The sequence below is a fragment of the Bombus terrestris genome, unplaced genomic scaffold (genome assembly GCF_910591885.1).
Source record: "Bombus terrestris unplaced genomic scaffold, iyBomTerr1.2, whole genome shotgun sequence".
Classification (NCBI taxonomy): domain Eukaryota; kingdom Metazoa; phylum Arthropoda; class Insecta; order Hymenoptera; family Apidae; genus Bombus; species Bombus terrestris.
The window spans coordinates 228,701-350,596 of record NW_025963548.1 but is presented as its reverse complement, the minus strand read 5'-3'; the positions used below and the strand labels follow the sequence as shown (position 1 = coordinate 350,596).

Here is a 121,896-nt window from a genome sequence, read left to right as displayed (position 1 = left end):
ATCTTTTCATCCAAGTAGATTGTAAATAATTATCATTTGTTATTGCAATCCTGTTTTCAGTCCGAATCATGTATTATCTAATCTATTGCCTGCAATAAATAATACTTGGGTGACGTCGAAACTGTTACCCAGGAAGCAAGAGTAAAATGCTTAAGCCGTGCAATTATGAATTACGTGATACGTTACGGTAACAATTTATGAGGCATAAGGTCCAATGATGGAACGAGAGGAAAGAATGATTCTGGTATCAGTTCGTGTGAACTGAAGGCGTGTACAATTGTACACTTAAGAACGAAATTCTATGTTGTCATCGTTTCAAGAATTAATACGTTAATGGCCCAAATTAGACTAGTTTTTATAATACAATGTCTAAGTAATGTCTATAATAATGTCTAAGTAAAGCGATTATAGTTAATCGACCAAAATAAACGTAAAGAGCACTATAACTGTGATTCAAATTTGGTGGAACGTAGCTCGCGTCTGTCGAAATTATAGTTGAGACATTGTACGATGTTATATAATAAAGATTCTACCAGATTCCTCCATGACCGCTGTTGATATTTTCACGCAGATTTGTAAAATACTATGTAAAAAGTCGCAATGTCTAAGGTTGCAGTGGCCCGGTAAATATCGACGTTTTGTCCTCAAACGTAAATACATTCGACGTGTCCCCAATATGACTGCTGTATACTAGTAGTGGGGTGAGCGAATCGTTGATTGGCCAGTTTCAACAGAGGGAGCCTACCAGGTCCGGATCGATGTTGCTAAAAGCTGCAGCAAATGGGGGAATATCAGTCGCTAGTACCACCTCGATCTGACTAGAGACGACCGTTTTCACTTCACAATTTTACTTCGTTTTCACTTTGACTTTTAAACACTTTCGTATAACTTCAGTTACAGAACCGGATTAGGCGGATTTGCACGCAACATACAGTGAACAAAACATCAACAAACGCAGAGATTAGAATCAGACAATAGAGAGTCGACAGTTATATTCGAAGGTCTTTGGTGGATAAAATTAATCTGGTAAACCGGTTGTACGAGAACTGATTCTGCAGAGGCAACTCCACAGATTGTCCATGTGAAACCACGTTGTCGTGGGCGGTAAAGGGAGAGAAAAGGAGCTAAAAAGGGTAAGGAATACCTTACATATAAATATACATAACCGGAGCAGAGTTGAAGTGGTGGCGAGAAGGGAACACCAGTGTGCTGGAAATCGGTGAGGCAGTACCGTGACTATGCAAACTACTAGCATATACTTGTGGCAGCGCGTGCGCAGAGTCGGACAACGTCTGTATCGACAATATTTATAAAGGTACATCGTAACGTGATAGATAGATCGTCGACGATCAAACAATCAAGTGAATCGAGGGTAAAAGAAGATTTAACCAAAGAAGAGGACAAAATCGGAGAACTGGGCTTTTCTTCGAGCATAGGCAAAGAAGCACGCAAACTGGCTCCAGAGGTGAGGATCAAGCAAATTGGAACGAGGGAGGACCTGTTGTCCATAATACGGCACACAAGTAGCGATCATTTTTCGGAAGAACTCTAGCCGAAGATTGAGCAGCAAAACGGGTAAAAAGGAGACTAGCAATAGACCACTGTTTCCGAGTATTTTATACAAATAGAGGGCTCTTGTTTGCTGGATATTTCAAGCAAAAGCGTTACCAGGATCACTTTCATTCTCTTCCTGTAATTATCGACTTCTCGACTGGTCTATCTGTTGACTTGTGTTTTCCTTGGAAGGGAAGGGAAACCAAAGACCCCAATTTGAATAGTTCATCGTCGGGTTATGCCCTGGGTTGCCGCCTGTCTCGACCTGTTGGCGGCACCGATTCTGGGTTACTGTCTGGCCGTGAGGAAACTTGCACTGCAAGCCGGCTTTTTCCAAGAAGAAACGAACAAATCGATCGTAACACAAGCGGTGAACGCTATCAATACGTCGACTATACAAAAGGAGACTGCGCCGTGCGCTGATACGATGGCACCAAGCGTCGAAGAACAGCGCCAAGGTAAATCGATTAAATGGAACATTAGTAATATGAGTTTCGTCTAATTGATATTATTTACTCGTACAATCACACCATGTTCGATATATTCGATAGGTAACGATGTTATTGAATAGCAATTCAATCGGTAATCAGGTTGCGAAACATTCGATGGGAAACGTTATTTATTTCTTACCTATCGAAAACGAAAGCATCGGATTACTGTGCGTTATGCAATGCAACAGTCATCATAAAAAATTGCATGGAAATGCAATATGCAAACGAAATTAAAAAATGCCACCTGCGGAAATACCGGATGAAATAATGGCTTTTTTCATCGTTTGTTTTTCTCATTGAAACGCATTACGCTTTTTCGCTCGTTCTCTTTGAATTTCTCGATTCGTGTCAGCTAGATCTTTAGCTATTACACCGAAAGTACCACGAAACCAGGCCACGGTTTCACGAATCTGTGATCTCCACTTGTAATAGGAGTGGTGACTATAAATAAAACACGATTTAAATAGATATCCGTGTCGTATGTTCGAAACGCGTGCGACGAATGAAAATTCAGCATGTAACAAATAACTTAAAATTGATAAACTTGTTGTTTTTATTCAGAGCACGGTGGTTTCTTATCAAAAGTTTCGTTTCTTTTTTCTATATCTCAGTAACTAAACGATCGTACCAGGTCCCACGAGTATCTCATCTTATCAAACTCAAGTGCTTTCGAATTTTATAAAGCTTCAATAATTTAAGCTCCTCTCTATCGTAAAATTCTGACAAGAGTTTTCGAGTACGGTGAGTTCCAGAAATTATTTTGTTTTATCTAGTTCAAGTAGCTGTCAGTTCAATTTTCCTTTTTCTTTTTTTTTTTTTTAACGAAATTCTTTGGCAAATTTGGTGAAATGCGATGTAGTGGTAGCTGTCGTTACAGCGCATGTTCCGATGCAACAAAATGGTTTTCTCCACAAGACTGATTATTGATTTTCTGCCGCTGAGCTTGTTCTTATCCTGCGCATGACAGCATATGGAAATGACCGTGATGAATCTTCGCGAAGACGTAACGCAATTTTCATAATTAATTACTGTATTCTGACGTTACAAATTTCATTGCCATTTGTTCATAGATAAATAAATATTATCGACACGATATTCCATGGAATAATTTAGTATTCACGCATACGTTGGTAGCCGTAGCTTGGCGAGAGTACATACGTTGTTACAATTCAACGCTTGAATAATAAATCGAGTGACGACACGTTTCAGGTTAACATACCAACTGTTAAAGCTGGTTTCATGGGGATTCTCGATAGGTGATAGTACATCGTTCGGTATACGCGAATGATCGGTATTGATCGTGTATCGCGTGCAACAGTTTGGTAAATACGACACTCGAAGCTGCACTTTGAATTATAAAACAATATACATACATCGGTATATAATCCGATTGTTTGGGTTGAAAAACTTCCGTTTTCAATACGTTTTATTTTTCAAAGCGAAACGTGCGATTCGTTTGTATAATCTATAAACGTGCATCGAAGCTCTTTTATCCACGGATCAAGGGGTCTAATTCGTAATTATTTTGTTGACACGCGTTAAGTCGAGAAAAACAGACACGCAAATAAAAATGAAGACAGATATAGCGAATGACGAAATCGTTCCGTGGCGTACGTGCTTTTGCTTATGGTAAAAAATCTACTCAGAGATTCGTTAAATTAGTCCAAATGTAATGACCTTTATCGCTTTTCGACCTTCGATTATTAGGCACAAGGACATGCCGATTCGAAACAACACGCGATAACGCATATTTCCATCGCCATGTCGAATTTCGTGAACTCCGACAATTCGATAATTCTTACTCCATTTCAATTTTTTATATTGTAAACAACGAGTTAATTATAACGTTACAGACAGGTCGTCGTACGTATTTTCGTACTTGAACTTTAATCCTGTTTTGTACTTTCATTCTATACACCGCAATATATTGCGTACGATTACATATCGATTACGAACGACTACACGATATATTACATAAATTATCGCATGACATATAGAGTTTTAGAAAATATAGCAATCAAATACGTAGATCACGGATATTTATACGGTTCTGAGAAATATAGAAAAATCCAAATAATTACACAATCATATAAAACGTATATAAAAATATGAAGATGTTTGAAAAGTTCGCAACATTTCCGAGAATTGATAAGCTCTGTAATCGATTGCGATAAAATTTGAAGGGGTTAATTTATACCTTTTATAGAGATTTCATAAATTTAATTTATATGAAGCAGTATTGTATTTTATATTCGATAGAATGTCAATTCTACGAAAATACATTTTATTTGAATTTCGCTACGAACTTTTCAAATATATGAGCTATAAAATTGCTACATTTAGCGAGTGAATCAAATATTTCTCACAAATATTTCGCATGAATATCCGTATTCCAAAAATGAGAATAGAATAAGTCAGAATGTCGAACAAACAAAAAACAAAGTTTGTTGTTGAGATTAATACCGCGAAAGAAGCGGCAGTCGCAAAAGTGTAGCCAAAAGCTCTCGTGCATGAGGAGAGAATTCTAAATATAAAGTTCACCAACGCTCGGTTTTTAACGTGGAACCCAACAGGAAGGCATCAGTACTCAGTTGAAATTCGCACTCTGAAGCTCGCGAGTTCGTCTAGCCGGTTGTGTCATTGAAACGCATTCTTTATTATTGATTCGTCATTAGGTGATTGTCGAACAGTGTTGTTAACGGTATATTGTAAAGAACATGTGTGTAATCGGTAAGGATTATTCTTCCATCGATCAATAGTGAAAACGATTTTAATCTAAATGTACGGGTAAAAAGCAGAATGCTCATGCAAATGTTGCACGCAATATAATGCTCGCGTATATCTTTTATTTTCGCTTTTACGTTCATTGTTTCGTAGAAACCTAAATATTTCATTCGACGAAAACAAAATAAAAATTTAAAACATCTTGTTCATAGCGCGCGAGAAAGAGTTCTTTTGTGAATCGAAGATGCGTCGGAGGGAAACGATAATTTTCTCACTAATTTCATTCTTACTATTATACGATCACATTGTTCGATTTTCTATCGAATTACGTCATATACGTTCACATTGTTAACGATCATTCGACTGTTGGCTGGCTTAACAAACTAGCTTGGCACCGGGTCAGATCTATCATAGTCGTTTGGGTGCATCTTCTAAAATTGGTCGTTATTATTATATTATTATACACATAAAAATAACCGGATGCTACAATGAAATGCCTTAGAAAATATCTGACTTCTATCGTAATCGCGTATTGGCGTTGTTAAATTTGTTCACGATCTGTACATTTATACTCGCGTCTTTGTTGCACAATCCTTTGTCTCCTTGATATTTATCAATGGCCATACGTCTACTCATCAAGCAAGTGAAAATGCAATTAATTACACAAGTATCATAGATTTTGTTGCTTTCAGAACCCAAGGATAAAATCACAATAAGGACGTCGGGGATAATGAAGTCTCCCCGAAAATTCTCAGGGGTTGTAATCGCGATGTGCGGTTTACCAGGTCGTGGAAAAAGCCAAGTGGCACAATGCCTTTCGCGCAGACTCAACTGGAACGGCGATTCCACTAAAGGTTGGGAATTCTGTTTTGTTTACTGCCAATTGCTACACTTAAAAACGAAACCTATTCATTAAATCATATTAGTCATCTTAAATAAGCGGTTTCGTAGTATTATTTCCATTCGACCAACAATTATCTGTGTTTCTTCTTTTTTTTTCCTTTTTTACTTCCTATTTTGTGGTTGTATTATGTGTACAAGTCACGTGACTGATCATTAATTCGTTAGTTTTTCATTTTTCCCGTTTTTGTTTTCAACACGGTCGTTAAGAGTATTTATTGCATACGCTAAATAGACTTGTTACGTAAATCAACATTTGCGGCGCTTTGAACAAATTTTAATTTCTATTTTGTAATGTATTACATTGTGCTCTTCCTAGTTTTTACAACCCTATAAAATACTACAAATAGATATATTCTCTACATACGCATATACGTATACCAGATGGAGACTATATAACGTGGTGGAAAAAAACATTATTTCATATTGTTCCTTTGTGAAATGCTAAATAATTGTTCTATGTTATTACGTCCCGGGACCTCTCTATATTTCATGTATAAATAAAACTATTCTTATATATTTTATACTGCATTAATTTCGTCATACCATTGTAGTAACGATGGTAATAATAAAAAATTTATAACTATTAATAAATAGTTATAATTAATTGCTAATAAAAAATAATTATTCAAATTATGTATTGCTACTAATCTTGGGCCTCCGGTCACCGGTGACCTCGACGATCACGGCCAAGTTGAGTGCCGGCCACCGGTGACACCTATGGCATTTAACGTGTTAAATAATGACTGAATGTTTCGCGAATTGTTGAATGTTTCGATGAAAAACAAGAATCACAGGAAAAGTAATGTAATTTCAATTTTCTCGAATGCTTCAAAATGACAAATGAGACATTGACAAAGAAGGGTAGTTTAGCTCACTATATTTTACGCCGTACTATTATATTGTTTCCATCTAACGATACAAACGTAAATCAAAAAATATCCAATTATTTAAGCTCTCCTAGACCCTTCCAACAACTAATGAATTACATTTAATTATTACTTTAGTGATGAGGGTTAGCGACTACCGCAGGAAAAGGCTGGAACCATATGGAGAGGCCGTATCGTACGAGCTGTTTCTTCCGGACCATACGACGAACGCAGCGTTGAGAGCTCTGGCCCAACGAGACGCGATGCACGAGTGCGCTACATGGCTCGCAGACGGAAATTCCGTAGCTGTAAGCATCAATTAGACGCGTGACAAACGTCTAGTAAAGATGTGAAATTGAATAGAATCTGGAGATAAATTCAGTATCGAAAGGAGAACGCGTGCCGTTGCATTCGATCGAAAATAATCGCAAAAGTTCAAGAGATTTCAGTATCGAATCGAGAACAACAACACACGCGATTGTATTTGATTGAAAATAATCGAAAATAGTTGAGAAAGATTCGGTATCAACACAAGAACGAGAATACGCTCGGTTATGCTTGATTGAGAGTAATCGAAAAAAGTTGAGAAAGATTCAATGTCGAAACGAATGCAAGCACGCGCGATTGCATTTGATCGAAAATAATAGAACAGAGTTAAGAAAGAATTTTAATCGTTGCGCATTTGAAGAATCCGACCGGAAGAAGAAACACGTGTTTTTTTTTGTTATTATGTAACCGAAGCTGCAAGAATAGATTAGAATATTAGAACGGTCAAGGGTCGTATTTATACATAGATCGCGCTAACGGTGGACGACGCGATTAAACTGAGGCTAGTCAAGCCGGAATCTCGTCGTATGAGTTTTATCTTGCTTAATATTTTTAACAACATGTACCAACGTTCCACGATAGAAACCGCAATAGTTCATGGTGTTGAAAGTAGCTTAAGATCGGCTCGTTATTTTCTCGATATTATGCGCTTTAGAAATAGTCCGGAATTGAACAAATATGACACGAATTCAATATGAAGACTACAACGGTAAAACGTGTCTTCACGTTAAATTTTAAATTCTATGTGGAAACGTATCTTAGATATTATAGGAAACTAATTATTTAATTCTGAAATTAACGGTGCATTTTTCCTTCCAAATTATATCATATTGAAATATTCCTATTTATTCTAATTTATCGTATTCTTTCTATGTGGCCTTGATATATAAGTTAACAATAAGAGAAACCAACATGTAAATTCATATATAAATTACTCGCCATAATTATTAGGACATCTACACGTTATAACCATCGATTGGAACACTTTGACACTTTTCTTTATCTACTATATCTTACATTACAAAGTACATATGCCGCGAATGAAATAACAGATTTATAACGAAATTACTAGAAACGAAAAGCACTCCATTCGTATTAAATATCAATATGTGCCCTAATATTTATGGCCGGCGGTGTTCTTAATTGAACAAAGCGATAATTAATTTTGACGAAGGGCCTGTAGCAACATGAAGACACTTTCAGTATTTAAATTGCATTTATTGGGAGAGAAAAACAAAAGTATAGCTTTCATATTCAAATGTGTTTAAATAATACAAATATTAGTTTAGATCATGAATTTATAGCACGTGTCAAAATATGATATAGTTTTGGTTAATTTTGACTTGCATTCTGCTGGTTTACACAAATTATTGGAAAGCTACCTCCTTGTTGCAGCAATCTCTCCAAATATACAATACAAAGAAAGACAACTGAAAATCGATATAGTCTAATGTCTATTTAAATAAAATGCGTAGGAAGAAATATACTGAAATTTGAGTTTGCGAGTCGTCACAGTTAGTTGCATTTAAGAATTTTCCTGTTTGAAGATCCTGGACGCCACGTTGGTGATGCGAGCGCAACGCGCCGAGGTCTTCGACTATTTTTCCGGGCAGCGGTTATCGCGTCCTCTTTATCGAGTGCGTCTGCGACGATCCGGTTGTACTGGAGCGAAATTACAAGGAGATATTGCGGTACAGCGCTTACTATGTTGGTATGGATTCAATAACAGCCGAAGAAGATCTACGATTGAAGATAGCTCATAACATTCGATCTTACGAGCCAATGGATGAGAAGACGTATCCACGAATCCGTATCGACACCGGCAGCATGGATATCGAGTCCTGCAACGTGTCTGGCCATGTGGAGACAAATGTCCTTGGATATCTTGGAAGCGTCACTGTTGAGCCGCATACTCTTTATTTCTCTCGGGTTGGTAATCCATCAAATTTTACATTTGTCATCGTTTAATCCTCATCTCAAATGTTCTAATCCTAGAAGCTCAGCCTTAGCATCTTTAGTCTTAATTAAAAGAATTTTTCGACAAGTGATAATGATAACGATAATGAAGAAACGTGTTTGTTCTTAGATTACGAGCTGAGTCAAGGACAATTGAGCCAGGTCGTGGCGCTTGCAATTATTAAAAAGATTAACGTACATAACTGAGCACTTCATTTAGCATGACGAGCCCTCAATTGTTTACACACAACATGTTTTAAAAGCATACGTATACGTATACGCATACGTAAAAACATACATATTGTATTTTTAAAATCTTGCTATCTTATCAGGGTTTGGTTCCAAAAATAATTTCTTCTCGCCTGATCGTAATCTTATCATTGCTACGCCTCTCTTTTTGAACATAATCAGAATATTCTACGATTTGGTAAAACTAAAGCTCTCCCTCTCTCTTTTGATTACAGCACGGCGAAAGCGAGTACAACGTATTGGGTAAGGTTGGTGGTGACGCAGTTTTAAGCGCACGTGGCGAGAGATATGCACAAGCGTTGGCCACCAAGTTCAACGCTATGCGTATTCCCGACCTGCGCGTGCTAACTAGTCGCCTTCGAAGGACTATCGCGACTGCTCGTGGCGTGGAAGCGCCCAAGAACACGTGGCAGCACTCAACGAACTCCACGCCGGTATCTGTGTGGGGCTGTCTTATGAAGAGATGCAGGAACATTATCCGCAGGTAATTTCAGATCAAACGCGTCTTCCTCCTCGAAATTTCGTCACTGCTTGCATTGAATTACGTTTCAAGTGTTGTTGACCAAAGGCTTATTCAGACACGGCCAGTAGATTAGTGAAATAGCGAGTGAAGATAATTTATACTTTTAAGGATGATTCATCGAAAAATGTGTAAATTCGGTTTCACTTACTACTTGTCTAATCTTCTGGCTGTATTTAAACGAGCCTTCAATCGGTTGAATTTATCAGTCCCTAGCTCTAAGAGCTTTAATTTATTTGTGTAGTAAATGGTAGATAGCTGTAACAGTTATCATTGTAGGTTATAGGGTATAACGGTATAAGCTTTTAGGGTATATAGGGTATATAGGGTATATAGGGTTTATAGGGTATAAGCTTTTTGAATTAATCTAATCGTATCAGTATTACGTTAGAAACATTGTACTATAACTAACACATTTAAGATTAGTATTTGATCAAAATTTTCCCAGTGATCGATTAGTTAATGCAGTTATAATTTGTATTTCAATAAGTTTGGGATCCTAGATATGGAATATTTATTATCTACTAGGTTTGTCAATTTAATTCTCTAAGCGAACAACTTTCAATCGTATCTTGGAAAATGAATAATAACATAAATCTTCACGGATGACTCAAGCATTGAATACTTGGCCACTGGGGAAAAGTATCGAGTGACTTAACGTCTGCGTTAAGAGTCTGCAACTGATTAAAATTCAGTTGTATGCAAATTTATCCACTTACATCCACGAAATATTTGCTTGACTAATGAGAATGAGCGTTGAAGTTCATAGAAATATTCCCAGTCAAGTACATAGCACATAGACGATAATCACAATGTTTCACGTTGCTAGATCGAACTCAATCAGTCTGATTAATCTGGACGAAGTTTTAGAACATGGATAAATGAATATTATAATTACAATACGAAGTTGATGTGTACTTATTAACCGTGTACTATAACGAATCTTAAATCATACCATGATTTGAATATTATATCGCAGGTCTGCTTTATTAAAGTTTATGTTTAAAATTAGCCATTGTTCCCTGACTTTGCATAAGCTAGGTTTTAATGCTTTGGGGACCTCGATGTACGAACCATTCTATGACTTAGGCAAAAGTCTATATACTTTAGTATATAGTACATAGATAGCGTATATACCTTCTACATCTCTAAATCAATGCTTTTGCGTAGGAATTTGCATGGCGCGATCAAGATAAGCTGCGCTGTCGTTATCCATGGGGAGAAAGCTACATCGACGCCATGCACCGCGTGGAACCGGTTATTGCTGAATTACAGAGATCCAACAACATCTTGGTCGTGTCTCATCAAGCTATTCTGCGCTGCATCATTGGCGTTTTCACAGATAAAAAACCGGAAGAGGTGCCTTACGCTGAGGTGCCTTACGCTGAGGTGCCACTGCATACCATCATCCGAGTCAGCAGCCATGGTTACAATTACAAGGTGGACTTCTTCAAGTTACCCATAGAGTGCGTAAACACGATTCGCGTGAAGCCGAATAATTGTAGCGCGGACAGAACCGCGGACGATGCTCTGCTCACAGTCCCAGCACATTTCGACATACCGGATCCTTGGCGAAATCTTGGCAGCGGACCCACTCTCGTACAACAACACTGAAAAACCGCTCGGAGATCCACGATCACGTCGAAAATTCGATGTCTGTTTGTTTGTAACCCCTGGAGCTTTCAGCAGTGATGTCTTCTTGGAATATTTTTGCTTTTGAATTCAGGCAGGGGATGAAGATTTGAAATATCATGCAAGTATGGATTGAATATATTTTTAGTACGTATATATGTATAAGTAGATCGCTTTAAGGTATCTTTAAGAAATACAGATTCGATGAGACGGAAGATGATGATATCGGAGTCAATTCTAGATAAATAGATTGGATAGATCGCGTGAAAGAAACGACATGTAAAATCAAATAATCGTTATCGATACTGGAAATTTATTTCTGAAATATTCTCATGAATTTTTTCATGAATCCCGAGAAACTTAGGTCGTTTCAACTTTGACTTGTTTATCGTCGACTTCCGTTACCTTCGCGGGATGTACTCCGATTGTCATGTTTTTCCTCATTGATTCTGTTCCCATTGGCAATAATTTAGTATCCTGCTGCTGGAGTCCTCTATACGTTATGTTTAAGCAGTTTAATTTTAATAATCACATACAAGTCAAATGTTACATTAACTCTAATATGTCGCAGATGACTATCGCAAGAAATATTTTAATTGTACATCGTAAAATTCAGAAAGACAGGCAATCTTTTAAATTGTAGGAATGCGAAACATGTCTTTCGTATTAAATTCTATTTCAAAATATTGATATAATATATACAACGAACACACGAAAGACAGTTTTTTTAGTATTGTACTATTTATAAGTGATAGAATTTTAGATTTATGTATTTTCGTTTGCCTAGTTCCTAGCACAACGATTATAAGCCTTGAGATTTGGTCGATATTAGGATTTTTATTACTGTAAAGTACAATTGAAAGATACTATATCGTAGCGTTATATAAAGTTTGACTATAAAACGGACCTGATATCATTGTTAACAAGGAAATAACGAATATTGTATTTTTCGAGTGTGTATGAGTGTTCGAACGATAGATGTATATTTCTACGCACAAAATTAGCGGTATACTGTGCTACGGTCTCATTAAGAAATGTCAAACATTCGAGCAAAGTATTTTTCTCTACGAAGGAAAGCGCGAGAAATAATCAACAGAGGCGATTAAGAAAGCAAAAAAATCTATATCGAATGGTGCCTTCTTCTGTCGATATACTGTTACCTTTTACTTAGAGTTATATTCTATCTCGTGGACCGCATAAATATGCATAATATTTTATTAGACATCACATGGAAATCTCCGAGCAATCTATTTATCCAGAACAAGCTCGAGGATTCGCAAAATGTGAATAGAATAAAAAATAAATAAGCCTTACGGAACTAATTTATTCTGAGATGAACTAAGTACTGCAGAGGGCAAATTAATTTTCTATACAAGTCAAGCAAGCGATTATTTGATTCGCGCGTAACAAATGGCACAAGTTATCTAGTCCATTCATTGCTGAACATTCTGGCGTTCTTTCTTTTCTCTTTTGTTCCTGTCGAGTTCTGTTCCTGGGGGTATCTACGGAATGTCGAGGTGAAGGTACATTTTACATAAAAAAAAAATGATCACGATTGCACATATAGATTTACATATATTTATAGTTACAATGAAGAATTTGACACATGTATTCATTATCTCTAGTAATTCAATTGTAGTATCGGAAAAAGGATAGGATTAGGATAATTTAGATTTGTAAAATTCTCCTAATACTATTTATTAAGATAAATAAAAATAACAGAGATTAATTGGACAGAGAACGATAAATGTTCAACTTGAACTAAAACACAAAAGTCTTATTCCGCTCAAATCACTCTCGCAACTCTATAACTCTAACAACTCGATCTCTCTACAACGCTAGCAACTCTACAACTCTCGCCTTCTGCATCTGCACTCGCACGCTCTCGCTTCTCAACTCATACTGCACGCCTTTTGCATTCGTTCTCGTTGGCGTCTCAACTAATTCTATCCTTAACGTCTCTTTGTCTTTTCTCGTCCCATCGAACACGTGTCCCGAAACCCCGTGGCCAGGGTCACGCAGGCTCTTTCCAACTGTCCACTCGAAAGGACCGACGACACATTGATGTACTCGACGGCGCCACGGCTCTCGCCACTTTGTATACGGTTCTGCCGATATCTTGGGCCTTTTGCCCACGATACTACACCCGGCCATTCCTGACAAATCACATCACCACCATTGTTCTCACTATCATCACTAACACCAACGTTCCACCACTTCATGTGGTCGGCTGCAATGGAAGTCGTGCGCGGTCCCTCGTGTTCGCCTGCTCGTTGCACTACGTAGCGGTCATTTCGCAGGACTTTCACCAAACAGTACGGGCCAAGGAACTTTGAATGCAGCTTTAGCCCAGGACCGCCTTGCGTCTTCTCGATCGCCACCACATCTCCTGTTTTGTAGATTGTCGCCTTCTTGCGTCTCTTGTTGAACGCCCTTCGCCGATAAGAGGTCGCGTTGATAGCTCGTCTTCGCACTACCTCAAATTCTCTTGCAGCCGCCTCATTCTTGCTTTTGGTTCGCTTCGTAGAATTCGCGACAGAATTTGTTTGTACAACTCTACAATTCGCGCGATGCTCGGTGCATCCTACAAAAACTTGATCGCAACCGTCCGTATCGTTTCCACCCGACGCTACTGCGGTTATGTTCGCCGCAACCGATTCATCTAACGAAATTTTGTTCATTACGACGGTATCCTTGAGACAAGCACTCCTGAGAACTGCAACTGACTGCTTATGTTGCACGTTCTCGACACGAGATAGATCTACTTCACGCGTTCCTGTCTCTATGTCTACTTTAAGGACCTCTGGACACCCATAGGAATTCTCATCCTTTATTCTATGAATGGAGATATCTCCCCTCTTCGTGTTTATCTCGGCGGTATCCAGGAAGTCTGTACCTATCAACAACGAGTGTTGCATCGCAATGTTCGGAACTACGTGTATCGTTATATGATACAATTCACCGTTTATAATAATATCTATCGGAAATTTGCCGAGCGTAAAATTTCTCTTAGACCCGATACTGTGAAATTCAATAATGTCTCGACTTAACTTAGGCGCTCCGATTTTTACATACTGATTATACCGCATCAAAGTTAACTCGCTACCAGTGTCTATCAGCGCGCTCAGTTCGAAATTTCCGATCTTCACGTCTTTACCACGCTTCGTTGGTAACAATCGAAACACACTACCAACCTCTTTAATGGACTCGCTCAGATTGTCGCACTTCGATGCGATGTGTCCGTACTCTCTACACTTGAAGCACTTAGGACCTCTCGATCCGTTCGGGCAATCCGCGCTTACATGTGCTTTATCGCCGCAATTGTAGCAACGCGTCTTTCTCGCACTTTCACCTTGATTGGAACTGTTGTTTCTCTCAACTCTGGCCGACTTCGCAACCGACTTCGTCCTTCGGCTCTTCTGCTCCTCGTACGCGATTAGCCTCTTCCTTCGCTCCTTAATGGATGCAGCACCATACAGCATAGATTTATGGATTTCTTCGTCTATTATCCCGTCTATGACGTATTCTACTTTGGCTTCTTCCTCTATATCGGCATGACTGGCTATTTTCAGCATGCGATACATGTAGGCCAAGCACGCCTCGTCGCTTTTCTTTTTCGTCTCTCTAAGCTTTTGGTGTACTTGCCTACTGATGGACTTTCTGGAGAACTCTCTGATTAGTCCCTTCTTCAGCTCATGCCAAGTCCTGGCATGGCACTCGAAGCTTGCGAATATTTTCGCCGATCCCCCCAACAGCTTCCTCGCGAAGACTGCCTTCTGACCGTCCGACCCCATACACGTGTCCGCGACTTCTTCGAATGATTCGACCCATCGCTCCACGTTTTCTCCTTCGTCGCCGCTAAACAATTCTAGTGCGTCTTCGACATCTTTAAAGCTTAATACCGAGACGGTACCTGCCTTTTGGCGATATTCATCACGGTCCGAGCACATCGCTCGCGTACCTCTCTTGTGTTTTATCACGTCTCTCTCATCTTCTTCATTGTCACTTTCGACGTCGCTTTCTTCTTCCGACGATACGTTGTCTCCTTCCAGGGCCGCCTGTAGCCGTGCGCGTAGTTCAGATTTTCTCCCTGTGACCTTTAACCCCAAGCTAGCGAGGCGCGCTCTCAACTCATTCGTCCTCAGCTTCTCGAGGTCTTCGTCTCCATCCTGATCGCGCTCAGCTCTCTGCCCACTCCTTAAGTCTCGCTGATTTACCGATTCTTCATCGCGCTTCGATTCCTTCGGAGTTGATTGACCAGCCTTATACGCTCGGTTCAGCCTGGCCATCAGCACTGACTTCGAACCAGATATCAGCAGATTCAGACGTGCGAGCTTATTTCTTAGCTCCTCCAGCGTCGAACCCTCTTCAGTCGAAAACTGTTCCTCTTCACAATTTGCCATTTTCAACTCTTTTTTTTCAGCACAATTAGTTCCGCTAAACGTGTCGTTCTCTGTCTGGTTTCAATCCCGGCTCGAGTCCCCAATTCTAGTATCGGAAAAAGGATAGGATTAGGATAATTCAGATTTGTAAAATTCTCCTAATACTATTTATTAAGATAAATGAAAATAACAGAGATTAATTGGACAGAGAACGATAAATGTTATGAACGATAAATGAACGATAAATGAACTAAAACACAAAAGTCTTATTCCGCTCAAATCACTCTCGCAACTCTATAACTCTAACAACTCGATCTCTCTACAACGCTAGCAACTCTACAACTCTCGCCTTCTGCATCTGCACTCGCACGCTCTCGCTTCTCAACTCATACTGCACGCCTTTTGCATTCGTTCTCGTTGGCGTCTCAACTAATTCTATCCTTAGCGTCTCTTTGTCTTTTCTCGTCCCATCGAACACGTGTCCCGAAACCCCGTGGCCAGGGTCACGCAGGCTCTTTCCACATAACTGTCCACTCGAAAGGACCGACGACACATTGATGTACTCGGCGGCGCCACGGCTCTCGCCACTTTGTATACTGTTCGGCCGATATCTTGGGCCTTTTGCCCACGATACTACATAATCATAATCGATCATTAAACATAATTGAAACATTCAACATTGATCTACTCTACTTGGGAATGGTTCGTGATTTTTAACAAAATATTCGCTGTGTTGACATCTAGGGATTGTTTTAAAAAATGAATTATGATCTAGAGTGTTAGGTCGGTCTTGTGTCTCCGGTACTTTTTAACTCGCGAGGAGCGGTCGCGTTTAGTTCCTGTGTGTTTCTCCGGAACGTCGAGCTGAAGCTGGTTTCGTCGAATTTCTTTCGCCCAACCATTCGTTTCCTTCGTGAAAATTTCATTCTTCGATTACCATTCCTGACCGAAGTGTTCGTTTCTGTTCGACAGACTCTTGATCTCCTCCTCTTCAGGGAACAACAAAGATATCTGTTGAATCTATAAGCAAAACCTTGTTCATTGGTCAATACGAAACTTTATATTCTTATATGAAAAGCTTTCTGTTTGTTTTTCAATTGTTTGTCCGCTTTTTTGAGTTTTCGGTTTACAAACCTGTTTGTTTACAGCCGTATACTCGTTTATACTGCTTTGTTGTTTCTTTAGTCAGTTGTGATGTAGAGGTAGTGAAATGAGTATGGATATGTTATCATTTCATGCAACATGTAGTACAGAATGTAATATAATAATTAGAATGCTGATATTTATGCATTTCAAAATATTTAAATAACATGGAAAAAGATAGAAGGGGAGTGAAACAAAATTCTGTTTAGGTTCCATTTTTCTAATCGTGTTCGTAAGAACATAAATTTGCATAAACATTTCCATTCTATATATAGTATTTTAAGCAGAATGTGTGCTTCGACTTGTTATTTCGTTTTACAATGTTTTAAGTTTAATAGCTGACATTTGATAGGTCGCTTATCTTGTCATACTCACCTCTCGCGGAATGTTGTGCTCGCAAAATATAGAACGACGGGGTTGATACAGCTGTTGATGAAGCTCATACATAAACCAATGATCCTGAAAATATGCCAATATTTATTGTAGTCCTCCATGGTTGATGCAAAAAAGTGGAACCAAATCATAAATGTGTGATATGGTAGGAAGCAGATGAAGAAGAAAAGCACAATGGAGATCACCATTTTTCCAACCTGTTGATCACAGAGAACGAAAGATACGTATTAAACTGGGACAACTAACTCGGTACTTGGCCTAATTAGTTAAAATTTAATTATTAGGAACCTAGATTAGGATATTTTTTAGTAAGACAGTAAAAAATCTGAGATAAACAGTTAAATGTAGATTAGGCATTACAGTATTACTTTTTAAATTCTGGAATATACAGAAGATTTTCTCTTCCTCTCTCTTTTCCATCATCTTATGCGATGAATAGACAAAGATTTGACATGACAACTAGCGCTTGTCAGCAAGTTTTACGATATGTCCGTTTAAAAATATTGTAATATCGTGGGCAAAAGGCTTAAGATATCGGCTGAACCGTGTACAAAGTGGCGAGAGCCGTGGCGCCTTTCAAGTGGATAGTTTTATGGAAAGAGCCTGCGTGACCCTGGCCACGGGGCTTCGGGACACGTGTTCGATGGAACGAGAAAAGACAAAGAGACGCTAAAGGTTGTCTTAGTTGAGACGCCAGCGAGAACGAATGCAAAAGGAGTGCAGTATGAGTTGAGAAGCGAGAGCGTGCGAGTGCAGAAGCCGAAGACTATAGTTGTAGGGTTGTAGAATTGCCAGCGTTGTAGAGAGATTAAGTTGTTGCGTTATAGAGTTGCGAGAGTGATTTGAGTAGAATAAGACTTTTGTGTTTTAGTTCAAGTTGAACATTTATCGTTCTCTGTCCAACTAATCTCTGTTATTTTTACTTATCACAAATAAATAGTATTAGGAGAATTTTACAAATCTAAATTATCCTAATCCTATCCCTTTTTCCCGATACTACAATATCTATAATAAGATTTCGCAGGTATCTGCCTCAGATCGATCGCGACCTTAGCAGGTTTAGTCATCGTTCAATTGATCTTGTAAATATGCTTTCAACGTCTCGACACCGATGTCGTTAGATAATACGCCTTTGCCTCAACTTTTGAAATATTACGTTAAATAAATTCTCAAGTTCGATATTTAACTTCTTTCACAGAAGTCTTTTTTATCAGAAAGATAAATGGAGATTAACTGGAAGAAAATGTCGCCAAGAGAAATAGTCTTTTCACAGCCGAGGAACAAATCTGGAAAGAGTGCAGGCGTTCTAGCATCTACGAAAAATAAAGAGGCGATAACTCGTAGTCGTTCGAGCGAATGGATCATTTTGATTCGCATGCAGCGTGTCTTGGTATGGATTGCCAGAGGATAGTAGTTAAATCGAACCTCTCGTCCAGGCGTAATTCTCAGCCGTTATCTAGAAGTGATTTGTCATCGCTGTATTTATAGGCCAATCGATTATATTATTTGTCCGAATTGTTCCATGAAATTGTATTAATCTCGAAACTCTATTTTCACGAAACATAGCTACCGTTATTACTACTACGAAATGGCTCTTTGTTATCAAAATGGATTAGAGAACGGTTGAATGCATTTGACGGATGAAAACATTGGAAAAGTAGAAGTAAGAACCGTGGTTATTGAAGGTTCTGTTGTATCTTCGCTAGACACGCTTCGATGCCACCTTCTATTGAATTAGTCGAAGTGAATCAGAATATCGAGCCGCCTGTGAAGTGATTTTTAAATCAGACAACAAAGACTTTCTGTTATCGAGTATTTTAATACACTGACTTGGTGTATTAGATCAAGCCATTGTACTCACGTTGCATAAAAAGGAATACATTTCTATTGAAATAATAATTGGTCGAAAGACTTGATCAAATATGCGAACGATATTCATCTTAAATTGTGTACGAAGTTTTCAAATAAATTATTGTTTTATATACAACAGAAACGAGGAAGACGAAGAGTTGGCTCGTTGAAGAAACTTCATTGGTCGATACGTCGATGTACTTTAAGATGATCGACCGTCACTTTTCATTCAAATACAATACGGAAAGTGAAATTGGATTACATGCTAAAGATGTTGCCAGAGAATATCCCGATCTATAATGATTTATAATTAGCATTCTATCCCGGAAGTTGTGGAACGCCTTCTTCTAGTTGTTGGACTAGACCTGTTTCATCGATGCTTAACCGTATAGTAGTATCGTGGACAAAAGGCCTAAGATATCGGCCGAATCGTAAACAATGTAGCGAGAGCCGCGGCATCGTCGGGTACATCAATGTGTTGTCGGTACTTTCAAGTGAACAGTTTCGTGGAAAAGGCCTGCGTGACCCTGGCCACGGGCGTTTTCGGGACACGTGCGCGATAGGGCGGGAAAAGACAAAAGAGATGCTAAAGAGAGTGTTAGTTTAGACGCCGGAGAGAACGAATGCAAAAGGCGTACAGTATGAGTTGAGAAGCGAAAGCGTGCAAGTGCAGATGCCGAAGACGAGAGTTATAGATTTGCGAGAGTGATTTGAGCGGAATAAGACTTTTGTGTTTTAGTTCAAGTTGAACATTTATCGTTCTCTGTCCAATTAATCTCTGTTATTTCCATTTATCTTAATAAATAGTATTAGGAGAATTTTACAAATCTAAATTATCCTAATCCTATCCTTTTTCCGATACTAGAATTGGGGACTCGAGCCGGGATTGAAACCAGACAGAGAACGACACGTTTAGCGGAACTAATTGTGCTGAAAAAAAAGAGTTGAAAATGGCAAATTGTGAAGAGGAACAGTTTTCGACTGAAGAGGGTTCGACGCTGGAGGAGCTAAGAAATAAGCTCGCACGTCTGAATCTGCTGATATCTGGTTCGAAGTCAGTGCTGATGGCCAGGCTGAACCGAGCGTATAAGGCTGGTCAATCAACTCCGAAGGAATCGAAGCGCGATGAAGAATCGGTAAATCAGCGAGACTTAAGGAGTGGGCAGAGAGCTGAGCGCGATCAGGATGGAGACGAAGACCTCGAGAAGCTGAGGACGAATGAGTTGAGAGCGCGCCTCGCTAGCTTGGGGTTAAAGGTCACAGGGAGAAAATCTGAACTACGCGCACGGCTACAGGCGGCCCTGGAAGGAGACAACGTATCGTCGGAAGAAGAAAGCGACGTCGAAAGTGACAATGAAGAAGATGAGAGAGACGTGATAAAACACAAGAGAGGTACGCGAGCGATGTGCTCGGACCGTGATGAATATCGCCAAAAGGCAGGTACCGTCTCGGTATTAAGCTTTAAAGATGTCGAAGACGCACTAGAATTGTTTAGCGGCGACGAAGGAGAAAACGTGGAGCGATGGGTCGAATCATTCGAAGAAGTCGCGGACACGTGTATGGGGTCGGACGGTCAGAAGGCAGTCTTCGCGAGGAAGCTGTTGGGGGGATCGGCGAAAATATTCGCAAGCTTCGAGTGCCATGCCAGGACTTGGCATGAGCTGAAGAAGGGACTAATCAGAGAGTTCTCCAGAAAGTCCATCAGTAGGCAAGTACACCAAAAGCTTAGAGAGACGAAAAAGAAAAGCGACGAGGCGTGCTTGGCCTACATGTATCGCATGCTGAAAATAGCCAGTCATGCCGATATAGAGGAAGAAGCCAAAGTAGAATACGTCATAGACGGGATAATAGACGAAGAAATCCATAAATCTATGCTGTATGGTGCTGCATCCATTAAGGAGCTAAGGAAGAGGCTAATCGCGTACGAGGAGCAGAAGAGCCGAAGGACGAAGTCGGTTGCGAAGTCGGCCAGAGTTGAGAGAAACAACAGTTCCAATCAAGGTGAAAGTGCGAGAAAGACGCGTTGCTACAATTGCGGCGATAAAGCACATGTAAGCGCGGATTGCCCGAACGGATCGAGAGGTCCTAAGTGCTTCAAGTGTAGAGAGTACGGACACATCGCATCGAAGTGCGACAATCTGAGCGAGTCCATTAAAGAGGTTGGTAGTGTGTTTCGATTGTTACCAACGAAGCGTGGTAAAGACGTGAAGATCGGAAATTTCGAACTGAGCGCGCTGATAGACACTGGTAGCGAGTTAACTTTGATGCGGTATAATCAGTATGTAAAAATCGGAGCGCCTAAGTTAAGTCGAGACATTATTGAATTTCACAGTATCGGGTCTAAGAGAAATTTTACGCTCGGCAAATTTCCGATAGATATTATTATAAACGGTGAATTGTATCATATAACGATACACGTAGTTCCGAACATTGCGATGCAACACTCGTTGTTGATAGGTACAGACTTCCTGGATACCGCCGAGATAAACACGAAGAGGGGAGATATCTCCATTCATAGAATAAAGGATGAGAATTCCTATGGGTGTCCAGAGGTCCTTAAAGTAGACATAGAGACAGGAACGCGTGAAGTAGATCTATCTCGTGTCGAGAACGTGCAACATAAGCAGTCAGTTGCAGTTCTCAGGAGTGCTTGTCTCAAGGATACCGTCGTAATGAACAAAATTTCGTTAGATGAATCGGTTGCGGCGAACATAACCGCAGTAGCGTCGGGTGGAAACGATACGGACGGTTGCGATCAAGTTTTTGTAGGACGCACCGAGCATCGCGCGAATTGTAGAGTTGTACAAACAAATTCTGTCGCGAATTCTACGAAGCGAACCAAAAGCAAGAATGAGGCGGCTGCAAGAGAATTTGAGGTAGTGCGAAGACGAGCTATCAGCGCGACCTTTTATCGGCGAAGGGCGTTCAACAAGAGACGCAAGAAGGCGACAATCTACAAAACAGGAGATCTGGTGGCGATCGAGAGGACGCAAGGCGGTCCTGGGTTAAAGCTGCATTCAAAGTTCCTTGGCCCGTACTGTTTGGTGAAAGTCCTGCGAAATGACCGCTACGTAGTGCAACGAGCAGGCGAACACGAGGGACCGCGCACGACTTCCATTGCAGCCGACCACATGAAGTGGTGGAACGTTGGTGTTAGTAATGATAGTGAGAACAATGGTGGTGAGCACATCTGAGGGCAGATGTGATTTGTCAGGAATGGCCGGGTGTAGTATCGTGGGCAAAAGGCCCAAGATATCGGCAGAACCGTATACAAAGTGGCGAGAGCCGTGGCGCCGTTGAGTACATCAATGTGTCGTCGGTCCTTTCGAGTGGACAGTTTTGTGGAAAGAGCCTGCTTGACCCTGGCCACGGGGTTTCGGGACACGTGTTCGATGGGACGAGAAAAGACAAAGAGACGCTAAGGGTAGAGTTAGTTGAGACGCCAGCGAGAGCGAATGCAAAAGTCGTGCAGTATGAGTTGAGAAGCGAGAGCGTGCGAGTGCAGATGCCGAAGACGAGAGTTGTAGAGTTGCGAAAGTTATTTGAGCGGAATAAGACTTTTGTGTTTTAGTTCAAGTTGAACATTTATCGTTCTCTGTCCAATTAATCTCTGTTATTTTCATTTATCTTAATAAATAGTGTTTTGAGAATTTTACACATCTAAATTATCCTAATCCTATCCCTTTTCCGATTGGCTTAAGGTTGTATTACATAATCTTATTATTGATCGTATCGAAGATTGCGTAAGTAAAGTATAGTTTATAACAATTGCACCATCGACTCGAGATTTGCGCTAAATTAATTCCGCTTCTTCTTGCACCTTGTTACTCGGGTACATGATGAGCGTGAAATTTTGTTAAAGTAAATAATTTATAGCTATAACTCTATTTACATCACAGTCTAAGTAACAATTTATTACAATTTAAATTTATTTGCAAGTTGACTGCTTATATATAGGCAATGTAATTTCATAAATATATCATACAGGTAGCAATTTCAATTTCTCTGTTCTACACCTTTTCACTGGTATACCTGTATGTCTTGGTATACCTGTATGTATACCTTTTGTGTCAAAATTAGATTTACTTGAACATTGTATAATTTCATAATAATATCGATTCACTCTACCTTTCTGCGTAATCGAATTTGCTCCAGCCGCTGAATTGCAGATAATTCGCATGGCATGTTCCTGGTGGACAGTTCAAGGTGTCGTGCAATTTGTAAATAGTATCCTGCTATAATGAGTAACGGTATCGCGTAGTAGGCCAGGAACTTGAATAACACCACCCCTCTCCTATAGCTTGCCCCTGCGTTTCAGAACAAGAAATAAATTAATACGACTTCGTGGGTGTGAAATGAAAACACGGAGAAATGTCCAAGCAGAGATCGTAAACGAGCAACTATTTTGCTTTCTGTATGTTCAGTTTAGGAGAAGAATACTTATAATTCGTTCTTATAATTCGTTCCCGGATTGAGTAGAATAGTTTTTTAATCCGGATAGAAATATTTCAGCGTGTAAGATACTCACCCAAATCCACGGGGAAAGGGTTACAGATGTGGATGCTGAAGTTAATTTTTATATCTACGTTCATCACGTGAGAGAAAACAGCAGCAGGCATCGACAGAACAATCGCCAGCATCCAAATAATGCAGGCTATTAGTATCGCTAATCGTTTTGCATTCATTCCGGCCACATTTTTTTTTTATTTATTAAAATTCACAATTTGGACATTTGGTGGAATTTTTTAACGGTTAAATTAGCATGTTGGTGGCTACCCCCAGCGGGGTACTATCCTCGTGTTTGTTAGGTTATGTCCTTTATAAGGTCTGTTGGGTGCTTCCTTTTTAGTCTTCTGTCCATGTTTAAGGTTTTGTATGTTTCCGCAGCTAGCCGGTTTGGGTGTGTTGCTATTCTTGATTTGTATTTCTCGGAGTATCTGCTAATTTCTTCCTTGACCGTTGGCATTCCCAGGTCCCTCCGTATATCTTCGTTTCTGATGTACCAAGGTCCGTTTACTATTGTTCTGAGGATTTTAGCCTGTATTACCTCTATTTTGTTTATATGTCTCATTGCAGCCGTCCCCCATAATGGTATTCCGTACGTCCAGATTGGTTTTATGATCGTTTTATATATTTTTAAATTATTTTCTAAGCTTAGTTTGGATTTTCGGCTTGTTAGCCAATGCATTTGTCTCCTTGTTTTCTGTATTTTTTCTACTATTGATTTGATGTGTAGTTTCCATGTGAGTTGTGTATCTAAGTGGAGTCCTAGGTATTTGATATGCTTTGTTTGCGTTATATGCGTGCCGTTCAATAGGATGTTTGGTGGTATCTTTTTTCGTAGCATGAATGTAATATGGTTGCATTTATTGGGGTTTGCTTTTATTTGTTTTTCTTGTAGCCAATTTTCTATTTTTATGATATGTTCTTGTAGTATTTTGACTGCCGTTTCAGGGTTAGTATGCCTAGTATAGGTGTGTCGTCCGCGAATGTCAATACTGTGCTGTTGGTAGTTGTTGGTATGTTCGCCGTGTATAATGTGTATTGGGCCTAGGACGCTTCCTTGTGGTACCCCGGCCTTGATGTCTTTAACTTGAGAATGTGTGTCCTTGATTTTTATTACGAAGGTTCTGCTGCTTAGGTAGGATTTTATTAATTGGTGTATTTGCTCCGGGAATTGTTTCCTAATTGTTTGTAGTAGACTTTCATGGTTAATTTTATCGAATGCTTTCTCTATGTCTATAAAGAGGGCTGTGCAGTATTCCTTGTTTTCTAGTGCTACTATTATTTCGTTTATAAGCCTGTGCATTTGCTCTATCGTGGAGTGTTTATTTCTGAAACCAAATTGGTGATCCGGTATTAGTTTTTTTGTCTCTATTATTGTTTTTATCCGGCAATATATTATTTTTTCCAGTATTTTGGAAAATACTGGAAGCAGTGATATTGGTCTGTAAGATGCAGTTTGGTGCGGGTCTTTGCCTGGTTTATGTAACATTTTGATCTGTGCTAATTTCCATGGTTTGGGGAAGTATTGAATTCTTAGAATTGCATTGAATATTATTGTCATTAGTCTTATTGCTTTGGCGGAAGGTTTTTCAAGATTTTACCATTGATTAGGTCGATTCCTGGCGCTTTGTTGTTTTTTGTATTATCAATTATGTTTCTAATTTCTTGTGCTGATGTTTTAGGTATGGTGTATTCCTTGTCGGTTGTGGTAATAGTGGTTTGTGGATCCTCCTCCGTATGACTTTTGAGGTTGCTGTTGTTGATAATGTGTGGTGTGAATGTGTTGCAGAGGTGGTTGGAGAGTTCTTCATCTTGTTCTTCGTTGCTTCTTGCCCATGCGTTATCTGCTTTTCTGATTGCCGGGACGGGTATTATTGGCTTCCTCATTTTTTTCGTGGCTTTCCATAGTGAATAGTTGGTGTTCTCGTGTGTGGAGAGTGTCCCTATGAACTTCGCGAATTCGTTATCGTTGTGCTCCTTTATTTTGTTTTTTATTTCCTTTGCAAGTTTGTTTAAGTGTTTTTTGTTTTCTCGGGTTCTGTATTTTTGCCATTTTGCTTTTGCTTTTCTTTTTTCTTTGATTTTGTCGAGTATTTCTTGCGGGATTGTTATTGTTTGTCTGCTGGTTGATTCGGGTGTAGTGGTTGTCCTTGCTGCTTCTTGAATAGTTGCTGTCAATGTTGCTACTGCCTGTTCTATGTGTTCAGGAATTTTTAACGGGATGTTGCAGTTTATTTTGCTTTCTATTATTTCTTTGAAAGTTTGCCATTTGGTGGTTTTATTGCATAGTGTTTCTGGTTTGCTATAGTGTATTGGTTTGTTTCTGTATTCAATTATTATGGGTGTATGATCGGAGCTGAGCTCGAGGTTGGGTGTTATTTTTAGTTTATTTGTGTTTAGTCCCCTTGTAACTGCAAAGTCCAGAAGATCTGGTTTTTTGTTCAGGTCAGTCGGCCAATGTGTCGGTGTTCCTGTGGATAATATATTGAGGTTATTATTTCTAATGTATTTTTCCAGTGTTCTACCTCGAGGTGTAATGTTTCTTGACCCCCAAAGCGTGTGCTTTGAGTTGTAGTCTCCCGCTGCGATGTACTTGTCCCCTAGGTCCTGGAAGTATTCTTCCCACATTTGTGTTGTTATTTTGTGTCGCGGAGGCACATATACTGCTGACAACTGGAAGTAGTTGCTGCTAGTTTGAACTGTAACAGTGGTTGCTTGTAAATATTCTTTGTTAACTTGGCTGTGTAGATAATGTTTGATATCGTTTCCGACTATCACTGCTGTCCCTCCGTGAGCTTTTCCTGAGGGGTGTTTGGTATCATATATGGTGTAGTATGGTATTTTCAAGTAGCTTTTTGTAGCGAAGTGTGTTTCTGAGACAAGTAGTATGTCTATATTGTTATTGTATATGAATGTTTTAATTTCGAGGGCCCGTTGTTGTAGGCCGTTTGAGTTCCAGGCTGCTATTTTTAGAGTGTCCGTTTTTATTTTTTGCTTAGCACGTTTGTAATTAGTTGTAGCATGACTGTGATTTGTTGGGTTTGCTGTTTGAGTACTGCGTTTTGTTCGCTTATCATTCTGGTTAGCATTTCGGTGTTCTTTATGGATTGTTTGAGCAGTTCTTTGATTTCTGCAGTGTCATTGTTACGATTACTGTGGTACTGGTTGTGTGTATGTGTTGATTGGCTGGTTACTTGAGCATAGCTTAGACCACCAATGGTGTTGGTGCTGATAGGTTTGGTGTTTATTGCTTGCTCTGTACTTGGAATTATGTCAGGTTTTGTGCTGTCCTGTTGGGCTTGTGTGTTAGTGATTGTCCTGCTTCGTAGGGGCGGGAACAGTTTACGTTGTAATTGTTTTCTTACTTCACATCTTTTATAGCTGGCTGGGTGGTTTCCGTTACAGTTGTAGCATTTAACCTCCTCTATTTTTCCCGTGGATGGGCAGTGTGTCGTGAGATGATTTTTTGCGCATTTAACGCATGCCGGGGTTCTATTGCAATAGTTTTTAGTGTGTCCGTATTGTTGGCACCTTATGCATTGTGGGATTTCTTTTTTATGTCTGGGTGGCTCCACTTTTACTATTGTGTTTAGTAATTTTTCTATATCGTATATTTCTTTGTTGTTGTTTTTAGGTTCTAGTTCAACTAGGAATAGCGGTAACGGTTGTTTGGTATCGTATTTGTTGATGTTATTAATTGACCTTACCTGGTGTCCGATTTTTGCCAGTTCTTCACTTATTTTTCCGGTATTTGTTTTTGGGTGTAGTCCCCTGATTACTGCTTTGTAGCTTTTGTCGGTTTTGAGTTGAAAAGTGTGATATGCTGCGTTTTTTTTCCTTTAGTGATCTTGTAATTTTTCTGAATATTTCTGGGGTGTTGGTTTGCACTTTCACCTGGTCTATTTTTATCTGTTTGATGATATAGTTGTCCTTCCCTGCGGTGTTGTTTAGTAGTTCGATGAGGGGGTCAATTATTTTCGCGTCTATGTATATCGGTGGTGGTTTGGGAGTACGGTTTGTCGGACTTTCCGTTGGGTCCGTTGCTGCCTCTTCTGACAGTGCGCTGAATGGATTGTGCAGCTTGATATCTTGTAGCCATTGTTTTTTTCATATGTATCGATTTTCCTCGCGCTTGCGAGCGGGGTTACCTTCCGTTTTTTGCTGGAGGTTGCCACCGTCCAGCTTTCTTCCTGGTGTATTGGTATGTTTTGTTCCCCGTCGGATTGTATTGTTTCCATAATATCATCATTTTTCTCTACATATGTAGAGTCTGTAGCTTTATTTATGAAAAATGTTTCACCGGAGTTAATTATTTTTATTGGTGGAATCTGCATGATTCCACGTTTTGTCTATTTTTGGCGTTAACTTTGTCCCTTTCTCTTCCCTCTTGCCGCACTTTCACTGGAGCACTGTTTCGCACGTCCGTTTAGGTCGCCTGCCCAGGCGGAACTGGTTTCCGGCCACATGGCGGCCAATAGGATTTTAGACCGCGTAGTACCTACGATGCAACACGAGCATATCTTTCTTTTATTTGTAAATCAATTTTTATTGAAACTTTAACCCTGAAATACTATAGAACGGAGGAATTTATACCCCACTTAAATGTTTCTTTTACAGATGCCTGTTGTGCGTGTATTTATTACTGTTGAGAAATGGTTGTTATTTATACGTTCCGAGCTGTCTCGTGCAACAAATGTACCAACTGTAATATTAATATGTTGGCAAGACAGAAATCTTAGATTATATATAGATTTCTGTTTTACAATTTATTTATTATTTTATTTTATTTGCTTTATTACTAAATTTATTACTATTGGACAAGGGTGTTTAACGCCTTCTGTTTTATTAAACGTCACTAACGATACTAATTCAAATATGCAGATAGATCCTGATAATTATTTGACATGGAAGAAATCAAAATTATTTAGCAACGTATCGTTTGTTGGAAATGAGCGTTGTGTTAATAAAATGATATGTAATTTTCAATATAGCGTTAATTGGATTGTTTATAAATGCAGTATTGCAGGGTTAAGATTAAATGATGTCTGATTAAATGAATTCTTCAGTTATACTTTATTTTAACGTTGAACTTTCTTATTAATGTAAATTAATTGATTTTCTTAATAGCGAAAAGGAAATTGGACGTTTGAGATTTCATTTCGATTACTGATTAAAGAGTCGATTGGTCCATTAATGGGGCGGAACTTCACTAAAGTTAGGACGACCAGCCTATCCCTGAGACAACAATTTCCTCAACCGTAACTGGGTTTGACAACTTACCTCTCGGCTGATAACGCGGTCAGAGTGAAAACTGAGACACCGACTGAAATATCCTTGACGCACTCCGATAATTTGCAAACTGTCTGTCCCCACAGCCATGAATCGAATGTGAATATAACAGACGTGCGTGGTACACTCGTTAGGATCACCTGAAATAAACGAAAATTAAAATTAAAAATATACACCTGTATTTTATTGTATTGTATTTCCACGGTCAATTGTACTCGTGTTATTCAATCTACCCTTTATCGAAATTTTATTCGAATATTTTTCTGTACTTTTGCGAAATTTAATTGAATTCTACGAATATATGGGAAACGTTTTAAAATCTGTTTCGTTGAAAACCCTTTATCGAAATTTTATTTGAATATTTTTCTGTAATTTTGCGAAATTTGATTGAATTCTACGAATATATGGGAAACATTTGAAAATCTGTTTCGTTGAAAACGACGCCTTCGACATTTCGATAGGTGAGAGCGATAAAATAAACAATACTTGATATTATATTTGTACGGCATCGAGCATATAGTAAAATTATTAGGAAAACATTTATCAGGATTCATTGTTATCGAGAAAATTAAAATAAAAACAATCCGCGATTATGATACAGAAAAATCTATTAAAAATATTCGTGATGAATTCACATCCCACGTCCTTTTAACATACTGTGTAACGTTCACTCAATTTGCGAAAAAAAGATTCCCTCATTAACTCGCTAAATTTCGTCTGAAATACGGACGTCTCTGATGAATTTCGAGATAAAAGGGGGATATTAACAGGAACGTTTTGTATTAAATATTATAATAAAAAATGTAGATTAAGCGAATTTTCTGCAATTTCATGCGGGATGTACAAATTTCGACGTATGATCGAAGACTCAATTATGCTGTTGCACTTTTTTCTCAGTGTTAATCGTGAAATACACATTTTCTTTTTGTTTAAGCATGATCGTTCGAACACTATAATCGAGAAAATATTTATTTATGATTTTCACAGATGATATCGTATGAATCGCATTAATCTTTGATTATTCTCCGTCCGGCTATAAATTGTCCATGGATCAAGATGTATAGCTACATATATCATAAAGTAAGCTCGATATCCACGAAAATAAACGCGTTTATAATCGAACTCGCTATTGGTCCACGATTACGTGTCCAGAACAACGGAATTTTAACGTCTGATTCAAGGTCTCATATAGCATGTGCTTCTTTTAGAAATTATTTATGAAAATATTTGAATATTTCTAGAGATTTTTATGAATGATTATGAATGATTTTTCCATTTTATTCGACGTCGGAGATCCTTTTTTTGAACGTCGGTCTTGAATGATACATTAGAGATAATATATACACATCCTGTCCTTTCTTACCAAAAGATCGCCCAGAGCCAAGGAAAAGATGTAAACGTTGGATGTATTTTTCGTGTTGGAATCGGCCCCCAAAGTAATCATCATCATTCCGTTTCCAAATACACCCACTATCAGGATTATTAAAAATATCCCAGGTACTATGTAGGTTTCCGGGCGATGGATGTATGGAATGTAACCATTCTCCTCGACGAGGCCCGTTGCATTCAGATTCACAGCCATCTGTAAAAGAATAAATCCACGTCTTTTCCATTCTTGAATATACAACCGCAGTCACTGCAATTTACTCCCTTTTACCGCGTTAAGGACAACTTGAAATTCTTCAACATTTTTCCAGCAAATTTATTTAGTTTTCCGCGGAATAACAAAGCAAACTATGCGTTATGTATTTTATTTTCATTTTCAAACGTTGAACGCGGGTGCTAACTCTATTCGTTACGCGTATACATTTTTATAGAGAGACAAGATTTTATTTGTCAATGAAATTAAACATGAATTTCATCAATCAGATATTTCTATTTATTTTAATTCGATCGATTGCTCTTCGACAAATTGCGCCGGTTGTCCATCGTTATTTCCTCACGCTGCTTCCACGTCTAACTATCGAATGATTGGATAACAATTTCTCATCGAGCCGGAGAATCGGTCGGATTTCGACGATCAACTACTAGTTCAAAAATTGAAACGGTACCAATAAACGTGCCTTTCTCCCTCGTAAAACTATACAGTCATTTGAATGTATTGCAAACGTTCTACTTTTCGTGTATTTCCATGGAGGTTAGCTAAATTGGTATGTGGACGAATGTGAATTTACGTGTGTGTTTATCACTGGAAATAAAACGAAAAGACTGCACATTCCCGTGGAAGGTAGGTAGGCAAAGAAATTGTTCATTTCTTTTGATATTTCAAGAAAACTACCTCGACACCTGTGTGCGCGTTTTAAACAAATTATTTGCCCAATGGCACGTGATAATACCCTGTAATCGGAAGCTTTGTAGTTTGCAGCGATAAGGAGACTATACAAATATATTTAAATTGTATTTCGGCTATGTAGTTATTGGGAAAATTGGAATATTTATAGAAAACTTTTATGAATATTATGTGTTTCATATGAAATTATTATAGTTATATAGGTAAGGTTTGAAAGAAATCTGTAAATGTATATAGAAACTACAAGACATACACTTAAATCGTCGCGTGCCACTAATATTTCGTAGCGATCACAATATTTATTTAAATAATTCATCATGTTGTTAAGCCTAAATATTCAGTCAGACTATTTTTAACATTCATTATGTGTTTAAAATAAGTGTTTATAATATATACTAATTTTTGTATTAAGTGTTTTAGTATTTTTCAAGCAATTTTTTATTATCATGTAATTTTTATGTCATGTATACATTTTTATATTATGTACGTATAATAATGTCCCATTAATAGTTCTAATTAAATTCCAAACTGTTTTATATAACACAGACAATATATGCATAAAAGTTGTCTACGATAAATATTCAAATATATGCAGCGTGGCGAACCACTGTAGGTAAAAGAAGCAAAGAGAAAAGATGTATCATTCGATACCAGATGGATTTCTTTTCACGTGAGGGAAAAAAGGTCCCTTTTACGAGATGAGTGCGATTTCCCTCAGTTATTGATTAAATTTTTGTCTCGACGTTTTAATATCATTCGCCAACAATGCCGCAAAAATCCAATGTGTATTCTTTAAAATAGAAAAACACAGGTAGAGCGACGAGGAAAACGAAGCTCGCACACCCAACAAGCGACATTTCATTGAAATATTAGTTTTTTTTTTCCATGAAAAATATTTCTATAAATAACATTTATGCATCCCTATAAATTCCATTAGTATATAAAATATATGGCTTGTTTGTTCGTGGTCCGCGTTTTTCTCTATTTAAACACGACAAGAGAGTAATGAAAAAAATTACTTCATGTAAGCCAATCTGACGGAACGTTCAAATACTTTGGCGTCTGCATATTTTCCACGATACTTTTTTCAAGCGAACGAACATCTTGTGTATTCACTTTTGCATCGTCTGTTTGTTATTTCCAGCAAGTTACAGACGAAGTTGCAATATCACGGTTCCATCGCTTCAGCATCCTGTTTTCGAATTAATGTAGTTGAGCCACCCGCGTCAGATGGATATATATCCGTGTACCTTCTTATGTAAAATATTTTTCCAACGTCTGCTTTTTAAATTTCGATCATATATATGCTTTTGTAAAGCACAAATTTGTTTGAACTTTCGAGTTATTTCCTCGCTCGTTGAATAGTTAATCTACAGTAGTAATAGCGTTGTATGTTGAAACAAGTATACCTTAAATATATAATTAATGGTAAACACGGTTTTACAATACTAACAATATTGTAGTTCATTAATATAATGCAAAATTACAACTGTAAATACTATATTACAATGAATAATTTTAGCTATTGAATATTAATACCTGTTTAAGGTAATTGTTAATTGCAATAGATACCTTCTAGCCTGTTCTAAGTTTTACCAATCTAATCACGATAATCGAGTCTCATTACTCAAAGCGAAATTTCCAAATGTTCCAAAGGGTATAATACTCAACGATAAATTGGCACGAGGACATTTTGAACGTAATTTTTTCGTGGTTTACCACGCGGTGCGTTTCATTAAAATTTGTTAATTGCTACAAGGAAATTCACGCTGCGTGCCAAAATTTTCAGACGTTTCCAATTTCGAGCTCTTTTGCAATCAGCTGAAAGCTGGATAGGCACAACGGGGACGTAACTATGAAATTTTCTCTCAGCGTATACACGAGGTACAAGAGTTCTTGGGGATCAAGCATGAAGATTAGGGGAAAATATAGTTAGCGCAAACGGGTAAACGTTGTACGCGATTGTAAAGATAAGACAAGAACGTAATCGAAAATGCTCATTAACGAGGTATAATATACGTTGAAGATTGCACGTTAGAATTGCAAATTGCGACGTTGTATCTTCCTGATCTGAAAACGCCAACATCTTAGAAAACCCTTTAAAGGAGAAGAAAACATTGGTGCTGGTGAAACGATTCAAGAATGCAATATAATGGAATGATATTCGTGTAATTGTCTTTTAACTCCTCTTTCCATCCTGTTTTCTTATTCCTTTTTATCTTCCCAAGTCTTTAAATAAGTCTCTTCTATATTTATCATTCAAAATATTTTAGTTGGAAATGGAAAGGAATAAGCCTTGTGCTATAGTGTGATTTTTCATTTTCCGATACGCCGTTCCTTTTGTCCCATGCAAAACCCACGCGTCCATATCTGGATGCTCGATAACGAATCGCGGCACAATAAAAACTAATCAGATCGATCGCTTTGCTATATGACCTTTCTACCATTTTAAATTGATATAAACTCAACGACAGCGAGAACTTCGAACGCTGCACGGTACGGCATTTAGATGAGGATTTAGGACAAAAATCAGAATTTGCTGGCCGCGTTCGCACGCTTGCGGGCTACGTTTGCACGTTTGCAGGCCACTTTCTCAGATTCTACAGTGCGGCGTTTGAATGAGGATTCGGGACAAACATTTTAAAAATATATATAATATGCAGTTCTCCAGAAACTTAATATCAGGGAATTCGATGTGAATAAAAGTCTGTTTACCAAATATCCCTTAGTATTTTCCCTACTTCCTGGTTCAGTTCAAATATTATAATTATTTATTGCTTTTGTCTAGTCCCTTTTCCTAAATTAAAAAAAATAAGATTTTTTGTCAGATATTATAAACATCTAGCAAAGAACAGAGTTTTTATGTAAAAAATTTTGTTGAGACAAGTGTGGTAAAGAATCAGCCTGCGTGACGCTGTTGAGAACTGTTCGACTCGAAAATGCTCGTCGATGCTATTTCGAAACTTCATATTCTGACGAGAAATCAATACAAGAGTAATTAGAATAGAAGCTACTATAATAGAAGCTACAAATTGTTTAGAAAGTCAATTTTCCATGGAAAAAGGTTACTATTGTTGACATGTATAGCAGCAGTCCTCAACTACCTAATGGTGAAATGAACGAATGGTTCAATATAAAAATTTACAGCTGGAAAGATAATTCCAGATTGACTATCATAATGTAAGGGTTTATAATGTAAAGTAGCAGCATTCAAAAGAACAAATAATTCTGAAGGCAAGCTGAATACGTAATTCCAATTTCTAAAAGTTTTTTCAGTTTCGTACCAATATAGACGACTGTTATCGAAAAAATTTTTCAGAAGTCGAACAATGAAAGTTGATAGAGTTGGTCAGTTTAATTTCCACGTGAATCGAATGTGTAATAGATGTCCTGATACTAATCGAATACTAACGATATCGCTTTAACGATACTTGAAAAGGAGTTCTAGCTCTTCTAATGAAGTAAAACGCAGATACACACGAATTAATGAAATCTCGTTCTACATCGTTTGATTTCCAAAGGAATTTCTTATCTTCTTAGGAAACAGTGTTTTATACGTAGTAACGATACCATCGATGAACGTATGTGTAAATTTCACGAGCTGAGTCGCGTATCTTGCACGATCGTATTCTTCGAAACTTTATGGCTCCCCATAACGATTCTCCCGTCTGTGAAACTACGTATTGTCTTGCTTCGTTACCGGCGAAGTTAAACGTGGTGTCGAAGTGATATTTCACGGAGTTGATAAATAAGAGAAATGGAACGAAATCGACTGCGTTCGAAAGAAATTGCACCATCTGAGTTTAATTTATCCACGTCGCAGAAGCGCTGAAACCTCGTTATTTCACAAACATTTCCAACGATTTCATCACGCTTTCGTGATTTCGTGACTGGTAATATATTCCTTTCGATTCCCTGTTTGTAGAATTTTACGAAGATCTCTGCAGCTTCAGCGCGATGTTCCATGTCCCATGAATCAGACTAGATTTACGCCTGAACTTCGTGAACGAGTTTGAAGCGAATACAACGTGTGACGAGTTTCGTGCCATGCGTTAAAAGAGTCCAACTTAGTTTTCAAACAGTCAGTGAAACGTAAAGCAACCCTGGCCATGGTATAAAAGGATATACAGGTTATTTGTTAAAGCTGTGGACGATATTTATAGGATTTTATATATTACATGTCAAACGTGAAGGTAATGAAAAAACGCTTATATAGAAAAATATTATTCGAGGCTTATTTTTTAATATACATAGTTGGTTAACGAATTATTTTCGAAATAAATATTTATCCAGGATAGTTATTCGAAAATCATTTTAAATTCACCGATAGCTGCATAGATCGATGAATCAGCTGATGAAACTTTCTCTTCATTCTATTCACATCTCGCGTTTCTCATTTTGAGTCAAATAGAAATTAAATATATAACAATGGAAATTCTATCGTCGTTTATTTTCTCAGGAACAAGGGACGTAAAGTTCGAGTAAAATAAAGAGAAAAAGCCGTAATTCATAAATTTTTACCGCAAAATTAAATTGTTTATGAATTGAAAAATAAGCTGTAAATCTTTTTGTGTATGAATATTTTGACCTGTTGAATGATACACTATAAATGTCGCCCACTTTTCCTCATCATCTTGTTACAAGTATCGTGTTAAAGATGTAGTCCTCAAAGTGTTTTTTTAATCGTCTACAATCCCAGATGAAAGGAGAACTATCGTATTACGTTCTCTTAGAGCAATTGAAAAATAACTCTCATACTTGCGATCGAAACATTCAATCTGCTAGTTTCAGACCCGTTAATGGCACCAGTACCATGCCCTCGACATTCGGAATATGGTAGGGTGAAATTGAATTGCGGTTTTGGAATTTCTCGATCGCAAAGAGAAATGATCGCGATAGAAGGAGTATACCTTGTATCAGACTCTATCAGTTGAAGTAAATTTACGGAAAACAGAATGCCACGGAAATGTGTCAAGTTTGACATAATCCAATCACATAGATTATTAGAAATATTATAATTATTAAAAATGTAACTCCCTCCGATAATGCACTAGTAAAATCATCTTGTTCCGGTATGCAAGCGATACACAATTTTATAAACTATACTATTATCATTATACTATTCTTTGCATAAGTAAAATATACAAAATTTGGCAAATATCGACAGGCATTTAGAAATCGCCCTACTACTATAGCTCGCACACGGAATTAAAAGGATTGTCATTGCATTCATAGTTGCAGTAGTATTTGCAATAATTGATATTAATGACGTTATGCGAATATTATCCGCCTTGTCGCTGAAAGTGATTATTCGAAATTGCTTCGGACTGAAATGCCGTGAATTCGTTGCGACAGAGAGTAACAGGTGTCATGTTGTAAATATAACGCAGCGGGACGCGACTAAATGTAATTTTTTAATAACGACAATCCTGGTCGTACTCGCGACGAGCGAAATGGCGATTGCGATGCGCAGATTTAACGTTGTAAAAATACGTCTGTCATATACATATTCTATGGTGTGCCACGATCAACGGACTGAAACCGATTGCCGATGAAGTATGGCCGAAAAATGGACGATGTATGTATAACTACGTTTCAACGATCTATTCTAATGGGCCACGCAAATTCATTCACGTTCAAATTCGACCAGTCGTGCGAAAAACGCGATTTCATTCTTTTATTCTTAAAGGCGATAATCTGGTTTCATGTATAGAATCAGTACACAATAAAAGCAGCTGATATTACGATATTGATTTATCGTTTTCACGAGTGTTGGATTCTCTGTACCTGTTATAGGAAATTTGCCCAGTTTGATATTATACACGGATATACGATACAAAAAAAATTAATAAACTAACTCGATAGTATTTCAATCTTATGTGTATTGAATGATAAATTTGTTTTTTAGCCGATCTGGAACGAATACCTGAATCACGCTCTAAAACCAATTATATTCATACTAACATACTCCACTGTAATTCTGTTTTAGAATAGTAAAAACTTAGGTCGAATATGAGAGATGTGCTTATTTTGGAGGTTCTCTGTGTACAAACATTAGAACACTTTCCAGAAACTAATGGACAAATACCTTAGAACGAGCTAGCTTATTTCTTAGAACGAGCTAATCCGAGTGATAACAACGGTATTAAAATATATCTATTAATTTCAAGTATATTCTACGAGTTAAATAATGACGTTGATTCCTGCTCATACAATTGTTACGTTTCTGTTTTTATTCATTTTAACAAGACAATGGACAATGCGTTGGAATAAATATTTTTATATTTAATATGAAGGGAAGACATTTCTAACGAAAAAAGATGTATAATTTCAAATAAGATAATCGTATCGACGCAACGTGTATGTATAATGGTAATAACTATATTAAGATAAACCACAAATGAAATATCTTCAAGAGTGTTCTTACGCACCAGCGTATGGGAACATTTTAATCAATAATATACATATGTATGTAGAAACCAATACCTATATAGAAGCTCCAATACATTCATAGCGTTCTGTACTGCAGATGATATTGCAATGGAAACCGAATGGTGGCCCATTAATTTCGAGATAACCAGAAATTGGTATTCGGAAAGTCCAAGCTATGGTTTAGGTTCCATTAATTATTTACTAGTCGGAACTTGTGAGTTTGAAGCGTGCTCTTTTAGAAAAAAGTTCCTGATGTATTGTCGATGTCGTGTTTACGGATGAACTAGCATTAAGTATCGATAGATGAACATACTATTTCCACGTTTGCGATGCGGAGATATTCCACAGCTTGTGTAACTTTAATTAATGTCTCAGCTTCGATTAAACTTTAAAGCGTTTTGAATGGAATATTCACGCAAGTTCGCAAATGTTGTGTCGAATTATAATGATTTGTAGAACCACGCACAGTGTCGCGAGACGTCGTCCTAACGAAGAAGATGAACGATACATCGCCGCGTCGAAGGAAATGGGGGACTGTTAAGAGGTAACCATTACAGGGAAGATCCGATCCGAAATTCACTTTACGTATATTTATCGACCATATTCTCTGTTATATTCTTTTATGAGCTATAGGATCGTTTAACTTCTCCCTAACGATCGTCTCTGTGTCACAGAAATTGCATCGGTGGATCGTTTCCTTGGTGTGTAAAAGCTGAAAATTTTCTGATATGAAAGAGATATTCTCAATACACGTTCGTAATACGTTGGTAATAGGCTCGTAGATAAAATACTACGATACATTCAAGCTATTTGAGGCGAGTAAATGCACGATACACTATAGAAACATAATGGCGCTGGTTTCGTAGTTTTTCAAGGCAGGCTGTTTTCTTTGGTCTATAATTTATGGAATGTTCGCGCGAAGCTTCACAAAGCGGGTCTCTAAGGCAAAGTTCGCGTGGCTAAAGGGTTTTCTAAAATGTAAATACCGCTTCCTGGAAGTAGAAGAACATGCGAAACCACTTAGTACACGAGGTAATCTTTTGGGTATAAATTATTAATCCTTAAATGCATAGTGTCATCATTTGATAATACAACTTTTTTCTTAACATAGCAAACATATGCGAGGCATTGTGAACAGAGATAGACTAAAATATATTTCTTCTGAATGTAAGTTTATGAATAAAATTATTATACTACGCATAGTTCGATCCAAGTAACATAAAAATACTGTCAAATTAGTTTATTTCATTTGTACGTTTGATCATCCTATTGTCTTCGTCTCTTGTTACAGTCAAATGTTTTAAAAATTGTGTTATGCAATCAACGAGATAAATAACTGACTATATCTTCGCGATAATCGACCTGCAATTTGCTTATACCTTTCAGACACGTTATAGCCATCTTTGATAACAAAGTACTTTCCCAAGTAAAAAATTAAAAAAAATAAATGGCGTGAATTCAATAATTTTTCTATGATTTTGTGGTTTGATTATATCTAAGGAGAAGAATCAGGGTTTGACAAATCTATTGCGACCATTTCTCTAACTCTTTAGCTACAGAAGTGTTTCACTTCGCATTCTTCCTTCTGGTAACGCGAAAATTCATCACGACGGATATCTTGAGGTACGAAGTTAACGAGAAACTTTATCCACTTTGTGACAATCTCCAGAATATAACTTTTTCAATTAGGTACAGAATTTGAACTTTCAAATCGAAATTTCCGTTCATTAGTTCGTGTACAAATGAACCGAACGGAAAGGAACAAGTGCCGTGCTGATGTTGAAGTTCAGCGTCCTACGAAAGTAATTCGTGAAAGTTGCGAACTGCCGAAGAAGTCGAAAAAGTTCTTAAAGGTTCGTGGATAATCTTAATTTAGTTCTAAAGCGCAAAAAACATTTGGATGCGATTAAAAATTTCCGCGTGAATATAAAGGGTGATCGTTAGGAATTGATTTCTGCACGATGTCATAACGAAATTGAGAGAACATATAGAACCAAACCGAGCAAATACATCATTGAAATTGGCAAGCACCTGTCGCGTCGATATCGCGACACGCTTTTATAGGCTTTCCCCTTTCATTAGCTTCCCAAATTGCAATATTCGCGAGATTGGAATCAAATTAGTATAGTATCGGAAAAAAAGGATAAGATTAGGATAATTTAGATTTGTAAAATTCTCCTAATACTATTTATTAAGATAAATGAAAATAACAGAGATTAATTGGACAGAGAACGATAAATGTTCAACTTGAACTAAAACACAAAAGTCTTATTCCGCTCAAATCACTCTCGCAACTCTATAACTCTAACAACTCGATCTCTCTACAACGCTAGCAACTCTACAATTCTCGTCTTCGGCATCTGCACTCGCACGCTCTCGCTTCTCAACTCATACTGTACGCCTTTTGCATTCGTTCTCGCTGGCGTCTCAACTAACTCTACCCTTAGCGTCTCTTTGTCTTTTCTCGTCCCATCGAACACGTGTCCCGAAACCCCGTGGCCAGGGTCACGCAGGCTCTTTCCACAAAACTGTCCACTCGAAAGGACAGACGACACATTGATGTACTCGACGGCGCTACGGCTCTCGCCACTTTGTATACGGTTCGGCCGATATCTTGGGCCTTTTGCCCACGATACTACATTAGAATTATATCTTCGACGATTATTAGAACGAGCGAAAATTTCTACGGATAGTGATCACAGAATTTGTCAATCAGCTGATAAACGTATTGAGCTAACATGATTTGCAACGGAAACCTTCCGTTTCCATATCAATTTCAAATCTATTTGGCTATGATCGCGCATCCCTCGATTGCCGCATTTTTATGGAAAACTCTGCTTCTCAAATGTACACAGGCGGGTCGAACGATGAACGGACTGTTCCATTATTCTTTCTAATAAAAAATTATTATTTTACTTTTGGAATGGACCATCGAATTCATTTATGAATAAAATTTGTGACCATGATTCTTTGTACACTTTAGAAAATTGTATGTTGACTTCCAACGTATTAAGTAGCACTCAAGTTTTGTTAATAGAATGTTCTCCTCTCGTGTCGTATTCTGGAAGGTGGTTTCATCCCTTGAACTCCAGTTATCGCGACTAACAAGGATGTGCAATTATAAATGTGACTGTTCTTCAAGCCCACAAAGTGCACTCTCGAGTTTCATCCAAGTTTTGTTATTGGGATCGAATGCAAATTTCGAATCTGTCAGATTTTTCTCTGTAAATCAGCTAAAATGTCCGAAGCTATTCTCTCTAGTAACTTGTAATAACTAACCCTTACTCGAATCTCTGCCCTGGGCAATGTGCACTCCATCGATCAGCAACTTCAGTTACCGCTCATCCTCACTAAAATCTTTCCATGACTCAATGCCTCGTGGGTGCACTTCCAGCTCCAACTGTTTTCTTGGACAGTGTCCACTAGCTACATCGATGGCGGAGAATAATCTGTCTCTCTAATCAGTCTCTCTGTAGACGCTGCCGTGTAAACTTGCAATTATTTCCTTGACAAATCACCTTCTGTGGACGACGTCCATTTCCTGGTTATTTAGTGGTTACTTTCACCAAAATTGTCGACCACCTGATCACTGCGAAACTTTCCGGGGGATTCTTAGTAGTTTCACCTACTTTCACAGACAGTGTCTATCCAAGATTGGTAAAATAAACAGACTATCGGGACATTCTTTGGAAAGTAGAACGATTTTCGCTATCAGAGATGCAGATTCTATCAAGCAAAAGGGAGACACTCCGGAGAAAAGAAATTGACGCTAAAACATAGTTTCGCAATCTAAACGAAGAATGTCGAAAAAGGAATATGCTGAGACTAAAAAAATGTTAAAGGCATTAAGAGAAGTTCTAATAAAATACAAAAAAAAAAAAAAAAATAACAAACAAAGCAATAAAAAACAAAACTGACACGAAATTCGAAGAATAAGAATAGATCAAGAATATCACCGAATAAAATACGAAAAAAAAGGTAGAAGAAAAGACTGGATGAGAGCACTAAACTGAAGTTTTACTGATAAAGAAACAGGAACACCAAAGAGAGTAGTTCAATCAATAAAAAATAGCCTAACGATGCTAAAGATCAGTAATAAAAAAAGGTATACGAAGGGAGAGACGGAATTGCAGCACGTCTGTACTACCATTCGCGGTATGATAGCCCTGCTATAGCGAAAACTTTTTACCTCGTTTTCAATTTAATCAAATTTTTAATCCCACTGAAAATTTTTAATTTCAGTTCATCCCTTAACTCGCACTACTTCGAGATTTTCTCGTTGATGGCTGTATACAATCAAAAGCGGGGAAAAGCTAACCATTGGCAAAGGTTTATTTTTCGACAGAAAAAATCTCGTTGAGACTATTCTTTTTAATCATTGCAACGCCGAGATTTCCAACTTCATTTTCTGGTAATAAATCCAGCTGATATCAACTACTGGAAGCACCGACGTGCACTAACACGTTCGTGATATTCATTTCCAAATAACGCGCGTGTGTTTTATTTTCCCTGAGTATATATTTCCCCTTTTTCATAACATCGTCGAACATTCGTCTGTTTACCGACGGAAGCAGGAAAACGAGGAAAAAATACGTAGACGAAAAAAAAAAATCTGTTTTAATAACGAACTACGAATATCTGCGCAAAATTTTACGAACATGACATCATGAACGACCTATATCTTTATTTGTTGTTGAATAAAAATTAACGCTGCTGTAAACACGGTTATCATGAGATCTACAACTTCACGATTTTATTAAATATACTTCTTTTACGATATAATCGCAAAAACATTTACCGGGATTATGTATTATAATGAATATTGTGTAAATAAGGAAATTGAAATGTATCGAACACAAATTAAAGATATTGAAATATAAGAGTCATGTACCGTAATGAATATTTTGTGTATCAAACAGAAATGTATCAAACAGAATCAAATGTATGTATGTATCAAACAAATTAAAAATGCCGGAGGATAAGAATTATTTATTACGAGTATTTCATTTTACAAAATTGAAGCATTTCAAACAATAATTAAATATGGGTGGAGAAGAAACATTTATAAGAGTTAGGTTTGGGTTAGATTTCTCTTACTTATCTCCCTGTCTGTCTGTCTCTCCCTCTCTTTTTCTTGGGTTTATCTTAGGGGTGCTTTAATTTGTCAATACAGAACCTTCCTTCTACATCTATCTTCTTCCCAATTAGCAATTTCATATTTCAGGTAAATAATTTCACGTCCGCGAAAGAATAGAGTTACTAAACTAACGAATTACATTACTGTCTCGGCAAAGGCGTTAAATTCTGTCGATTCATCGTCTACGAGGTACAAGCGGCTGAATGACAGGTACTTTATCGAGGGAATTGCGTTATAATGTGGTCGGCGACCGGCAAAGAGCTTTAATCCATTGATCGTCATTCGAGTAACTGAATTCGGAAACAAGCTCGTGGTAATTAAAAAGAATGTATCGCTAATGTATTTAAGATTCGATAAAAAAGAAATTTCATTTATCCTCGCCGATAAGGATAAAGGTAAATATCAAAAAGGGAACGCGTTTCAGACGATAAACTCGATTTTGATCGACTGGTCATTGAAATTTCCTGTCACGTTCTTGTTACTAGAGTTGACGTTTCGCCGTTTTAGTGCTTTCGTCCTATTATTTTATGTTACTAATTAGATCTTCTGGAAATGGCAATTATTGATATGAAAAGCGACCAGTTGATCGTCGTATTTGACCGTTCTCATTAACGAGGTATTTATCGATCATGTAACAAATATCTCTTAGCCATATCGCTTTGACACAGCTGCTGATCTGTCCTTTGCACCGTGTGTAGGATTTAGTGCAATTAGCATAGTGCTTTATACGTCTCTATATAGGATCGATTTGCATTTCGTGGTACGATACCACCAGAAACGCATGTTTCGTACGTACAATTATTTTTAATTATCTTTATCAACGACAGGAAACAATCTACACATTTTGAAATTTCGTTGAAACCACAATGAAACACATTTACACCGATTGTATCGGTGAAATGTTAAAAGAATTTGTAAATGTACGTGGAAGTTTGAAAATATTTATTGCAAGCATACGCTTCATAAACATGCTCGAAGTATACGATTAGTTATCGAATCATGATAATAGTGTTTCATTACATCTCATTACCTCATTAATTAATTACTCAACAAGTTTCGTATAACATACGATAAAAGACTTTCTCCCCTATCTACGAAGAGAATTTCTCGATGAGCCTCTACTACGTAATGCTCGTTCTTTTGGATGGCGCGACTGGTCCACAGAAAAATTATATGGTTCCGTTGGAAACCGACGAAAGCAGCTGACGCGCTAGGCAGAGAGCAGAGGGAATAAAATATCACGGAGATGAACCTTGATTCTTCTGCTTAGTGGAAAGGTTATCGATCGAGAGCAGGATCAGAGGTCTTCGTCTCACGATTAATTACTCCACGAAAATATGTCAAAAGGAAAGGCGGGTCTTTAGAAGTTGGTCAAAAGTCAGGGCAATCGTATAGAAAGTATTGAATTATTATTTCCTTTGAAACGTATGTAAAAATATGTAGAGATAAAATGTTATGATAAAAATCTTATTAATTTTACTATTAAATTTGTTTTTATTTAATTTCAATATTCGATTTAGATTTTACGGGTGTTTCAGGGCGTATTATTAATTTCACAACTTGTTTAATTTTCTTACGCTAATTAATATCGATTAAATGTCCGTCTTTCTCGCCCTTTCGTAATTGTAATTTCAATCTAGATTCGCGATAAGTTGTTTTCGACGAGGTAAATTCGCGAAATTGTTTTCTTTGAAACTCCATAGTTATCCTCAGTGTTGACCCAATATTAATCTTATTCGCTTCGTGCCACGGTAATTAGCCTTCGCGTCTGGTTGCTCGTTTTGAGGATCGGGACACAGTTTCTCATTTTTAACGGGCACTTTGCGCGGTCAATTCACGCGCGCCATTTCTTCTAGACGTGACCGATTCTTCACCAGACTTCTACTTCCATCTTTCTGGTACCATCATGGCCAATGTGTTTCTTATTCTTCTCCAAAGACTTTCCACGTCGTCGTCATGAATTCCACGTTCGATCGATACTCGAGATCTCACGCTATTTTTCTTCCGTGCACCTATCCAAATATCAGACACCTGACCACCATTCGAAGAAACATGAACATCTCCATTCTGCGATTTCGATGCGAAATTTCAGTCAGTCAGAGCAATTTCGCTGGCCAGAAACACAAAACCAATTTGTTTAAATTTCCCACATTGTTTATTCGAAAATTAAACCACCTATTGCTTAATGTTCGTATCGGATATCAGTTGCCTGCATTATGCAACCAGTTTAACGTTACAATGCGCTTGTTAGTTCACGTTTGTAACAACTGTGGTCACATTTGCATACGATACGAGATTCCTCCCGGAAACTCTGGTTTTGGATCATTAAAGTTAACTCAATATATACACAGCAGATAGAATGTTCCTTTGCCTTCAAACGAAATCAGACTTTCAATTCGTTTCATATAACAGTTTGTTGCGATATGAAGCTCTTTGCTTTCGTCGAAACGGAAGTAGATGAGATACGTTCAAGTCAGACACGTACACTTAATGAAGTTTAATTGAATTACAGTATTGTCGTACATACTTAACACATCTTTGACCGGTCACGAGTTAACTCGTGTTTTCATGACCAAATTGTGCACCATTACACGCAGATGATTGTTACACTGTTTATCATACGAAAAAGAAATATTAAAAGTTGAAATAAAAATATATAAAATTTATTAAAGTTTATTTATATTGTTTTACTTTCACATCCAATTACGAAATAATAACCGATGACATGAGATAAATTCTCAATAAAATTTCCGGTCAACAATGTGTTAAATTTTATTTATTATATATCCTTGCAGTGCAATAGATTATTTACCTAATTATTGTAATTACACGTCTACTCTTTTGTGTAAACAAGCCGTATTTTCTAGTCGCTTATTTATTAGATCGATTAATCCCACAAAACAAAAAATAGACAAAACTGATGAAATTATGTAAAATAAGCGTCGATCAAAAAGTGCTTCGGCACTAAAATCTCAACAATTTCAAAAACTCCAGCTAACCATTGCGGCCTAATTCAACGATGTTTCAGCGATACCTATTTCCACTATCTGTTCGTTTATTTCTGTCCGAAATTGTAGTCGGTCGAAGAATATGGAACATTCGATAGAACTCAACTTATGGTCAAGAGCTACCAGGCTACGGACTGGTGCTTTAATTCTCAAATACAAGAAAAGGGATGGAATAATTCATAAGGGGGTTGCCGTTTCCTCAGCGTTTTGTGCGTCCGGAGCTTCCACGCGGAATAGCTCCTTTTCAAGCGGATTATTCCACAAGCTACCAAGCTAATGCAGCTTCCAAGCAGCTCGTACCTTCGTCTAGCAGTTCCTGGTACGCCTGGCCTGTAATCCGTCACTTGGAAAATATTGATCCGCCATCGAACATAAAAGGGACAAAAAGAAAAACGTGGAGAGAAGATGACAGATTTTTCTGCGGCGCGACGAAGAGATCCAAGTTGTCTTCCGCTAGACTCAACCAACCAATTTCTGCTGGCTCGACGAACGTGATTAAGGAAAATTAATTATCTCTGGTCGACCATATGAAACATTTGTTTATCCTCGTCGAGTTAAGCTTTCGTGGACTTCGATAATTAATTAGTGACATCCTCGAAGACATTACAGTCGATTAATCGGGATAATTGAGTAACCCGGCTTTCCTCGTATCATTATCTACCATTTTGGAATCTTTTCTATTCCACACAACTGGTATCTGCCTCAGCTCTACTTCAATTTCCTTGCTCTCGTCTCGATTTATCGTCCTGAATTTCCGTCTACGCTTGCCAATTTCCGTGTGTCTTCTGATTCAAGATGATCTTACGATCCTTTGCTTCTTATTAATTAAATTGGCCACGATAAGCGGGACAGCGTACGTGATATAAAGTTTTCATAAGTATTTTGACATTTTCAATAGGAAACTTGTATGTCCATATTGTACGCGCTACATGAAACATTTTGAAATTTCATTTCATTAGCACTGTAACATGACATGATTATTTTTCTTCTTTTTTGACAATTTGGAAGGATTAATTTAATAGACCAAGTGTAAAAAGATTTCGAAGAAATTGCAATTAGTCGAAAGAAGAAGAAAATAGCAAAGATCTATCGATGTCTGTTACTTGATTCCATTGATCAACCAATTTCGATAAAATGTTCAACATATCTGTAACTGAACAACGTCAACATCCTCCTACGTACATGAACTATGAACTTTCGCGCATTTAGAGGAAATTTAAAAATGCAAAATTGCGCAAAATATACATACATATATATGTAAACTCCCTAGAGTTCATGTAGGGTAGGGATTCTTTTCGTTTTACGGATAGCACGACAGGCTGTGTTTCATGGACAGAACGATTTTCCTTTGTTTTACGGACGGCCATTTGAAGAAACACGTTCTTCCCAAACGAACGGACAGAGAGTTACATTAGAGACAGATAAGGTTACAGAATAGTTATTTAAGATTTTAAAGACTGAAGGAGAAATATTGGTAGCTAAGGACGTTGAAAATCGATTCTCGATTTTCAGGTAAACATTGTATCAAAGACTTGTTATTTCCCGTGTAGATAATTTTCGTTATTTATTGTTATAGACGCATATTAATTGTTTATTTTTGTATTTTTAATTACTTCATAATAAAAAAACTCGATTTTCAGACTTCAGAATCGATCCCTGAATTATCCAATTATTGAACCTTATAAATCGACTTTCCCTACGCCATCTTGCTGAAAGTTAACCTACGCGTCGTCATGAACGAGAACGCGAAACAGTAGAAGATACAGAAGATATAGAATCTATCAGAAGACCAGAAGACGAAATATGCTGTATTTTCCCCCCGGAATATCAAGAAGAAAAGTACCATCAACAATTATTCAGTTTACCTATAGCGAAGGAGGTCGCAAACAGTCTAACCAAGGTAGGCCAATGTAGAAATATTAAACTCACAATAGATGACGAGACAGCAACATTGTATATCAATACGGATTCAAGCTTCGCATTCCGAGACATTGTCTTAGAGGAACCAGAAATAACTCGCACAAGAAAAGCAAAGACGGAAATTGACATGGTAAAACTTCTAGAGACTCTCAGAAAATGAGATAAGAGGGAAATAGAGGAAATAAACTTCAATATAGAACAATTTGAAGGAACTCGAAGAGCCACAGACTGGATATCGGAGCATGAAGAGGAATGCAAAAGATACAAAATAAAAGGTAATGAGGGATAAGTCAAAGGTTTAAGAAAGTATCTAGGAAAAACAGCAGAAAGATGGTACCAAAGGAATCTGCTGAAAGCTGAAGGACACAACTGGGAAGATTGGAGGAAGCATTTCTCAAAACTTTTAACCGTTTGAGTGCTGTGGGCCCATATAGGTGTCTGGTGAAAGCTATCAGTAAGGACTAAGGATATATATACTCGTTTTCTGTAAGTGACTGGCATGGACTAAGGACACATGTATGGGTTTCTCAATTGTTCCAAACACCTACGTAGAAGTAATACTATTACATTTGTGTGAAATAAATATAAATGCATTCCTTATGGCATTAAAAAAAATGCCAATAGTGTCTCCTTATTGTTGAAGTGATCACCACTTGTAAGAGAACTCTACATATGGTTTTGTTAGTTTTCTCAAGCACTGAGATTTTCACATACAATTAAATTATTAACTTGTGTTCTATTTACTAAATTTAGTTTTCTAGTTTATTACCCAAATTCTAGTTAATTGTAAATTTCAATGTTTATAATAAATAATTAAAAATAATTTAAAAATTTCTTCAATCATTTAATATCGCGCAAAAGAATTGCTATAACTTATAACGATTTGTGCTTTGAATAGTCAATCAACAGAGTTCAATCTACCGAAAAATTATTTCGTCCATAGCGATCGTCAGCGCTAGATACGCGCCGTAAGTACGGACGGCATAGGCCGCGAGTATTCAGCACTCAAAGGTTAAGAGTAAAGGTTGGTCGGTAATACGATATGCTTACAATTTTATATACCTTTCAGGTTCGTTCATAGAATATGCAATAGAGAAAGGACGACTAATATTGGAGGTAAAAGAAGTAAAAAGAAGAATGCCTGAAGATGTGAGGGTGCACCTGATTGTCATTGGATTACCTATCGAAATCCAAGATAAAATCGAAAGAGAAAGTATACAGTCAACAAATAACCTAATGGGAATTTTGGGACAATATGAAGATTGGAGAAACTGATTTCATAAAAATTATCCGTGCAGATCGATACCCAGTAATGACATCCAAAGAAATTCGAGTATGCGAGAAAGAAGAAAATTAAATTAATTTTCACCTCGACTGACTGTCCATCCTCCAATGGACTAAACGAGAGGGTAAATCAGACATTAGTAAACAGGATCAGATGTAAGATCAATTCGAAAAAAAAAGAGAAACTGGACAAAAATCGCAGAAGAAAGCGTAGAAGAGTACAATAACACCAGACACAGTGTAATGGGATTTGCCCCAAATCATTTACTGTATGGAAAAATGATTGAAATCCTCCCTAAGGGAATAATGGAGAATATGAAGAATACTTGTCGAGTGCCACCACAGTGATATAGTCTTCACCCACAACGGAAACAAAGTGAATAGAAATAAGCTGGAAGAAATTAGGAAAGGACCTCTCAAAATTCTAAGAAGGATTTCAAACTTCATATATGAAGTGGATAACGGTAATCGGAGATCTGATGGGAATTTCTTCCACTCAAGTAAGCTGATCCCTTATAGAGAAGATAATTAACGATGTAATTATCAACACGAGGAGGGGAGATGTAAACACCCTAAAGTTCATGTAGGATAGAGATTCTTTCTGTTTTAGGGGTAGCACGACAGGCTGTGTTTCACGGATAGAACGATCTTCCTTTGTTTTACGGACGGGCATTTGAAGAAGCACGTTCTTCCCAAACGAATGGACAGAGAGTTACATTAGAGACAGATAAGGTTTCAGAATAGTTATTTAAGATTTTAAAGACTGAAGATTTAAGATTTAAAGACTGAAGGAGAAATATTGGTAGCTAAGGACGTTGAAAATCGATTCTCGATTTTCAGGTAAACATTGTATCAAAGACTTGTTATTTCCCGTGTAGATAATTTTCGTTATTTATTGTTATAGACGCATATTAATTGTTTATTTTTGTATTTTTAATTACTTCATAATAAAAAAACTCGATTTTCAGACTTCAGAATCGATCCCTGAATTATCCAATTATTGAACCTTATATATCGACTTTCCCTACGCCATGTTGCTGAAAGTTAACCTACGCGTCGTCATGAACGAGAACGCGAAACAGTAGAAGATAGAGAAGATATAGAATCTATCAGAAGACCAGAAGACGAAATATGCTGTATTTTCCCCCCGGAATATCAAGAAGAAAAGTACCATCAACAATTATTCAGTTTACCAATAGCGAAGAAGGTCGCAAACAGTCTAACCAAGGTAGGCCAATGTAGAAATATTAAACTCACAATAGATGACGAGACAGCAACATTGTATATCAATACGGATTCAAGCTTCGCATTCCGAGACATTGTCTTAGAGGAACCAGAAATAACTCGCACAAGAAAAGCAAAGACGGAAATTGACATGGTAAAACTTCTAGAGACTCTCAGAAAATGAGATAAGAGGGAAATAGAGGAAATAAACTTCAATATAGAACAATTTGAAGGAACTCGAAGAGCCACAGACTGGATATCGGAGCATGAAGAGGAATGCAAAAGATACAAAATAAAAGGTAATGAGGGATAAGTCAAAGGTTTAAGAAAGTATCTAGGAAAAACAGCAGGAAGATGGTACCAAAGGAATCTGCTGAAAGCTGAAGGACACAACTGGGAAGATTGGAGGAAGCATTTCTCAAAACTTTTAACCGTTTGAGTGCTGTGGGCCCATATAGGTGTCTGGTGAAAGCTATCAGTAAGGACTAAGGATATATATACTTGTTTTCTGTAAGTGACTGCCATGGACTAACGACACATGTATGGGTTTCTCAATTGTTCCAAACACCTACGTAGAAGTAATACTATTACATTTGTGTGAAATAAATATAAATGCATTCCTTATGGCATTAAAAAAAATGCCAATAGTGTCTCCTTATTGTTGAAGTGATCACCACTTGTAAGAAAACTCTACATATGGTTTTGTTAGTTTTCTCAAGCACTGAGATTTTCACATACAATTAAATTATTAACTTGTGTTCTATTTACTAAATTTAGTTTTCTAGTTTATTACCCAAATTCTAGTTAATTGTAAATTTCAATGTTTATAATAAATAATTAAAAATAATTTAAAAATTTCTTCAATCATTTAATATCGCGCAAAAGAATTGCTATAACTTATAACGATTTGTGCTTTGAATAGTCAATCAACAGAGTTCAATCTACCGAAAAATTATTTCGTCCATAGCGATCGTCAGCGCTAGATACGCGCCGTAAGTACGGACGGCATAGGCCGCGAGTATTCAGCACTCAAAGGTTAAGAGTAAAGGTTGGTCGGTAATACGATATGCTTACAATTTTATATACCTTTCAGGTTCGTTCATAGAATATGCAATGGAGAAAGGACGACTAATATTGGAGGTAAAAGAAGTAAAAAGAAGAATGCCTGAAGATGTGAGGGTGCACCTGATTGTCATTGAATTACCTATCGAAATCCAAGATAAAATCGAAAGAGAAAGTATACAGTCAACAAATAACCTAATGGAAATTTTGGGACAATATGAAGATTGGAGAAACTGATTTCATAAAAATTATCCGTGCAGATCGATACCCAGTAATGACATCCAAAGAAATTCGAGTATGCGAGAAAGAAGAAAATTAAATTAATTTTCACCTCGACTGACTGTCCATCCTCCAATGGACTAAACGAGAGGGTAAATCAGACATTAGTAAACAGGATCAGATGTAAGATCAATTCGAAAAAAAAAGAGAAACTGGACAAAAATCGCAGAAGAAAGCGTAGAAGAGTACAATAACACCAGACACAGTGTAATGGGATTTGCCCCAAATCATTTACTGTATGGAAAAATGATTGAAATCCTCCCTAAGGGAATAATGGAGAATATGAAGAATACTTGTCGAGTGCCACCACAGTGATATAGTCTTCACCCACAACGGAAACAAAGTGAATAGAAATAAGCTGGAAGAAATTAGGAAAGGACCTCTCAAAATTCTAAGAAGGATTTCAAACTTCATATATGAAGTGGATAACGGTAATCGGAGATCTGATGGGAATTTCATCCACTCAAGTAAGCTGATCCCTTATAGAGAAGATAATTAACGATGTAATTATCAACACGAGGAGGGGAGATGTAAACACCCTAGAGTTCATGTAGGATAGAGATTCTTTCTGTTTTAGGGGTAGCACGACAGGCTGTGTTTCACGGATAGAAGGATCTTCCTTTGTTTTACGGACGACCATTTGAAGAAGCACGTTTTTCCCAAACGGACGGACAGAGAGTTACATTAGAGACAGGCAAGGTTACAGAATAGTTATTTAAGATTTTAAAGACTGAAGATTTAAGATTTAAAGACTGAAGAAGAAATATCGGTAGCTGAGGACGTTGAAAATCGATTCTCGATTTTCAGGTAAACATTCTACCAAAGACTTGTTATTTCCCGTGTTGATAATTATCGTTATTTATTGTTATAGACGCATATTAATTGTTGTTTATTTTTGTATTTTTAATTATTTCATAATAAAAAAAAACGCGATTTTCAGACTTCAGAATCGATCCCGGAACTATCCAATTATTGAACGTTATATATATAATAATATAAAAAATAGTTAAAATATTCAAAGTACTATGATTTCTCTAATACTTGTTAGGTAAAACAATTTTCTACCGAGGTTCTTCTCTCTTAATTGCATTCTCGAAAATATGAATTTATATAAAAATCCGTAGTCTAGTCTAACTGATATAATATGTGTTGTTTAAATTTTACTACAGGCCCAGATAAAAAAGACGTAAAAAGTGACCTTTACTTCCTATTTCGAAATTCCAACCGTATTGCTATTTCTTCAAATTATCTTTACACGTCATCCAGTAATCTAATCTTTCTAACTTCCCCAAAAAGATGAAGTCGCTTGGCTGGATTTTAATAAAGTTATTATGTTTCAAGGAACGTGTGCTGATATTTGATCGTCATCAAGGAAGCCGTGCTTTGCTGTAATATTAATGAATCAGCGTATATTTATACTTGGGTAGATATTAAATGAAGATAATATATAGGATAAAGTGGAAGATAATATTTCAACAGATATCACAGAAATATAGTAGAAATATAGTACGATGATTATGATAATATGGACATGATACAATGGCTGAATGGATTTAATATGATTCTTTTAATTAATCGTGACGCTAGGTTTATCTCTGCATCGAATAATCAATTGGAACGTGGATATAAGGGTAAGAAAATTAAAATGGTGCGAGACAAGCGGTATGTAACTTTATAAAATTAAATCTGCTAAGGAAAATGTGCAATTTAACAGATGAAATAATTTATAATACACGCAACATGTTTATAAAATTTTTTTTATGAGACGTATTCAGATACAATACTTTCGTAAGCCCCTGTTTATTTGACAAGGTCTATAGCGTATTCACCGTTCTACTCTTTTCGCTAGATGCTGAGGGTACTCGATAATCGAGTGACTTTCGCGACTTCGAGTGATTTCACTCAACGTTCAACGAACAGCTCGAAGCCGAATACCAGGAATAGTAAGAAAGTATTTACGAATCATTTTAAAATTCTGGATAAATCACGTACATTTGTTAAAGATACACAAAAGAACAGTATTAAATATTCCAGAGCTACAAGAGGCTCCGCCCTTTTTTTTCTTAACAAGCTCTTTACTATTCGTCATGAGAATTTAACAGCAACAATTTGTGTCTCGCGTGACTTACAAAATTTTAGTAATAAGATCCAACTGTATAAGAGAGCTCTGGAATAATTTATTTCGGGTTTATTTGCATCTTATTTAAAGGGACAAAGTCCAAAGAGGGACTGATACTCTCTTTTTTTCCAGTTTCTTCTACACAGAAAGGAGAAGCAAGCTTACCCTTCGTACAATAAATAGAAGGAGCTACATACGTTTTTAATCGCGAAGATCGCGGTAAACTTACGAAATTTGGAAACGTCAAGGGTATCGTAAGGTTTCTGTGAATCCTTTTTATGGATTCCCGTGAGTCTCGATTTACTGCCGCTTTTCGTATTTCTTGTGCGTATTAAAGGACCTTGCACGACGCAATCTCAGCGGAAAATCTTAGCAATAAAACGTCCAGCTGTTAACCACAACTGGCATTGAAAAATTTGGAAATGTCGTAAAAGTCCAGATTGTCGAAGTAACACGTGCACGTTGTTCAAGTAACATCGTAAAAAACAATTTAGAGGAGACAATTATTATAATAGAATTTCTCGAATAATTAGTATGACGTGTGCCATGTGAATAAATAGTCGTGTTTGATGTGGTATTATTAGTTTCCAATCAAATTTAACTGTTCTTTTGGCAATCTACGTAAGAGATTCAAAGCAAACATATCCATCGACTGTAAGTATTTATTAAACATTTCTAAACTCAAAATAAAAGAGGGAGAGAGAGAGAGAGAAAGAGAGAGACAGTAATGACTCGCCACTTTTTATTTTGCTAATCTAAAATAAATTTATTCAGCAGTTTACCAAGGCCCACCTTTACCTAGTTTGATGCAAATGAGAAACGGTAAGTGTTAGCAACACCATTTCCAAGAAACTTGAGGTACTATGTCAAACTTAGTTGACACGAGAAGCAACCACTGTACGCTTAACTGACGGTCACGGAATACATTACTTCTTGATACAATCTTCCTGCTTGATTTCCCTTTACCTTTGATTTTCTCCTACCTCTGGAAACCACTTTGGTATTTAATATTAACATAGTTCTTTAGATGGAACAACTAGCTCTCTCGATAAACTTAAATATAAATAGAGAACTTTGTTACGAATTTAATTTTAGAACAATTAGTGGAATGTTTGTCAATCTGCATTCAAAGTGAATAAAATTCGCGTTATGGAATTATTCCTTTCATAAATAAGCGAGTGGCTGCCGATTCAGATAAATTGAAAAATTAGTTGCGAAGAAGTAGAAAATGTTTTTTTATTCCCGTAGTTTTCTTACGCCAGGTGAATTAAAATTAACAGAGTTTTCTTATCATGCAGATTTCTGCATGTTCATCTAATAAACTGGAAATTTGCCGCAAGCGGCAAGCCACGCCAATTCGCCGAAACTCTTATCGAACAAAATAACTAGAAACTTCTTCCCTCGCTCTACTTTCCATACATGCGCTAGTTTCTCTATACATATTCGTTTTTCCATTTTTGTTGCAAACGCTTCTTCGCTTCGATGATCATAGGTTGATAAATCAAAGGCTTTATTCGAACTTATTCCAGTCGAATTTTTTCCTTAGTTTTAATCAAAATTCCCTTCCATCCGTATTAATTTTGTCACGTATAAGCAGCTGAGTTTAATTTCGCTCTTCGTGCACGAACTACAATTCGTGAAATACAATTTATATGACCATCAACTCGACGGTCCACATTTACACGAATTTTTTCGACCGTATTTTAAATGCCATGAAATATCGGACCTAGGCAGAATATAATTTCTATCAAATTATTCGCGTACATTGCAATATTATTCGCTGTATTTCTTTGCACACTATACATAGTATCGGGTAAAATACGATGGTTCATGAAAGTGTTCGGAGAATTATCAAACCACTTGTACGTGTGTCGTATAAAACATTTCGAAACTTTATTAGCATTGTAATGAGACTGTAATGTTTGAAAAATTTTAAATGAATATGAAATCTACTCGCAATCGTTTTGAGGGGTAGTTTCATGCATATGAATTTTCTGTTTGAAGAAACAAAGGATGATGTCTAATATAACGGAAAACGACTGTTCAAATACGTCGGTGCCTTTTATGAAGCTCGTAATCCCTTGCTCGTAAACATTTTCAGATTTCTGTCAAATTTTCCCAATATAATCGCCAGTCTTTCTTTTGATATAGGGTTAATCAAGTTTTAACATGTTTCGTGCAACACACATACTACATTGAGGAAACTCGTTAATGGATAATTTACAGAAGAATATTGTCTCGAAAGCGCGATGCAAAGAAAAGACAGTGGTTCGACGATAATTCAATACGAATTACTCGTGAAAATGGATGCACGTTGTTAATTTAAAACGACGTTAACAGCATCGTGATCACACATTGTCGGACCCAAGGCATTAATGTTTAAAATTAGAAAACCACTTGCAAGTCTGGCTATATATTCGCGTGTTAGAACACTCTGGCCGAGCAAAAAATGTTTGCCTATCAATTATTCGCCACTTCTTCTGCTGCACGTATTTGCGTACATATATGTTGCGCTCTATTTTTTTACCCCGCACGACAAAATCTTTTTCGTATGGTTCATGAAAAATCACACTTCTTGTGAACTCATAATTGGCAGATTTCTCGGTCAAGTTGATCCACAAACACATATTTCTTAAAGATACGTATACAACAATTAAATGTAAACGGAGATTTGTTTCATCTTCAGAACACCATAAATCATCTTAATCTCAAAATTATCATAAATATTGGAAAGAATACTCTACTTTGGTTATATCACATATTTTTCAATATTTGTCTGCATTTTTGTATCTTTAAATTTTTCACAAGTTCGATGATTCGTCATAAACGAAATATTTAATTGTCAGATCCTTTTGTATCCTTCGATTATCAAATTATTTTCAATATTCCGCACTACTTTTTATTCTATATATTAATTATCGTCAAATCTAAAAGTCTATCTAAAAATCTATCGTCGAGAATTATCTCGTAGTTTTTATTTCGGACCGATTTTCCGTTAAAAATTATTAAAGTAACTCCTCTGTAAGCTGCACATGTGCTTGCAATTATTTCTAATGATATTAGAATTTTACGAACGCTTTCGTGTTTGGTCATCTTGTAAAATAAAGTCGAACGGACTTAACTCGATGTGTCCTGTTTATCGGTAACTCGATTCGTCAGAGATTTCGTAAATAATACCTTTTACTCTGCCTTCCTCTTTCCACCACTGTAGGACTTTGGCCTTCGTAGATCCGCTCCGCTTAAATTCGCCGCGTTTCACACGCGTTCAGTTCTGGCAAGTTCACTCGTTACGTTGTCGCAACCCGGTGCTTCGTCGTTTCACGTTCCTTAGACCTTCAAGTCGACGAGATACTCTTCTTTGGCATTCAAACAAGAATCTATGGAACCAGAATATAAGAAATTAAAATGAAAATCAGCCGGCCGTAAAGAAATTCAGATTTCCATGAAAAAATTCGAATTTGTTTCTTTATTTACCACTGTGATAAAATGGTGGAGATTAGTAGGAAATCACTTAGCCGAAACATGAAATATGAAATGTCAAAGCTTGTTAATCTACGTATTACTTTTCTAACGTTTCTATCTATTATCGTGATTGCTATCGTACGTCTAATACTTTTTATTATTATTACAGGTAATTATTACTACAGGTAACTTTTTCAAATAGGGTGTTTAGAGTAGGTCGTAATCATTTATTGTTACAAGGAGAAAATCCACCGATGGATTCACTCCGAGATATCAATTCGTCGAAATCGACAGCGCGCCGTAAACTGAAGCGGAACTGGGATTCGCTGAGGATCCACGCTCTCTCGACGCAGTCGCAAAACACGATGCATCGTTTTGTCTACTCTTTCTCCTCTTTCGACGCCTGACATTGACTGAAGGGCGCGCCTCCTCGAACCACCCGTTTTTTTTTTTCAAATCGTAATCAAAAACACACCTATTCGATCTAGGAAGAATGTTCACGTTAATCTATTTCTCTGTTCAACCTTTTTCTACCATATACTACAATCAACCACCCAATATTCCAATTGTATTTTTGTCAAATCAACAAATTCGGTAAGCAGATTCCGTACGATGAATTTCCTTGTATACTGAATGATGTAATTTAATCGGAGTTAATTAGAAATTCACGATAGACAGTCACGTTGAATTGTGGATAAATCATAACTGAAACATCTAATTATACAATCGGTTTAATTACATTATCATGGATGCAACATTCGTGTAAATGATATAATGAATTAGGAGTACACATAAACCGCGCGAGGATAAATATTCCGCGCCAATTTGGAATCGCTGAAGAGAGCTCGCGTTCATAAGTGGCAATGATTTCCAGTAGGAATGCATCTGTTGCATTTGGTCGATCTGGATTAAATCAATACGACGCAACAGTAGCCAAACAGAGGCGTTATTTATTTTGCATCCTCCACCGTATTTTTCTTTCAGCATCGTCACCGATGGTCACTCCGGCGGATTAGCCACGCCAGGAATTTCTAGAATCGACCAGATTACGACTACGCAGCGCCGCGTTTCTTGTTGCGTTTGCGAATCCACTTGGAATTCAATTAGAATTCCTATGGTAAGTGACAACAACCAACAGATACACATCGAACCGTGACGCATACAGTTGTAGAATTTCACGAAACGATTGGTAACCGTGTTCAGAAGAAAGAAAAGCACGCTAATTCTTCAGTCTGCAAGATTCGATAGTTACGATCGCCAGTTGTACACTGTTATACCGTGAATTGTGTACGAACGCGTGACGAAGATTTCAAGCATTTTGTGCTGAAATAATTGCTAATCGTACTGCACGTAGAAAAAAGAAATACGCAAATTTTTTGATATTTGAGTTTCGATAGTTGTGGATGGTGAAACGTTTGTAGATTCAATAACACGTGGCAAGGATTTCAAGTTTCTCCTGTCAAAACGATTGACGACCGAACGACGACGACGACAAAACGAAGGAAGGAAACAAAATTCCGGCTCTGAGTTTCGTTAGTCGCGAAACGTTCGTAGATTCGTTAACATGTGACGAAGGTTTTTAGTTTCTCGCGTAGAAATAATTGGCAAATGTGCCAAAAACATAAAACTTCGCTAATTTTTTAGTTTTAGAATTTCGTTGGTCGCGATCTTGGGACGTTCGTGAACGATTCATTAATATGTAACGAGGATTTCAAGTCTGCCACGTCGAAACGAGTAACACGAAAAGATAAAATTCCGCTAATCTCTTAATCTTCGAGTTTCGTTGGTTGCGATCGCAATTCGTTCGTACACGGCTCGTATTGTGGATCGATGGTGAGATAGGAAATTGCGTTAATTTATATATTTGGTTAATTTGTGCTTTCGTTGGAAATTTCGTAGCCTTTGCTCGCGATTAATCGACGAATTACTCTAATATGCTTCGCTTCTAAATTACTGTAAAAATTTCGCCGCATATACCAATGTAATTTCGGTCTATCGGGAGTGTCGATCAATTTTACAGCGTGAATATAATTCTGCAAGTGCCGAATCATCTACCACGCAGAAATGGATCCTGTCGGTATACAGCTGCTACTGGAGGTCCGTTTGATCGATTACGATAAAAAGACGGACTTTTAATAAAATTATAGAGCCAGGAACAGGATCCATTGAAAGGAGAAGATCTTCGTTCAACAAGCTTCGAGGTAAGCAGAGATATTGACTCGCCGTTGTAACAATTAATCCTATTAATTCTCGATTTGCTCGATGGTTCCTTTTCCTCACTGATACTTGCGATTTGTCCTTTGTATCGTGTTCACAATCGTTTCGTTAAAGTCCTGATAAATTTCAGTGCATTTAAATTCAACTTTCAACCGTTCAATTCCAAACGAAATATAAACAGAAGCTTCGTGGTTTTTATATATTCAACTCGTTTGATAGATATTTATTTTATCCTTTTTATCTCGGTTTAAAACGTTGATGTTTTTGTCGTCGGATTAACTAGATCAATTGACAGTGATACGTATGTTTACAGATTCGTGTTTCGTCATTTCCTGTTTGCTATCTATTTTTCCTTTTTTGTGTTCCATTCATTTTCTTTTCCAATTATATCGTCTCTACTAAACAAGCAAACAGAAAGGGAGAGGTAGAGAGAGAGAGAGAGAGAGAGAGAGAGATAATTTTGTGGTATTTTTGGAACAGCATCTTCTTCAGGTTATCCGAAATTTTACCACCCTTCCTTCTGTCACCAAGTTATGATTGACCCTGTTCCATCCAAACGAATAAAATGGGCGCCCCGCAATCACTGTCATCTTCATAACCCACATGCTTCAGCTACAAAACGATAGTGGGTTGTCCAGATTTGCCGCTTATTTACCAATCGTTATGCCATCCTGTCTGGTTTGGTTAAGTAGGAAGCAAATAGGGATACCCTAAGCGGGTTTGGCGTTTCGTTGAAATTGCTATAAAGGTATACACGGTACAGTCTGGTCTCCGTGCCAACGCAAAAGGAAAATACAGCATGAAAGGAAAATACATTGGTCGATGAATGTCCCGAGGGAAGAGGAATAAGACCCGTCGACGCAAAATCTTAATGGATTTCGTGTCTATCTCAAAGAAAGCTTGTAATAATCGAATATACTAAATACCACTAACATTATGAGATATCTGAACGTGTTTCAGTGTTTATAAAAAAAGAAAACATTTGATATTTTATTTTATGTGCTCAGCAGTTCTAAAGTATATAGACTTTATAAGTATATAGACTAGGTATATAGACTAAGTATATAGACTAGTATATAGATATAAAATGTATTTTAATCAAAGAGTTATTTAAATGAACCTGCAAGCTTTTTATTCTTTATAATTGCCATAACTGCGTATAATAGAATATTACGATACAATTACATTGACATTTAGAAACCAATATGGAATAATTAATATAAATTATTAATAATTATATATAATGATTAATGGAATTATTAATTGCATATCTGCTACTATTTTGTAATTACGTATCTTCAGATTTTCCAATTTGCAATATAAATTAAATTCAAGAGCAAACTGGGTATATCCAAACTTAATTTTCCCCTCCGTTTCAATTTTTTAAATATTTGAAAAATTTCTAATTATCGATATCTCGTTTACACTGTACAATTCATTATACTATACGCCCATGAAATGAAAGGTTTGAAGTTTTCCCAATAGAAATAAATGTTTGAGGAAGTATAATTGTATGAAACGTTAAGGATCGAGGATCTAAAGAGATCATTTAAATGTATAATTATTTATTGATTCTACAAGAAACATAGTCAATGCTGTTTCCGATTTTTAATTTATTATTGCGTACATTTCTGTAAAATTCTAGTTAACCAAAAGCGTCCAGATACTTGTGAATGGTAGTGTATGTACTCTAGTAACGAAAAAAAAAAAAAAAAAAGAATAAAGGAAGCTAACAAGGAACGAGGGAAAAATGAATCAACATTTATTTTAAATTCTGTATGGTAACTTTTCAGTGCAGCCGCTCGAAGTTTCCCGCAATTAATTTACACGATGTCGAGTTAGTAGAACTTCGCCGCTGGTTCAAATCCATAACTTTCGGTATGACGGCTGTGGTTTTATCGCACTCGACGCGACAGTAGTTTGTACGTAGCCTATCTGTTGGAAATTATTGAAGAGGAATTAAAGCAATCCTGATGCGTGCAATGATTGAAACCTATTTTATTATCGAAGTTAAAATGTCTCGATAATAGTATTATGCCATTTTTCTCTAACGCTATGAAAAGACGCCTTGTTGTGTTTCATAGAGGTCGCGTGTACAAAAGAGAAACTAAAAACATAGGAGTTAATTGAAACGAAGTAAAACTGGGAAGTGTATCAAAGAAACCAAAATCTCGGTATATTTTTAATTATGTTAATTGAAGCTAATTCTATTATGAGCTACGAATGTTTATGCATATTTATATTTTTGATATAATTAAAGACATCAAGTTTAATTACAGTTTAATTAAAGATTTCGCTCACTGAACATTATAACGAGTACTATATCTGAATATTTTATATTATACTTTTGTTTATTGTGTTTTACATAGTTATATATATATATATATATAACTATGTAATATATATATATATATATATATATATATATATATATATATATATATATATATATATTGCTCCGCGCGTTAAGAGTTATGCATAGTTACGAAGGAAACAATTCCGCGGTCAATTTCGGAATCAAAGTGACATGGTATGTACACGATACGACCTATCGGGTTCGATGATGCCATTTTCACGCTACAATCGATGCAATCAAGAGCATTTAAGTTGACCAGAGCGTCGTTGGAATACCAAACGATTCCGTTACCTTATGCCAACCACTATCCGTTAAATCGCAAACGTCGATTCGTAATATTCTGGTCGAAATGGGACAGACATTATGCAATTCACTCACAGAATTTTTCGAGATATTTGGTTTTTAGCAATCTTCATGTAGTTTCCGATTTTTTAGAGAAATTCTTGATATTTTGTTTCTTTTATTGCCATTGGTTAATTCGTAATAGATAGTTCAACTGACCAGAAATTTACGATATCACAACATTGTCGCACTTTGCGCGCAATCACCGTTATTCCCGATATATGGTAACTGATGTCCTCTCATAGAGTCGGGAATGGTATTCTAACAGAAATTCTGTGTCTGCGCCGTTCTAGTCGTAATTCGACGAAAGTATGCATTTCAAAACAGCAAATCTCATGAAAGAACAGGTGTTATTACGGTAACATTTTCCTCTCATCGAATTCCAATTGAAAATGTCAAATTTCTTTGCATGGCGCTTCCACAGGCATTCTTTCAGAAGTATATCCCTAATATTTTTTTTTCTAATTTAGCAGCAATTGCTAGGCTGGATTAACGATAGGTATTAAACTCATAAATAAGACCTTTACTACGGTTCACGGTACGGATATTGAATCCCCTGGTAAAACTTCGAGAAATATTGACAATACGTTTTATGTCTTTTTATAGTATTCCAATGGATATAATGTCCGCCATTTTTTTTCAATTTATGTGTCTTTAGGAACACCGGGAGACCATGATATATTCCAAAGTGATTTTATCCCACATATTTTTTCGAATTTAATTAAGTGATACTTTACATGCATAGAAATGGTATTTTACGATGGCTTAATAAAAATTTCCTTTTGGAACCATGAAAAAGTAGACGTTCTTTTAATATCCATTTCCTTTGGTTATATCACGTAAATAAGTGCCATCTATGCTGCAATTTCATCGTAAAAGCAAGCCAAACTTTTCAGTTGAGCATTCAACGAGAGAGTTGAAGATAGCTTCCGTTAGCTAACACTACCTCCATCTGGTGGCCGTTACATACATTATTCCCAATGCGGGAGATTCTGATCGATGAAACCCAGAATCAGCGCGCTCCATTATCCCTCCTGGATAAGAACAATCGCACCTTTCTCTACCGCAAGAGTAAAATACCAACGATAAAACACGAATCTGAATATCCCACATGTCTTCCATGAAAAGTAAGCTTTGAACACCATCTGATACACGCTTGATCCAGGAAAAACAAGCGAAATTTTTGCCAGCTTTTTGTTACTGACATCTACGAAACGACACACTTTAGCATTTGCTGGCTGTCCGTAATTTGTCGAATAACTTTCGAATTAACCATGCAAATTTTACGCTCGACGTGATTTGTGTGCTAGTTTTAAAGTTACTCACTCGTACAGCGATAATACCTCAAAATTGCTCCTCGCTAAGTTTACTTACAAAATTGCTATCTCGCCATACAACGGATTAAACCGACAGATCTATAATCGGCTTATGTTTGTACCGTGATAAAAAAGTTTGCTCGTATAATCGGTTAGCCAAACGAACGAGGGCGTAAGGTCCTCGCGGCGCCTGTTTCGCTGTGGATTCGTTTAGTGCCGCAAGAGAAACAAACAGTTGCTTTTTCCGTCGCAGTAAATTCATTCGTTTCACGGATCACTGTGTAGCTATGCAAATACGGCCAGGTGGGAAAAGCACGAAACTAGTTTGAAATGGTAGGCAGTTTCTTTGAAAGACCTATGCCCCACTCGACCGGAATTATAAAATCAGAGTCGAGTGTTTGCACCAAATATTTGGTCAGAGAACGAAATGGCAGGGAGGAGAGAAAGAGAGAGAGAGAGAGAGAGAGAGAGAGCGAAAGAGAGAGGGATGGGGAGAGGGGCGAGAAAACGCCTCCATTCGAGGCCACACGGTGTACACTTCACTGATCCATATTTCAGAAGACGGCCAACTTTCGTGTATTCAAAATTCAAACACATGTTCGAATCGAGTCGCGAAACTCCAATATCGAACCACCGGGACGATATTTCATATTCCATCAACAAGTCTTTTCGAATATTACATTTTTATTTGCCTCCTGGTGTTATGTAACAGCATGTTCTGTAATTCAAGTCGAGTGGTTTTCCCAGATACGAAAATTGTATTTGACGTCGTTCAAGGGAACACACTAACTTTAGAGTTTGAAACAGTGAATTTGTTTTTTGTAATTTTTGTGAAATTACTGATATCAGTTCAAATTTGTGACAAAATTACGGAAATAAATACGCGGGAAATTCTTAATTTTTATTCTAACATTTCTCTTAGATATTTTCGAAACTATGGTTCTTTACCCGGTCGTTATAACATCTACGGAACTATCGGTGAATTTGTTCAAGAAGGAATATATTTTACACAATGCACTCTACAATGTAGAACAGGATTTAAATCATGATTTATTCACTTATTCACGACTTCCTTATTCTCTCTCCATCCTCTTTATTGCTTAATCCTTCATTGTGTCATCGGTATTTAACAATTTGCGTATTATGTGGTTGAAATAGCGGTTCAAGTAACCGCAAAATGAGTTCCATTTACCACTGTTGAAGGCGATTAAGAAATTTTAATTAAGGCCAACTACGATGGTACGTATGGACGTTTGAATATTCGCACAGTGGATAAATTCCCGGCGACGAGGACTCGTTCAAGCATGTCAACTCTTTATCTTAAACCGTTTTAATTACGATGGGACACGGAGTGGAATCCGCTAAGTCGATATGTGCAGATGGCATTGACGTGCAGCTCAATACAACTACGATCACGTGAATGAAGTAAGTCTGTTCGTGGCTCCTTATTCTACTGCGAGAGTCCTTGCGTTTTGAGTATTCTGAGAAGAATCATAATGCAACGAAACGTAGCTATTACCACGCTTTTTAGCTTCAATAATTCTTATACAAGGTATTTTCTATTTTGTCGTTAAAAAGGTAAGGGAATTTTCAAGCGAAAATAAGAGAAATCTGTTGTAGCGAATTTCACAGTAAACGCTTTATTACAAAGTTATCAGCCAATATCGAACACAGTTTGAAATATAAAATATGCGCATGGGAACAAATTTGTTGTTGCAGAATATATAAAAGTAACAACGCAGGAAGAATTAACACAACTAATTAATAAGTTAGTTGTTGATATTTGATAATATTCTCGCGATATCTTCAATATAATAAATTTGATTTATTTATTTATGATTTATGACGAGTTGGTCGACTATTTTTACACATTTACATTTGTGGGAATTTTCAAGCTGCAAAAATACACAGAATATAAAACATAAAAAATGTATTTGAGTATTTTATTTACAAGTTCATGTCAGGTCTTACTAACGAAATGTTGTTATTTGTTATATTTAATAAATAAAATAATTCTCTACCTCGGGTGCATTTTTAAAATCAATTTTATATCCATAAAAAATATGCATTTGCATAAATAGTTTACTGCTAAATTTTATGTAATATCTTTTTCTTATTTTCACTTGTAGATTATGCTCTCATAGTTTGACTAAAAAAATTTTACGTTTTACACACCCTACGTGCGATACATATATCACATAAGCGAATTATAACTCGGCTAACATTTCTCACACGTTAATTTGGAAAAATATCGGCGATCGTACAGCAATAGAGTCAATAGGGGATCTTTTCGCTTGAAAGATCGACGAGCAACTCTTTAATTCGCTACAATCTGCAGTTGTTTCAATATTTAACCGTATCGTGATACGTTTTAGTCCGTTTGTATACAATCTGTATGAAACAGAATCATAAAGCTTTTAATCCTGTTCAAGCAATCTAATGAACCATAATGGCATGCATTCCTTTATTGTGAATTCTGCCGTAAAAACAATAGATGTTATGAATATTTCTCATACTCTTTCTCGATTTACGTGCACATGGATTAATAAATATCTATAATAATTGTTTCGAGAACCTAAACACCCACGGAAGATATCAATTTGGGCCAGAAAAAGAACTCCACCAGTGAAAAACAGCATCGATCTCAAAAAGTAAAATTCTAGCAGTAAAAAGAAAACAGCACACGCGTAACAAAAAGGACGATCTAACAATAAAAATAAATGTTTAAGTGGGCGTAACAATATCAGGAGGATTTTAGAAATGAGAGAGACACTTTGACGATTACGAATAGAAGAAATTACAACAATACCAGGAAATAGTAGAAAAACCAACGTAAAGATACAAAATCAAACGGATATCATCGATCAAAAGGCGCAGAGATTGCTAAAAGAGATTGCAACGATAAATGAAGGTATTGGAGAAGAAAATTCTATCGACGAAAGAGATAGAAAGAAAGAAAGAACGTGAAAAGGAGAGGGGCGAATTGCACGATGTCTTGACTCGGAAACGATCTGCAAATTCCTAAGATATTTTGGGGTTTATAGGGGCGTATGCCAGAAATCCAAGGACGACTTAAGGTACAATGGAATTGAACTATAAAGTTTTCAACGCGAAAGTACGATAGTACCATCTACGTATACATGTTACACATCGATATCATGTTATGCGTGTAACTGAATGTCGCTTGCATCCACCCATCACCTTCTGCCATTACAATTATATTAACTTTCCATGAATATCATCGCAATAAATCAAGAATCTATTTAATGCACCGTAGCTGTAACATTTCTATGCGAACTTATATTCAGCGATTCCTTATCGGTAGAATATATTAATTTCCTTCGAGATCTGATCGATGGAATGAATTATGCTTAGTTACCGCGTGACGGCCACCTCGACATCAACGTGGTAAACGACGTCAATGGTGAAACTCGATCAGGTTGATCGAAATCGAAGGATCACCGATTCACAGGGGTAGCTTGCTATATCGCGACCGGTCGACGGCGGGTGGGGGTTGCTTCCTGGGACGCACTTTCTGGTGTGGGTAGAGCAACCACCGCCAGTAATATCGCGGTGACGAGCAGACGCGGTTGACTTCTACCTTTCTCGCCGATTTCTTGGTTTTCGTTCAGTATCCGCTACGGCGACCCTCGAAACGACGTTCATCAATCGTAAGTAAATTGTCACTATTCAACGACACATAAATTCCTCGAGACATTTGAAACTTCCCTCCCGGATTTTCGCTCCGTTTCTCACTTTGCCTCCTTTTGTCCTTTCGCGCGTCTTGTGTGATCAATGTCCCTATGTGCCAAACCGTTGGTTTGTGACACACCTTTACGCGTCCCTCGCTCGCTGCGCTCGCTCGAAAACTATAGCCTAACCTAAAACCAATCCCTCTTGCGTTCGTAATTCGATAAGGAGGCGACTTCTTTCAAATTTGCTAACGTGTCGGATCGGTTGTGAGGTTGGACTAGATTTTTACGAACGAGCGGAGCGAGCGAGCAACGATTACAATTTCCAAGCTATACATATACCTTATTTTGCCTTGCATATATTTCCTGTTATTGCCAAATTTTCTGAGCGACTTCGGACCACACGTTGCACTGTATTATGTGGAAATATTACTATTTATGTAAAACTATTGATAAACTGTAAACTTTTGTCAGTACGCAGTTCGATAAAGACTTCCGGCTCCTCGGGCTGGTGCGAATATTTCAATGTCACAATGTGCCAAACCGTTGGTTTGTGACACACCTTTACGCGTCCCTCGATCGCTACGCTCGCTCGAAAACTATAGCCTTACCTAAAAACAAGCCCTCTTGCGTTCGTTATTCGATAAGGAGGCGACTTATTTACGATTTGCTAACGTGTCGGATCGGTTGTGAGGTTGGACTAGATTTTTACAAGCGAGCGAGCAGCGATTACAATTTCCAAGCTATACATATTACTTATATTGCCTTGCATATATTTCCTGTTATTGCCTAATTTTGTGAGCGATTTAGGACCACACGTTGCACTGTACTATGTGAAAATATTACTATTTATGTAAAACTATTGATAAACTGTAATCATTTGTCAGTACGCAGTTTGATAAAGACTTCTGGCTCCTCGGGCTGGTGCGAATATTTCAATGTCCCTATGTGCCAAACCGTTGGTTTGTAACACACCTTTACGCTTCCCGCGCTCGCAGCGCTCGCTCCAAAACTATGGCCTAACCTAAGACCAAGACCTCTTGCGTTCGTTATTCGATAAGGAGGCGACTTATTTCAAATTTGCGAACGTGTCGGATCGGTTGTGAGGTTGGACTAGATTTTTACGAGCGAGCGGTACGAGCGACCATCGACTACTATTTCCACGCTATACATATACCTTATATTGCCTTGCATATATTTCCTGTAATTACCTAATTTTGTCAGCGATTTCGGACATCACGTTGCACTGTACTATGTGGAAATATTACTATTTATGTAAAACTATTGATAAACTGTAAACTTTTGTCAGTACGCAGTTCGATAAAGACTTCTGGCTCCTCGGGCTGGTGTGAATATTTCAATGTCCCCATGTGCCAAACCGTTGGTTTGTGACACACCTTTAGGCGTCCCTCGCTCGCTGCGCTCGCTCGAAAACTGTAGCCTAACTTAAACCAATCCCTCTTGTGTTCGTTAGTCGATATGGAGGCGACTTATTTCAAATTTGCTAACGTGTCGGATCGGTTGTGAGGTTGGACTAGATTTTTACGAGCGAGCGGTAGGAGCGAGCATCGACTACTATTTCCACGCTATACATATACCTTATATTGCCTTGCATATACTGCCTGTTATTGCCTAATTTTGTCTGCGATTGCGGACCTCACGTTGCACTGTACTATGTGAAAATATTACTATTTATGTAAAACTATTGATAAACTGTAAACCTTTGTCAGTACTCAGTTCGATAAAGACTTCCGGCTCCTCGGGGTGGTGCGAATATATCAATGTCCTCATGTGCCAAACCGTTGGTTTGTTACACACCTTTACGCGTCCGTCGCTCGCTGCGCTCGCTCGAAAACTATAGCCTAACCTAAAACCAATCGCTCTTGCGTTCGTTATTGAATAAGGAGGCGACTTCTTTCAAATTTGCTAACGTGTCGGATCGGTTGTGAGGTTGGACTAGATTTTTACGAGCGAGCGGTACGAGCGAGCATCGACTACTATTTCCACGCTATACATATACCTTATATTGCCTTGCATATATTTCCTGTAATTGCCTAATTTTGTCAGCGATTTCGGACATCACGTTGCACTGTACTATGTGGAAATATTACTATTTATGTAAAACTATTGATAAACTGTAAACTTTTGTCAGTACGCAGTTCGATAAAGACTTCTGGCTCCTCGGGCTGGTGCGCATATTACAATGTCCCTATGTGCCAAACCGTTGGTTTGTGACACACCTTTACGCGTTCTGCGCTCGCTGCGCTCGCTCGAAAACTATAGCCTAACCTAAAACCAAGCCCTCTTGCGTTCGTTAGTCGATATGGAGGCGACTTATTTCAAATTTGCTAACGTGTCGGATCGGTTGTGAGGTTGGACTAGATTTTTACGAGCGAGCGGTACGAGCGAGCAACGATTACTGTTTCCAAGCTATACACATTCCTTATTTTGCCTTGCATATATTTCCTGTTATTGCCTAATTTTCTGAGCGACTTCGGACCACACGTTGCACTGTATTATGTGGAAATATTACTATTTATGTAATACTATTGATAAACTGTAAACATTTGCCAGTACGCAGTTCGATAAAGACTTCCTGCCCCTCGGGCTGGTGCAAATATTTCAATGTCCCCATGTGCCAAACCGTTGGTTTGTGACACACCTTTAGGCGTCCCTCGCTCGCTGCGCTCGCTCGAAAACTATAGCCTAACCTAAAACCAATCCCTCGTGCGTTCGTTATTGAATAAGGAGGCGACTTATTTCAAATTTGCGAACGTGTCGGATCGGTTGTGAGATTGGACTAGATTTTTACGAGCGAGCGGTACGAGCGAGCAACGATTACTGTTTCCAAGCTATACATATACCTTTTATTGCCTTGCATGTATTTCCTGTTATTGCCTAATTTTGTCAGCGATTTCGGACCTCACGTTGCACTGTACTATGTGGAAATATTACTATTTATGTAAAACTATTGATAAACTGTAAACCTTTGTCAGTACGCGGTTCGATAAAGTCTTCCGGCTCCTCGGGCTGGTGCGAATACTTCAATGTCCCTATGTGCCAAACCGTTGGATTGTGACACACCTCTACGCGTCCCGCGCTCGCTCGAAAACTATAGCCTAACCTAAAACCAAGCCCACTTGCGTTCGGTATTCGATAAGGAGGCGACTTCTTTCAAATTTGCTATCGTGTCGGATCGGTTGTGAGGTTGGACTAGATTTTTACGAGCGAGCGGTACGAGCGAGCAACGATTACAATTTCCACGCTATACATATACCTTATATTGCCTTGCATGTATTTCCTGTTATTGCCTAATTTTGTCAGCGATTTCGGACCTCATGTTGCACTGTACTATGTGGAAATATTACTATTTATGTAAAACTATTGATAAACTGTAAACTTTTTTCAGTACGCAATTCGATAAATTGGAAATTGGGTTCGAAATCAAGCGTAGATTAAACTAAAAGTGAGGGTAAGTTTGTGTAACGATACTCTGCTCTATTGATATTTCTAGGTATGTGTGGAATTTCTGGCGCCCAATTCAAAGATAAAAGCTGTACGTTCGATCGGTAAAACTGTCGATCAACTCCTAACGTTCCGACGCAGTTACGTTGCACAAAGTGTACATTTTAATCGATAAACTTGCATGTATCGCGTAAATGATGTTTTTGTAAAAACGGTGCGTGCTTTTCATCGATTTTATTGGCTACGGGCAATCTGTTCCATAGAGTCTATTTAGATTAAACTACAGTTTTTCGTCGCGTGAGACCAGACCGCAGCATCTAACAATGCGATGTCTATAGTCACGTCATTGCATTACACGCCCCCCTCGTCGGTTAAACGATCAATTTTAATTACGCGCACGAAATTGTGCCGCTAATTTAACGAGTAACTGACATGCCAGATCTCGTCACTAATCTTCTTGTTCGACACTCAACGATGTCTCCTTCGTTTTATTCAAATTGTATGCAAATACGCGTTGGATAGTTATCGCTCCGACGAAGTTACCGCGCGGACCACGACATCTATGTTCGATATCAACGTGAAAATTCAACGACACGAACTTTGAATCGGACACAAGAGGTTAGGAATTTGCAGTTTGCTTTGCATTTTCTAACTAATATAACTAGACACAAGCTGAACTATCTAAGGATGATAGAGCGGATGTCTATTTCTGGAAATTGAATTATTATTTTATCGCTAGATAAGAAGAAACATTCACTGGCGAATACTCCCTTACACTCACGCATGCACTAGCTGTACACACATGCACATATCTTAACCTAAGCCTACGTGTCTCGTAAGAACTGTACCATCACGTTGTTGTCTGCTGATTTTAAAACTAAACAGAAGCTGTATTCCTTTAAACTATTTAGAATGTAATATTTATCCTAACTCATACATTAACGCTACAATTAATAAATTCAAAGAACGCCGTGTCGGGGATAGCAGAGCGTAGGTAGACATTTCTACCAAAGCTATTAGTCGAGAAATTCCGATTAATTAACATTACAAGTGGCAATTTCCTAGAGAGAAACAAATCAGAATTATTTTGTCGAGGATTGTTACGTGTTAGAGTACGTAGGGATATTTTGTAATTTGCATTTATCCGGTATAACTTAATATATGGAAATTTATATTTTTATTCATGTTTTTAAATTTTGTTCATTATATTTGTCTTAATCTTGTTTCGATTAAAATTTTCATTAGAATATTTCTATACGAGTCTACCGTGTTATCTGTTTGACAGATTCAATAACAAATTAGGATTGTTCTTTCGAAATAGAATTGTGACACGTTGAATAGGAAATTTTCTAACTTGCATCCTTGTGGTGAAAAATTTATATGCTTTTCAATCTGAAAAGTTTACTTAAAGGAAACTCGCCTTTCCTTTAGAACTTATGCTTTTCGTTGAATTTTGATCGATTTTCATTGTGAATTACTACGCTAATTTTGTGCAGAGAAACAAACAAAGATTTGTTCTTTTGATAGAGATCTGTTTTATGTTAAATAGAAAGTTCCTACGTAAAGGTTTCGTCCATGGCATTTTCCTACCGTCTTGATCGTTGAACCTCGATCGATAGAACGCCTCTAACGATATTTTAACATTCCGGTTATTTTCACAATTGAACGTTCCACGGGGGAATGATTCTCCATGACTTATTATTGTGTTTGGCCTCCTTGCTTCCGTGACGATCAATATTTGGATCGTCGCGATGCTTAAGGTTAGATTAATTCGTATTTTTATGCGTCCCCATCTCGCGTTATCGGATCGCGCACCATTTACGACCAATTTCCCGTTTCTTTCCGGCATTCTGCACCCGATCGCCACATTTACGGCGTCGAATCGATGAAAATGTAACACAAAGGTTGCAAAGACGGACAACGAATTACGTAACACAAAGGTTGCCAGCACCGACGAAGTATTCCGTGATGCATTCAGACAACGCGTAAGAAACCGACTCGTTCTCTCTCAGAAGCACTTTCGATTAATTTAACATCGAACTGGTCTATGAAAAGCTTTCAGAAATTACATTATTTAGGAAACCGGTGGTGCGATGCATTCGCGATTCGAACGAGATCAAAGGAATTTTCTCGAATCTTCTAATTCGATTTTAGACCGAATTAAAATAATTTGTTTGTAATTACTTCATGCAACCGTTCGTATGGACCTAATAAGGTTCAAAATTTGTGACTTTACTGTAGGAGGTTCTCCGAAGCCTTGAACATTTTGCCACGACGCCCAACCAACTGTAACAATGTTTAAACAAAAATTAAGTAATATATTCCAATATACAAGTAAAAACATATACATATGATTTATATATTTATCATACTACGCGATACACATACGTAAATACAATAGATAACATAAGCTACAAATTCTTCATTTCTATGCAGGGAAAAAGTTCAGTATAAAAGAATAATACAAACAAAAATATGATGATATTGTGTACCTTTTGCAAGAAATCTTTCTTCGTTTAAAACGCAGATCGCATTCAAACACAACATAGTCGCTTCAAAAAGTGTCCAAAGTGTAAACGCCATATTATATTGATATGATGAATGATAACATTGAGAAAATCACGCAGCGCCACTAGCGTAGGGAAAGGTAAAACAGCTTCATACGCATCAAACAATCAATTTGTATTGATTAGGAACTGTCCTGCCATCTTCTGTGTTCAGCTGGAAACTAGCAATTAAAAAAGTGGTGTTATGCGGGAAATTTGAATTAAAATTTATTTCTACTATGTCAAAATATATTTAGAGTAATCTCGAGCGATTTAAACATCGCCGGTTGTTGATTGACGATGGAAATTTCCACGTCCCCTGCTCGTATTTCCTTTGTTTCCTCTTCCTCTGCGGCGACCACGTGTTGATCCAAGCCACAAACTGTTACTGCTTCCCGCTTCGACGCCACTTTGACACTCTCTCGCAAAATGTCCTACTCTTCCACATCTGAAGCTTCCTTCCTTTTTTGCAGAAAAGGAGTTGGTTTGCATTTCTCCTCGATTGGACTTATTTTTCTTCTCCGCTATTTCAATTTTATTTTTTAAATACGCTACCATTTGATTTTCGGCTTTCAGTGCATCTACTATATCCGCTATCTAGCTCTAATCTTCGGGTAACGTATTCAGCATGTAAGTTAGTTTTTCCCTCTCACTCACTTGTGCACTCGCACATTTTAATTTGTTTATTAATTTTTCGAAATCGCTAAAAAACGATGCTGAATCAGTGTAGTTCTCAAGTCTTATCTTTTCCAATCTCCTTCTGCATACGATCTGTAGTGCCGTCGACTCTTTCAAGTACATTTCATCAAACTTTTTTACTATCTCATACGCCGTTTTTTCTTCTCTAATATATTCCAATGGTCTGTTTGTGATGGCACTATAAATTATATTTATTGCCTTCGGATCCTTTTTGTCCCAGTCTTCACTGTCTGTTTCTGTCTTCACCCTAGTTGTGACAACATCGCATTCTCTATACTTGAGAAACATCGTTATTCTTTGCTTCCACATACCGTAAATATCCATCGAAAATAGGTATCATGATTTCCAATCTCTCCATTTTAAATGATTCCTTATCTCTTACTCAAGCGTTCCTACGTGCTCGAAGTGTATTTTTCCTCTTTGTAACCTTTGATCGTTTCTTTCCTTACTGAGAACTCACTCGAACTAACTCGCAATATTGAAAAACACGCACTAAAATAACTTGCAAAATTATGAACCACGCTCTGCTATCATGAAAAGATATAGAATGGATTCGGAAATACAAATAATTCCCTTTATTTAGCACACAACTGTTATACATATATCTTATACTCTTAAGACCTCAAAATTCTACTCGCACGCACGCTTGTTGTCAACCGACTCTTCCAGATACTTCTAACGACTGGCTCTTGTCTTTTGTCTCAACCAATACCCGGACGTCCTCTGACGCTTACACACACATTCACATGTTCAGTGTAAATGTATCATATTCCCAACAGGAATAAATATTCAGATCAACGTGACTACGTTTCGATTGCAGGTATGTAGACAATTCGATGCGCGTTATATTCCATATCTGATGCCAAGTACAGTGCACATTATCCGGTTTACGCTATGTAAAATCTGGACCCAGCCAGATCCAGCGTTGTTGCAGTTTCGTATATTCAGGATTAAGTATTCAAACCGACGTATCTCCGATTCTATGGCACATATGGCTACAATTAGAGGCTCGTTAAACTCCAAATTTGCTGCCAAACACAGTGCACGTTATCCCGTTTGATGCATGTAAAATCGACCCAGCCGAACCCTGCGTATTTGCAGTTTTACATATTCAGTATTAAATATTCGAACCAACGAATCTCCGTTTCTATGGCACACTTCCAGACAATTCAATGCGCGTTATATTTGACATCTGATGTCATATACAGCGCACATCAGTAGGTTAGCGGTTTGTTCACCCTTGTCCCTGTCAAATACACCATAATTGCAGTTTAGCATATTCATGCTTGAATATCGAAAGCAACGTATCTTCGTTTCTACGGCACATGTGACGACAATTCGGTGAGCGCTATGCTCCTGATTTTCTGGTGATCACAGAGTACATTTTCCGATTCTATCTTCTCTTCTGTCTTATGTCTTCTCTGGTCACTGACAGATTCAGCGTAATTTCTGTTTTGCATATTCATGCCTAAATGTTCAAACCAACGTGTCAGCGCTGCTATTTGATACATGTCGCAAATGCGATGCGCGCTATACTCCACAATTACAGCCAAATACAGTACTTATTCGGTTTGCGCTATGTCGACTGTATTTTCGAGCTATCGCGGGGAGACGCGGTCGTCTGAATACGCGTCAATGGGAGTCGTAAATTCCCGTTACGATTGGAATAATCGACACCACGAATAGTTCGATCCCCGTATTTCGCTTAGGATAATAGGTGTAGTTGTTGTGGTATAGCATTGGGAGTCACAGAGTTATAAAAAATATATGTATTTCCAACGATTTATACAATCACACTGAGTAAGAACGCCGTTGCTTAAGATACAGATAACGAAGAGAAGGATTATTCTTAGATGAGAGTGTGAGCTATAGGAGCTCTAGGTCCGTGAGAGCTGTAGGCGCTGTCGGACTTCCGGATACTGTGAGAGCCATAGGAGGCTCTTAGAGATATAGGAACGGTGAGAGTTATAGGGATTGCAAGAACTTTAGTGACCGTGAGAGACGATGGAGCTCTGAGAGATATAGGAACGGTGAGAGTTTTAGGGATTGCAGGAACTATAGTCACCGTGAGAGATGATGAAACTCTAAAGTTTATTCTGATGTGAGTACGAAGCTCGGTATGATTGTGCCCTTTGAACGAAGAACGCGGATTCGTTGCTTACATTGTTAGTTAGGAAAGTGGGGGCAATGATCCGCGATGCCGATTGGTTACGACTAATGTTAGGAAGGAAGAGAGGAGGAAGAAGCCTCCTACCAACGTGGGTCCTAGGCGACATTGTTTATGGGAAAACTCAGATTTTCCGTTAGGTAGATGTCCGCTTTTTTCGTTAGGCCACTACCCGCTTTCTCCGTAATTCTTAAGAGCGCGTAACAAACCCAAGGACCTTTCTAAAAACGGACCGAAAACACTTCTAGAATTAGAAAGTCTTTTCGGGCAAACTGATTGACTTAGGCCATATGTGCGAACAATGCAGTTAGGATTTCATCTTTATGGTGGGTCCTTGGGCCTATGGAGGATTCGAAGGATGGCGCGTGGACCGTTGGCTGTCAAGCCGCGCGGCATTGAGTGCAGATGTGTTGCGCGGCAGAACATCGACTCTTGTCTCTGTTATATGCAGTGTAATTGTTGTTTTGCAGATTCAGACTCAAATATTCAACTCCACGTATCTCCGTTGCTGTTGCTGATATGTCGACAATTCGGTGTGCCTGGTACTCCACATTTCTTGCCAAATACATCGCTTACCAGCCAGTTTGCGCTGTATCCACACTGGTCCCAGACAGATCAAGCATAAATATAAATCGGAGATGAAAGAACACGGGAACCTTCCGTTTGGAATTTTGGGAAAATCCCGTAACATTGTAATCTAGATTCTACCATAGCTGTAATTCAACAATTGTAGCCATGCAGTCCGATTGTAATTGTTCGAAACTTGTGATACTGCACTTGGCCTCGAGGCGACAACCAGTCGCCGAACGTAGTCGCGGTCAAGGAATGAACGTTTTGTCTAACAAAGGCATGAAGTAACTCTATAGCTCTCCTTAAAAGAAATGCTTGGGACGGGGCACGACGGTAAAAATTTCAACGATTTCTGTCCCGTGGCTCGGCACACGCAGACTCTATTATTTGAGTAAGTACATGATCAGCTAGTCCGAGGACCCGCTATAAATCTTAAGATTTGTTTGACTAACGTCCTTCAAACCGACAAACAGTCCTCGTTCCAACTACGAGAAAATAGGAGTAATCTATTTTTCTCACGAACGACGCTTCCTCTTCTCGAACTCTCTCTTAAGGGCGGCTAGCACCCTTCCCTAACCACCAACATGGAAATTGACCAATTAACAGTAACGCCAATTTCCCTCACTTTCCGAACGAAGACTTTTCTCCACGAATCCGATGATTTCGTGCCCTTAGGCACACCCATCATAGTTTTCCTCGACAGCGTTACCGTGATGGAGAATCACTCTCCCGTACGATCTCAACGACGATTCAAGTAACCCTCTGATACGTAGTGATTGCCCCATGCATTAACATTGAGTACAACTTAGACGCTGAAGAAAATTAGAGTTCGTCATCCCGTTGACCGCGGATTCGTTATTGAGCCTAGGATCATTGTCATTAGCTTCTCGAGTATCTAATTATCGCGATTAATTGTCCAATTCCATCATAATCATATTTGCACTAGTAAATATCACCTCTATTGCATAATGATCACGTCTAGCGCCAATAGGGATTCGTTTCACGCCCTTAATCCTAACTCTAATCTTAACGCCAACCCGACATCTGAAGTGGGATCAGTGCCGACTATAACAGTGCTAGAACTTATGACCATCGTGCGCAAGTTATTCAGTCGCTAGTGCAAAAATCGAGTGTGAAACCTAACAATTTTTCGCTACCACGTTTTAACCCTTAAAATCGCGTGCTCCGACTCCGCTGCATGGGGCGCAGCTGCCAACCTGATTATGGAAGGAAACTATAATTTCAATAACGAGTGGCGTGTCGACTCGTGCGTACTGGAAGCATCAACGGATAGATCAAGTCATCTGGGTGAATCGTTTCCATTTTATTCCGATTCGGGAGCCGAGAGTTCACTAATTAAAGAGTCCGCGGCCTCGAGATTTTCTGGCAAAGGAATGACTGACATATTAGTAATGCGTGGAGTAGGGAGTACCTGTATTAAACAAATGCCACCCATTTGTTCATTGTGTGTATTAATGATTTTTACATCGAAGATAATTTCTCATGTCCTTCCTGACAGTTATTTAAAATATGATATCGCGATTAGTTGCGGAACTCTAAGTCTGGGTTTTGACGTAACATTACACAAAATAGCCTCGCTATGTGTAAAACAAAAATAATTAATGTCTGTAATGAAACCACTGCAAACGAGATCGTCGTTAATGAAGTTGACACTGATATACATGGTAATAATAAAAGTCGATCAATTTCTCTTCTCGACAAATTCAAAGATTCATTCGTTACGGGTTTCCTACGTATTCGCGCACATACAGGCCGGTTAGAAATACGATTAATTGATCCTAACACCACCGTACGAGGAAGTTCTTATAGACTTAGCAAGGAGAAGCGAAGAGCGGTACGTGAGAAAACAAGCGTTTTAATTAAAGCAAAGATCATAAGGCCTAGTAATTCGCCATTTGCGAGCCCTACATAACTCGTGAAGAAGAAAAACGACTCAGATAGATTATGAGCAGGTTCCCGAGAGCTAAGTCAAAATATGGTCGCGGATCGGTACCCTTTACTCCTGATTGCGGATCAAGTCGCGAGATTGCAAGAGGCGAGATACTTTATTAGCCTGGACATGGTCATCGGGTTTCACCAAATTCCTATTTATCCTAATTCAGCGGAGTATACAGCGTTCGTTACCCCCGACAGACAATATGAATTGATAACGATGCCGTTTGGACTGAAAAATTGCACCGTCCGTCTTTCGGGGGGCCATTCGTAACGCCCCAGGCTACCTCGCTCATTCATACGTTGATATTTATTTCGATAACGTCCTAATTATTACCGACTCGATAGATCACGCTTTAGAAAGATTGAAACACCGTATTAGATACCCTCGTAAAAGCCGGATTCTCTTTTAACTTTGCGAAACGTTCTCTTAAGGACATCGGTGCTCTATTTGAGATGTGTAATTCATAACGGAGAAGTTCGTCCCGACCCGGGTAAAATACACACCTTAAGTTCTTAACCTGTGCCAACCACCGTCACACAGTTCATCCCTAAATTCTCACAGATGAGGAAACTACGCGCTCATCCCTGTACGCGCTCATCTCAGATAACAGAAATATAACTTGGACAGATAGACACGAGAGAATAAGACAACAGGTAGTTTCCGTCCTGACCGACGCGCCGGTGCTAATGATATTCAACCCCAATTACCCGATAGAACTACATACTGATGCTAGCTCGGAGAGTTACGGGGCGATTTTGACGCATCAAGCCGAAGGTAAGAACAAGGTAATAGAGTATTACAATAAAAGAACCAGCCCCGCGGAATCTAGATATCACTCCTATGAACTCGAAACATTAGCTATCGTAAACGCCGTAAAACATTTCCGTCGCTATCTACATGGACGGAAATTTCTTGTCGCCACGGATTGCAACTCGTTGAAAGCGCTGAGTAATAAAGTACATTTAAATGACAGGGACCATAGGTGATGGACTTACTTGCAGACTTTTATTTATGACATTATGTATCGGGAAAGTAAACGGACGGCTCGCGTAGATTTCTTTTCGCGAAACCGCACAGGCGTTGACCCTATGAAATTCGACAAAATCAAAGAGAAAATAGTTAATCTGGCAGAAATTTCGGAAGATTGGCTGTTAGCGGAACAACGTCGTGATTCTCAAATCTTGGAAATCGTCAAGGAATTGCAAAACGATGGGCTCGCGGGAGACATCGCGAATACATACGAATTACGGTCCGGTACTATTTACCGTAGGATACAAAGAAACGGCAGAACTCTCTGTTTACCTATAGTCCCAAGTGGTTTTAGATAGTCTGTTATTAACCTTGTGCACCAGTCAATTATGCAGTAAGGTTGGGAGAAAACGCTCGAGAAACTATACGAGTATTACTGTTTCGAAGGGATGGCGAAGTACGTTCGCCGATTCATTGAGATCTGTCATGCTTGTCAAGATTCGAAAGCTAGTTTAGGTAAGATACAAGCCGAACTGCATCCTATACCTAAGACCAGCATACCTTGGCATACGGTCCACATGGACATAACAGGCAAGTTGAATGGTAAAAGCGATAAAAAGGAGCACGTCATTGTTTTGACCGACGTCTTCACTAAATTCGTATACCTGCATCATACTCGTACGATAGATTCCCTTAATACCATTAAAGCGCTTAAATCCGCTATATTTTTATTCGGGAGTCCCTGCCGGATAATAGCAGATCAGGGAATATGTTTTAAGGGTAAGGAATTTCGAGAATTCTGCGAAAGCAAACGAATTAAAGTTCACTTAATAGCGACCGGTGCTAGTAGAGCCAATGGACAGGTAGAGCGTGTTATGGGTGCATTGAAAATTATGTTCACGGTAGTGGAATCGACCGGGCGGCTGTGGCAAGACGCGATTGGGGAAATACAGTTGGCTTTGAATTGCACCACCAACCGCGTGACAAACTCGAGCTCATTAGAGCTACTAATAGGTAGAACGACAAGACCGTGCGATCTGTTGTTACCCGATAACATCAAAAGTATCGATATCTCCAATATAAGACAACAGACAATAAAGGGGATGGAAACTAGTGCTAGGTATGATGAGGATGGATTTGACAAAACTAAAGTTAAAGCGGTTAGGTTTAACCTCGGTGATTTCGTATTACGCAAAATGAGGAAAGAAATCAAACCAAATTAGATCCAAAATTTAGAGGTCCATTTGTTAAAGCAGATGTTTTGGAAGGAGACAGGTATATCTTAAAGGTATTAAACGGTAAGCTATCGTTCAAGTACAGTCACGACATGTTGAGGAAAATGCCAGATGGTTGCACCCCTGCCGAGTTGGATGTCTGTAGTGAAGGCCATAACAGTGGCCATGACGAAATGAGTACTTCGATCTCGGAAGATTAGTAGCACTATGCCAATAACACCCGGCAGGGCGAGTTCGCACGTGTTTCGGGGCGATAATGTGATAAAGCTCAGAGAGAACGTGTGATGTGGCTCACACGCTTTTCATGGTAACAGTGTGATACAGCTCAGAGAGAACGTGTGATGTGGCTCACACGCTTTTCATGGTAACAATATGATAAGGCTCAGTGAGAACATGCGATGCGACTTGCATGCTTTTCGGGGTGACAATATGATAAGGCTCAGTGAGACCGTGGAACGAAGCTCTATGTGCTCATACGATCTAGAAGGCCGAGATTCTTTGGAGCGCGAAATCGAAAATGGTCCATCATGCCGTTACGATCCGACTGATAACTTGCAGGATGCAACTATCACCTTGGATACTAACTATAACGCTACTAATTTTCATAATCTTTTATTTTTTTGCTGCCAAATCCCCGAACAGGATTTGTTGCTACACTGGACCCTTGCCTTATTCGAACATCTAGTTAAATTGTGAATAATGGTAATTGTATCGAGTCTAATGTTAGGAAACTCAATATTTTAGTTACACACGAGGACGTGTGATAGTCAGAATGGCCGTGTCGGAGATAAAAGAACACCTGAAACTTCCCTTCGGAACTTTGGGAAGACCCCTAGTACTGTAATTTAGACTTCACCATAGCCGTATTATGAAACTGTTGTCATTCGATCCGACTGTACTTATTTGAGATGAGATAACGTGCGTGATAGGTATAGAAGAATCACTCCGTATTGTTTAACAATAACTGTTTATTTGCTTGTGTTCGTGGTATACACTAGCGCGCCGAAAGCACGGTACAATTATCGATTCAAGATTACAAGTTCAAGCTCGGCGCGATACTTTACGCGGTGGTTCGAGTCGAGACGATTGCACATATGTCGAGAGATTCAGATTCGCTATTACGTACGACTGCGGACGAACAATCCAGAAGGCGTCTTCCAACTTGCCTCGCGGCTCGCGATAGAACAGAATGAATTTGTGTGGCGATGATGCTCCTTAGGAAAACTGTGTTTGGGTGTGTCTAAGGATACGGGATCATCGGATTCGTTAAGAAAAGTGTTAGTTCAGAGAGTGAGGGAAACGGACGTCGCTGTTAATTGGCAAAATTGTGAGTTGGTTGTTGGAAAGGGATGACAACTGCCCTTGAGAGAAAGTTGCTAGCGAGGAGCGTCGTACGTGAGAAAAAGCAGATTTCCCGTAGTGGGTGGTATGTGTAGGGACTATTGAGACAAAGACTATTTGTCCCTTTAGAGAATCTTAGCTTCATACATCCTAAGATTTATAACGTGTCCTTAGGCTCGCTGTAAATATTCGGTGAGAATCTGTATCTGATAGACATCTGGCAACCATCTGTTCAAAAGGTAGAGTCCTTGTGTACCGAGGCACGGGATAGAGACCGTTGGGAAGTTTGCTGTCGACTGCCGCTACAGAGATTTATGATAGTGAGCTCGGACTCGAGGAGACAATCAGTCGCCGAACGTAGTCGCGGTCAAGGGATGAACGTTTTGTTTAACAAAGGCATGAAGTAACTCTATAGCTCTCCTTAAAAGAAATACTTGGGACGGGGCACGACGGTAAAAATTTCAACGATTTTTGTCCCGTGGCTCGCCACACGCAGACTTTGTCCTTCGGGTAAGATGATTGCCAGATGTCGACGCATCCTCAGGGTATATGTTTAGCTGGCTGAGGGCCCGCTACGAATATTAAGTTTCAATTATACAAAGTATTTCAAATAGACTAATAGCCTGTGCCCCAACTACGGGGAGATAAGAGAAATCTATCCGTCTACGAACGCTTCCCACTGGCAACTCTCCCCAAGGACGGTAAGCACCCTTCTCTAACCACCAACATGGAAATTGACCAATTAACAGTAACGTCAATTTCCCTCACTTTCTGAACGAACACTTTTCTCCACGAATCCGAGCCCTTAGACACACCCATCATAGTTTTCCTCGACAGCGTCGCCGTGATGGAGAGACACTCTCTAGTGCGGGCTCATCAGCGATCGACCTGTCTTTCTTATACGTAGTAATTGCTCCTTGCTCTAACATGTAGTGCAACTTAGACGCTAACGTAGGGTAGAGCTCAGCATCCGTTGACCGCGGAAACGTTGCCGGAGCCGAGACCATTGTCATAGTGCCGCGAATGTCGAAACATTGCGATTACATTTCGACGCTGTAACCTTTCTAATTTGTGTCAATAAACTCAACTATTGTTACACCGCACCGATGGCTAATTTCAACGAAGATTCATCGAACACCCCCACCCCTAATCCTGACGTTGACCCGACAAATATATCTTATACTCTGAAGACATCGAGAACCTATTCGCACGCACGTTTGTGGTCAACCGACCCTTTAAAATGTTTCTAACGGCTGCCAATTGCCCTTTGGCCCAACTAAGGCCTGGACACTCTCTGACGCCTACACACTCATTCACATGTGCAGTTCAAATGTATCATCTTCCTAACACTATTTTATATTTGGTTACTGTCAAATGCAATATAATTGCAGTTTCGCATAGTCATGCTTAAATATTCAAATCAACGTATCTCCGCTGCTATCGCAGATATGCCGACATTTCGATTCGCGTTATACTCCAGATTTGCAGGCAAATACAGAACACACCAGCCGCTTTGCACTTCGTCCTCTCTGGACCTTGTGAAGTGCAGCGTAAATGAAGTATTGCGTATTCAGGAATAAACATGCAGATCAATGTGTCTTCGCCTCTATAGCAAATATGCCGACAACCAATCCACATTTGCTGCCAAATACAGAGCACATCAGCTGGTCAGCGTTATGTCGACTCTGGTCCCCGTTATATGCAGTGTAATTGTAGCTCTGCAGATTCAGACTCAAATATTCAACTAAACGTATCTCCGTTGCTGTTGCTGGTATGTCGACAATTCGATGTGGATGGTACTCCACATTTCTTGCCACATGCAGCGCTCATCAGCCAGTTTGCGCTATATCCACATGAATTGTCCCAGACGAATCAAGCGTAATTGCAGTTTTGCATAATCAGGGTAAAATATTCATACCCACGTATCTCCGTTTCTGTTGCAAATATGTCGACAATTCGATGTGCCTTATACTGCACATTTGCTGCCAAATATAGTGCACACCAGCCGTTTTTTCACTATATCAACTGTTACCTTGCGTGATAGGAACCGTGCGACGTCCCTCGATATTTAGCCGCTAAGGGGCCGCTGACCGTTATTTACACCCTCATCAAACCTAAGGACCCACCAAAAACTTAGACTTTTTAAGTAATTCTAGATGGTCCCTTTCATCTTGCACGTCCAATTTCTTAAATGTTTTTGATTGATGTGTATTCCTTAGAAAAGTCCTTATGTTTATTGTGCGCTCTTAGAAACTACGGAAAAGCTGGTAGTTATATAATGGGAAAACCGGTAATTATATAATATTAAACCGGACATTTATCTGATGAAAATGTGTGGATTTTCCCATGAACAAGGTCATCCATGAGCCACGTTGGTAGGATGCTTACTCCTCCTATCTTCATTCATTAACACTGATCATACCCAATGGGTATCGCGAATCCTTGTCCTCCCTTTTCATAACAAAAAGAGTGAACAAAACGAATCGGCTTCCCTTGATCAAAAATTACCTACATACCGAGCTTTCCTCCGTAAGTATATAAGAGGGGAATTCGAGTTATATCTCGGTTCAAATACTCTCTACACCCATAACTTCTTCGCAAACCACCTATCTATGCATACTCAATCTAGGTTTTCAGATCAGTCAATATATCTACCCGGATTCTCTTATATCAGATCGATCCATTTCTTCGTCACCTATACCTTAATCGGCGGAGTTACTAACTTGTCTTGTTGTACAACGTTGTTGGAAATACATACTTCATAAATATTGAAATATGTATAATTTTGTGCTGGACTAGGTCCAGTGCGTAGTGGAGATCTTTGTAACGGGATATCACTGTGTGGAGATATGTGTGTGCGCGGCGACTGAGAAACAGACGAATGTAAACAGTTCTATCGGTTAACAGTCTTCAAAATGTCGGGTAAGAATAAAAGTGCTGAGACGCGCGCAAGTGTACATCGATAAATATTCTAGAAATCGTTTATACAGTAAATATGTGTCTACGTTAATAGTAATGGCCAACGTAAATTGAATGTTTCCATAACAATATTTCGGCCATCAGGATCCACAATTCTCAACATGGTAGCAAAATTCGTGGTTGACGAGATTTAAGGTTATGGAACCACGCGTAACCGGGAGTGAATGTATAAAAAAGGTTCATTTTGAAAGAATTGGAAATATGTTCTGAAGAGATAAAGAGGCTGTTGGCGGAACAGATAAAAGGAATCTGTATAGTGAGGAGAACTGTTTTTGAAAAAAGGGTGAAGATGAAAAGACGAATCAAGATGCCAATGGACGATAAAACTAAAATTCAAGTATTCGATGTACGTGATTACAAAGCGTGGAAGAAAAGAATATTAATGTATATAAAATGTAAAAAATGTTATGAACTGGCTACACGAGAGACAATGGACACGGATGCGAAAGATAATTGGGATAAAAAGAATCAATGGGCGATGAACTACATCTATTGCAGTATAACAAATGAGCAATTAGAATTTGTTGGTGATCAAGACACTGTTTACAAAATAATTACAAACTTTGATGAGATGTATATGAAGGAATCAACAGCATTGCAACTTTGTATAAGACGTAGACTCGACATGATGAGGTTGAAAGATTTTGAGGAATCAGGTTCATTTTTCACGGAATTTGAGAAGACGATAAATGAATTAAAGAGTGCTGGTGCAAACGTAAGTGAACGTGAAAAACTCGATTACATGCTAAAAACACTACCAGAATCATTGATATATATTGATGACTTAATCGACTCCTTGAAAGAAAGTGATTGAACTTGTGATTTTTTAAAAAATAAAATTATAATGTGGGAAATGCGTAGGGAGAGTAAAAGTGATAGTAAATGGTCAAATGTTTTCAAAGTTTAGAAAAGAGAGAAATAAAGTGCCATGGCTGTGGAAAGTACGGCCACGTGATAAAAAATTGCACGAATACATGCAGAGGCGGAATCAATGGAGGAGCGAAATGGCAAAGAGGTGCGTATCAGCCATAGCAGAATAGGGGTCGCGGCGGACGAGGTTCTGGCCACAGAAGACGAGGATATGTTCAGCGTGGATTTGGTCAACGAGGACGAAGCAGAGGTTGGCAGCAACGCTACAATGGGGCAAGTCGACAAGACGCAAATTATTTAAACATCGAGGACTACGACGACCAAGGAATTGACTCCTTCCTAACGCGAGTGCAGCCCGATAAGGGTAAGGATACTATCACAGTATATACCAGCGATTCGCGAAAAATAGATTGGATATTGGATAGTGAATGTTCAGATCACATTGTAAATGATGACTCGTATTTTTTTGAATACGAAAACTTAAAGAACCCGATAAACGTAAAACTAGGAGACGGTAGAACATTAAAAGGAACAAAAGTTGGAAAAATTTTAACTTACTTTGAAGTAAACAAAAGAAGGGTTAAAATTATAATGTCAAATGTATTTTATGTGGAAGAAATGGATAATAACTTGGTTAGCTATGCGAGAGTAACGAATAAAAATAAGATACTCTCAGCAGGGAATACTTCAAAGATCTATAACATATATAGAATGTTGATAGGGATCGCATTCAACGATCATGGTTTATATAAAATAACTAGTTACATTGGAAGGCAAGAATATCACGCCAAAAATGTAGAAAAAATGACGAACACGGAAAAATTTCACAGAATCCGAGGACATGTAAGCTTTAATTATTTAGATACGATGTGTAAGAAAAAAATAATTGAGGGAATGCCAGAAAAATTGGAGCAAGTTCAATTAAAATGTGGTGCGTGTATGCAAAATAAATAGCACAATGTACCTATCCAGAGTAACCGTAGTAGAGCACGCGAGATTTTAGAATTAGTAAATACCGATTTAAATGGAACTTATAAAAATACCGGGTTTGATGGATCTAAATATTTCTTAACATTTATAGACGATTATAGTAAGTGCGCATTAATTTATACTTTGAAATCGAAAGATGAGGTTTATGATTGAATCCTTGATTATATAAATGAAGTTGAAAATCTTACTGGTAAGAAGATAAAGAGACTAAGATGCGATAATGGAAAAGAATATATGAACAAAAACATGTACAATCTAATCAGGTAAACGGGAATTCACCTAGAACCATGCCCACCTTATGTTCACTAGTTAAATGGAACAGCTGAGCGCTACAATAGAACAATCACGAATTCCGCTAGATGCTTATTACATGATTCGAAACTAAATATTAAATATTGGTCGGAAATAGTTAGAACCGCGGTGTACATACAAAAATGCAAACGCTGAAGTTATTACTATCTTATTGTTGTCAATATGGTTCCATGATTATGCAAATGAATGTAGAAACAGCATTCCTAAACGGAACTATAAAATCGGAAGTATTTGTAAAACAACCTATGGGTTACACCGATAAAAGCGGGAAAGTATGTAAGTTTGTAAGTATGTAAAATAGGTTTTCAAAGAAGTGAGAGTGATTATTGTCTGTATATGAAGTATGAGAGCGATCATGTTATATACTTAATACTATTCGTCGATGACTTATTAATGTGTGGAAAAAACAAAAGAAAAATCGATGAAATTAAAAATAAATTGTCAAACAAATTTGGGATGAGGGACTTAGGTGAAGTAAAGACTTACTTAGGAATATACATTGAATACGATCATAAGAAGTATGAGATGAAATTAGATAAAAGTAGTTATATAGAGTCATTAACGAAACGATAGTATATAGAAAATAGTAAACTATATTTTACACCAAAGGAAAAAAATTCAAATTTAGAACCCGCATAGTCAGCCTCAGACGATATAAGATATAGAAACCTCATAGGAGCTTCATAATTTATTAGTACTGGAACAAGATTATACGTTAGTAATAGTGTAAACTATTTAAGTCGATTTCAAAACAATTACGACGGGACCCATTATAAATATGCGTTGAGAATTTTGTAATACTTATATTTAACCAGAAAATTGAGGTTGACAATTAAGGTTGAAAATTAAGGTTAAGTGAAAATACATGCACATACCATCGATTCTGCTTGACCAGGACTCTCACCCCTAACCGGAACTCGCAGTGCACCGTGACGAGCAGCACATATATAAGCCTCCACTCTTAGCCAGACCGTCAGTCGTGCTCGCGCAACAGTAGAAGCAACATGGAGTTTTTTAGATCTCTACTACGCGTCGTTGGTTCGTTCGTGCCAAGTAAGGTAGATATCATTTCCGAACTACCACTGGAGGTTTCGCACTTGATACTTCGAAAATTGGATCCCTCGTCCCTGCGGAGCGCCGCCCTTGTCTCGCGCAAATGGTTCAACGTATGTAGATCCGAAAAGTGTCTACGGCGGAGAGTGAGACGTCACATGCGACATACGAGAAAGCGGGTCAAGATGCAATTTCTCGGATCTGCAGCCACTAATGCTACCAACCAAGAATCAAGAAGTAGAGGACGTGGTGAGGGTAACCTAAGGCACGAAATAAGTTTATCCGCTGCTCGTACGGCGGTTGTAACGTAAATCACATCAGAGACCAGGACACACACACACACCGCGGGCAGGATGGTGTCCCGGTCGGCATACTTCGAACCCGATGGACCGACGAGAGGAACAAATGGCGACCTTGGCGACAATGTATATTGGCAGAGTACCTGAGGATTCATTTATGGCCTAACGGTCCTTCCATAAAATGTTCCAGAAGCGTAGCAACGGTCACGTACGTCTACAGGGTAGTGGGGATAATGAGAGAACAGATGACCGAAAGGAAAAAGATTGTAGGGTCTCACTCTCGTACGGTCACGGCTAGAGCTCGGAAGTGTCTTATAAGTGTATAAACGAAGTAAAAATAAAGTCTTCTTCTTCCTTATAAAATTTCTCTTTATTTTTACGTGACACGGTCGTCGTTGGAAGGTTACGCGGTCCTCCGAAAATTTCGATGCAAGATCGCTCCATCGATGTTGGGCCAATAAAATGTATTAGTCTCCAACTCGTGTAAGTACCTTAATTTGACTGCTTGCTTTTGCGAGAACTTGAAACGGTCTTGTCCGGATTCAGAACTGTAGCGTGAAGCTTGAAATAAAATGGCTTTCCTGAGACGGAAATGTGTTTCAGTCATGCTAATACTATCGGTATCGTAACTGGCCCATTATTGAATATCAAATAAAACGTTTCACCGCTGCGATTGGAGATTTGCCGTCAATTAGATGCGAGATAGATTAGATACTCCTCATTGCCTACCAAATACAGCTCACAGCAGCTAGCTCGTGCTATTATATCATCTCTGGTCCTCGACATATCAAGCATTATTGCAGTTTTACAAATTAACGTTAAAATATTCAAATGAATGTATCTCCGTTTCTATTGCACATATGGCGACAAAGCGATGCCCGTTACATTACACATCCGATGTCATGTGCATCGCACATCTGCTGGTTTGTACCATGTCAACTCCGGTCTCTGTCAAACCTAGCGTAATTGCTGCTTTACATATTCATGATTAACTATTCAAATCACCGTATAGCCGTTTGCATTGCAAATATGCCGACAGCACGAAGCGCGTTATACTCCATATTCGCTGCCAAATACAGTGCATATTATCTGGTTTGAGTTATGTTACGTGTGGACGCAGCCAACCTCAGCGCATCTGCAGTTTTGCATATTAAGGCTTAAATATTCAAGTCAACATATTGTAGTATCGCGAGGAAACGGCCTCATCAGATATCGATCAAAACAATGTCGTCTGTCCTTCGGTTGTTACTTTACATCGGGGAGGAAGCCTATGTGACTAAAGTCACCTTGTACTTGCTGAGCGTTAACAGAATGGGGTTAGAGAGTTGGAAAAACTAACGCTAATGGTAGGGGACGATTTAACTTTAAAGATTGGATGATCGAGAAGCGTTGAACGGTTGATCGAGAAATAAGAGTGAGTCGAGAGGTCAGAGTTAATCGAGGAGTCAAAGAGTAGAGTTGTTAGCGTTGTTGAGAGTGGAGTTGTTAGCGTTGTTGAGAGTGGAGTTGTTAGCGTTGTCGAGTTGTCAGAGGTCTTAGCGTTGCTGAGAGTAGAGTTGTTAGCGCTTTATATTTTCAGGATTAAATATTCAAATCAAGCTATTTCCGATTCCGTTGCAGCTGTGTCCACAATTCGAGTTAGCGTCGTACTGCCAAATGTATTACTCATCAGCCGGTTTGCGCTATGTCGATTCTGACCATTGTTAAATCCAGCGCAATTGCAATTTTGGATACTCATGCACGATTAATCAAATCAACGTATCTCCGTTATTGTGGCAAATATGTCGAGAATTCGATGTGACTTGTACCCCACATTTCCTGCCAAATGCAGCGCACACCAGCCTGTTTCCGTTATGTCCTCTCTGGTTTCAGTCAATGCCGGCATGATTGTAGTTTCGCATATTCATGCCTAAATGTTCAAATAAACCTATACAGCGCATATCTGACAGTTTGCGCAATGTCAATTCTGGACGGTGTCAAATCCAGCGTATTTACAGTTTTGCATACTCAGTCTAAAATATTGAAATCCACGTATCTCCGCCTCAAGAGCTCAAATGACGACCATTCGATGCGCATAATACTGCACATATGCTGTCAAATCAGCCGGTTTGTGCCACGTCAACTCTGGACCCGATCAAATTCTGTGTAATTGCAAATTTGCATATTCAGGCTTAAATATTCAAATGATGGTATCTTCGTTCTTATTACAGATATGTCGACAAGACTATGCAAGTTGTATTCCGCATTTACTACCAATTACAGCGCGCATCATCCGGGATGCGACTTTTCAACTGCTGCACTGGTATTGAATATATGTCGAAAATGCTATGCGCGGTAGCTCCACATATGCTGCCAAATAGAGCGCACATCAGTGGGCTGGCGCTAACTTAACTCTGGACCGTGTGAAATCCAGCGAATATGCAGTTTTGCATATTCAGGCTTAAATATTCAAATCTACGTATCTCTGTTTCTGATGCAGATATGACGATGAATTCATGTGTGTTATACTCCACATTGGCTCCCAAATTTATCACACATCGGAGGGTTTGTGCTATGTCATCTGTGTATCCTGTGAAATCCAATGTAATTGCAGTTCTGCTTACATAGGCTGAATCCTCCATTGGAAAACATTGCGCTGTTATTAGCTGTATACATATTATGTATGTCGGAAATACGATGCACGCTACACTCCACATTTGCTGCTGGATGCAGTGAACACAATCCGGTTTGCGCTATGCAAAATCTAGACCTAGCCAGATCCAGCGTATTTTCAGTTTTGTATATTCAGTATTATGCATTCAAACCGACGTATCTCCGCATCTGTTGCAGATGTGCCGACAATTCGATACGCGTTATACTCCACATTTGCTGCCGAATACAGGGCGCATTAACTGGTTTGCGCTGTGTCACCTCTGGACCTTGTACATGCAGCGTAATTGCTGTTTTACATATTCGGTCTCAGATATTTGAGTCAACTTTTCTCCTCTTTTATAGCACACATGCTGAGAACTCGATGCATCTTATACTCCACAGTTGCTGCCAAATACAGCCCACATCAGCTGCTTTGAGCTATGTCATCTCCGGTCTCCGATAAATCCAACGTAGTTTCAGCTTTGCATATTCAGGCTGAAATATTCTAATCAACGTATCTCCGCTTCCGTTACAGATATGCCGACAACGTAAAGCGTGTTATACGCCAAAATTGTTGCCAAATACAGCACACATCAGCCGCTTTGGGCTATGTCGATTCTGCACCCTGTGAAGTGCAGCGTAATTGTAGTTTTGCATACTCAGGAATAAACGTTCAGATCAATGTGTCTCCGCCTCTATAGCATATGTGCCGACATCCACTCCATATTTGCTGCCAAATACAGCGCACATTAGTGGGCTGGCGCTATGTCAACTCTGGCCCGTGTCAAACCCGCGTAATTGCAGTTTTGCAAATTCGTGCATAAATATTCAAATCAACGTATCTACGATTCTGTTACAGATATGCCGACAATTCGAATCAGGTTATACTTTACATTTGCTGCCAATACAGTGCACATCATTCGATTTAAACTATGTCATATCCGATCACCGACAAATCCAGCGTAATTGCAGTTTTTCATATACATTATTATATATTCAAATCCACGCATCTCCGTTACTGTTGGAAATGTGTCGACAATACGATTTGCCTTGTATTCCACATTTCTTGCAAATTAAACCAATATCATCTATTTAGCGCTATGTCCACTCTGGTCCTGTCAAACCCAACGCAACTGCAGTTTTGCATTACCAAACCTAAATAATCAAATCAACTAATCTCCGTTTCGATTGCAGATATGTGGAAAATTCGATGCGCTTTATACTCCGTAGTTGCTACTAAATACAACTCACATCATCTGGTGTGCGCTATGTCAAATCCGGACCCCGTGAAATCAAGCGTAAATGCAGTAATGCATGATCAGGGTTCAATATTCAGATCGACGTGACTCAGTTTCTGTTGCAGATATGTCGACAAAACGGTGCGCGTTATATTCCACATCGACTGCCATACACTGGGCGCTTCATCCGGTTTAAGCCATGTTAAATACGGAACGAGTCAAATCCAGCGTATTTGTAGTTTTGCATATTCAAGCCTAATATTCAAGTGAATGTATCTCCGTTTTCATGGTAAGTATGTTCACAATAGGATGCATGTTATACTCCACATTTGTTGCCAAACACAGCACACATCAGACAGTTTGCACATTGTCAAGACTGGACTCGGTGAAATCCAGCGTGACTGCAGTTTTGGATATTAATGCTTACAAATTCGACTCAAGGTATCTCCGCTTGTTTTGCAGAAACGTTGGCCATACGATGCGCCTTATATTCCACATCTGATGCCAAATCAGCCGGTTTGTGCTATGCCAACTCTGGACCCTGTAAAATCTAGCAGAATTGCAGTTTTTGCTATTAATGCTTAAATATTGCTTTCAAAGTCTCTCCGCTTGTTTTGCACATATGTCGACAATTCGATACGCCTTATACTCTACATTTGCTACAGTTACATTACTCATCAGTTTGTTTGAGCTATGTCAACTCTGGTCTCTGCCAAAACCTGCCAAAATGCAATTTTGCATGTTCCGGAATTGAAAAGATATAGAATGGATTCGGAAATACAAATAATTCCCTTTATCTAGCATACAACTGTTATACATATATCTTATACTCTTAAGACCTCAAACTCCTACTCGCACGCACGCTTGTTTTCAACCGACTCTTCCAGATACTTCTAACGACTGGCTCCTGTCTTTTATCTCATCCAAGACCCGGACGTCCTCTGACGCTTACACGCACATTTACATGTACAGTTTAAATGTATCATGTTCCTAACACGCCTCCTTACATTTATACTGTACACTTAATCGTATTTACATGCTTTGACGAATTACGTAACAGAAACTTTAACACTTATTTATTTACATTTCTCTTAGTTTACATTCATCCATGACCTAAACCTTTCGAATTTCTCTCTCTGTACACAGTGCCTTCGTAAAAATATCCGCAGTATTTTCGCCTGTAATTACTTTAAATGTTTATCTTGTTCTCCTTTAAGCACTCGTGAACATAGTGGTAATGAACTTCAATGTGTTTAGAATTTTTTGTAAAATTTCCGTGCTTTGCTATACTTATCACTCCAGAGTTATCCTCATAAATTTTTACAGGGTTATCGTCTAGATTTACATTGAAGATTTTCATAATTTCCCTAATAGACATTAATTCACTCACCGCTTCCGATAGAGCTACATACTCTGCATACGTCGAGGCCTTTGTCACACACCTTTGTTTTTTTAGACTTCCAACCAATTACATTTCCATACAATCTATTTACATATCCAGAAGTCGATTTCCTATCTAAATGATCTCCTGTCCAATCAGCGTCCACATAACAATCTATCGTTTCACATTTTTCATTCCTTTTATAATCTAATCTTAAATCTCTAGTCCGGTACAAATATTTCAATATTCGCAAAGCATATTTAAAATGTGTCTCATTACAACAACCTTGAAATCTACTCAAATAATTCATACTATAACTTATATCGGGTCTGGTATTTACACTAATATACAACAATGCGCCAATTAAATTTTTTTATCCAATATCCTCTCTATTCTTTGACTTCACCTAAATCTTTCACATCAAATCTATTAGTTAGTAACTTCTTTACACTTTGTATCTTCCTTTCGTTTTTACTACAAATTAGCAAATCGTCTACATATATTAGCAAATATGCAACAATTTCTCCCTCTCCATGTGTATATAGGCACAACTCTATGTTATTCTTTTTAAAACCCAATCTCGTTACATACTTATCAAAACACTCATACCAGTCCCTTGGACTTTCTTTTAACCCATACAGCGCTTTCGATAGTTTACAAACTCTATTCGTTCCGTCCGCATATCCCTTTGGTTGATTTACATATACCTCCGAGGTTACTTCACCATTTAAAAAGGCAGTTTCTACATCCATTTGCTCAATAATTAATCCATTTTGACAACAATATGATAGCAATATCTTAAAGGTCTCATTACTCGCTACTGGGGAGTATATGTCATCGGCTACGTTTCTTTGTTGGAATCCTCTTACCACTAATCTAGCCTTATACCTGTCATCTGATTTTCTCGTGTAAACCCATTTTACATCTAATACGTCTTTGCCTTTTACCCTTTCTACCAATTTCCAAGTTTTATTCTTATAAAGACATTCTATTTCCTTATTCATAGCTTGTTTCCAATCTTCACTATCTTCACAACAAATCGCCTCCTCAAATGTACAAGGGATATCTACACTACAATAATTTGCATGGATTTTACTAATGTTTTCTTTTTCTGGATATCTTACTGGAGTTCTCTTGTTACGTGTAGATCTTCCAGGGATGTTTAAGCTTTCAAGACGGTTATCATTTTCATCTTCCCTACTTTCTAACTCTTCCTTATTCATGTTTACCAATAAATCATTATCCTCAATGTCATCGTTATCTTTATCGAATGAATTTTCCGCAACGCCGGTGCATTTTGTGTCTGTTCCTATGACCTCTACATGTCTCGCTATTGTTATTTTCCTACCTAATAAGACTCTGTAACCTACTTCACTGTATCCTAACAAAATTCCCATATCTGCCTTCTTATCCCATTTAGAAACTCTTTTTTGTTCTGGTTTTCTTACAAAAACTTTACTTCCATATAGATGTAGATTTTCAACACTTGGTTTTCTACCGAAGAATATTTCAAAAGGTGTCTTTCTCTCTATAGTATTTGCCAGTATTCGATTCTTCAAGTATACCGCTGTCCAATCTATTTCCAGCCAGTACCTTTTATGTACTTTCGCTTCCGCTAACGAGCAACGCGCCATGTCCATAACTGTTCTATTATACCTTTCTGCTGTCCCGTTTAATTCATGTACGTAGGTTGGGCAATTATTTATTCTGATACCTTTATCCCTAGCAAATTTATAAATTCGATTATTCAAATACTCTTTTCCATTATCACATCTCAATATTTTTAACTTCTTGCCCGTTAAATTCTCGGCTTCATTTACAAACTGTACGAAACAATCAAAGACCTCACCCTTTGATTTTATACAATAAATTCTAGCTATTTTGCTATAATCATCGATAAATGAGATGAAATATTTCTCTTCATTGAATCCGATAGCCTTAAAGAGACCGCACACGTCCGTATGAATAATTTCCATTATCTCCCTAGCCTTGGTTCGATTATTTTTGAATGGTAAATTGTGCATTTTACTTTCTATACACATCCTATATTTCAAAAATTCCTTCTCAAATTCTTTTGGTATGCCAGTAACTAGCTGCTCTTTAACCAAAATATTTGAATATTTAAAATTTACGTGTCCTAACATCCTATGCCATCTTTTCTTTTTACTCATATCACTACGTTCGGCGCTGTTTGCTAAGTGCTCCTTCCCTTTCAATATACTTTTCATTCTATATGTTCCCTTTTCTTTAACCGCTACCGCTGTAAGCTTATTGTCCTCATCTATTACTTTTGCAATATTTCCTATTGAAATAACCGTGTTCCTATTATCTTTTAACTTGCCTAAACTAATCAAGTTTGCGGACATTTCTTTCGCGTAAAAAACATTATGCACATTTATTTCATTTTGCTTTCCAAATGCTTCAAAATAACTTATAACATTCGCTAATTTTGTTGCTTTTATCGATCTATTATCGCCTAAATATATATTTACCGGTTCTTTAAGGTCAATAGATTTATCGAAATAATTTACGTTGTTAATTATGTGATCTGTGCAACCGCTATCTAATGGCCACATTACTTCATAATTACTTATCTCGTTCGCCTCGCCGCTGTGTGCTGCGTGCGCCGTTGCTATTGTCACGTAAAATGAGAAAGAAGTTTAAAGGAAAGAAGAAAACTTTATTTTTTCCTCGTTTATACACTTCTGAACTCTAGCCGTGGCCGTTCGAGACTGAGGCTCTTACAATATTTTATTACTTTCGGTGACATCTGTTTCTTCTTTTGTTTTTCATCCTTCATTATCCCCACTACCCTGTAGGCGTACGTGACTGTTGCTACGCTTCTAGAACATTCGGTAGAAGGACCGTTAGGACATAGATGAACCCTCAGGTACTCCGGCAATATACATTGTCGCCAAGGTCGCCATGTGTAATGTTCAAGTATCGGCTGTCTGGAGAATGTTTAGAAGTGGTCGCCTAAGGTGACGTCAGGGCAAAAGTGTTTGTGGTTACACTCCCCCCCTCCTTAGAATGAACTTAGTCCTCGAAGTTCCTTTTCCTCTTTAAGATAGATGGGTGAATTTTTGCTTTGGGTGTTTCCAGGTCGAAGGTTACTTGTGAATCGTTGCTGGTGCTGGGCACAGGTAGAATCGGGGTGAATACGTTGATAGGTGCCGGGTTGATTGGCATCGGAGCGCTGGCTGGTTGATTGTTATTTGTCGTGTTTCGCTTGATTTTACAACAGAATAAATGAAAACACAATTTCGGCATTACTATTTTGTTGAGAAAGTATAACCATATGAGAGCAATGGATAAATATCCTATAATTTGTAATATAGATATTCCCCGTGATTCAACTTGATCGATTCTATGAGCAAAAGTTAGTTGATTCGTTTAATCTTCGATTCCATCCAGAGTGTTTTTGTATCCGTAATTATCGTTAATGAGTTTTGGAGTTTTCTCTAGTTTATTTAGTAAAATAATCCAGTCTGAATCATTAGTTACATTGACTGTTTTGATTTTAATCTCGTAAGAAATTTCCTTGCTACTACCACTGATTCTCATATGGTTAATCTTGTACAATATGTCTACGGTTTTATTAGTTTGTAACAAAGATGGTTTCTCTAGTCTAACAATTCGATGTGTCTTTTCTTCGAAAATGCTCAGATCTATTGGTTTTTCTGGTATAGCTATAAAATGATTCTCAGCGTTTAATGGGATAAAAGTTATATCTTCAATGTTATAAACTACTACCTTACAGAATTTGACAGTGTTTTCTGCGCTTAAGATTTCAGAGTTACAATCGTGCTTCACTCGACGGTCGTGAATCGGCTGAGTTTGTTTGCAAATGTAAAAGTCAGATATAGAACGGCATTGCTTATCCAAGTAGTTTTGATCGACATTGATGTAATTTAGTCCTGACATTAAAAATATCGGATGAACTACTAAAGGTGCTAAAAACACTTTGTTCGTGAGAGATGGTATGGGATATATTTGCTCTATATCCCATTCCATGTCCATAACTGTTGGTACAGAAATTACAAAGAAAACTTTGTTTTGTCGAGTAAACAATGTGAGTTCTGAGATATCTAAAATATTTTGGAAATTCTCTTCCTTTGGTATAAAAGCGTTTCCTACTGTTTTGCTACCTAGTACTTGGGCGTAATTGTTAATAAAAGCTCCGGGATCAATAATCTGTGGGCTTATTATTCCTTGTTTTCCTAAGATGATTAAATTGAATATTTCGTCGATTTGGAAATGTAAGTCAGAGAGTGAGCTTTCTAGAGCTATGACTTTTATTAAGGTGATCTCGTTTTTGTTAAGCGTTTTAAGTTCGTTTGTTACACCTGTGTCTACTTGTTTCAGTCGCTTGATGACGTCGTTATTTAAAATTCGTTTAATCAAAGCTGTCTGGTTAGCTACTATGGTTTTTAGGCTGTTACCTTCTTCAAAGAGTTTGTCTATATTTTTGTTGATTATATCTAGATCGTTCGCGGCTAGGGTTCCCAAAAGAGATTTACTAATAGATCCGATAGCGTCTACTAGTCCTCATCTACTTCTGAGATGAATGTGAGCTAAGGATCGTAATTCGATGCTATGTGTTCTGACGTTATTTAGTTTTGCTTGTAAAGAGCGTATTTCTGGTAATATGTTACAGTCTTTTCGTGTCTCGCAATGATTCCTAACTTCGGCTACTCCCTGTTCAATATATCTTACTTGTTCCAATACAGCACTAATATCTAGTCCTATAATAACATTTATGTGTTCGCTATAAAGATATGCTTTGGATATTTTCTCATGAAATATTCCATTATTGTCAATAGGGGTTATTTTTAATCCGTTAAGGGTGGTAAAGCCGACGGCAAGGGTGATCGTCCTGAAAAATAAGGTTTTATTCTGTTACCGTGGATTTTCTTAACTCGATCTCTAATGAGAATCTCATAATACGGTGTCTTGACTGATTTAATAACGTAGGGTCCTAACCATTCGTCGTCCAATTTATCCGACTTATGATCGTTGTGAAGGAGTATACGATCTCCTTCCTTAAATAAGGTTTGAGTTCTAATGATTTTTCTTGTTTGATCTCTCATGTACCTCTTTCTACTTTGTTCAAGAGTGTTCTTCGCTATCATTCTATATTTTTGCAATTGTTTTCGCCATAGTGCAAACATTTCTTCGTAGGTGTAATTGGAAGTTCGGGATACGGAAGACGGGAGGTTGGCTTTTCTTCCAAATGTTAGTTCGAAGGGTGAAAATCCAGTTGCATCGTGTATCGCGGTATTATACCCTAGGCAAATAAAGTCTAATACCTGATCCCATTCTTTATTAGAATCGTGTAGGCTCGTGCGAATCATGTCTTTTACTGTGGCGTGTGTTCGTTCTAAGGATCCGTTAGATTGAGGATGAAAACTAGTGGTCTTTATATGTTTGATTTTAAATGCTTCCTCGAATTTTTCCATTAGTTCGCTAATAAAGTTTCGTCCCTGGTCTGTTAGTATCGTTTTGGGTGCTGAGAAGATGTAAATGTAGTGATGTAGTAGTGCATCGATAATCGATTCGGTTCGTTGTGTTTTCAGTGGTACTAAAACGAGATATTTCGTTAGGTCATCGTGAATCGAAAGAATGTATTGATTTCCACGTGTGGTTTTAGGCATCGGACCAATTAGATCCATGGCTATCTTTTCGTTTGGTTCTACTGGTGTCTGAGGAATTACGGGTTGTTCCTTGGGTCTGATTCTAACTAGCTTTTGTCGTTGACAAGCTTCGCAATTTTTTATAAAATCTTCTATCCTCTCCATGAGGCGTGGGATTTTGAATTGGTCTTTTATTTTACTAGATGTCTTTTGAATACCCAAGTGTCCACTAATGTCGTTATGGTTTTCGCGTATAATGTCTAGAGCTTGTTCGTCAGTTATGGTTTGTATTGGTTCGTATGCAAAAGTTATTTCTTCAATTTGGTCATTAATAAACATGAGTGTTACTTTGATCCTAGCTTTTTCGGTTTCGGTAAAACTATTGTCTCCTATCCCAATTTTCTTGTGTTTCTTGGTTAGTTCAAAAATTTTTCGAATCCAAGTATCTTTGTCGAATGGACCTAATGTTTCTCTATTCAATTGATAGAAGGTGTGATCGTTTGGCGTGATTTTAAGTCGTCTCGGGGGTGTCGCGTCTTCTGACCATGCGTTAAAGTGTTCTACAATATTTTCGGAGTTTGCAGGTGTGTCTGGGACTGATTTGTCGGTAATTTGGTAAATTTTTCTGGAAAGTGCGTCGGCTGCTGTGTTCTCTTTACCTTTGCAATACTGAATATCGTACTCGTATTCTTCGAGTTTAAGTCTCCATCTAATCAAACGCGAAGAAGGGTCTTTGCAATTTTTGAGCCAAGTGAGTGCTTGGTGATCGGTTCGAATAACGAATCGTCTTCCTAACAGGTATTGCCTGAGTCTCTTAACTGCCCATACGATAACTAATAATACCTTTTCTGTGGTAGAATAATTTTTCTCTGGGGGGTTGAGTGTCCGTGATATGTAACAACAAGGATGTCCGTCTTGTGATAAGATTGCGCCTATTCCTTCATTGGAAGCGTCTGTGGTGAGTGTGAATGTTTTCGTGTAGTCTGGGTATGCTAAAACTGGGGCTGAGCATAGCTTTTCCTTTAGTGTGTCAAAGCTTGTCTGTTGCGTTTCTGTCCATCTAAAAGGATTGTCTTTCTTTGTGAGATCTGTTAATGGTTTGGCGAGTTTGGAAAAGTTTTTAATGAATTTTCTGTAGTATCCAGCTAATCCGAGAAATGACTTTACGTCTGTTGGTGTTTTGGGAATCTTAAAGTCTTTAACTGCGGAGATCTTTTTAGGATTTGGCTTTATGCCCTCGTGTGTTATGACATGTCTAAGTATTCTAATTCAGGTTTTAGAAACTCGCATTTGTCGGGTTGGATTTTTAGTCCTAACTCTTTTAATCTTTGCAATACTATAGCAAGGTTTTCATTGTGTTGTTGAATTGTACTACCGAATATTATTATGTCGTCAAGGTATACAAAGCAGTATTTGTTCAATAATCCTCGTAACGCGGTATCCATCATGCGTTGGAAGGTGGCTGGGGCATTTTTTAAACCGAATGGCATGCGATTATAGTGAAAGTGTCCCTGAGGTGTGCTAAAGGCTGTATATTTCTTTGAGTCGGGGTCCATAGGTATTTGATGGAATCCCGAAGATAAATCTAGAGCAGAGAAGAATTTGGCGTTGCCTAATTGTGATAGAATGTCGTCGATTGTCGGTAGTGGGTAGGCGTCTTGATCGGTAAGTTCATTTAATTTTCGAAAGTCGATAACTATACGCCATTTCTGTTTGCCTGATGCGTCTGATTTCTTGGGTACTACCCATACTGGACTGTTGTAAGGAGAATCTGATTCTTCAATGATATTTTTATATAACATTTTTTTCATTTGTTTTTCAATTTCTGCTTTATGGGCTTCGGGAGGTCGGTACGATTTGGTATTGACGATTTTGTTTTCGCGTAGGGTAATAGTGTGTTTTGTTAGGTTAGTACAAGGTAGGGTATCGGATTCTAGGTCAAACACGTCTATGTAATGTAGGAGGATCTTTTCGATAGGAATACGAAGTTTGTCTTCAATATGGTCTAGTGTAATTATTTGTTTCATTTTAGCAATTTTATCGAGATCGTGTTCATAAGAAAGATCATTAGTGATTATAGTTGGTTGCTCACCAGTATTGCAGAAACATACTCTCGTCGGAACTTTATCCAGATAAATTGTTTCGATTTTGGTTTGCCCTGGGAGAATGGTTTTCGGCGCCTGGAAAAATATTTCGTTCCCGTTTAATTGTATTGATTCGTTGTTAATTCGATATGAGTAGTTAGAGAGCATAGGTAAACCAATTATTCCGTCTTCTATTAAAGGAAAATCGTCTGGCACAACGTGAAATGTGTTCATGATGTTAAAGAATTGAAAGTCTACTGTTTCGTCAGTTTGGTATTTGTCATTGCCCATGTAAAATGTTTTAGCTACTGTCTTTTTAGGTTTAAATATGGCACTTGATCTTTTAACTAAATTTATTCCTGCACCGGTATCGATTAAATATCGTTTGATTTCTGTTCCCGATCGAACTCCAATGGATAGAAGTTTTCCTGTTGTTGCGTGTACTCGTAAGACGTCTCTCGAGGTTCTGGTAGCGCTGTTTCCTCTTCTCGTCCCGCATTCTCCATGTTTATATTGTAGCTGCGCGGTGGCGGAAGATCTCGCTGGCTGGCCGGTTGAAAATTTCGGCAGTAATTTGCGGTATGTCCTATTTGGTTGTACTTAAAACACTTCATTCTTCCTCCGTTGTTTATTTGAGTGCTTGTCGGCAGGCGATTGAGCGTAGTCATCGGACCGCTCCTAAGTGGGGGTTTGCGTTGTGACGAAACATTCCCTCGGGCGAATGAGTGAGCTCTTATTTGCTGCCTGCACTGATTTCCGCGGTTTCGCTCAATTTCTCCGATTAATAGTTCTGCTTCGAACGCGGCATCTTGTGCTTCTTGTAAGGTGCGCGGTTTCATGCTTGATGTTCTGATTTCTATCTCGGGTTTTAAATTTATTATGAACGTTTTGGTTGCGCGTTCGTTCTCTAGGTCTATCGCGACTGCTCGTCGAATAGGATCGCGAATTTCCTGTTGCAATGCGTATATAAGTTCATTAAGACCTTGTCGAAATCTTTTGACGTATCCGTGTACTGATTCGTTAAATCTTTGCCGAGTTCTTTGTAATTTATCGCGTGCACCGTTTGAAGTTACGCTAATCGATACGAACTTCCTCAGATTTTCGAATAAGGCGCCGTACGTCTCGATAACCGAATGTCTAATGCCTCTTTCGGCTTCGCCGACAATGCGTTTGGTTAGAATTAATTTCAATAAAGCACGCTTTTCCTTACATTCCGATCTAGCTTCGCTTACCCGCTTGATGAATCCCTCCACTCCAATGTCATCTTGACCGTTGAGGACTGGGATGAACTCGATGCTGGTTTTCGCGTCGAACATATGTCGTTCGTACGAGGCTGATTCTTCTTCCTCATCCTCGGGGTTCGCTGGGTCGGAGGTTTCTGGAGTTTCATTGATCCGAACGCGTTCTTCCGGAGATTTCACTATGCGGGTGTCCAGAGTAGTGCTTCTGCTGGCAGAACTAGTATCGTCTGTCATAATTGAGTTGAACTCAGACGTATCTACGGAGGATTGTACTCCTAGCTTGAGTTCGGCCACAGTCTTCCCTATTAGTTCCATTTCCTTGATCCGTTGAGTGCTTTCATCGCGGATTAGTTTATACAAATCATTTATAACTGCCTTATGTTCTTCGTGCTGGCGCTGCATCATATCCAAAATTGCCCGCAGGTTTGGATCACCGCTAGTCGAAGCGACAGGTGTAACTTTCTTATCGTCCCTTTTGCCCATTTCAGAGTAATAGATCGTCGGAGTCTGACGTTATCGAATGCAATCGATCGATCCTTTTAGAGGAAATGGTTCGACTTACTTATAAAACCGTTTTTCGTAGTCCAGGTTGCTTGATACACCTTTGGTCGGATGTCCCGTAGGCCAAAACCGTAATCTTGTTTTATCCAACGTTGATGTATCCTGGCAGGATCGCCAAAATGTCACGTAAAATGAGAAAGAAATTTAAAGGAGAGAAGAAAACTTTATTTTTTCCTCGTTTATATACTTCTGAACTCTAGCCGTGCCCGTTCGAGACTGAGGCTCTTACAATATTTTCTTACTTTCGGTGACATCTGTTTCTTCTTTTGTTTTTCATCCTTCATTATCCCCACTCCCCTGTAGGCGTACGTGACTGTTGCTACGCTTCTAGAACATTCGGTGGAAGGACCGTTAGGACATAGATGAACCCTCAGGTACTCCGGCAATATACATTGTCGCCAAGATCGCCATGTGTAATGTTCAAGTATCGGCTGTCTGGAGAATGTTTAGAGGTGGTCGCCTAAGGTGACGTCAGGGCAAAAGAGTTTGTGGTTACACTATCCATGTGCCTGATCTTGAGTTACCATGCTCGCTCGTGCCGGTTGTTGATTGACGATGGAAATTTCCACGTCCCCTGCTCGTATTTCCTTTGTTTCCTCTTCCTCTGCTGCGACCACGTGTTGATCCACGCCAAAATCTGTTACTGCTTCCCGCTTCGACGCCATTTTGACACTCTCTCGCAGAATGTCCTACTCTTCCACATCTGAAGCATCCTTCCTTTTTTGCAGAAAAGGCGTTGGTTTGCATTTCTCCTCGATTGGACTTATTCTTCTTCTCAGCTATTTCAATTTTATTTTTTACATACGCTACCGTTTGATTTTCGGCTTTCAGTGCATCTATTATATCCGCTATGTAGCTGTATTCTTCGGGTAACGTATTTAGCGTGAAATTTAGTTTTTCCCTCTCACTCACTTGTGCACTCGCACATTTTAATTCGTTTATTAATTTTTTGAAATTACTAAAAAACGATGCTGAATCAGTGTAGTTCCAAAGTCTTATCTTTTCCAATCTCCTTCTGAATACGATCTGTAGTGCCGTCGAATCTTTCAAGTACATTTGATCAAACTTTTTCACTATCTCATACGCCGTTTTTTCTTCTCTAATATATTCCAATTGTCTATTTGTGACGGCACTATAAATTATATTTATTGCCTTCAGATCCTTTTTGTCCAAGTCTTCATTGTCTGTTTCTGTCTTCACCCTAGTTGTGACAATCTCGCATTCTTTATATCTGAGAAACATCGTTATTCTTTGCTTCCACATACCGTAATCCTCACCATCGAAAATAGGTATCATGATTTCCGATCTTTCCATTTTAAATGACTCCTTATCTCTTACTCAAGCGTTCCTACGTGCTCGAAGTGTATTTTTCCTCTTTGTAACCTTTGAACGTTTCTTTCCTTACTGAGAACTCACTCGAACTAATTCGCAATATTGAAAAACACGCACTAAAATAACTTGAAAAATTATGAACCACGCTCTGCTACCATGAAAAGATATAGAATGGATTCGGAAATACAAATAATTCCCTTTATTTAGCACACAACTGTTATACATATATCTTATACTCTTAAGACCTCAAAATCCTACTCGCACGCACGCTTGTTGTCAACCGACTCTTCCAGATACTTCTAACGACTGGCTCTTGTCTTTTGTCTCAACCAAGACCCGGACGTCCTCTGACACTTACACACACATTCACATGTACAGTGTAAATGTATCATATTCCCAACAGGAATAAATATTCAGATCAACGTGACTACGTTTCGGTTGCAGGTATGTAGACAATTCGATGCGCGTTATATTCCATATCTGATGCCAAGTATAGTGCACATCATCCGGTTTACGCTATGTAAAATCTGGACCCAGCCAGATCCAGCGTTGTTGCAGTTTCGTATATTCAGGATTAAGTATTCAAACCGACGTATCTCCGATTCTACTTCACATATGGCTACAATTAGAGGCCCGTTATACACCAAATTTGCTGCCAAACACAGTGCAGGTTATCCCGTTTGATGCATGTAAAATCGGGACCCAGCCGCACCCTGCGTATTTGCAGTTTTACATATTCAGTATTAAATATTCGAATCAACGAATCTCCGTTCCTATGGCACACTTACAGACAATTCGGTGCACGTTATATTTGACATCTGATGTCATATACAGCGCACATCAGTAGGTTAGCGTTTTGTTCACCCTTGTCACTGTCAAATACACCATAATTGCAGTTTAGCATATTCATGCTTGAATATCGAAAGCAACGTATCTTCGTTTCTACGGCAGATATGACGACAATTCTGTGAGCGTTATGCTCCTGATTTTCTGGTGAGCACAGAGCACATTTTCCGATTCTATCTTCTCTTCCGTCTTATGTCTTCTTTGGTCACTGACAGATTCAGTGTAATTGCTGTTTTGCATATTCATGCCGAAATGTTCAAACCAACGTATCAGCGCTGCTATTGGATACATGTCGCAAATACGATGCGCGCTATACTCCACAATTACAGCCAAATACAGTACTTATTCGGTTTGCGCTATGTCGACTGTATTTTCGAGCTATCGCGGGGAGACGCGGTCGTCTGAATACGCGTCAATGGGAGTCGTAAATTCCCGTTACGATTGGAATAATCGACACCACGAATAGTTCGATCCCCGTATTTCGCTTAGGATAATAGGTGTAGTTGTTGTGGTATAGCATTGGGAGTCACAGAGTTATAAAAAATATATGTATTTCCAACGATTTATACAATCACACTGAGTAAGAACGCCGTTGCTTAAGATACAGATAACGAAGAGAAGGATTATTCTTAGATGAGAGTGTGAGCTATAGGAGCTCTAGGTCCGTGAGAGCTGTAGGCGCTGTCGGACTTCCGGATACTGTGAGAGCCATAGGAGGATCTTAGAGATATAGGAACGGTGAGAGTTATAGGGATTGCAAGAACTTTAGTGACCGTGAGAGACGATGGAGCTCTCAGAGATATAGGAACGGTGAGAGTTTTAGGGATTGCAGGAACTATAGTCACCGTGAGAGATGATGAAACTCTAAAGTTTATTCTGATGTGAGTACGAAGCTCGGTATGGTTGTGCCCTTTGAACGAAGAACGCGGATTCGTTGCTTACATTGTTAGTTAGGAAAGTGGGGGCAATGATCCGCGATGCCGATTGGTTACGACTAATGTTAGGAAGGAAGAGAGGAGGAAGAAGCCTCCTACCAACGTGGGTCCTAGGCGACATTGTTTATGGGAAAACTCAGATTTTCCGTTAGGTAGATGTCCGCTTTTTTCGTTAGGCCACTACCCGCTTTCTCCGTAATTCTTAAGAGCGCGTAACAAACCCAAGGACCTTTCTAAAAACGGACCGAAAACACTTCTAGAATTAGAAAGTCTTTTCGGGCAAACTGATTGACTTAGGCCTTATGTGCGAACAATGCAGTTAGGATTTCATCTTTATGGTGGGTCCTTGGGCCTATGGAGGATTCGAAGGATGGCGCGTGGACCGTTGGCTGTCAAGCCGCGCGGCATTGAGTGCAGATGTGTTGCGCGGCAGAACATCGACTCTGGTCTCTGTTATATGCAGTGTAATTGTTGTTTTGCAGATTCAGACTCAAATATTCAACTCCACGTATCTCCGTTGCTGTTGCTGATATGTCGACAATTCGGTGTGCCTGGTACTCCACATTTCTTGCCAAATACATCGCTTACCAGCCAGTTTGCGCTGTATCCACACTGGTCCCAGACAGATCAAGCATAAATATAAATCGGAGATGAAAGAACACGGGAACCTTCCGTTTGGAATTTTGGGAAAATCCCGTAACATTGTAATCTAGATTCTACCATAGGTGTAATTCAACAATTGTAGCCATGCAGTCCGATTGTAATTGTTCGAAACTTGTGATACTGCACTTGGCCTCGAGGCGACAACCAGTCGCCGAACGTAGTCGCGGTCAAGGAATGAACGTTTTGTCTAACAAAGGCATGAAGTAACTCTATAGCTCTCCTTAAAAGAAATGCTTGGGACGGGGCACGACGGTAAAAATTTCAACGATTTCTGTCCCGTGGCTCGGCACACGCAGATTCTATTATTTGAGTAAGTACATGATCAGCTAGTCCGAGGACCCGCTATAAATCTTAAGATTTGTTTAACTAACGTCCTTAAAACCGACAAACAGTCCTCGTTCCAACTACGAGAAAATAGGAGTAATCTATTTTTCTCACGAACGACGCTTCCTCTTCTCGAACTCTCTCTTAAGGGCGGCTAGCACCCTTCCCTAACCACCAACATGGAAATTGACCAATTAACAGTAACGCCAATTTCCCTCACTTTCCGAACGAAGACTTTTCTCCACGAATCCGATGATTTCGTGCCCTTAGGCACACCCATCATAGTTTTCCTCGACAGCGTTACCGTGATGGAGAATCACTCTCCCGTACGATCTCAACGACGATTCAAGTAACCCTCTGATACGTAGTGATTGCCCCATGCATTAACATTGAGTACAACTTAGACGCTGAAGAAAAGTAGAGTTCGTCATCCCGTTGACCGCGGATTCGTTATTGAGCCTAGGATCATTGTCATTAGCTTCTCGAGTATCTAATTATCGCGATTAATTGTCCAATTCCATCATAATCATATTTGCACTAGTAAATATCACCTCTATTGCATAATGATCACGTCTAGCGCCAATAGGGATTCGTTTCACGCCCTTAATCCAAACTCTAATCTTAACGCCAACCCAACATCTGAAGTGGGATCAGTGCCGACTATAACAGTGCTAGAACTTATGACCATCGTGCGCAAGTTATTCAGTCGCTAGTGCAAAAATCGAGTGTGAAACCTAACAATTTTTCGCTACCACGTTTTAACCCTTAAAATCGCGTGCTCCGACTCCGCTGCATGGGGCGCAGCTGCCAACCTGATTATGGAAGGAAACTATAATTTCAATAACGAGTGGCGTGTCGACTCGTGCGTACTGGAAGCATCAACGGATAGATCAAGTCATCTGGGTGAATCGTTTCCATTTTATTCCGATTCGGGAGCCGAGCGTTCACTAATTAAAGAGTCCGCGGCCTCGAGATTTTCTGGCAAAGGAATGACTGACATATTAGTAATGCGTGGAGTAGGGAGTACCTGTATTAAACAAATGCCACCCATTTGTTCATTGTGTGTATTAATGATTTTTACATCGAAGATAATTTCTCATGTCCTTCCTGACAGTTATTTAAAATATGATATCGCGATTAGTTGCGGAACTCTAAGTCTGGGTTTTGACGTAACATTACACAAAATAGCCTCGCTATGTGTAAAACAAAAATAATTAATGTCTGTAATGAAACCACTGCAAACGAGATCGTCGTTAATGAAGTTGACACTGATGTACATGGTAATAATAAAAGTCGATCAATTTCTCTTCTCGACAAATTCAAAGATTCATTCGTTACGGGTTTCCTACGTATTCGCGCACATACAGGCCGGTTAGAAATACGATTAATTGATCCTAACACCACCGTACGAGGAAGTTCTTATAGACTTAGCGAGGAGAAGCGAAGAGCGGTACGTGAGAAAACAAGCGTTTTAATTAAAGCAAAGATCATAAGGCCTAGTAATTCGCCATTTGCGAGCCCTACATAACTCGTGAAGAAGAAAAACGACTCAGATAGATTATGAGCAGGTTCCCGAGAGCTAAGTCAAAATATGGTCGCGGATCGGTACCCTTTACTCCTTATTGCGGATCAAGTCGCGAGATTGCAAGAGGCGAGATACTTTATTAGCCTGGACATGGTCATCGGGTTTCACCACATTCCTATTTATCCTAATTCAGCGGAGTATACAGCGTTCGTTACCCCCGACAGACAATATGAATTGATAACGATGCCGTTTGGACTGAAAAATTGCACCGTCCGTCTTTCGGGGGGCCATTCGTAACGCCCCAGGCTACCTCGCTCATTCATACGTTGATATTTATTTCGATAACGTCCTAATTATTACCGACTCGATAGATCAAGCTTTAGAAAGATTGAAACACCGTATTAGATACCCTCGTAAAAGCCGGATTCTCTTTTAACTTTGCGAAACGTTCTCTTAAGGACATCGGTGCTCTATTTGAGATGTGTAATTCATAACGGAGAAGTTCGTCCCGACCCGGGTAAAATACACACCTTAAGTTCTTAACCTGTGCCAACCACCGTCACACAGTTCATCCCTAAATTCTCACAGATGAGGAAACTACGCGCTCATCCCTGTACGCGCTCATCTCAGATAACAGAAATATAACTTGGACAGATAGACACGAGAGAATAAGACAACAGGTAGTTTCCGTCCTGACCGACGCGCCGGTGCTAATGATATTCAACCCCAATTACCCGATAGAACTACATACTGATGCTAGCTCGGAGAGTTACGGGGCGATTTTGACGCATCAAGCCGAAGGTAAGAACAAGGTAATAGAGTATTACAATAAAAGAACCAGCCCCGCGGAATCTAGATATCACTCCTATGAACTCGAAACATTAGCTATCGTAAACGCCGTAAAACATTTCCGTCGCTATCTACATGGACGGAAATTTCTTGTCGCCACGGATTGCAACTCGTTGAAAGCGCTGAGTAATAAAGTACATTTAAATGACAGGGACCATAGGTGATGGACTTACTTGCAGACTTTTATTTATGACATTATGTATCGGGAAAGTAAACGGACGGCTCGCGTAGATTTCTTTTCGCGAAACCGCACAGGCGTTGACCCTATTAAATTCGACAAAATCAAAGAGAAAATAGTTAATCTGGCAGAAATTTCGGAAGATTGGCTGTTAGCGGAACAACGTCGTGATTCTCAAATCTTGGAAATCGTCAAGGAATTGCAAAACGATGGGCTCGCGGGAGACATCGCGAATACATACGAATTACGGTCCGGTACTATTTACCGTAGGATACAAAGAAACGGCAGAACTCTCTGTTTACCTATAGTCCCAAGTGGTTTTAGATAGTCTGTTATTAACCTTGTGCACCAGTCAATTATGCAGTAAGGTTGGGAGAAAACGCTCGAGAAACTATACGAGTATTACTGTTTCGAAGGGATGGCGAAGTACGTTCGCCGATTCATTGAGATCTGTCATGCTTGTCAAGATTCGAAAGCTAGTTTAGGTAAGATACAAGCCGAACTGCATCCTATACCTAAGACCAGCATACCTTGGCATACGGTCCACATGGACATAACAGGCAAGTTGAATGGTAAAAGCGATAAAAAGGAGCACGTCATTGTTTTGACCGACGTCTTCACTAAATTCGTATACCTGCATCATACTCGTACGATAGATTCCCTTAATACCATTAAAGCGCTTAAATCCGCTATATTTTTATTCGGGAGTCCCTGCCGGATAATAGCAGATCAGGGAATATGTTTTAAGGGTAAGGAATAAGAAGCACGCTACATTTTATATGGGCGTGAGAAGGAGCAACGTATATACATGTACAAAGAATTCTTCGGTTAGTGTCGATGACATTGGCATAGAATTACCACCAAATACACTTGTAAACGCAGAGGTTGTATATGAAATGACGAAGGAGTTTATATATCAGCAAAAAGTACTTGCATTGCATATTATAGATGCATTCTAGGCATGGACATTAGGAGGAGTGGACATTAGCAAAAAATATTTGAGGAGCAGGTAAGCAACTGAATCTTATTGAGTTCAATAATAATCTTTTAGATTTCCAGTAATGAAATGTTTTTTCAAGGAGTACGTTCATGTAATACTAATGTATGACTGTTCTTTAAAGGAACGAGGAAGCGACGTTCTGTGAAGCTTTGTGGAAACCAGCAGGAAATAACTATACTCGAATACGTGCCAAAGAACTACTTCCAGTTAGTACATATATCTGTGAAAAGTTGCGAGTAACGCAGCGTAAAATGAAAAATAATTCCGATGCCTTAGTATACGAACTTCCAGAAAAGACATTAGATGTTAATGGTTATAATAAGGACAAATTATATTTCATACAACAGAGTGTAATATTTTTAAGAAGCACTGGAAATCCTTGGAATCGGAATGTCAGTAAAACACATTCCATAAAGTATGTCTTTAATTGAAAAACAAACGAGAAGCTATTCGACCTTCATAGACCAAGTTCAGCAGAAGCAAGTTTCGTTAAATCTTTTAAAGGTCGCCTTATTTGTCATTGGCCTAATGATTCATCACTTACTATAAACAGATTTGCAAAATTTATTAAAGATAAGTGTCCGGCATACAATACGCGCTTAGAATATTAAAACTACAGGCTGTACATATATTCGTACAAGACTTGAACCGTAAAGATGTCAAACAGATTAATTCCGTTAATTTGACTGTTATTTCAAATATGAAATACTTGTGATATATTTTAGTACTTAGCATTATATTTCTATAGAAATAGAAGTGTAGCGGTACATGAGTCATAGGGCAAAGCAAATTACGTCATTGTCGCCTCGAAGTACCTAGACCGCTGAGCTACAATTAATGTAAAAACAATGTCACCGCAACCAGCTATTGTCGTCAGGTAGGCAAATACGAATTCTTTCACCCCCCCCCCCCCCCCGACGACTAGTATAGGTAGCCTTAACTCAAATACATCTGACGGTCAAAAACATCAATATTTGACTCAGGTCTTTTATAATGAAATATGTAGAGGACAGGGTATATGGGAAGTTTGACCGTCAGACTTTTTTGAGGTTATCGATTGTCGTCGTAATCGTCGAATTTACTTAAAATAATAAAGTAAGGTACAGCCTATGGGCCCTGAGTCGTAGATACAATGTGTAAAAATATTCCATAAATGTTCGTCACGAAATTCAGCAGATCGCTCGTTGATACTCGTAGGTATTCGAAGATACTTTACTCTTTGGGTTGCCTCGGTTTATTTATACTGGTCGGGGCAGAAGTCGGAAGATTCAAAATCGTCTTTGTTCGAAGTAGCGGCAACATTTTTATGCTCCGAGTGTATTTACTTGTATCCTTACGATCCTGATACTCCAAGGCAAAGTAACAATAGGATTTGAATTTCCCTCTGGCTCATATGACGCGACAAATTTTTATAGTTTGTGCTCCTGAATAAGTACTTATGAACTATATAAAAAATATAATAAGCTGAAGTACTGTAGGAAAGTAATTTACAGTGCTACTAGGTTTGGTTACATATTTCAATATCGTTCACGCCATCGCAAAAGCTAGTATGACGCTGCGTCGGCGTATATGCACATGGGGAGGTGATGGACGAGGCGAGGATGATAGCCTTCCGCGAAGTAGGGCCTGGCCCTGAAGGATTCCCGCGACGGGTATGAGGGGAGATGATGCGGGTCATTGAACCTAGACTGCGACACCTATTTACATCCTGTTCGAAGGAGGGTGCCAACCCTCGGATATGGCGCACGGCGAGGCTGGTATTGCTTCGGAAGAAGGGACGACCAGCTCTTGTATCGTCCGGTATGCCTATAGGATGAAGTGTGCAATTTCTTCCAAAGGATCATTGCCAGAATCATTGTACTGTTCTCAGTCGAAAATGTTCGTGAGATGTCAACAACGACTTTTGGCATCAATGACATAGTATAGTGATAACTACACTATGAGCTAGGGCCATCTATAGGCAAATTCCGGTTTAATATTTATAGACCTGATACGCTCGATTTGACAGGGATCAGTGCGGACATAGCGCCAATTGTCTAGTGTGCGCTGAATTGGGCAAGAAATCTGGAGTACCGGGCACATCCAATACTCGGCATGTCTGCAACAGAAAAGGAAGTACGGGGATTTGACCATTTGATTCTGAATATGGAAACCTGCAATGTCGCCGTATTTGACACGGCCGGGGATGTCATAGATGACATAGAGCAAACCGGCTGGAGTATGCTGTATTTGGCAGCAAATGTGCAGTATTACGTGCATCCTATTGTCGACATACCTACAATGGATACGGAGATACTTTCACTTGAATAACTAGGCTTGAATATGCAGAACTACAAATACGCTGGATTTGACTCGGTCCGGATTAAACACGGCTTAAACCAGACGAAGCGCTCTGCGTATGGCAGTCAATGTGGAATATAACGCGCATCGAATTGTCGACATATGTGCTATGGAATCGGAGTCACGTTGATTTGAATATTTAAGCCTGAACATACAAAATTGCATTTGGGCTAGATTTTGCAGGGACCAGAATTTACGCAGCGCAAGCGAGCTGATGGGCAATGTAACTACAGCAAATGCGGAGTACAAGGCGTATGGATTTGTCGACATATGTGCAAAAGAAGCGGCGAAGCTTTGAACGCAATATTTAAGCATTAACAACAAAAACTACAATTACGCTGGATTTTACAGGGTCCAGAGTTGACATAGCACAGACCGGCTGATTTGGCATCATATGTGGAATATTCTGCGCATCGAATAGGCGACATAGAAACCAAGATACGTTCATTTGAATATGTAATATTTGAATATTTCGCCTGAAAATGCATAATTGCAAATACGCTGAGTTTGTCTGCGCCCACACGTTACATAACTCAAACCAGATAATATGCATTGTGTTTGGCAGCAAAAGTGGCGTATATCGCGCATCGAATCGTCGGCATATCTGCAATGCAAACGGCGATACGGTGATTTGAATAATTAATCATGAATATGTAAAGCAGCAATTTCGCTTGGTTTGATAGAGACCGGAGTTGACATGGTACAAACCAGCAGATGTGCGGTGCACATGACATCGGATGTGTAATGTAACGGGCATCGCTTTGTCGCCATATGTGCAATAGAAACGGAGATACATTCATTTGAATTTGTTAACCTTAATTTGTAAAACTGCAATTACGCTTGATATGTCGAGGACGAGAGATGATATAATAGCACGAGCCAGCTGATGTGAGCTGTATTTGGCAGGCAATGAGGAGTATATCTTGCATCTAATTGACGGCAAATCTCCAATCGCAGCAGTGATACGTTTTATTTAATATTCAATAATGGGCCTGTTACGATACCGATAGTATTAGCGTGACTGAAACACATTGCCGTCTCAGTAAAACCATTTTATTTCAAGCTTCACGCTACAGTTCTGAATCTGGACAAGGCCGTTTCAAGTTCTCGCAAGAGCAAGCAGTCAAGTTAAGGTACTTACACGAGTTAGAGTCTAATACACTTTATTGGTTCAACATCGATGGGGCGATCTCGCATCGAAATTTTCGGAGGACCGCGTAACCTTCCAACGACGAGCGCCGTACGAGCAGCGGATAAACTTATTTTGTGCCTTAGGTTGCCCTCACCACGTCCTCTACTTCTTGATTCTTGGTTGGTAGCTTTAGCGGCTGCAGGTCCGAGAAATTGCATCTTGACCCGCTTTCTCGTATGTCGCATGTGACGTCTCACTTTCCGCCGTAGACACTTGTCGGATCGACATACGTTGAACCATTTGCGCGAGACAAGCGCGGCGCTCTGCAGGGACGAGGGATCCAATTTTCGAAGTATCAATTGCGAAACCTCCAGTGGTAGTTCGGAAATGATATCTACCTTACTTGGCACGAACAAACCAACGACGCGTAGTAGAGATCTAAAAAAACTCCATGTTGCTTCTACTGTTGCGCGAGCACGACTGACGGTCTGGCTAAGAGTGAAGGCTTATATAAGTGCTGTTCGTCACGGTGCACTGAGAGTTCCGGTTCCGGGTGAGAGTCCTGGTCAGGCAGAATTGATGGTATGTGCATGTATTTTCACTTACATCGGGTTCACATTATGATTAGAGTTAGAGGCGCGAAACGAATCATCATTTGGTTTAGACGTTGTAGTTATGCAATAGAGCAGATATTTACTAGTATAAATTTGATTGTTATATAATTTGACAAGTAGTCGTGATAATTAGGTACTCGAGAAGCTAATGACAATGATCCTGGGTTCAATAACAAAGCCGCGGTCAACGGGATAACAGAATTCGTTTTCATCCTGATTCCAAGTTGTACCATCAGTTCAAATGATGGCGGCAAGCAGAACGGACACGTGCACGTCGCTCCGTAGGCATAACCGAAATATCTGGGTATATTAAAGAATTCGGGCGGAAAGTGCACGAAAGTGAAGTTTCTAGTGCTCCGGAATGAGTGGGAACACAAGAGATAGGTGAGCTCGCTGGTACAAAAGCGAGAGAAACGATTGAACGTGCTGTGTGTGAAAAGTGTGGTTAGGGGCAGAGCGGGGGCCATCTTGGGTCGCGCGACCGAAGCGCCACCGTGCGGGCTACCTGGGTAACAAAGGAGTGGTGGAGAGCGCCCCCGTGGAGGGCCAGTCAAAACTCCCCGCGTCGAACAGACACGAATCGCATACACGCGGAAGGATACAATGGGATTATACGACGACCGGCTACGTCGAAGGACATCCATCTCAAACGTACATACATATATATATATATATATGTCGGGTTGACGTTAAGATTTGAGTTAGGGTTGAGGGCGTGAAACGAATCCCTATTGGCGCTAGACGTGATCATTATGCAATAGAGGAGATATTTACTAGTGCAAATATGACTATGATGGAATTGGACAAGTAATCGCGATACTTAGATACTCGAGAAGCTAATGACAATGATTCTAGGCTCACTAACGAATCCGCGGTCAAGGGGATGACGAACTCTACTTTTCTTAAGCGTCTAAGTTGTACTCAATGTTAATGCACGAGGCAATCACTACGTATCTGCGAGTTACTTGAATCGTCTTTGAGATCGTACCGGAGAGTGGTTCTCCATCACGGTAACGCTGTCGAGGAAAACTATGACGGGTGTGCCCAAGGGCACGAAATCATCGGATTCGTGGAGAGAAGCCTTCATTCGGAAAGTGAGGGAAATTGGCGTTACTGTTAATTGGTCAATTTCCATGTTGGTGGTTAGGGAAGGGTGCTAGCCGCCCTTAAGAGAAAGTTCGAGAAGAGGAAGCGTCGTTGGTGAGAAAAATAGATTTCTCCTATTTTCTTGTAGTTGGGACGAGGACTGTTTGTCGGTTTGAAGGACTTTAGTTAAACAGATCTTAAGATTTATAGCAGGTCCTCGGGCTAGCTGAACATGTACTGTGGAGACGCGTCGACATCTGGTAACCATCTTACTCAAAGAATAGAGTCTGCGTGTGGCGAGCCACGGGACAGAAATCGTTGAAATGCTTACCGTCGTGCCCCGTCCTAAGTATTTCTTTTAAGGAGAGCTATAGAGTTACTTCATGCCTTCGTTAGACAAAACGTTCATCCCTTGACCGCGACTACGTTTGGCGACTGGTTGTCGCCTCGAGCCCGAGCTCACTATCATAAATCTCAAATAAGTACAGTCGAATCGAATGACAACAGCTTCTTAATTCGGCTATGGTGGAATCTAAATTACAACACTAGGGGTCTTCCCAAAGTTCCGAAGGGAAGGTTCCAGTATTCTTTCATCTCCGACATATATATATATATATATATATATATATGTACGTTTGAGATGGATGTCCTTATATATATATATATGTCGGAGATGAAAGAACGCCGGAGCTCCTCCTTGGATTCGCGGGAATACCGCACCTCTGTAACTAGGATTAAACAAATGCCGCTCCGATTGTTCGAGATTTATGATCATGAGCTTGGGCTCGAGGCGACAATCAGTCGCCGAACGTAGCCGCGGTCAAAGGGATGAACGTTTTATCTAACAAAGGCACAGAGTAACTCTATACCTCTCCTTAAAAGAAATAGTCGTAGCGACACGTGGCAGTAAATACTTCAATAGTTTCTATCCCGCGGCCCGCCACACGCAGATTTTGTCCTCCGGGTAAGATGATCGCCGGGTGTCGGCATGCCTTTGTGGCGTATGTTTAGCTAACATGAGGACCCGCTATAGATCTTAAGATTTAGTCAAGCGAAGTCCGTCAAATAGACTTTGTTGCAACTACGGGAAGATAGGAGAAACCTATCCTCCACGAGCGTTGCCCCCCGTCAACAACCTCCCCTCAAGGGCGGCCAGCATCTGTTTCAAAACGCCGATATGGAGATCGACCAATTAGCAATAGCGCTAATTTCCCTCACCTTTGGAACGAAAGCTTTCTTTGACGAATCCGAGGATCTCATGTCCTTAGACCCACCCATTATAGTTTTCCTCGACGGCATCGTCGAGACGGAGAGTTACTCTCCGGTACGATCTCGACGACGATTCAAGTAACTCTCGGATACATAGTGATTGCCCCACGCATTAACATTGAGTACAACTTAGACGCTAAAGAAGCGTAGAGTTCGTCATCCCGTTGACCGTGGATTCGTTATTGAGCCTAGGATCATTGTCATTAGCTTCTCGAATATCAATTTATCGCGATTACTTGTCCAATTCCAACATGGTCATGTTTGCACTAGTAAATATCTCCTCTATTGCATAGTGATCACGTCTAGTGTCAATAGGAATTCGTTTACGCCCTTAACCCTAACTCTAATCGTAACGCCAACCCGACATCAGAAGTGGGAACAGTGCCGATTATAACAGTGTTAGAACTTACGACCATCGTGCGCGAGTAACCCAGTCGCTAGTGCAAAATCGAGTGTGAAACCTAACAAGTTTTCGCTACCACGTTTTAACCCTTAAAATCGCACGTTCCGACCCCGCTGCACGGGGCGCAACTGTCAACCTGATTATGAAAGAAAACCATAATTTCAATAACGAGTGGCGAGTCGACTTCTACGTACTGGAAGCATCATCGGGTAGATCAAGTCATCTGGGTGAGTCGTTTCCATTTTACTCCGATTCGGGAGCCGAGCGTTCACTAATTAAAGAGGCCTCGAGATTTCCGGCAAAAGAATGACTGACATATTAGTAATGCGAGGGGCAGGAAATACTTGTATTAAACATACGCCTCCCATTTGTTCATCGTGTGTATTAATGATTTTTACATCGAAGATAATTTCTCATGTCCTTGCTGATAGTTATCTAAAATATGATATCGCGATTAGTTGCGGAACTCTAAGTCTGGGTTTTGACGTAACATTACACAAAATAGCCTCGCTATGTGTAAAACAAAAATAATTAATGTCTGTAATGAAACCACTGCAAACGAGATTGTCGTTAATGAAGCTGAAACTGATGTACATGGTAATAATAAAAGTCGATCAATTTCTCTTCTCGACAAATTCAAAGATTCATTCGTTACGGATTCCCTACGTATTCGCGTAAATACAGGCTGGTTAGAAATACGATTAATTGATCCTAACATCACCGTATGAGGAAGTCCTTATAGATTTAGTGAGGAGGACCGAAGAGCGGTACGTGAGAAAATAAGCGCTTTAATTAAAGCAAAGAACATAAGGCCTAGTAATTCGCCATTCGCGAGCCCTACGTAACTCGTGAAGAGGAAAGCGGCTCAGATATATTACGAGTGGATCCCCGAGAACTAAATCAAAGTACCGTCGCGGATCGGTACCCTTTACTCCTTATTGCGGATTAAGTCGCGAGATTGCAAGAGGCGAGATATTTTATTAGCCTGGATATGGCCAGCGGGTTTCACCAAATTCCTACTTATCCTAATTCAGCGGAGTATACAGCGTTCGTTACTCCCGACAGACAATATGAGTAGATAACGATGCCGTTTGAACTGAAAAAATTGCGCCGTCCGTCTTTCGGAGGGCCATTCGCAAGGCCCTAGGCAACCTCGCTCATTCGTACGTTGTTATTTATTTCGATAACGTTCTAATTATTGCCGACTCGATAGATCAAGCTTTAGGAAGATTGAACACCGTATTAGATACCCTCGTAAAAGCAGGATTCTCTGTTAACATTGCGAACTGTTCTTTTCTAAAGACATCGGTGCTCTATTTGAGATATGTAATTCATGACGAAGAAGTTCGTCCGAACCCGGGTAAAATACACACCTTAAGCTCTTTACCTGTGCCAACAGCCGTCACACAGTCCAGGCAGTTCATAGGGTTAGCTTCGTACTTCCGAAAGTTCATCCCTAAATTCTCACAGGTGATGAAACCCCTGTATGCGCTCATCTCAAATAACAGAAATATAACTTGGACAGATAGGCACGAGAAAATAAGACAACAGGCAGTTTCCGCCCTGACCGACGCGCCGGTGTTAATGATATTCGACCCCAATTACCCGATAGAACTACATACTGACGCTAGCTCGGAGAGTTACGGGGCGATTTTGACGCATCAAGTCGAAGGTAAAGGCAAAGCAATAGAGTATTACAGCAAAAGAACTACCCTCGCAGAATCTAGGTATAATTCCTACGAACTAGAGACGTTAGCAGTCGTAAACGCAGTCGAGCGTTTCCGTCACTATCTACATGGATGGGAATTTCTTGTCGTCACGGATTGCGACTCGTCGAAAGCGTCGAGTAATAAAGTACATTTAAATGACAGGGACCATCGGTGATGGGCCTACTTGCAGACTTTTGTTTTTTGACATTATGTATCTGGAAAGTAAACGGACAGCCCACGTAGATTTCTTCTCGCGAAACCCCGTAGATTTAGACCACCGTAAAATTGATAAAATTGCGGAGAAAGAAATCAATCTGGACGAAATATCGGAATACTGGCTACTAGCCGAACAACGTCGTGATTCTCAAACCTTGGGAATCGTCAAGAAATTGCAAAACGATGAGCTCGCGGAAGACATCGCGAATACATACGAATTACGGTCCGGTACTCTTTACCGTAGGATACAAAGAAAAGGCAGGACTCTCTGTTTACCTATAGTCCTAAGAGGTTTTAGATAGTCTGTTATTAACCATGTGCACCAGTCAATTATGCACTTGGGTTGGGAGAAAACGCTCGAGAGACTGTACGAGTATTACTGGTTCGAAGGGATGGCGAAGTACGTTCGCCGATTCATTGAGAACTGTCATGCTTGTCAAGTTTCGAAAGCTAGTTCAGGTAAGATACAAGCCGAACTACATCCTATACCTAAGACCAGCATACCCTGGCATACGGTCCACATGGACATAACAGGCAAGTTGAGTGGTAAAAGCGATTCAAAGGAGTACGTCATTGTTTTGATCGATGTGTTCACTAAATTCGTATACCTGCATCGTACTCGTAAGATAGATTTCCGTAACACCATTAAAGCGCTTAAACCCGCTATATTTTATTCGGAAGTCCCTGCCGGATAGTAGCAGATCAGGAAAGATGTCCTAAGAGTAATGAATTTCGAGAATTCTGTGAAAGCAAACGAATTAAAGTTCACTCGATAGCGACCGATGATAGAGCCAATAGACAGGTAGAGCGTGTTATGCGTACATTGAAAATACGTTCACGACAGTAGAAACGACCGGGCGGCCGTGGCAAGACGCGATTGGGGAAATACAGCTAGCGTTGAACTGCACCACCAACCGCGTGACTAATTCGAGCCCTTTACAACTACTAATCGGTAGATCGGCGAGACCGTATGACCTATTGCTACCCGAAAATATCGAAGAAAAAGAAGTCGATATCTCCGATGTAAGGCAGCAGGCCGTACAGAACATAGAAAGTAACGCCCAATACGACAAAGAAAGATTTGATAGGAACAAAGCTAAAGTGGTTAGGTTTAACCTCGGCGACTTCGTACTACGCAAGAACGAGGAAAGAAACCAAACCAAGCTAGAGCCGAAATTCAAGGGTCCATTTGTAATAACCGAGATTTTGGAAGGAGATAGATATATTCTAAAAACGCTAGACGGCAAACGATCGTATAAAGACAGTCACGACAGATTAAGAAAAATGCCGGACAGTCGCGTTCCCGCTGAGTTGGACGTCGGTAGTGACGGCAATAACAGTGACCACGACGACATGAGTACCTCGATCTCGGAAGATCCTTAGCACAAAGACCTTAGCACCTTACGGAGTATGTTATGAAGCTCGGTAAAGGGGCAAGTGATGTGTTCACGAGCACCATGAGCTATAGAGTTATGAAGCTCGGTAAAGGGGCAAGTGATGTGTTCACGCGCACCATGAGCTATAGAGTTATGAAGCTCGGTAAAGGGGCAAGTGATGTGTTCACGCGCACCATGAGCTATAGAGTTATGAAGCTCGGTAAAGGGGCAAGTGATGTGTTCACGCGCACCATGAGCTATAGAGTTATGAAGCTCGATAAAGGGGCAAGTGATGTGTTCACGCGCACCATGAGCTATAGAGTTATGAAGCTCGGTAAAGGGGCAAGTGATATGTTCACGCGCACCATGAGCTATAGAGTTATGAAGCTCGGTAAAGGGGCAAGTGATATGTTCACGCGCACCATGAGCTATAGTGTTATGAAGCTCGACTAAGGGGCAAGTGATGTGTTCACGCGCACCATGAGCTACAGTGTTACGAAGTTTGGTGCGGTCGTGCGATCTAGAAAAACGAGATCCATTGGGGTACGAAATCGAGACTGGTCCATTTCGCCGTTATGACCCGACTGATAACCCACAGGACGCAACTAGCACTTCCAATACTAATTACAACGTTACTAATTCATGTTCTCTTCTATTCCTTTTGTTGTCAAACCTCCGAACAAAATTTTATTGTTACACTGGACCCTCAGCTTATTTAGACATTAAGTTAAATTGTAAACAATGTTAATTGTACCGAGACTAACGTTAAGAAAACTCAATATTGTAGCTACACCCGAGGACGTGTGATAGTCAGAATGGCCGTGTCGGAGATGAAAGAACGCCGGAGCTCCTCCTTGGATTCGCGGGAATACCGCAACTCTGTAACTAGGATTAAACAAATGCCGCTCCGATTGTTCGAGATTTATGATCATGAGCTTGGGCTCGAGGCGAC

General features: G+C 39.0%; 1 protein-coding gene, 3 long non-coding RNA genes and 1 pseudogene across 11 annotated transcripts; 4 read left to right on the top strand and 1 right to left on the bottom strand.

The window, feature by feature from the left end:
* Window positions 1-623: 623 nt before the first annotated feature.
* Window positions 624-12,544, top strand: LOC125386939 (annotated as a pseudogene).
* Window positions 12,545-16,383: 3,839 nt separating this feature from the next.
* On the bottom strand, window positions 16,384-30,233 carry LOC125386943 (neuropeptide CCHamide-1 receptor-like). Its single transcript, XM_048414141.1, is given in 7 exon segments — window positions 16,384-16,624; window positions 17,123-17,337; window positions 23,120-23,298; window positions 23,520-23,687; window positions 27,964-27,995; window positions 28,778-28,926; window positions 30,150-30,233. Coding segments are annotated over 7 exon segments (1,068 nt in total).
* Window positions 30,234-40,030: 9,797 nt separating this feature from the next.
* Window positions 40,031-42,496, top strand: LOC125386931. The gene is made up of 2 exons (XR_007227537.1): window positions 40,031-41,663; window positions 41,751-42,496. It is a non-coding gene; the product is annotated as an uncharacterized LOC125386931 (long non-coding RNA).
* A 4,434-nt stretch (window positions 42,497-46,930) lies between these two features.
* Window positions 46,931-60,467, top strand: LOC110120275. 8 transcript variants are annotated; one of them, XR_007227529.1, is made up of 11 exons: window positions 46,931-47,165; window positions 47,294-47,848; window positions 48,643-48,982; window positions 49,060-49,393; window positions 49,468-49,697; window positions 49,826-50,380; window positions 51,175-51,514; window positions 51,592-51,889; window positions 52,764-53,365; window positions 53,674-58,120; window positions 59,024-60,467. It is a non-coding gene; the product is annotated as an uncharacterized LOC110120275 (long non-coding RNA). The 8 variants fall into 8 exon arrangements; XR_007227535.1 differs by lacking the exon at window positions 59,024-60,467 and having other exon boundaries at window positions 46,945-47,165; window positions 47,294-47,553; window positions 47,628-47,848; window positions 53,674-54,483; XR_007227533.1 differs by lacking the exon at window positions 59,024-60,467 and having other exon boundaries at window positions 46,946-47,165; window positions 49,826-50,085; window positions 50,160-50,380; window positions 53,674-54,483.
* Window positions 60,468-65,717: 5,250 nt separating this feature from the next.
* LOC125386934 lies at window positions 65,718-66,505 on the top strand. The gene is made up of 2 exons (XR_007227542.1): window positions 65,718-65,885; window positions 65,964-66,505. It is a non-coding gene; the product is annotated as an uncharacterized LOC125386934 (long non-coding RNA).
* The last annotated feature ends 55,391 nt before the right edge of the window (window positions 66,506-121,896 follow it).